The 144,179-nt window shown below is 46.3% G+C and overlaps 1 protein-coding gene across 3 annotated transcripts; it reads right to left on the bottom strand.

Moving 5' to 3' along the window:
* Positions 1-6,527: 6,527 nt before the first annotated feature.
* Positions 6,528-88,235, bottom strand: LOC143943381 (receptor-interacting serine/threonine-protein kinase 3-like). Of its 3 annotated transcripts, none has more exons than XM_077465114.1 (10): positions 88,088-88,235; positions 45,689-46,016; positions 45,378-45,517; positions 39,776-39,825; positions 33,548-33,706; positions 27,019-27,125; positions 19,455-19,509; positions 13,477-13,556; positions 7,779-7,833; positions 6,528-7,689 (listed from the first exon to the last, which is right to left on the bottom strand). In XM_077465114.1, exons 2-10 carry the CDS (start codon positions 45,995-45,997, stop codon positions 7,463-7,465), a joined length of 1,182 nt encoding a protein of 393 aa, XP_077321240.1. In that variant the 5' UTR covers positions 45,998-46,016; positions 88,088-88,235; the 3' UTR covers positions 6,528-7,462. The 3 variants fall into 3 exon arrangements, with proteins under 3 accessions (XP_077321240.1, XP_077321238.1, XP_077321239.1); XM_077465112.1 differs by lacking the exon at positions 88,088-88,235 and adding an exon at positions 53,812-53,995; XM_077465113.1 differs by lacking the exon at positions 88,088-88,235 and adding an exon at positions 50,178-50,206.
* Positions 88,236-144,179: the final 55,944 nt, after the last annotated feature.

The raw sequence follows: 144,179 nt of genomic DNA on the forward strand, positions 1-144,179 counted from the left end.
CCGCATACACACCATTGGAAATTCGACCAGCAAAAGACTGATGAGAGCTTTTGGTCGGAAAATGTGACTGGGTGTATGCTCCATCAGACTTTTGCTGGCTGAATTACAGCCAACAAAAGATAGAGAGCATGTTCTCAATTTTTCGGTCGGAAAAAGTTCTGTTTGGAAATTCCAATTGTCTGTAGCAATTCCGACTCGTAAAATTCCTATGCATGCTCGGAAACAATTCGACACATGCTCAGAAGCATTGAACTTAATTTTCTCAGCTCGTCGTAGTGTTGTACGTCACTGCGTTTTTGACGGTCGAAAGTTCAGCGAACTTTTGTGTGACCGTGTGTATGCAAGCCAAGCTTGAGCAGAATTCCGTCGGAAAAAAACATCCAAGATTTTTCTGCTTGAAAATCCGCTCGTGTGTATGCGGCATTAGACATCTTTCTCCAGGTATCATCCTTAGACGATGAAGGCCACCTTAGTTGGAACCTTGCCCATTTTTCAACAGACACTGGCTCCTTTTTTTTTGCAAAAGGTGACTTTAGCCTACTTGGTTCAAGTCAGCCAGGACAGTTTACAACCAAAATCTGAGTTTACCTTATGGTTAGATAACCCTCTTAATATTGAGCCAGTTGGCCTGTTACAAGTGTCACCGACTCCTAACCTTAAGAAAGCAACTGAAGCTCCATTAACTTTTTTTTTTTTTTTTTTCACCCTATTACCTTTTTCTTTGCAAGTGGGTACTATTGAAGCTCATTGGTTCTAGAGCCACGGTTCACTAGGCCTAGGGTCACAAGCTCCCTGCCTCCACTACCTCTTGCGAGGCAGCACATGTTACATTAACCAAGTTGTTTTCTTTCTGTTAACATTTTGCAATTAAATGTAATTTTGCCCTGCGGCCCCCCACCCCAAAGCACCTTGTCCCCATGTTGATGAGGACAAGGGCCTCTTCCCGACAACCCTGGCCATTGGTTGTCGGGGTCTGCGGGCGGGGGGCTTATCGGAATCTGGGAGGCCCCTTTAATAAGGGCGCCCCCAGATACCGGCCCCCCACCCTATGTGAATGAGTATGGGGTACCATGTACCCCTACCCATTCACCTGGTGAAAAAAGTGTAAATAAAAAACACAAGACAAGTTTTTAAAATAATTTATTGGACAGCTCCGGTGGTCTTCGCTTCTTCCGTCTTCGGGGTCTTCTCGCTGGACTCCTCCGCTATCTTCTGCTCTTTTACTAGCTCTTTTACAAGTGGAGGAGCCTGGCTTTCTTCTTCGTCGCCGCTGCCGTCTGGGGGTCTTCTTCCGACTTCAGGGGTATTGTCCCCCTCTTTGGGAATCTTATCCTCCTCTTCGGTTCTTCTTGCTGGGCCTCCGCTATCTTCTTATAGCTCTTTTACTCTGGGACTGTGACATCATAAGGGGGCGAGGTCAACATGTGGCATCACACGGTGACCATGCCCCATTGTCCCTATATAAGTCGCACAATGCGTCCTTGTCATTGAGGCCAGAGAGAGCATCAAATCAACATCTCAAGGAAGAAGAAGGGAAGAAGAGAAGGCGGCAGTGACAGAAGACCGGGCCAACGCTAGTAAAAGAGCTGGAAGAAGAAAGCGGAGGCCTGACAAGAAGAACCGAAGAGGGGGACAAGACCCCCGAAGTCAGAAGAAGGCGACAGAAGACATCTCAAGGAAGAAGAAGGGAAGAAGAGAACGCGGCAAGGCGGCGGTGACAGAAGACCGGGCCACCACTAGTAAAAGAGCTATAAGAAGATAGCAGAGGCCCGGCAAGAAGAACCGAAGAGGGGGACAAGACCCCGGAAGAGGGGGACAAGACCCCAAAAGTCAGAAGAAGGTGACAGAAGATCGAGCCACTGCTAGTAAAAGAGCTATAACAAGATAGAGGAGGCCCGGCCAGAAGAAACGAAAAGGGGGACAAGACCCCCGAAGAGGGGGACAAAACCCCTGAAGTCGGAAGAAGACCCCCGGACAGCGGCAGTGACAAAGAAATTAAAGGGAGCTCCCAGATTCCGATAAGCCCCCCGTCCCTCATCAACATGGGGACAAGGTGCTTTGGGGTGGGGGGGCCGCAGTTCCGAAACCCTCCTGGCCGATGTAATGGCCACTAGAAAGACCACTTTCTGGGAAAGAGTCAACAAGGGGATTTCTCTGATGTTCTCAAGCGGCGATTTCTGAAGCGCCGATAACACCAGGTTCAGATCCCACGGGGATAATGGTGGATGCCCCGGAAGAACTACATGTCGGACCCTCTGAACAAAAGTGCTCACTAGAGAGTGAGATGTCAGGGGTCGCTGAAAAAAGACAGCCAAGGCTGATATTTGTCATTTAATGGTGCTTAAATCCAATTTCTGGTCTACTCCTGACTTTAGAAACAGCAGGATCCTGGAAACGGAATAGGTGCATGGACGCCAACCTTTCTCCTCACACATAGAGATGTATGCCTTCCAGGTACGATGATATATCTTGGAGAAGAAGATTTCCGTGCTCTCAACATGAAATCACAGAGTCCGATAGGCCCCGGTTCCTTAGCACCTGCCGTTAAAACCAGCGATGGTAAAGCAGGAAGGAGAATCGGACCTTGAGACAGAAGGTCTTCTTGCATCGGTAGTCGCTAAGGGAGCGTCCGCAACCAGGCGTACTAGGTCGGCATTCCAGGGGCACCGAGGCCAATCTGGGGCAATCGGAATTACTGGAATGCCCTCGGTCTCCACTCTGCGAAACAGACGTGGTAGTAGCTTTAATGGAGGAAAGAGTAGATCTGTCGATACTGACCCCACGGAGCCACCAGCGCATCTGACGCATCTGCCCAAGGATCTCTTGTCCTGGATATGAATCTCGGCACCTTCCGATTGAGACGGGAAGCCAGGAGATCCACGTCTGGTGTGCCTCATAGCAGGCACAGCAGCCTGAACATGTCCGGATGCAGCGCCCATCCTCCTGAGTCCAGCATCTGGTGACTTAGGTAGTCCGCCTAAGTTTTCCACTTCCGGGATGTAAATGGCCGATAGGGCCGATGCATGTCGCTCTGCCCACTGAAGGATGGGAGCAGCCTCCCGTGCTGCAGCCAAGCTTCTTGTTCCTCCTTGATGGTTTACATATGCCATTGCCATGGCGTTGTCTGACTGGATCCCGTTTGGACGCCCTCGCAGTCTCATCGACCATGTGGAGAAGCATAGCCTGATCGCTCAAAGCTCAAGCACATTGATTGGCAACTTGGATTCCTCCCCCGACCAGAAGCCCTGGGTCGACTGTACTCCACCCCAGCCGGTCAGACTGGCGTCCATTGTGATCATTGTCCAATGTAGAGTTGGAATGATTGCCCGGACTGAAATGCCGGGGACCTCAGCCACCAGAGCAGGGAGTCCCTGACTGACTGGCTCACCCAAATCTGCTGATCCAGGGATAATGGAGATTTGTCCTATTTCGTCAAGATCTCCTTCTGCAAGACTCTGGTATGAAACTGGGCGTACGGCACTGCCTCGAAGGAGGCCACCATGAGCCCCAGGACTCACATGCAGAAGTGTAGCGAAGACCACCTGCGGTTCATCAATATTTTCACCACGGCTCTGAGAGTCTGCAGCTTGTCTGAAGGGAGAAACACTCTCGCATCCATGGAGTCAAGCAGTAAGCCTAGGTACTCCAAGCGCTGAGTCGGTACAAGCACCGACTTCTTTAGGTTCAACAGCCACCCAAAATCTTGCAGGGATTGCATAATGATCGCCACATCCTCCTTTAATTATGAGGCGGAAGATGCCCTCAGGAGGAGATTGTCTAAGTAACCAACGATCCCGATTCCGCGTTGTCGCAACAACGCCAAAATTGGAGCCAATACCTTGGTAAAGACCCTGAGTGCTGATGCCAAGCCAAAGGGGAGAGCCACAAACTGGTAGTGGGCTTCCCCAACTGCGAATCGCAGAAACCTCTGATGCCGGAGACATATGGGTATGTGCAGGTATGCATCCTGGATGTCCAAAGATGCCAGGGAGTCCCCTTGAGGAGTGCAGCAACCACTGAGCGAACTGATTCCATTCGTAACCTCTGTACTTTTACAAAGCAATTGAGGGCTTTCAGGTCCAAGATTGGACGCACCCCTTTCTTTTTGGGGACTACAAAAAGATTGGAGTAGAACACCTGGAACCTTTCTGAGTCCGGAACAGGCACTATCACCCAGCGACTTAACAGGTCCCTTAGCGCCCCCTTGAGGGCCTCCCGGTGGCCCAGGACTAAGGGTATGCTGGAGGGGAAGAATCTGTTTGGTGGCCAAGAGAGGAACTATATCTTGTAGCCAGAGGAAATCAGTTCGCAAACCCATTGGTCGGACAGTCGAGAGGCCCACCGGGCTGCAAACTCCCGAAGCTGACCCCCCACAGAGTCCACAGAGGAAACCCACACCCAAAAAAAAGCAAAGGTTTTTTTACTATTAAAATATGCACCAAGGCACCCCCCTGCTCAGCATTTCAATGTCAGCTTGGCAATATTTGTAGTTTTACAGCTTTTCCCATTCTAGCTAGTGGATTCTGCCCCTTTCTGCAAGCTGTACCACACTGGCAGGTCCCCAGCTGTCATTTTTTGGTTCACAAGGCCATTCCTGCCCTCCACCAGCATGTGGAAGGTAATGTCTCCCTGTGTCTTATGGTCCTTCTGTATCAGGGATTTTAACCTTGGGTCCATGGACCCCTATGTGGCCTATGGATGGCTTTCAGGGGGTCTGAGGGTCAGATAAAAAATTAAATTTATATTCACTATACAGCCCTCTTGTCCCAATCAATGGTTTAACCATTAAAAGAAAAGAAAAAAAAAACAGTCACTGCTTATAGCTCAGACTGCTAGGCGTCTCTTGACTCGTTGTTGGTCTATGTTTACCATTTACATTTGCATCATAATTCTCTGCACAATCACCATCTTGTGCCACTCCAAGGTAGCAAGTGCTAATTCTTATTTTCAGTAGTAGGTTTGAGCAGAATTTAAATTGTTTCGTTAAATTTGCACATGGTGATTGTGGCCATAACTTTATTCATGAAAAGGAGTGAGCTTTTTTTTCTTATGCCGCGTACCACACGGTCGGAAATTCGGCCAGTAAAAGATCGATGAGAGCCTTTCAACGGAAAATGCGATCGTGTGTACGCTCCATTGGAATTTTGCTGGCTGAATTTCCGCCAGCAAAAGATTGAGAGCATGTTCTCAATTTTTCAGATGGAAAAGGTTTTGATCGTAAATTCTGATCGTCTGTAGCAATTCCGACACGCATAATTCCTATGCATGCTTTTAAAAAATTTGACGCATGCTCAGAAGCATTGAACTTCATTTTCTCAGCTCGTCGTAGTGTTGTATGCTGTGTGACCGCGTGTATGCAAGCCAAGTTTGAGCGGAATTCCGTTGGAAAAAGCTATGATGGTTTTTCAGACGGAATTCAGGTCAAACTTGGCTTGCATACACACGGTCACGCAACGTACAACACTACGACGAGCTGAGAAAATGAAGTTCAATGCTTCTGAGCATACGTCAAATTGTTTCCGAGCATGCATAGGAATTTTGTGCGTTGGAATTGCTACAGACGATCGAGAATTCCGATTGTGTGTATGCGGCATTAAGATTGTTCACTTAAAACTTTGTGCATGTCATACAGTATATGAATGAGGAAATCAAATATATTCATTGCATGCAAAGTTGTGTTTATGTGAATATTTCTGGAAAGGGGGGTCCATTGCTTTCATAGGATTCTTAAGGTGGGTCCATGACTCCAAAAAGGCTAAGAACCACTACTATATGATCAAAGGGTTAAGTAGAAAACACAAGTGATAATGATACATTTCATTTCTCTGTATATGAAGTTGAAGAAGCTTTATGAATGAAAAGCATTGAGAAAGAAGAATCCTGCTGGTGTCAAGAAAAATAAACGTAATGTATATATTGTGCACAACAAGGGGTTGGACACTGGTGGGAAGTCCCATCAGGGAGGGAACTGTAATTTTAGCATATCACACATGCTATGTCCCAAGTTAGGGGACAGATAGAATGTGTCTTTTTGTACTTTAATAGACATTGTGAAAAAACAATAAATTAGCGTCGGTTCACACCAGAGCAATGTCAGTCATTGCATGTGGTTCACACCGCACTGCTGTACAAATCACATGCAATGTGAATTCAGCCATACAAAGTGTATGGCTGAATTTGCATGGCATTCGGACCAAAATCGTGCAGGACCCTTTTGTTGGTTGGCACCAAAATTGGATTGCATGAGTGTTCACACCCATGTGATCCAATTCCTGTCCGAATTGACAGTTCGATATGCGAACCGATCTGGGGGTGTCATTAACTTTCTATTGACACCAGCAGCGGTTCGCATAGGGCAGTGTGAACCGCCGGCGGGTGACATGTGATGCGGAAACCCGTACTGGATTGGCACGGGTCCTCGCATCGCAGCAGTGTGAACCGGCCCTTACTGCATATTTTAGCTATTTGAGTCTGGAAATATTTGTGTGTACCTATATGCACTAAAAAAATTACTTTTGTCAGGTTGATCACATTTATGTTTTTATTTATAAAAGACGTCACACTAACCTCAAACAGTAGGTTAGCTTAGGCCTAGAAGAAGGGGGTAGACCCCTAAAATCTTGCCCTGTTAGTGCAAATACAATAAAATAAAATAAAAGTACAGTTCTCAGTTCTCTTATTAAGGTTAAATACAAGGCCTGGTACATTTAAACATTACTAAACCTTGAGCTTAAAGAGAATTGGTCAAACTGACAGGTTCTTCCAATAGCTCACCTCCCATCACCACTATAGATCACCTTCCCCACTGCTCCATTTATCCATCAGAGCCAGTGTTCTTAATCCTGTAAGCTTTGTGTTAGACAGTCTTGCCGTTTACCCAGGGTTGATGAGCGGATCCCATCCCCCATGTTAACAGTTTTCCAGGCAAGTGATTGGCAGGCCAGGCTCAAATACTGCATCTTTGGAGGTACGGAGAAGGACACAGGCTCCTCCATAGCCGAAAACACCAGGTATTTGAAATGACTCCAATACAAGAACAGGGTGGGGGGCTGGGGGGTACGGCAAGGATGAGTTGGGTGAGGTGGGCGAGCTTTCATAAGAACCTGTCACTTTGCCTTGAATGAACTAAGTGACAAATTCTCTTTAACGTCCCTTCATATCAAAGCTATGCAAGCCATGCAGCATATTATAGTGAATACTTCTGTTAAGCCATGGTCATCGATAGATTTAAGAGTGGCCACGCCACTAAGATTGAAATTTCTGGACTCGCCACTTAGCAGCTAATAGAAATGCATAAAAAGTATTTCCCCATGGAGAAATCTGTAGGTTTTCTAACCTTAGAAATAGTTCTTTGCAGATTTTTTTTTTATTATTATCATTAGCAAAACTGTAGGTCGTTGTCATCTTCATTTAAACCACTTTGGCCATTTAGCAAATGTCCTTCAGTAATATTCAGTACAGTTTATAAATTAAAGAGTGCTTTGAACATCGGTACAATGTGTGCAGGCTCTTCTTTCAGTTTTTCCCCAAATACTTTTGCTGCGTTGCTGAAATCTTTCAGATTCTGAGAGGAATTTAGCTTTTGCTGATCTGCTTCTGAAAGGACACCTTCATTGTTCAACTTTCCCATGATCTTTTTGTAGTCACCGGAGTTCTTAAGAACCTTTACAAGCTTAACCATAGGGTCTCCTGAAGGGAAGAAAAGACATTATTAGAACAATCTGTACTTTCACTGTCTTTTACTACCTGTACCCTACTGTACACAAGAGTTTACAGACCTTTATTGGAAACATCTTCTTCATTCTTATTGATTTCTCCAACAGTCTCAAGAGCCTACAAGGCAAAACGAAACCAACATAAACATTTAATGTATGTACTCCATCCTTAGCACAATAAGTATCAGAATATAGTTGCCCCAGTTTAGCCCATTTATTTTTATATAAAGAGACATTACATTGCCAGTGTCCTAAAAGACCCAAGACAGTCTTGACCATCTTGATTGTCATGGAGCTTGAAGCATACCATGACAAAAAGTGACAGTATTATCCCCCATCCCATCTCTTCCTAGTCCCTTCTCATTTATTTTTGCTGTCTTTCTTGTCTTAAGGTTGAACTATAGGCAAAACGTGTTATTTTTTTATTTTGCATAGAGTAATGGAGGGTTATAACCCCTGTCAGTTTATTTTTAGATATCTGTGTCCCATTGGGGAGATTTACCTTAACTTCCTGTCCCATAGCCAAAACAGGAAATTAGAAAATACCTCCAAATTAAGGGAATTCTTTCGTTATTGAAAAATTAACCCTCTATTACTTTTCTGGGAACAATGCAAACTTTTCTTTTACTTTCACTTTCGATGATAATGGTAAACAGGGGGCGTAGATAGCAAAAAAAAACTGACAGGTATTATAATCTCACTCCATTCTATCCAAAACTACAAAAATATGTTTTTACTTAAGTTATACTTTAAGCATTGTTCCCTTTTCCTACTGCACTCCCTTAGAATTGAGCTGTTAGTACTATGGCTTTTCCTGACAAGGGTCTCAGATCTGAGTTAAAAAAAAGGTTACCTAGAGCTTAGAATTTCACGTAATCTGAAGTTTTGGAATGCTCATCATTGGTCTTTTGGGTCAAATCTGGGTCTAATATATAAGGTTTGACTATTTAATTCCCGGAATGCATGTTCTGACTTGCTTGGGCGGCAGACTAGAAGATTCAGTCTTAAGCTGGCCATACACCTATAGATTATCTGCAGATTTTCTATGGTTAGATGGAAAAAGTGAGAGATTCCTCCATCCACACAGTTTACAACATGGAGAAATCTGTTGCACTTTTTCCATCTAATCATAGAAAATCTTCAGATAATCTATAGGTGTATGGCCATCTTTAACGGAGTAGTAGAAGAAATAGTACTTGTGTGCATTGCACTGCTGGCAAAATATGAGGAACCAATCTGGAGCAGCAGATGAACATCAAATTTTGTGTGAAAATTGGCAAAAGTGTGAAACTTTAGGTCTGTTACATCAGGCTTATGGTGAACACTCCATGAAGAAATCAAGTGTTTTTGAATGGCATAGGTGTTTTAAGGAGGGGTGGGAAGATGTCCACGATGACACCAGAAGTGGGCAGCCTAAAACGCAAAGGATGGATGCAAATGTGGACAGTTCAAAACAATCTTGGCGTGTTGTTTTTTTTTTTAATCACAAGGGGTTAGCTCAATATGAGTTTACGGAACATGGTACAACAGCCAACCAACATTGTTACTCGGAAATCCTGAAAAGATTATGGGAATCCATTTGGAGTAAAAGACCGGATAAGTTGATTCTCCACAACGACAATGCTTCTGTACATTATGCGTTAAGTGTTCATGATTTCCTGGCCCAGAAATCTATTCCGAAACTTGACCAACCACCTTATTCCCCTGACTTGGCACCCTGCAACTTTTGTCTGTTTCCAACATTTAAAAAATGCCTTAAAAGAGCGCAGATTTGATGACATTCTGGACATGGCACAACAAAGATACTGCTCAGTGTTCCAGAAAATGAATTTCAGGAATTTTTCCAGCAGTGGCACAGTTGTCTAGAAAAGTGTGTCGTGACTACTTTGAAGGTGACAACAGCCGCTAATGTATAGGTAAGAAAAAAAAATTCTTTAGTCCATTCCAGAAATTAAATTGCCACACCTCCTAAACATTTTTTGGTGAAAAAGTGCTTTGATCTTAAACCGTCATAACTGTAATTTTTATACATTTAATGATGTGGCTGAAAAAAAACAAATTACTATCATTGTTCATAAAATAAACTACATTTCAAAGATTGATCTGTAAAGGTTTTTTATTCTTCTCCTTTGTTACTCTCTTTTAATCAATTTTATGATTTTTTTAAATTGCCAATTACTCTTTAGATGTTGATGCTGAGTTGCCTTTTATTATATTTTTAATAGCCACATGGAATCCATTTTACATTTCTATTATATGGAACCTTATCTCTGTGTTTTAATGAATAGGACTGCAATTTCTTAAAACATCCACTAGATGTCATGTCTGTGCTATTAGCAGCGTCCGTATAGTTGTTTTATTTTTGAAGAGCCATTATGGACTTTGTCCACTAGATGGTGCAGTATTCTATTAACCACTTAAGGACCAGGCCTGTTTTTCAGACTCTGTTTACATGTTTAAAACGTTTTTTTTTTTTTTGCTAGAAAATTACTTAGAACCCCCAAACATTATATATTGTTTTTTTTTTCTAACTCCCTAGAGAATAAAATGGCGGTCATTGCAATACTTTTTTTTACACCGTATTTGCGCAGCGGTCTTATAAGTGCATTTTTTTTTTTTTTTTTTGGAAAAATTTCATTTTTTAAATAAAAAAATAAGGCAACAGTAAAATTAGCCCGATTTTTTTTTATACTGTGAAAGATAATGTTATGCAGAGTAAATTGATACCCAACATGTCACGCTTCAAAATTGTGCCCGCTTGTGAAATGGCGTCAAACTTCTCTATAAGTGACATTTAAAAAATTCTACAGGTTGCTTTTTTTGCATTACAGAGGAGGTCTATGGCTAGAATTATTGCGCTCGCTCTACCGATCGCGGCGATATCTCACATGTGTGGTTTGACTACCGTTTTCATATGCAGGTGCTACTCACATTTGCGTTCGCTTCTGCGCGCGAGCTCGTCGGGACGGGGTGTTTTAAAAAAAATAAAAAAATTCTCATTTATTTTACTTGATTTTATTTATTTTTACATGGTTTAAAAAAAAATGGATCACTTTTATTCCTATTACAAGGAATGTAAACATCCCTTGTAATAGAAAAAAAGCATGACAGGACCTCTTAAATATGAGATGTGGGGTCAAAAAGTCCTCCGATCTCATATTTGGATTTAAATGCAATAAAAAAACAAAAAAAACAAAACAATCAATTGTCATTTGAAAAAATGACATTGAAAAAATGTGCCTTTAAGAGATATGGGTGGAAGCGATGCTATGGTATAGAGACGGGTGGGGGCCATCTTAGCCTCACTCATCTCCATACCACAGACAAAGCAGGTCCAGACCGCTTCCGACGCTACCGACGGCTCCGAGAAGCGGCGGAGGGCACGGGAGAGTGGCGGGAGGGAGGGTGGCACCTCTCCCATCACCGGTAATGGTGATTTTGCTGCGAACCCGCCGCAGAGACCACCATTGTCATACACATGATCGGCACCTGAAGAGATGGATATCTCGGTTGTGGCAGCAGCTGCTCCCGTTACCGAGATATCCTTCTTCAAAAAATGGACGTACGTCGGCGTGCGCCGGTCGTAAAGCGGTTAACTGCAGTTGGAATTTTATTATTGATTTTAAATAGTTTTTTCCCCACATTTCTTAGTTAACGCAATTATGAATACTATGTGGATGGTATTGTATGAATTTGTTAAGATATGGGTGTTCGTTGATGCAATGAGGCTATGACAACCGCCCTGCTATATCAGTCACCTCCATGCAAATGTCACGTGAACAGTGATGAAACGCGTCTGACAAAAGAGCCGGTGACATCACTTCTGGTCGCCGCCATGTTCGCGAAATGTTTTCTGGGACATTACGCTGCTGATTTTTTACTAAATTAGTTACTTTTATTTAATTAAATGATTATTGCTTATACTACACCTTGGAGCCCTCCTCTCTTCTCCACATGTATATGAACCTTTACATCCTGTGATAACGGTGAGGAAATTCGGGGAATCATCTGACACGTGAGGAACCAACGGACCAAGTCTGGCATTATCATTAAGGCTTACTTGCTGAGCCTATGAGGTGAGAGGCCGGGGAAAAGGATCTTACAGAGAGGGTTGTGGAGACCCGTCTTTGGATGGTGGCACTTTGCACTTTTATTTGTGGACGTCGTTGCTGCACAGTTGTTTGCTTGGACAGTTTTGCACTGTGTATATATTTTTATGCACATAAAATTTGGGACTTATTTATCTCTTCTTATTTGTGTCCCATCATTCTCTTACTGAGAGGTATTTTTTGGACTATTTTTTGCACTTTACTTCATTGCCATTTGCACTTTATATTACTATATATTTGCACAGATTATTGTCATTTGTTGCACAATTCTTTTTGCACATTAATTGTTGTTTGCACTTTATCTACTTTTGTTTGCACATTATTTTGCACATGCACTTATGGTATTAATACATGTTCTTATTCACTTATTGATGTTCCTACCTTCACGGTTTGGACTTACTGGATTCATTTGTTTATATATAAGTTGAGGCTCCTTTAAGAACACTATTGAACATCATTGAGAAGAGCTGATTGCCGTTTTGCACATTTCTTCATGTTATTGTTATAGCATTGATTTGCTTAATCATTTGCTATACAATTTATATGAGAGATTCATTTCAAGGATGCTCTTATTTATTTGGATCATTCCCTCTGGAATTTCCAAGTAAAGCCCCATACACACTATCAGTTTTTCTGCTAAGTTTTTCCTTCAGATTTACCAAAACCATATAATATGAGGTCAAACCTTAGGCGTTTCAATTTGTATGCAGTCAGGCAGACCCTTGTACTACATGGTTTTGGTAAACCTGAAGGAAAAACTCAGCAGAAAAACTGATAGTGTGTATGGGGCTTTATTGTTTATTTATCAGGTTCTTTTGTGATAAGATCATTTATTTGCACGTTTTGGTTTTTAAAAAAAAATCTTTTTAGTTTTTTGGCTTTAATTCATGAAGCGCCACATTTATTTGTTTTTTATTAGTAAGCGCCGCATTGCCTGCTATTAATATCTTTTTTGTGTGAGATCACGTTTATGTTGGCAGCTACTTTGTTAGGTTGTTTATTTTTCCCCTTGTGGTTTGCACATTAGTACCCCCCTCCTGTACATTTCAAAGAGTATATTGTGTATTGAATGGATATACAAGATAAAAACAATCTTAGAACCAAAGTTCAGAGATTGAAGTATGGTTTTCAACAGGATAATACCTGGCATGATGGCAACACTTAGTGTAAAGTACAGGTGGGTACCTTAGTGCAAAGGAGACCCAGGGCACTCATTTGAAGACCTGGGGTATGTGCTCTGGGCGTCAGAGTCCAACAACAACCCTGCGATTCGGCTAACATATTACATTAATGTATCACCTATGTGGTCATGTTTGTAAGTCAAAAAGGAACCAATAACAAAGGATGCCTTTACACTACAGAAAATGAGGCCAGTTGCTTCTGACTTAAAAGGACTATTGATATCTTATTTGTTACCATAACACTCTGTCATGTCTTCTATGGGGTACTAAGTTCTTTATTCCACCTTCTTCTGCCAAAGCTCTCTAGCAATTTTTAGGTAGAAGCTGTGTAACTCAGTGTAAAAATCCACTTTACTTTCAGAAGTCGGATTCCAGAGGTGTAAATTGAGCCCTAACAACCTTCCTTTAACCTACTATAGCCTTAAAAAAAGACTGGTGCTGTTGAGAATACTTGATGTGTTTTCATCTTACCGTAGGAGGCTTTGAATCTTCTCCAACTGCTTTTGGGTCTAACTGTTGAGAATCCTGACTCATTCCTTCATTTTCTAAGGCTAGAACATAAAGAAATATACATGATATAGCAAACTGTACAATCTGTTTCCACAAAGGTAAATAAACATAGCTCCCAAATATTTCACTTTTGTATCTGTAAAGGCATTTTTATTTTGGATAGGATTAGATCCTCTATTACGTTTTTACTTCTATATACAGGGCATTTATTCAGCAGGAACGCAGGAGAATGCAGTTCTGGCACCTCCACAACTGAAAGTATGTAATGGCATGGGGGGCTGAAGGGTCTATTGTTGCTGGAGTGGATCTATTGTTGAGTGGTGGTCTATTGTTGCTTGTGGGTCAATTATTGCTTGAAGAGATCTACTATTGATGGAGGGGGTCTATTGTTGCTGGCTGCTGGGAGATCTGTTCTTGCTGCTGGGTGGTATTTTGTTAAGGGGGGCCATTTCCTAGGGGGGGGGGGTCTATTGTTTGAGTGAATCTATTGTTGCTGGGGGGGGTATATTTCTGCTGGCTGTGGGGAGTCTATTTTACTACTTTTCTTGCTATCATTAACAAACTTCATACAAAGTTATACTTGGCTCTATACTCTCCAAAAGGGGCAGTACTGAGAGGTGGGTAGGGGATGAAACCGAGCAACGGTGCTCAGAGGTGGGTAGGGGAGGAGATAAGGAGGGACTCAGAAGGGTGCAGTTCCTGCACCTATTCTCTGAGAAAAAAAGCCCTGTCTATATATAACTGAAAAGGGTAAAAGGAGCAGTGAGCTTCACCTCAATAGTGGGTAAAGGAGGGAATATGTTAATCCCAATAAAACCTGAACCCTACATAGGTCTTAAAGCAGGAGTCCGCCGTTTTTTTTTTTTTTTTTTTTTTAAAGCCAGCAGCTACAAATACTGCAGCTGCTCACTTTTAAAATAATGACACTTACCCGCCCAGCGCGCCCGCGATGTCGGCACCCGAAGCCGATCTCTCGATCGTCTCTTGGGTGCTGCCGCCGCCATCTTAGGTATGGGAATCAGAAAGTGGAGCCTTTCGGCTTCATTTCCCGGTTCCCTACTGCGCATGCACGAGATGCGCTGCGCAATAAGGATGGTCCCCGCTGTCTCTGGGATCTGTGTGTTTCCCAGCAGGCAGCGGGGGACCTTCGGAAAGGGGCGTAGATTCTGCGGAAAGGGGCGTAGCTTCTGCAGAATCTACGCCAGAAGTGGGTGCAGATACCTGTACTGTACAGGTACCTGCACCCCCCTCCACCCAGAAAGGTGCCAATTGTGGCGCCGGAGGGGGGGAGAGTTCCAATGAGCGGAAGTTCCACTTTAGGGTGGACCTCCGCTTTAACTCCTTCAGAATTGAGAAAATAAAAGAGGAAAAAAAAAGGAGAAGGGTATTCCTCTAGACCAAATTAAAAAGTGTTTATTTCTGTGTCACAGGCTGAAGTCATGTACCCTTCTATTTGTCCTGGTGACCTCTGTTACTGAGACAGAAAGTAAAGGAAAATACAAAATTTTAGATAGCAGTGAGGATAAATCTTTCAACTGGAACACTGGTTCTGGTGACATATTTATTAGACGAAAATTTCCCGAAATTTTGTAGCGATTTCCTGCCACTTCCTGTTTCACCTCCAGTGCAGGCATTTAAGGGGAATCTCCTCAATGAGACACAAACAGAAAAAAAACAACCACATGTGGATATTTAACCATTTCATACTCTAAGCATAATTAAAAAGAAAGCTTTGGGAAAACAAATCCATAAGGCCATCTATTAGTCATGTGAGGATAATTCCCCACACAGAGCTGCTAGAGCTTGTAGAAGTTTTCATGCAAATACTGGATTTATAAAAAGTTGGAATTTGCATTGGTTTGGGTAAACCCTACACCTCAATTCTCCTTACAGGGACACGTGTCATGGCTGCTCAGGTCCTATGTGCTGTAGGAGAGCAGAAGAGGAAGTAGCGGTACTTTAGGGGGTTCCAGCAGGGCTGTCAAATGAATAAAACATTTGCATTCTGATAATATTTAGCAGTCTAGATTTGTTAGATCCTTAAACCTCTAGAAGCATAAACCCACCTTTCCTCCAAACTGACTCATCTAAGCTTACACAAGACTATGAACTCCTTCCCTATTCTTATTTGACAGCACTGGGCCAGTTATCATTTGAAGCTCACTGTATAAGTCCATTTCCCCAATTTCTTTAATTGCTGTGATCTACCACCCCCAACTTTCCTTGATGTCTTCTCTGCCTGGCTACCCTGCTTGCTCTCTTCTGAAATTCCCACAATCATTCTCGGCAACTTCAACATCCCAGTTAATACGAACACTACTACTACTTCTAAACTTCTCAGTCTAACCTCCATTTCCGACCTAAAGCAATGGATACCTGCTTCTACTCACTCTCATGGCAACGCCTTTGACCTTGTATCCTTCTACCTACGCACTTTGTGCAACCTCTCCAACAATCCTTGTCGTTTCTCTGATTACCACCCTATTAGTTTTGCTCTCTTCCTGTCTTCCACCTCCTCTACCTCCAACCACCAACAGTTACCCATAGAAACCTTCACCCCTTCAGCCCTTCTCTTCTCTCTTCTGCCACTGACTACCTTAATGACAAAATCTTACCCTTGTCCTGCCCCAATCTAGCCAATCTAGCCACTTCTGTCAACAATAGATCCATGTCTTCCACCATGGATGTGCTCACCCCACTCAATACATACAGAATTAGACCCCAACAACCATGGCAAACAGATGTAACCAAAAGTCTCAAAAAACGTAGCAACGCTCTTGAGCATGTATGGCATAAGACTAGCCATACACCAGTTGAAAAATCACTTGGTGGTGAGAGCAAACGATACTGACACCATTTAACGACACTGTCAGTTTCCAATGATAAATTGTTCAATGGACATAAATGAATCAGTTTCTTGTTTGTTTTTTTCTTCCAGGTCACATATGTGTAGTTACCAAGAGTTCAATTTTTAACGGGCAAGAAACACATTAACCTTTCAATTTATCGTCCGTTTGGCAGAAGTTTTTCAAACTTTTCCTTTGATTTTTTTGGACTTAAAACGTCACAGATGATTTTCGATCTGTACACCATTAACTGGACAAAAAACAAATGAACTGTATAAATTACAGATTTTCAAATGATTTTTCATCTAGTGCAGGGGTGGCCAACCCACGGCTCTTTGATCGGTTTCCTGCGGCTCTTGCGTTGGGGCTGGTTCATTCGGCTTTTGCGTTTGGACTGGGCCGATGGTTCAGTGGGCTGGTTTAGTGACAGGCAGCCCGAGTCTCTGCACTCCTCCGCTCCTCCCACACATCATCAGCCAATCAGCATGTAGTGTCCCCAGCCCGCCACATTTGAATACAAGGCGCTGGAGTGAGGCTGAAGGGGGGCAGAGGAAGGAGAAACACGCTGTATCTGAAGCCGATGAGATACAAAAAGGTATGACCACAAGTGTGCAGGTTACTGATCTGTCCTCCCTCTGTCTTGCTCTGTACTTTTTTTTTTTTTTTAATAACTGTTTCACCTGAACACTGATAAGATCTGCTCAGCACATTCTCTGTCTGTTGATAGTGTGACACACGGCTGGCTGTTAACCATTTCAGCTTCTTTTCACTTATTTATCCAGAGCTCTGTGTGTGCTGCATGCTTTCTGTGATGTTTTTTGGAAGAATTTACTGCTAGTTCAGGCTAGAAGACCCATTAACTGTTTATTGTTATCCTGACCAGTTCACTGTTTGTAAGACAATTTGTATTTTGGAAATTAGATGAGCTGCTGTCTTCTGTCACATGGATGTACTTTCAAAGGAAGATTACTGACTTGATGAAAATGACTGGCCTGTGATCTTTGTAGTGTTAAAACAGTGTGTGCAGTGTGTGTGTGAAAGTATGTGTGTATGAGGAAGGGATGGGGTGATGTTCATGTGTGCCCATGCGTATGATGTGGCTCTTTGCGGTAACTCGGTAAAAAATGTGGCTCTTGGTCTTCGTCTGGTTGGCCACCCCTGATCTAGTGTATGGGCACCAAAAGTCTCAGAAAGTCTTCAACCAAGACAAATCTTTCCTCCAAAAATGCAATTCCTGCCTCCAGACTGCCAAGCAGACCTATTTTATCACGCTCATTAACACCTTCTCATCCAGTCCTCTTCAACTCTTCTCTACCTTTAACTCTCTACTACGTCCTCCATTGCCTCAACCCACTAACTCACTGAATGCCCAGGAGATCGCCAATCACTTCAGAAATAAAATTGACACAATTTGTGAGAAAATGTCCACTCCACAGATATCCCTCCCCACTTAACCCCCCCATATCCACAGGTATACTCAACACTTCCCTGCTTCAACCCTGCTTCTAGATGAGGTAGACGAGGTGGCTAAACTTTTTTCCAACAGTCACCTACCCACCTGTCCCCTGGACCCTCTCACCGAAGTCATCTTCTGGCTTTATTTTACACTCTCTAACCCACGTCTTCAATCTCTCCGTCTCTTCTGGCATCTTCCCAAACTCTCTAAAACATGAACTAGTCTCCCACATACTTAAAAAGCCTTCCTTGGACCCCACCAATCTTAACAACCTATTCCCCATCTCCTTGCTCCCCTTTTCCTCCAAACTGGTCTACAACCAACTGAGTAACCACCTCATTAAGAAAAACCTTCTTGATCCCCTTCAGTCTGGATTTTGCCCTCAACACTCCACAGAAAATGCTCTCCTAAAACTCACAAATGATTTACCAACAGCTAAAACCAATGGACACTATTCTGTACTCCTACTTCTGGACCTTTTGGCTGCCTTTGATATGGTTGATGATCCCCTCTTCCTCAAAAAAACTTTTCTCCTCTGGTCTCTGTGACTGTACTCTTCATTGGATCTATTCCTAACTATTCCACCACACCTTCAGTGTCATTTACAATTCCACTTCCTCCTCTCCTCTTAATTTTTTCCTTGGGGGGCCCCGAGGTTCTGTTCTTGGACCTCTTCTATTCTCAATCTACACCTCTTCCCTGGGTCAACTGATAGCCTCCCATGGCTTTCAATATTTCTACGCCGATGACACCCAAATCTATCGCTTTACCCCTCAGCTCACAACATCTCTAATTTGCTGACTGACAAATCAGCCTGGATGTCACACCACTACCTCAAAGACAAACCTGTCTAAAACCAAGCTCATAATATTTCCTCCCCCACGTGCCCCTTCCCCTGACTTCTGTCAAGATCAATGGCACAATTATCAACTTGTCCCCGCATGCCAGGATGCTAGGTGTAATCTTGGATTCTGAGTATAAGTTAATAAGAAGGGGGTGAGTTAAAGCGGGGTTCCACCCTAAAGTGGAACTTCCGCTGATCGGAACCCTCCCCCCCTCCGGTGTCACAATTGGCACCTTTCAGGGGGGAGGGGGGTGGAGATACCTGTCAAAGACAGGTATTTACACCCACTTCCGGGCATAGACTCCCGTGGGAGTCTATGCCTCTTCCTGTCCTGCCGCGCTGTCTGCTGGAACACACACGGGTCCCAGAGACAGCGCGGACAATTCCTATTGCGCTGCGCGACTCGCGCATGCGCAGTAGGGAACCAGGAAGTGAAGCCGATTCGCTTCACTTCCTGATTCCCTCACCTAGAATGGTGACTGCAGCAGCCGAGAGCCGAGCGATCGATCGGCCTCGGCTGCCGGCATCGCTGGACCCGGGACAGGTGAGTGTCCATTTATTAAAAGTCAGCAGCTGTAGTATTTATAGCTGCTGGCTTTTAATATTTTTTTTCCCAGTACAGTCCCGCTTTAAGTGATCCTTTTACGTTGCCCTTCATGGACAAAGAAAGGATCATTTTAAGTAATTAAAATAGTTTTAATTTTTGTCTAAATAATTGCAAACGTATAGATTCACAAACAGTATTTTGCACATATACATAATAGTGTTTCTGTGTGTTAATCATTTTACTTACCTTTCAGAAATTCATCTGTACCTCCGCTAACATAATCAGATGATGATCCAGCTTCCTGGTAAAAAAGAAAAAAATTATATGGGGATGATCAGAAGAAAAACAATATCAAAACATCAAACCTTATATATCCACTTGACCTCCTGGAAGGTTTTACCCCCTTGATGACCAGGGTATTTTTTGCTATTCAGCACAATGCTACTTTAACAAGCAACACTGTACCCAAATTAAGTTTAGAGTATATTATTTTTTTCACACAAGAGCTTTCTTTTTTTTTCTGCTATATAAAGAAAAATGCAGAAAATTTTGAAAACATTTTTTTCTTAGTTTCTGTTTTCAAATTTTACAAATAAATAATTTTTCTTCATAGAGTCCACGAACTATGAAATTTTAATTTGAAAATTGGTCATTTCTGATGACGCCATTAGGAAAGTAGACAGTCCAAGGTATTTTGTAGGTGCCATAACTAGCTTTTTGAAGTAAATTTTTTTTTTTTTCATACTATCATCAGTGCAGCACGGTGTCATCATATGACTGGTGATCGGAGATACTGGCTCGTGACAGTATGTAAATAAAACAAGACATTTTTATATTATTTTTATTTAATTTAGTTGTTTTTTTTTTAAAACATTATTTACTTTTACCGTTTTTTTTAAACTATTTTTTTTTTACATACTGTCATCAGAGTAGTTTGCTGACACCATAGTAACACTGTACTACTCTGGGGGAGTGATCAGGGATTTTTTTATGTACACTGTTATTGCTTATAACAGTGATAATCACTGTCATGAATGGCTGTCATGTAAATAATTGCATTCCTTTTGTTTTTAACCACTTCATGCCCGCTCTATAGCCAAAAGACGGCTACAGAGCGGACGCTAACTGCCGGGAGGGCGTCCCTGGACGTCCTCCTGTTTACTTCCCCAATGCGCGCCGCCGCGGGCGCGCATTGGCGAAGTTCTGTGTTGGACACAGCCAATCACAGATCGTGCTAAATGGCCAATCACAGCGGCCATTTAGCACTCGATCGGCCTGTCCAATGAGAGGTGATCTCATATGTAAACATATGAGATCATCTCTCATCCCTGGCTCCCCTGCTCACACAGAGACAGCTTCCGTGCTGCAGCTGCAGCGTCAGTGAGAGTGAGTACACACACACACACAGTAACACACATACAGAGTAAAACACACACACAGTGAAACACACACACATGCCCACCTGTCCCCAGTGCCATCTGTCCCCAGTGCCACCTATCAGTGCCATCTGTCCCCTGTGCCACCTATCAGTGCCATCTGTCCCCAGTGCCATCTGTCCCCTGTGCCACCTATCAGTGCCATTTGTCCCCAGTGCCATCTGTCCCCAGTGGGACAGCCTAGAAGCGATTCAGTTCGCATTGTGCGCTATATAAGTATTTCATTCATTCATTCATTCAGTGCCACCTGTCAGTGCCATGTGTCCCCAGTGCCACCTATCAATGCCCCGTGTCCCCAGTGCCACCTAACAGTGTCATCTGTCCCCAGTGCCACGTGCCACCCATCCCCAGTGCCACCCGTCCCTAGTGCCATGTGTCCCCAGTGCCACCTGTCAGTGTCACGTGCCATCAGTGCCACCCGTCAGTGTCACGTGCCATCAGTGCCACGTATTGGTGCAATCTGTCATCAGAGTCAGGTGTCATCAGTGCCACGTATTAGTGCCATCTGTCATCAGTGCCACGTATTAGTGCCATCTGTCATCAGTGCCACATCAGTGTCACGTGTCATCAGTGCCACATATTAGTTCCATCTGTCATCGGTGTCAAGTGTCATCAGGGCCACGTATCAGTGCCATCTGCCATCAGTGCCACGTCGGTGTCACGTGTCATTGTCCTGGTGCTCCAGGGCCTTCAAAAGTGTAATAGGCAGTCAACAAGTTAGATGTGCAATTTATGCTCCTAGAACACGTGATGGCGCTCCCTGCATGTTGGGCCTCTCTATGTGGCCAGGCTGTGAAAAAGTCCCACACATGTGGTATCATAATACTCATAATACTCAGGAGGAGTAGCAGAACGTATTTTGGGGAATTATTTGTGGTATACACATGCCACGTGAGAGAAATAACCTATTACAATGACAATTTTGTGGGACATTATTTTGAAAAGAATTGTGGGAAAAAATGACAACACCAAAAACCTCACTATGCCTCTTACTAAATACCTTGGAATGTCTACTTTCCAAAAAGGGGTCATTTGGGGGGTATTTGTACTTTCCTGACTTGTTCGGGTTACAAGAAATGAGATAGGCCACCAGTACATCAGATGTGATCAATTTTGTATGAATCGCGCCACAGCTTGTAAACTCTCTAACTTTCACAAAGACCAAATAATATAAAGACATTTGGGTTATTTTTACCAAAGATATGTAGCAGTATAAATTGTGGCCAAAATTTATGAAGAAAAATTTATAATTTGCATAATTTTATCACAGAAACAAAGAAAAATGGGTTGTTTTTTTCAAAATTTTCGGTCTTTTTTCATTTATAGTGCAAAAAATAAAAAACACAGAGGTGATCAAATACCACCAAAAGAAATCTCTGAAAGAAATTTGTGGGGAAAAAAACACAAAATTTCATTTGGGTACAGTGTTGCATGACTGAGTAATAGTCATTCAAAGTGTGAGAGCACTGAAAGCTGAAAATTGGTCTGGGCAGGAGAGGTGTTTAAGTGCCCAGTAGGCAAGTGGTTAAAGCGGAATCAGCGATGCGGTGTCCACGGCTTCCCCGTTGTCAGCTGGCTTCTTCAGCTGGTCTTCTTCCAGATTTGGATCTTCAGTCACATGCATAGAAGTCCATTCCTCCTGCCAGGTCCGGATATTGTATACTGTCTGCCTCTTCACAAATGTTTGGTTTATGAGTAAAGCAGAACTAAAAGGGAGCACTACTCACCTTTCTTCCAATGGTCCCTGCCCCTTGCTGGCATCTTCTTCTGTGTGATGGTTTGTGGCCATCTTTATTGGCCGACACGGGATGTCACTCCTACACACATGCAAAAGCAAGTCATTCCGGCACACAGGGATTGGGCCGATGCTGTAAACTGAGCTGCAAGCAGGCAGGTAGGTATATTTTATGGCAGAATATTGGGCAGTCTATACAAAGCTGCAGTACAGTGCCTTTAAAAAGTATTCATACCCCTTAAAATTTTACGCATTTTGTCATGTTACAACCAAAAACGTAAATGTATTTTATTGGAATTTTATATGATAACACAACACAAAGTGGCACATCATTGTGAAGTGGAAGGAAAATGATAAAATGGTTTTCAAAATATTTTACAAATAAATATGTGAAAAGTGTGGTGTGCATTTGTATTCAGCCCCCTTTACTCTGATACCCCTAACTAAAATCTATTGGAACAAATTGCCTTCAGAAGTCACCTAATTGCTAAATAGAGCCCACCTGTGTGTAATTTTATCTCAGTATAAATACAGCTATAATGTGAAGCCCTCAGAGATTTGTTAGAGAACCTTAGTGAACAAACAGCATCACGAAGGCCAAGGAACACACCAGACAGGTCAGGAGTAAAGTTGTGGAAAAGTTTAAAGCAGGGTTAGGTTATAAAACAATATCTCAAGTTTTGAACATCTCATGAAGCACTGTTCAATCCATTATCCAAATGGAAAGAGCATGGCACAACTGCAAACCTACCAAACTATCGTGGCCGCGCAAGGAGAGCATTCATCACAGAAGCAGCCAAGAGGCCCATGGTAACTGGAGGAGCTGCAGAGATCCACAGCTCAGGTGTGAGAATCTGTCCACAGGACAACTATTAGTCGTACACTCCACAAATTTGACTTTTATGGAAGAGTGGCAAGAAGAAAGCCATCTTTGAAGGAAAGCCATAAGAAGTCCCTTTTGCAGTTTGTAAGAAGCCATATGGGGACACAGAAAACATGTGGAAGGAGGCGCTCTGGTCAAAATTGAACTTTTAGGCATAAAAGCAAAACGCTCTGTATGGTGGAAAACGAACACTGCACATCACCCTGAACACACCATCCCTACTGTGAAACATGGTGGTGGCAGCATTATATTGTGGGGATGCTTTTCTTCAGCAGGGACAGGGAAGCTGGTCAGAGTTGATGGGAAGATGGATGGAGCCAAATACAGGGCAATCTTAGAAGAAAACCTGATGAAGGAACCGACAAAAACTCTGGATAGCCGCATTCCGGATCAGGTAAAATAGGTTGTGCCTTTATTAATTCCACTAAAAAACCTTCACATCATACGAGTTACAACAGCAAAGGGAATGTAGAACAAGGAATGCTGACGCGTTTCACGCTGAAATTAGTGCTTACTCATAGCTATCTTAGAAGAAAACCTGTTAGAGTTTGCAAAAGACTTGAGACTGGGGCGGAGGTTCACTTTCCAGCAGGACAACAACCCAAAAACATACAGCCAGAGCTACAATGAAATGGTTTAGATCAAAGCATATTTATGTGTTAGAATGTCCCAGTCAAAGTCCAGACCTAAATCCAATTGAGAATCTGTGGCAAAACTTGAAAATTGCTGTTCACAGACGCTCTCCATCCAATCTGACAGAGCTTGAGCTTTTTTGCAAAGAAGAATGGGCAAAAATGTCCCTCTCTAGATGTGCAAATCTGGTAGAGACATCACCAAAAAGACTTGCAGCTGAAATTGCAGTGAAAGGCGATTCTACAAAGTATTGACTCAGGGGGGCACCCTACAAATGTACCCCACACTTTTCACATATTTATTTGTAAAAAAAAAATGAAAACCATTTATCATTTTCCTTCCACTTCACAATTAATTGCCACTTTGTGTTGGTCTATCACATAAAATCCCAATAAAATACATTTATGTTTTTGGTTGTAACATGACAAAATGTGGAAAATTTCAAGGGGTATGAATACTTTTTCAAGGCACTGTATTTAACGTTTCAGCTGTGGGTTGATGCTGGAGGGATCTCCACAGGGGAAATCTTGGCATGGAAGCTTTTATACCTCTACCTAATGCCCCTACACCTTTGTGTGTGACAGCAGACTGTGTGTGGGAGCAACATTGCCTGTGTTAACACAACTACCAATAAATAAATATAACAAATATATAAAGTGCATCACGTGTGTATACAACATTTAAGGTGATATTAAAGGCAATTTCTTTTTTTTCAATAACAAACATGTCATACTTACCTGTTCTGTACAACCGCGATCCTCCTCTTCTTGGCTCCCCTTCCCCTCCCTCCTGCTGAGTGCCACAAGAGCAAGCAACTTGCAATGGGGGCACCAAAGCAGGCTCGCTCTCAAGCTGCTGCTCTGTGTATCTATTCACACGCAGAGCTTTGGCTTGGCCCTGCCCCCTTTCTCTCCGCATTGGCTCACTGGCTGTGATTGACAGCAGCGGGAGCCAATGAGGAGGGAGAGTCCCTGGAGAGCCGAGGTTCTCGTGCACATCGCTGGATCATGATGGGGCTCAGGTAAGTATTAGGTGGGGCTAAGAGGCTGCTGCACAGATGTTTTTTATTTTCATGCATAGAATGCATGAAGGTAAAAAACCTCAAGCCTTTAGAAGTGCTTTTAAGGTAGACAGTCCATCCAAATTTAGTTATAAACTAAACTCAAGGGCCAAATGTGCCTCAAATAAAGTGTTCAGAGACGGAGTTCCTCCAAGGGCTGCCTGGAGTGCCCCTTTACACACTGCACTCCCCAGATTAAAGTGACCCCTTGTTTTACCAAGCCAATCAACATGCGCCCAAATTGATCCAAAGTGGTACAAGCTCAGCCCCCTTTTTAAGATTACCATCCAACCTTATTACAATCTTCTGTAATCCCCCTCATAAGCTCTGAACGGAGAGTGCCGCGGGTCGTGCCTCCTCTGATACTAGTTCCAGCAATGTCTCCTGGCATCAGAGGAGGCACGACTTGATATATTTGTTATATTTCTAATTTTATATTCCATTTTTATATATGTTTACAGGTAATGCTGCTCCCACACACAGTCTGCTGTCGGCTGACATCACAGACCCGCTCCAATCTCTGAGAAGATCCCAACATTAATGCCAGGATCAACCCAGATTCCTGACCAGCAGCTGGCCCAGTCTCTCTGCTTAGAGCCCGAGCTAGCTGCTCCCTCCCCAGCCTGGCACTTCAGTGAGCACTGGAGGGGCACAGCAGAGAGACATTGACTGACAGTAGGTAGGGAGAGAGAGCAGCGCCATCTGAGTGCAGTATAACAATTGATTTAATGGCAACAAAGAATATGTACACTCTCAGAGGTGGAGGACATGCTGTGGCGTGTGGGGTGTCCCTCTGGTCGCGGCTGTGCTGGTGGCTTCAAGCACTTCCTAGTCCATGGGTTTACACGAGAGGAAGCCCCTGATGTCACTACCGGATGTTTAAATGGAGTGGGGAGGTGCGTGCGTTTGGTGCATGCATGTTCCTTCCTCAGGCATTAGGTTTGGCATTAGAAATAGCATTAAATAAAAGAATAAATATTAAAATGTACCTATTTAATGTGAAACTTGTGCTTTCTTTTCCTGCAGAGCTGATCCATTCAGAGCACATTACAGGGGACATTACATGGGACAGGGGACATTACATGGGGCAGGGCACATTAAATGGGACAGGGCACATGACAGGGGCATTACATGGGGCAGAGCACATTACATGGGACAGGGCACATTACATGGGATGGGGCACATTACTTGGGGCAGAGCACATTACATGGGACAGGGCACATTACATGGTACATTACATGGGGCAGGGCACATTGCATGGGACATTACATGGGGCAGGGCACATTACATGGGACATTACATGGGGCAGGGCACATTACATGGGACATTACATGGGACAGAGCAAATTACATGGGACAGGCCACATTACATGTGATGGGGGACATGACAAGGGACATTACATGGGGCAGACTGTTGGGCACATTGTGGGTGGGGGAACACAACTGGGCACAGTACTGATGGCTTTCTCCTTCTGGCTTCAGAGTACAGTTGATATCTCCTCCAGTGGCACGCTGTTGCCCCTCTGCCCCTCCTCCTCCTATCCTGTCCACCCCAGATGATGTCACGTACTCGGAAAGGACAAGAGGGGCCTGCAGGGAACAGCGCACTACAGCCAATAGGATGCCAGCCGCTTCCCTGCCTATCTCTGCCTGTGTATGTGCGATCCTCCTGTCAGCTGCCTGACTGACAGTCAGATCACCGCGGAACCCAGCTGAGAACCACTGCCATAGACTGTTCATCAGAGACTCTCAGAGACACACAGTTGCTCTCTTATTGGACTTAATCCATATCTACTCCTCCTAAAGCTTCAGTGCACCATTATTGTGTTTTTTATATACCTGTGATTGACAGTCACTGCTCTCCACTCATAGTGGACTGAGAACGGAGCGCTCAGCGGTCACTTGATTGCTCAGGTCTTAGAGGCGGCAGGGGACAGCTTGCAGCATCGGACCAATACTGCAGCATGTGGGTAAGTATGTATGTTTGTTTCTTTTTTTATTCCGCACTCATCCTTTATCAGGTAAAAACACATGGAGTGCAGCCATTGTGACAATATGGAGTACCTGATCTGAAGAATACATATTTATGAAATGATCTTCAACATTTCGAACAGCGCTGGTCGCCTCCTTCTGATAAGCTTCATACATCACTGATGTACATCCACTGCAATCTTAAATAAAGAACCATTAAAATCAATTCCATGCCAATGTTAGAGGGTTTATAAAATTGAAATTTTTTTAATCAATTAAGTCCAACTCCAGCAAAACTTTTGTTTTTGTTTTTTTTGTAAGAAAAGATGACATTTTTATTGCTGTCCAACTTCTTTTTAAAGATCTCTCTCCTCTGTCCCCATCTTGTATGACGCTCATCACCAGGCGGTGGAGAGCTCCCCAATAGAACACAGACTGGTATAAAAGCCTTTGTTAAACAAATTCATATGAGAACATTTAGATGCACAACCTATGTATAGTGCTACATTACAACTCCATGTTAAAAATGGTTGGCACACCAGAAACCCCATGAAGTGGGCTTTACTTGAAGTTACAAGTCCAAACACAGAAAGCGCCTAGATTTGGGGGTAGGTGATAGAGATGACCAATGGGCCTGGTGGACTTTGCTGTGAATGGTTGCTTTTGGTATAAAATGTAGGCCACACATTTATGGTTATCCAACCATTGCAGATCAGATCCTCCAGGACTGTCCTGGGACTTCAACAAAATCCTAGGATCCCATGGGCCCAAGTAATGTGGGGCATGCCTCCCAATAGTACCAATGCTGGGTATTTTTTCTTACCAGTGGCTACCAAGAATGGTGCATTTTATCGCCTACTGATAGAAACACTGGGGCATTACTGACCACCAACACTGGGACATTCTACCTGCAATTGGCCAATCAAGAATCGGGCATTCTACCGCCAACTGACCACCAAGGATCTGTCATTCACTGATACCAATGCTAGGGCATTCTTCTGCCCACTGACCACCAATGATAGAGAATTCTTCCTCCCACTGATACAAATAATGAAGCATTCTTCCTCCCACTGGCACCAATGAAGGAGCATCCTTCCTCTCACTAAAAACAACAATGAAGCATTATTCCTCACTAGAGCTGCACGATTCTGGCCAAAATGAGAATCACAATTTTTTTGCTTAGATTAAAAAGATTGCGATTCTCTCACGATTCTCACAACATAAAATCATTCACATTATACAAAAAAATGGGCTAACTTTAACCACTTTCAGACCGGACCATTTTGCTGGTAAATGACCAGAGGTCTTTTTACACTTTGGCACTGCGCTGCTTTAACTGGTAATTGCGCGGTCATGCAATGTTGTACCCAAACAAAATTTGCGTCCTTTTCTTCCCACAAATAGAGCCTTCTTTTGATGGTATTTGATTGCCTCTGCGATTTTTATTTTTTGCGATATAAACGTAAAAAGACCGCAAATTTTGAAAAAAAATGATATTTTCTACTTTTTGTTATTAGAAAAATCCAATAAACTCAATTTTAGTCATACATTTAGGCCAAAATGTATTCAGCCACATGTCTTTGGTAAAAAAAAAGTCAATAATTGTATATTTATTGGTTTGCGCAAAAGTTGTCACATCTACAAACTAAGGTACGTTTTCTGGAATTTACACAGCTTTTAGTTTACGACTGCCTATCTCATTTCTTGAGGTGCTAAATTGGCAGGGCAGTACAAAACCCCCCCAAATGACCCCATTTTGGAAAGTAGACCCCCTAAGGAAATTGATAAGAGGCATGTTGAGCCCATTGAATATTTTATTTTTTTGCCTCAAGCGATTGAATAATGACAAAAAAAAATTTTTTTTTTTTTTTTTACACAAAGTTGTCACTAAATGATATATTGCTCACACATGCTATGGGCATATGTGAAATGACACCCCAAAATAAATTCTGCTGCTTCTCCTGAGTACGGGGATACCACATATGTGGGACTTTTTGGGAGCCTAGCCGCGTACGGGGCCCCCGAAAACCAAGCACCGCCTTCAGGCTTTCTAAGGGCGTAAATTTTTGAGTTCACTTCTCACTACCTATTACAGTTTTGAAGGCCATAAAATGCCAAGATGGCACAAAACCCCCACAAATTACCCCATTTTAGAAAGTAGACACCCCAAGCTATTTGCTGAGAGGCATGTTGAGTCCATGGAATATTTTATATTTTGCCACAAGTTGCGGGAAAATTACAAACTTTTTTTTTTTTTTTTTCACAAAGTTGTCACTAAATGATATATTGCTCACGCATGCCATGGGCATATGTGAAATGACACCCCAAAATAAATTCTGCTGCTTCTCCTGAGTACGGGGATACCACATATGTGGGACTTTTTGGGAGCCTAGCCGCGTACGGGGCCCCGAAAACCAAGCACCGCCTTCAGGCTTTCTAAGGGCGTTACAGTTTTGAAGGCCATAAAATGCCAAGATGGCACAAACCCCCCCCAAATGACCCCATTTTGGAAAGTAGACACCCCTAAATTTAGGGGTACACTAGTGAGACTAGGTAATAAATGGCGGGTGCCCTGAAACTATAAAAAAATAACTAACCAACCAGCGTCACCTGTAACAGTTATATGGTGATCACTGGTGAAAGGGTTAACTAGGGGGCAATCAGGGGGCTTTATGCGGTAGTATATGGGGGTCCCTGGCGCTATAAAAAGCTGCGGCGAACCTAAATACCTACCTGCCTAACTAGCGTCACCTGTGACACTAATACAGCGATCAGAAAAACGATCGCTTATTAGGCTGGGTTCACACTGGAGCGATGCGGGAACGCCACGAATGCGCGGCGGGTTCCCGCATCGCATGCCTCCCGGCAGCAGTTCACACTGCCCTATGCGAACTGCTGGGAGTGTCAGTGAAATGTTAATGACACCCCCAGATCAGTTCGCATATCGCAGTGCGATCTGCAAACTTGGATCGCATGGTGTGAACACCCATGCGATCCGATTCTGCTGCGGACCAAAAAAAGGGTCCCGTGCGAGTTTGCGGCGGGTGCGACACAAATTCAGCCATACTATCTGTATAGCTGAACTCGAATCGCACAGAGATCGGATGTGATTTGCACTGCAGTGCGGTGCGAATCACATCCGTTCTCATAAACCGCTGCAATGTGAACCCAGCCTTAGTGACACTGGCGACGGGGGGTGATCACGGGGTTAAACCTTTATTGGGGGGGTTAGGGGGGTACCTTAGAACTAAAGGGGGCTAACCCTAACTGCCCTAACAGTTATTAGTCACAAATGACACCCGCCGGGTGATCAGGGGGTTAAACCTTTATTAGGTAATAAATGGCGGGTGCCCTGAAACTATAAAAAAATAACTAACCAACCAGCGTCACCTGTAACAGTTATATGGTGATCACTGGTGAAAGGGTTAACTAGGGGGCAATCAGGGGGCTTTATGCGGTAGTATATGGGGGTCCCTGGCGCTATAAAAAGCTGCGGCGAACCTAAATACCTACCTGCCTAACTAGCGTCACCTGTGACACTAATACGGCGATCAGAAAAATGATCGCTTATTAGGCTGGGTTCACACTGGAGCGATGCGGAAACGCCGCGAATCCGCGGCGGGTTCCCGCATCGCATGCCTCCCGGCGGCAGTTCACACTGCCCTATGCGGACTGCTGGGAGTGTCAGTGAAATGTTACTGACACCCCCAGATCAGTTCGCATATCGCAGTGCGATCTGCAAACTCGGATCGCATGGTGTGAACACCCATGCGATCCGATTCTGCTGCGGGCCAAAAAAAGGGTCCCGTGCGAATTTGCGGCGGGTGCGGCGGGTGTGGCGGGTGCGGCGAATGGCTGAACTCGAATCGCACAGAGATCGGATGTGATTTGCACTGCAGTGCGGTGCGAATCACATTCGTTCTCATAAACCGCTGCAATGTGAACCCAGCCTTAGTGACACTGGCGACGGGGGGTGATCACGGGGTTAAACCTTTATTGGGGGGGTTAGGGGGGTACATTAGAACTAAAGGGGGCTAACCCTAACTGCCCTAACAGTTATTACAGTCACAAATGACACCAATGCAAAAAAAAAAAAAAAAAAAAAATGACATTGGTGTCACTGTGACTGGGGGGCAGGGGTAATTGGGGGGGGTGATCGGGGGGGTGTGAGTGTGCCTGGCATGTTCTACTGTGTGTGTAGAGTGTTGGTGCAACTCACCGATCCGCTCTCCTCCGTGTCGGAACGAAAAATACCGACACGGAGGAGAGAATACATCACTTCCTCTCCTGTGTTTACATTACAGGAGAGGAAGTGATGTCACGGGGGATTCCTATTCGTCGGGAGCAATCGCGTGGGGGTGGCCATGAATGAATGGCTGCCCCCTCGTCCCGGATCGCTCCCGGACGAAAACCGACCGCCGCAGGCACCGGGCGGGGGCCCGATCGGGCCCCCGACCCGCGGGAGGCAAGGGACGTACATGTACGCCAATATGCCTGCCCGTGCCATGCTGTCGACGTACATCGTCGTGCGGCGGTCGGCAACTGGTTAATGAATAAAAAAAAGAAACGCTAACCAGCAAAGTAATTTTTTCAAAAATAAATTGCATTTGAAAGGCCGCTGTGCAAATACAGTGTGACATAAAGTATTGCAACAACCACCATTTTATTCTCTAGGGTGTCTATTAAAAAAAAAAAATTATATATATATATTTGCGGGTTCTAATTAATCTTTAAGCAAAAAAAATAAAAAATGATTTTAACTTGAAACCAACAAATGTCAGGCGGCTAAGTCGCCTGGACAAGTCGCCCCTGTGTGAACCGAGCCTAAGTTCAACTGATAAAGAATGTTTTGATTCTTGGCAGACTGCCTGGTTTTTCTCTTCCTTTCTTTTGAAGGCTGTGGCTTCAGAAGAGCAGAGAGAATTCTTTGCATAGAAAGAATTGTGAAACACTTTATTCAAGATCGCCATAACGATTCTTAACTAACGACCTCACCCGCTGCTGCCCTACGGAACTAACGCAATTGTCGGTTTTATATGCGGTGTTTTTATCATCTTTATGTGAGTAGTTTGTGTTTGAACACAAAAATTAAATCTCATACTTAAGCGGTGAGCACTTAGATCTTTTCTTTCTACCCATGACCTGGCGTTCTTGCTGAGATCTAAGGAGACGTGAGAGAAGTTTATGGTCTGTGTTAACCCTTTTGATACCCGCTTGCATGACCACCTGTTTGCACAGGGGTCCATGCCATAAGGTGAGAGTGATTCGTTAGACCGGAGGTGGAGGGATTGTCACGCTACTGTGGAAAAAAAAAAGACTTATGTCAGTGCTACAGTTTGAATTTAAAACGTATTTGTGTGAACTGTGAAGTCAAGTCATGGATTGTGGAAACTAACTAGTGTCGGGTGATTTTATATAGTGTATACCACCTTTACCACTGACTAATGCAGAGTTGCAATGCAAGGAGATCAGCTAAAAGTAGTTGGATTTGTATGTGCGTTATAATTAATCGAAATTAGTCAATTAATCGATTAACAAAAAATTGATTAATCAAACACAAAAATTTTAATCAGTAACAGCCCTACTTTTAAACATTTGAGTAGGAGGTTCCTGCCTTCTGCTCATATTACTGTAATGCCCTGTATACACGGTCGGTCATTCCAACCACAAAATCCGTCTGATTTTTTCCGAAAACGGATTTTGTCCGAAACTTGTGTTGAATACACACGGTCGGACAAAGTTGTTGGAAAATCCGATCATTCAGAATGAGGTGACGTTCGTTGCGTACAACCGGACTACATAGAGGCCAGTAGCCAATAGCTTTGGTCTCGTAATTTACTCTGAGCATGCGTGGCACTTTGTCCGTCGGAATTCTCTACAAACGATCGGAAAAAGTTTGATCGGATTTTGTGGTCGGAAAATTTTAGATCCAGCTCTCAAACTTTTTCCGTCTAAATTTCCAACGGAAAAAGTCCAATAGAGCCCACACACGATTGGATTTTCCGACAACATAATCCGATCGGACCTTTTCTGTCGGAATGTCCGACCGTGTGTACAGGGCATTACAATTCACCTGTAACCAGAAACCTAAATTAGCATGAGCTTACTAATTACCTAATCATTTCCAGACTAGGTGACTTAGAGATATGACCTTTCAGGTCCTAGCCTTTTCGTCTCCTAGCTCCCTAACTATAATACACATTATAGCAGACAATCCAAGACAGGTGGCCGACTGATGACATCAGTATCTGCTATGAGTCCCAACAGTGTGAAGCAGTCACTATTTGCAATATGGCTTATAGGCCCTATACAGGGTTCCCTGAATCCAAACTAACATTACTTCAGGGGTCCCAAGGCATAAACCTCACAAAGTATTGCTCCCTGGAAACCCAGGGCCCATAATCAGTGTGTAAGAGGCTTGCTCCTAGTCCTCTCCAGAAGCCCCTATCTTGGATAGGTCTGTCACATTGATCATTTACACCAACAGTAATACCTTAAGATAACAATACCAATAATTAAACCTACAGGTCCGGTGTTATCTTTCCACTTTCCTCTACTTTATTTATGTCTGACATTTATGTAGTGCATGCACTTCTAGACAGTAGGTTGTCATTATACTTACCATGGAAGCTGGGTCTGTTCTCTGCATTGTGATCCCAGCATCTGATCATTAAATCTTTGGCTTCTGGCACCATTCTAACATCAGGGTACCGGTCTAGGACACTCACCGCAGGCCTCTGACCCTTAGTTACACAGCGCATGATTACTTCTGGAAGAATACCTAAGAAACAGAAGAAGAGATGTGATATTCACAACCCCTTGTATTTCTATAAGGGCAAGAAACTTTTCAGAAAAGTAATACTTATATTACAGGATTTAGCTCCTGCATTTAAAAACAACAATTATAACGCTCCATGCCAGAGGCCTCCTCCTGACATTCCCAGCCATTGACCATTATATCTCCAAACAAGAAACATCCACACATAAATAGAGTTGCTGCACTTTACTGGTGGGACTTGGAAAATGGCATAAACAGTGACATCACAGTGACATGCTATGCAGGGTTACTTGATAGTACATAGTCATGACATTTAGTGGACAGGCTGCAGTAGTCACAAGTGAGAGCATCAGGCAGCACTTAAGTCAGCCGTCATCCCTTAACCTCCGTAGCGGTCTGATTATGTCTGATTTTTGAATGTCAAAGTGATACATTGTTTTGTATAGAATTTTGTTGTTTTATATTGTAGGCCTGTCATTTTTAGGAATAACTTGCTTAAATCTGTCCAAAAGAGAGTCTATGAGACAACCTGGGTATGATAACGTTTGAAACACAAAATCATAAATTATATTATAATAGATAACTATAAATAATTATAAAAAATAATATAATAATACATTTTGTTCAACAATGTAATCAAATCAAAAACAAGGGTGCAATATTGCTAGTCACTGTAATACTAGACACTGCATATTGGTTTAGTAAACATCCCGGGTATGATACATTTTGAAACATGGGACCGCACAAAGTCCAACGTCACATTCAGGACAATGGAAAGCGTCCCTCTATGGCAAAAGTGGTTGTAGACCAGCTAGAAAACAGCGATAGTGAATTAGAATCACTTGCAGAATTGAGAGATAATGATTTGTGGGGAAATTCATCATCAGACACTGAAAGTGACAACAGCGACAATTCTGTGACTGAGCTCAGCGCTGTGCGATTCGTATCAGTCTATAGAGCACCAAGTTCATACATCACTGAACTCAGTCGCATAATCCTCGCTGTCGTCACTTTTAGTGTCTGATGATGAATTTCCCCACAAATCATTATCGCTCAATTCTGCAAGTGATTCTAATTCACTATCGCTGTTTTCTAGCTGGTCTACAACCGCTTTTGATGTAGAGGGACGTTTTTTGGATGCCATGGACTCAAGTTTCCAGGCAGGGCACTGCACAAAGCACTAGGGACAAAACTGATGTAAAATGATTTGATACAGTAATTTAATCTACAGATTACAATGTATTGTGTGTTTTTTGTACTTTCTGAATTTCCCGCCGAGGATCCGGCGGAGGACACAGCGGGAGGACATCGCAGGATCCTAGGTACAAGGTAAGTTTACCTGTACCTGGATACTGTGATGCAATCCCGAGTGTGGCTCTGGGTCATTAGTATGTACTGGAATGGGATCTCTGTAGTCGCCTCCTCCATAAGTACACCTTTACCGGGGAATAGCCTCACTCAGGGAACTCTTGGGCAGGCCAAAAAAGACCTTTTGCAACCCGACCTAACCCTTACCCCTAAAAAGATTAGGAAGTCCACAGCTGGCTCTCCTGGGTGCAGGATACCTTATGTAAAGGGGGACCCCGCTGGGGGATACCCAATGTAAGGGGGACCCCGCTGGGGGATACCCAATGTATGGGGGACACCGCTGGGGGATACCCGATGTAAGGGGGACACCGATGGGGGATACCTTATGTAAGGGGGACACCCGATGTAAGGGGGACACCGCTGGGGGATACCTTATGTAAGGGGGACACCGCTGGGGGATACCCGATGTAAGGGGGACACCGCTGGGGGATACCCAATGTAAGGGGGGCAACGCTGGGGGATACCTTATGTAAGGGGGGACACTGCTGGGGATACCTGATGTAAAGGGGACAACGTTACATCAGCATGAAGGGGTTAATAGCAGCAAGGCTGACTATAACAAAACTATGGAAATCAAATGACGCACCAAATGTTTTTGATGTTGTTGTACGGTTGAATATGCAAAAGTTCAATACGAGTTGATGTTGGCATATAAAAACTACAACATGGCCAAGTTTAGGGAACTATGGCAAATATGGATTAGTCATCCCAGAACTTTGACCTCCCTCAATTACATGATCTGCAGCTCATAAACCATAAATCAGTATTATCCCAATTGGTAACATCGAGGTTTCACAATCTTCTCTATTTCTATTTTATTAATCTGTTTTTGATAATGTTGTCTTTATACTGACTAGCGCCTGTTTACAGCTACAACCTATTGGGGTAAACAGGGATTTTACTATACTGTTTATGTATGATTCGTTTGATCATTTGTAATACTATGTTCCCTTATTTTGTTTGAGATTTGTATGCAAATGTTTATTGCTATACCTGATTATTATTTATCGGCTGCCTTTGATATTTCTGTTATTTGTGTGAAAATTCAATAAAAATTCTTTAACCACTTCAGCCCCGGAGAATTTGGCTGCTCAATGACCAGAGCATTTTTTTTACAATTTGTCACTGTGTGGTTTTAACTGGTAATTGCGCGGTCATGCAATGTTGTACCCAAACAAAATTTGCGTCCTTTTCTTCCCACACATAGAGCTTTCTTTTAAAGGTATTTGATTGCCTCTACGATTTAAATTTTTTGCAATATAAACGGAAAAAGACCGAAAATTTAGAAAAAAATTATATTTTCTACTTTTTGTTATAAGAAGAATCCAATGAACTGAATTTTAGTCATACATTTAGGCCAAATGTATTCAGCCACATGTCTTTGGTAAAAAATGTCAATAAGCGTATATTTATTGGTCTGCGCAAAAGTTATAGTGTCTACAAACTAGAGTACATTTTCTGGAATTTAGCTTTTAATTTATGACTGCCTATCTCCTTTCTTGAGGTTCTAAAATGGAAGGGCAGTACAACCCCCCCCCCCCATGACCCCATTTTGGAAAGTAGACACCCCAAGGAAATTGCTGAGAGGCATGTTGAGCCCATTGATTATTTTATTTTTTTGTCACAAGTGACTGAAAAATGACACATTGCTCAATGATATATTGCTCACACATGCCATGGTTATATGTGGAATTACACCCCAAAATACATTCTGCTGCTTCTCCTGAGTGCGGGGATACCACATGTGGGAGCCTAGCCGCGTATGGCACCCCGAAAACCAATCACCGTCTTCAGGATTTCTAAGGGTGTCAATTTTTGATACCACATGTGTGGGACTTTGTGGGAGCCTAGCCGTTTACAGGACCCTGAAAACCAATCACCACCTTCAGGATTTATAAGGCCATGAAATGTGAAGATAGCACAAAACCCCCTCAAATTACCCCATTTTGGAAAGAAGATAGTGGGGGGAGGGCGGTTCCCTCCCACTTCTTGTAAAAGCAGTCTGGAGGCTAATTAACTGCTAGGATTGCTTTTACATGAAAGCCAACCGCTGGTTGAAAAGAATGATACTAAGATGATAATCTAAACCTGCAGGCATCATTCTGGTATAACCACTCAAATCCAGCAACATACCAGTACGTTGCTGGTCCTTGATGGGCATATATTGTAATGGTTTTTTTTTCATGCAGCCTGTGGGTTGAACAAAAAAAGATTGATCGGTGGGTATGCCCACCATTAGAATACCACCCTTCATCCACCCACTTCTAATGATAGGCATACATGCACCATTTTTTTCTTTTAACTGTGGTGGTGAAATCACCTCCTACAGCACTGGACCAGTGGACCAATATGACTGCAACTCACTTTTTTTTTAACTCTGCCCATGAGGAAGGATAGGCCCAAAAAGGTCTTAAATTCGGAAACCATAATAGGTTTCCAATCTCTGGCAAGGGTCAACTGGGGATTAGCGTTGATGAATTGACCAGCACACAAATTGTTTTGGTCCACAACAGATCTATAGAGATCTTCCATGAAAAACAGCGAATAAAAATCAAGTGATGTAAATTTCCACCTGAATTCCCGGTTGCCCAGTGATTGAGGTGCTGCAGAAGTGGTGGGCTCCCAATTCGGATTGTCAAAGCAGGAAGGGCACTATGGGCTCGAAGGGCCTGTATTTGTCTTCTTCTTGGTGGCAGCGGGACACTACTTGTGCTTGCCACCTCACCAACTTGAACTGCACTTATGGGACTCATCACGTCACCAAGTGTTACTGCAGTGCTGGATGTACGACCAGGATGCTCTAGACCGCTGGTGAATGCCAGTTCACCAGAAGGATGAGCGGCACTAGTACTGGCTCTCTGCTCCATACGAGGGACCTGCGGTTCTTGTACCTCAACAACAGCAGAAGAACGGGATCGGGAATGCCTGACCTTGGCAGGTACCACTATCTGTCATGGTGCCGCTTCTGTTTACTGGTTCGTATTCTGAGCCAGAATTGGACAGATGGGTGACTTACTCTTCACTCTCATTTGTAAGGCTCAGAAACGTGTAGGCCTCTTCACTAGTGTACTTTCGATTGGACATTTTGGCCTCTAAATTTACTGGTACACTAGTGAGACTCACAGGAAAAAGAGCACCTGACTGTCAGCGACTGCTTCAAACACTACCAAAAAAACTGTTAGCGTGCGCAGGGATCAGGCCTGACTCTGCAAACGCTGCAGTTATGTGTTTTGTAAGTGACAGTGATCGATTGATACAGCACTTGGGTGAGCTGCAGTCAGCGACGCATACCGAGGGGAATATCTCCTAAACCGTACAGGTTTAGGAGATATTTTTTTTACCTACAGTCAGGTTGAAAAAAGACACAAGTCCATCCAGTTCAACCACAAAAAAAAACTAAAATAATAATAATATCATACAATCCCATATACACATAGTTACATAGTAAGGTTGAATAAAGACACCAGTCCATCCAGTTCAACCTGAGTGAGTGTCTACAATTGTCCCTATCCCTGTACATTGCACACTCATATCGGTTAAATACCGATTCTATACCCACAGTTGATCCAGAGGAAAGCGAAACCCCCCCAGCAGAGCATGATCCAATTTGCTAAAGCAAGGGAAAGAATTCCTTCCTGATCCCCCGAGAGGCAATCAGATTTTCCCCGGACGACTTTACCTATAAATGTCAGTACCCAGTTATATTATGTACATTTCGGAAATAATCCAGGCCTTTTTTAAAGCAATCTACTGAGTTGGCCAGAACTACCTCCGGAGGGAGTCTATTCCACATTTTCACAGCTCTTACTGTGAAGAAACCTTTCCGTATTTGGAGATGAAATCTATTTTCCTCTAGACGTAAAGAGTGCCCCCTTGTCCTCTTTGTTGATTGTAAAGTGAATAACTCAACACCAAGTTCACTATATGGACCCCTTATATATTTATACATGTTGATCATATCCCCCTAATCTCCTCTTCTCAAGAGAGAATACATTCAGTTCCTCTAATCGTTCCTCATAGCTGAGCTCCTCCATGCCTCTTATCAGTTTGGTTGCCCTTCTCAACCTGTGTAAATAATATCTGTTCGGGTTTGAAGGGATGTGGTGGCAACCCTAGAAAAGAGTTCCATGAGGGGAGATTACATTACTTCGGGGAAGGATTTCATTTGGTTCTGAAGTGAATCTGATCCTCTCAGCCGCCTAGGGGGCGCGCCTGCCCGACGTACAGCTACAATGCTTCCATCAACCGGGGCCAACCTGCTGCAGTATAGTTGCGGCAGCTGGTCCAGAACTGGTTAATGGTTAAAAAAAAAAAAAAAAAGTGAACTGACATGTAGGCAGGTGCAGTTTACTGTCTCCACTGCAGGTGGCGCTCAATCGCAGTGGCAGTGCAGAGAGAAAGGAAGTTAGGAGGATGGAATTTAGGACATTTTAATGGGTGAACATTCAGCAAAACTGAAGCCCGGAGGGGGTGTGGGTGCCTTTGCCTTGGCACATTCCAGAGTGATTGGATTAAGGTGGCTTAGTTACCTGCGTGATCATAAGTGTTGGGTATGTTGTTGACACTCATTAGAACTGAAAAAGCAGCTATAATGAATAGCAAAACATTTTTTATTTACAGTACAAATTCAGGTGATTCTGAAGAATTAGTTTTAGCTATATGAGAAACAGAACAAATAAAACAACCGGGTCTACAAGGACTTACCTGGGTAAGGCTCTTCCCCTGAAAATACTGTCCACGCTAAGATTCCGAAACTACAACACAGAAAAACATAGCAGAGAGTCAGTCTCTAAAATACAGCAAAAACAATATAACATAGCATACAACTCCCGGATATGTCAACATAAAACATTCTATTCCAGCTACAGCTATTATTCCTAATGTAGCGCTCTCACAAACCTCCAGAGGCCTGGTGGTGACCCCAAGAGTCAGTGCGAGCTGCCATTCCTCCTCAGGGTGCAGGTTATTGGGTATGGTGGGTGTAGTGCAAGGTGAAAAGATGGGCACCAGTCACTTTTAAAAATGAACAAAGAGAGTTTTATTTCTCTTAAAACGAACAGTGGGAGAGAGGGGAAGGGCACAGGACACCCTTAGGCAAATGCAATAGCAAACTGGCAGACTCCTAGGACAAAAATAGAACTAGGGAGACAGCAATACAGATAAAGGACCTTTAAGCTGAATGAAGCGATCTGTATCTTGTAGAAACTGCTGTCTCGTATAGCAACAACTGCACTCACAGTATCCCACTGTAGATCCTCAAGCTCAGCTCACAGCAACCCGCTGGATCCCTCGAGCTCAACTCACAGCTACCCACTGTATTCTTCAAGCTTCACCCACTGCTACCCGCTGGGTTCCTCGGACTCACAGCTACCCACTGTATTCTTCAAGCTTCACCCACTGCTACCCGCTGGGTTCCTCAGACTCACAGCTACCCGCTGTATTCTTCAAGCTTCACCCACTGCTACCCGCTGGGTTCCTCAGACTCACAGCTACCCGCTGTATTCTTCAAGCTTCACCCACTGCTACCCGCTGGGTTCCTCAGACTCACAGCTACACGCTGTATTCTTCAAGCTTCACCCACTGCTACCCGCTGGGTTCCTCAGACTCACAGCTACCCGCTGGATCCCTCAAGCTTTTCTCACAGCTACCTGTTGAACTTCTTTTCAAGCTTTACTTACAGGTACCCGCTGTACTCCTTCAAGCTTTACTCACAGCTACCTGCTGTATGTCTTGGATGAGTTCTCTCCTGAAGCTTTCCCAACACTTCACAGTCCCCGGCCGATGAAGAGTCGGCTCTGGTGCTCCTTCAGAACTCCATCCCTTTAACACCTGCCTCCGACAACAAGAGTGGTTGTCCCTCTGGCAACTTCTCCTATGCCTCCTGGCAAAGATCGGGCACCCCTCAGGCCGAACCTCTTTACATGAGGGCCCCAGGCTTCAGGCTTAAGCCTCTGCTGCTGCTTCACACCCCCACCCCCCCTCCCCCCCCCCCCCCAGGCCACAGCCTGGTTGGAAAGAACCCTGATCACCTGACTCTCTCCGAATAGTCTTTTCCAGTAGCCTCAGTGGCCAAAGAAACTCCTGCTGATTGACTGAGAAACAAATTCACTTATAACCTGAATTAACTGTAATCTATCATACTAATGCCAAAGGTAACAATGCCACCTATTCACAAAAGAGAGAAACCCAGTTCAACTCAAGCTTAGGAGAAAACCAATTGATCAAACTACAAATTAGCCAGGCTAGTTACCACCTAGCACAACTAAATGTACTAGCAGCCTTGTTTAGGACAAGGTTGCTACACTAATTATTCCTGGAACACTAGGTTTATAGTAAGTTCCTTTTTCTGCAAACAAGTACTGAGTTGAAGAAGAGGAAATGCATTGCAATGTGGAAGGGTCAGTTCAGCTTCCATCAACTAGAAATTAAAGAGGAACTTCACCACATGCCCCCTGTGTTAATTTAAGTTTCTTTATCCTGAATTCACCAGCTCACCCTTCCAGATTATACAGCATTATTCTGCTGGGGCCTGTGTCGCTGCCACACACCGGGTTCCACAGCACCATCCTCTGTCATCAGGAGCTGGTAGTCCCAGGCAGCTGGCACCTGGCAATGATAGTCGCAGGTCTAAATGAGCCCTTTTAGCCCCCATTCCTTCCTAAGGGCCCCACAGAGTCCTTTAGTCCTGTGTACCCCACAGAGCCCACCTTCCAGCTCCCCATCCCACTGACAGACGACAGTCAGTCCTCCTCAGACTGACCAGTGATGCAGGGACAGTTTTCCTTCCACTGACACCACTGGAGCAAGGGACATGTTTTCCTTCCTCTTCCTGCTGCGTTGTACCACATCTATTTTGGCATATACCACAAACACTACATACATATCACTGCACGTGCCACTATTAGCCTCATCCCCTCCTCCATCGGGGAGGGTGGGCAGTTTGCTATCTTTGCCCTGGGCACGAGATGAACTTGTCCCAACAGATATAACAAAACATTTTCAATAGTATATTTACCAGACCAAAAGGAAGCAAATAAAAGAAGTTCATATTTGGGGCTTACATGCACTTTAACAACTTGCCTACTGGGCACTTTTATCTCCTTCCTGCCCAGGTCAGCTTTCAGTGCTGTTACTGTCAGGTCATCTGAGACCAGGTGACAGATGCACTCTGTAGGAATCGGAAGTGCACCGCTAAGATAGTGGACCCTAGTACTAACTGCTGCGGATTGTACCTAGGGAGGTTCAGGAAGCAGATCTACTGGATCACTAACAGATCCCAGTGGGAGCTAGAGCATAGATTCCCCAGGGCGCGGAGTCTAAGAGCCAGCAGGTGTTCACCAGAGCCTCTAGTGGTGAGGATGGACTTTGCTGCAGTCTGGCTCCAGGTCGCGGCCCCTAGGGTCTCACAGCTCATGCTCACGGTAGACTACAGGAGAAGGAAGCAGCAGGCTGGAACAACAAGGATAGTAAAGAGATAAGGCAGAGGTCAGGGTGACTAGCAGACAGGAACAACAGAGTACATTCCAAAGGTTCAGGGTCACAGGCAAGCAGGGATAGTCAGGGACACGCCAAAGGGTCAGGGTCACGAGCAGACAGGAATAGTCGAGAACACACCAAGGTCGGTAACAGCAAAAAACGAAGAGCACACGGCAAGCAAGAACCAGGAAGCCAAACACAAAATGAATACACAATGGTTGATCAGCACCACTGGCTTGCTGTGCACAGGTTAATATAGGGTTCCCTGATAGGGCCTGGAGTGGAGCCATGCTTAGAGGAGGCAGGTGAGAGTGACTGGCCTCTTAGCCTTAGCCTCTTGAACACATAAGGAGAGGTAAGCTGACAGAGAAAGATTACTACATAACCATGACAGTCATACTTTGAATGAGAACTGCGCGGTCATGCAGCACTGTACCCACATTACATTTTTATAATTTTTTTTCACACAAATAGAGCTTTCTTTTTGCGGTATTTATCACCACTTGTTGTTTTTTTTTTTTCTAAACAAATAAAAAAAGAAGAACATTTAGAAAAAATCGTAGAAAAAATCTTCACTGATGTGTGCTGATGAGGCTGCACTGATGGGCGCTGATAGGCTACAATGATAGGTGCTGATTAGGCGAGACTGATAGGCTACAATGATAGGCACTGATGAGGCAGTACTGGTGGCGGCACTGATAATTCAAATAGCAAGGATAACTTGCCACAAATTTGTGGCAGTGTTGAATTGTAAGCCTGTTAACTTGCTGTACATTTTCATTGGCAAGTTATACACTTGCAGAGCACTTGAAGCACACTTCATTTTTTTTTAAGCAGAACTCCGCTTTAAGTACCTTAGGAGCCCCAGATCTCACGGTGCTTTAATATGAATAATTTTACACTTCAATGCAATATGGGAAGCTAGCCCACCAATTACTACTTTCTGCACCTTCCAATTGCCCTGCAATGGTTGGCCTTGCTGCCCAATAGAACGGTGGGGGAAGCAGTATGGTACTCACTAGTTCTCAGCACTGCCAGAAAGTGTTAACGTTTCCATATCAGATCCTCCTCGGGTTCAGGTAGGTACCTGCACCTTTGTCAGTTTAGTGATAATTTATTTGGCTGTCTTTTAACCACTTGCCGACAGCCCCATAGCAGGTTTCCTGCCACACGGCGGACATGCTGTGCAGGATCACATACAGTAAACAGGATCTCACAAAAGTGAGTACACCCCTCACATTTATGTAAATATTTTATTATATCTTTTCATGTGACAACACTGAAGAAATGACACTTTGCTACAATGTAAAGTAGTGAATGTACAGCTTGTATAACAGTGTAAATTTGCTGTCCCCTCAAAATAACTCAACACACAGCCATTAATGTCTAAACCGCTGGCAACAAAAGTGAGTACACCCCTAAGTGAAAAATATATATATCCCATAGTTTGTAGACGCTATAACTGTTGCGCAAACCTATCAATATACGCTTATTGGGATTTTTTACCAAAAATATGTAGCAAAATACATATTGGCCTAAATGAAGAAATTTGTTTACATTTTTTTTATTGGATGTTTCAGAGCGGAAAGTAAAAAATATTATTTTTTATTTTTATTTTTTCAAAATTGTCGTTCTTTGTTTATAGCGCAAAAGAAAAAAAAGGTAGTCAAATACCACCAAAAGGAAGCTCTATTTGTGAGAAAAAAATTATATAAATTTTATTTGGGTGCAGCGTCGCACAACCACGCAATATTCAGATAAAATAACACAGAGCACATTGAAAACACATGGCCTGGTCAGGAAGAGGGGGGGGGGGTAAACCTTCTGGTGAACTGGTTAAAGTGGAGTTCCACCCAAAAAAAAGTAATTAATGTGCATGAAATAAATAAAATAAAAAAATTGGATTTTTTTTTCTCACCTTTAAATGGCTGTTGTTAGGGGGTCCCCCGTAATCTGCCTCCTCCTTCAGTGCCTGGGCTCCTGACATCACTTCCCTCAGCGCCCTCAGCTCGCTACTGCTCCTGGGAGATGTGTGTCATCATTTCCCAGGAGTCAGTTGGACAGCGCAGAGGGCTAGGTTGCCATAACAATGGGGCGGGCACTTCCGACGCTGCTGCACGCTGTTATGGCAACCTGTATACTTTACAGCGACGCTACGGCGCATTACTGCGCATGCGCAAGCACGGGGAGAGAACGGGAGAGAATGTTCTGACCTTTAGAAGTGTTTAAAAAAATAATAATTTGAACATGTTGTTGGAACTCCACTTTAAAGTGGAACTTCACTCCTTATGCTGCTAGCATTAGCAAATAGGAAAGTATATCACATTTACAACTTTTTTGCTTCAGTTACTGCTTGGTTTCTTTCCTAGGCGAGTTATGTCATACATCCCAGGGGTCTTCAGAAGGGGAGACGGAGGGGTTTTCTCAGCTAAGCACACTCTCCTGCAAGCATGCTTGAGCTAAGGGCAGATGGATTCCAGGAAGTAAATGCTACATGAATCATTTGCCCTAACTCAAAATGGCCATGGCCAGACATGCTAAGGGATGGGATGTTGAAAGTAATTTCTCAGCAAAATAAAGCATGGAGACATGGATGGATGAGTTTGCATTGAATACTAAAAATGAATGTTATAGTGGGTTTGGTTTGTGGTAGTCTTGCTTTATTATCTGATAAGGATTCACTGTTCACAAAGCCCTCATCCAATTGAAGTTCTCTCCTAGGCAAATGATGTCATACATTTATATGTACACAGGGCTGTCAATATGGTTCATTATGTACGCAGATTCAAAATACAATAAAATTCTTAATCCACAGCCATCTTCTTCTTACCTGTAAACATCATGTGATTTTGAAACCTGATAGTTAATGTTACTTAGAGCTTCAGGCGGCATGTAGGGCAATGTGCCTGCAAACGATGGCACCGTAGAAGTCGTAACCCCTATAAACTTAGACAATCCAAAATCGGTGATCTGTTAAAGAAGAATTAGAATTGATTTGATATGAGTTGTCAGATACTGACATCAAAAAGAATCTCCAGATGGCTTCAGATTCAGAGATGGTGGTGGTGGGATTCATTTTCCTCACCTCTTTCTTTCTTAAATAGCTACTACTATATTATGCATTTGTCACGGGTCACTTACCTGAACATCGAAATGCTTGTTTAAAAGGACGTTGCAGGGTTTTAGATCCCGGTGGATTATTGGAGGATCCAGACTATGAAGGTAGTTCATTCCAAGGACCACTTGATGAAGAATCTGGAACCTCAAAGCCCATGGGACATCTGGGATATTGTCAAAGAGAGTGCGTAGAGAACCATGGGGCATATACTCCATGACCAGTCCATGTTCTACAAGACTGCCTTCCGCCTTCTCGTATACTCCAAGGAGACGGAGAACATGGGGGTTGCTCGCTTTCTGCATCATCTCTCGTTCCTTCATTAGATCCTTCATCAGCTTTTTCAGGTTGGAACTGAAATGAAGAATCCCAAAGCTATTGTGAGCCTGTTACTAGTGCAGTATTACTCTATACATAAAATAAGGTCTACCTGGATAGCTGGAAGCCAAGGCTTCTTTCTAGTGCTGGACGCAAAAGAAACAAGGCTAGCTTCAAAGCCAACTCACCTCTGCAACATTCCTAATATTAACGTGTCCTCCATTATGGCTTCTGGACATTAGGCAGTGGCAGTTTCTAACACAGGATAGGTGCCTTAGCTGGGGCATTTAACAGCCATCCAGACGCATGATCTATTTAAAGCTTATTATTTATTGTAGAATGACAGGGACTAAAGGAGGAGAGGTAGAAGGTAGGTTTGAGGATTTTGGTATAAAATAAAATAAAAATAGTATACGATTGTTAGTATAGTATATATTAAAGAGAAACTCCAGCTTTACTATCTGCTCAGTGTCCACCACCCCTCTATTCTAATCCCTTCACTGGCTTCCAATCACTCAAGCAATAAAATAAAGCCTTGTACTCAACTCCCAAGACCTCCTGCTCTCTAGCACCCTCATCACCTCCTTCCATGCTTATCTCTAGCACCCTCGTCACCTCCTTCCATGCTTATCTCTAGTGCCCTCGTCACCTCCTTCCATGCTTATCTCTAGTGCCCTCGTCACCTCCTTCCATGCTTATCTCTAGTGCCCTGGTCACCTCCTTCCATGCTTATCTCTAGCACCCTCGTCACCTTCTTCCATGCTTATCTCTAGCGCCCTCGTCACCTCCTTCCATGCTTATCTCTAGTGCCCTCGTCACCTCCTTCCATGCTTATCTCTAGCGCTCTCGTCACCTTCTTCCATGCTTATCTCTAGCACCCTCGTCACCTCCTTCCATGCTTATCTCTAGCGCCCTCGTCACCTCCTTCCATGCTTATCTCTAGTGCCCTCGTCACCTCCTTCCATGCTTATCTCTAGCGCTCTCGTCGCCTTCTTCCATGCTTATCTCTAGCACCCTCGTCACCTCCTTCCATGCTTATCTCTAGCGCCCTCGTCACCTTCTTCCATGCTTATCTCTAGCGTCCTCGTCACCTCCTTCCATGCTTATCTCTAGCGCCCTTGTCACCTCCTTCCATGCTTATCTCTAGTGCCTCCATCATCTCCTCCCATGTTAATCTCTAGCACCCTGTCACCTCCTCCTATGCTCATCTCTAGCACCCTCATTACTTCCTCCCATGCTCATATCCAGGACTTCTTCAGAGCTTCTTACATTCTCTGGAACGCCCAACCCAACCTGTCTTTCTCTTACTCTGCCACTTTCAGGCAATCCTTGAAAACGTATCTCTTCAGGCAAGCCTATCCTGTTTCTAGCTACCAATAACATTTTACACAGTTTCTGCCGTATCACTTGCCCCACTCTTTAGATTGAAAGCTCTCATGAGCAGAGGCTCTTCTAAGGCTAGACATGCACATACATATAGAGATTCCTCCATCTACACTATACAACATGGATGGAAGAATCTTCCACTGTGGCTACTGTATTTTGACAGCTGGCCCCACCATCTTATTGGATGAAGCTGCAGTTTGGTTCATAATTTTCCACCAGGCTATATTGATTTTTTGGTCAAAAGGATGTCAGGCAGGAGGGTGGCGATGGGTCACTCACTCATCGAATTTCAGACTGTTCAAGCGTATGGCCAGCTTAACCACTTAAGGACTAGCCTCGTTTTGGAATTTAGGTGTTTACATATTTAAAACAGAAAAAGCTAGAAAATTACTTAGAACCCCCAAACATTATATATTTTTTTTCTAACCCCCTAGAGAATAAAATTAAAATACTTTTTTTTTCACACTGTATTTGCACAGCGGTACAAGCAAACTTTTTGGGAAAAAATTCACTTTTTTTGAATAAAAAAAAAAAAACAGTAAAGATCATTTACTCCAAGTAAAATTGATAACCAACATGTCACGCTTCTCCCGCCGCCGAAAATGGTGAGCTCGCAGCGATTGCGCCGCAGAGATCACCATTATCGTCAACAAGACCGGCTCCTGAAAATATGGATATCTTGGTTATGGCAGCAGCTGCCGCTACCAAGACATCCCTCTTCAAAGTGCCGACGTATATGTACAGGAGCCAGTCGGCAAGTGGAGAAGTGTTGCCAAAGCTATTTTGGTTATACTTCTCCTATGGATCACAGGAGTATACCTAGTTCTGCACTCCTGTGACCCATTTTCCTGTGACGTCACTCAGCCAGTCCAGGCTCTGGAAAAATGTTGACTTCAAAGTCGGGATCCACCCAGATGCCTGGATCAGCAGCTGGCTCCGCCTCTCTGCATGCTGCTGAGAGGCTGAGCCAGCTGATCCCACCCCCTCCAGAGCTCAGCAGTCCAGTGAGCGCTGGAGGGGCAGAGCAGAGAGCTGGTGACCAACAGTCACCGGCTCTCTGGAGACTGAAGACTGAAAACTGAGTGATCAGCGATGTTCAAACAAACATTTATATTCATTTAGGTGGATCGGTCTTAGAGCCGGAGGAGGACAAATGCAGCATGGATCAATGCTGCAGCCACCTAGATGAGTATAAATGTTTGTTGTTTTAACTCCCAAACTTCATCTTTGAACCCTCTTGTATTGAATTGTTTTGTAACTGTACTCACTGCCTTAATATTGTAAAGCCCTGTCCAAACTGTTGGCACTATATAAATCTTGTATAATAATAATAAATGCATCATATACAGTCAGCTAAAATAGATATATTACACAAGCAGCTGTGAATTTAACAGCATAACTGGAGTTTGGCTTTTATATATGAACTGTATGCGGTCCTTATACATGGAGTATTTCCTTTTTTTGTCACTGTAATCAGTTCCCCATCTGTCACAGTTAACTTCCCATCCAGCTGCTCTTAGCACACCAAATACGGAAAGGTTTCTTCACAGTAAGAGCTGTGAAAATGTGGAATAGACTCCCTGCAGAGCTGGTTCTGGCCAGCTCAGTAGATTGCATTAAAAAAGGCTGGATTCTTTCCTAAATGTACATAATATAACTGGGTAGTGACATTTTATAGGTAAAGTTGATCCAGGAAAAATCTGAATGCCTCTCGGGGGGTAAGGAAGGAAATTTTTCCCCTGCTATAGCAAATTGGATCATGTTTTGCTGGGGGTTTTCGATTTCCTCTGGATCAACTGTGGGTATAGGATTGTGTATATGGGAGTGCATTTTTTATTTTTTTTGGTTGAACTGGATGGACTTGTGTCTTTTTTCAACATGACTAACTATGTAACACCAAGGTTGCAGCAGATGTTACTATATACTTCCACCTCCTCAATTTCCTACACTGGGGTTTTTCCAAATTCCTGTGGAAATTTCCACCCAACAAAAGCCACACTGCAATCTATTACACAACAGTGTCTTAGCTCTGTGACCCCTCTCCATTCATTGATATGTGATTCCATGCAGTCCATCTATAGCTGATAAATCTCCACATAATAGATCAAGCAACACATCTACTGTATACCCACGGATTGTTTAGTGTGCAGCTCAGGCTCGATCACTGCCAGCAAGGGATGGAGCTCATCCCAGCTCCTGTAGTCACTGGAAGGAAGAGAGGAAAGGTCCCTGGTGCTGCACATCCATGGAGTCCCCAACATGTTTCACTCCGTCCCCCGGGGCTTAGTCATGACTGAGTTCCTGGGGTGGAGTGAAATGCGTTGGGTGCATGGCCTGGCGGGAGTTCAGGTTGAGGTTGTCTCTCTCATACCACCATAGGACTTTATAAACGTGTGGCACCAGGAATATTTCCTCTCTTCCTTCCACATCTACTGTATTAGTAGTGTGTTGGTAATACCGGCCTAATATATCTTGAATGGTGGTTGGTGTTGTTAAAGCAGACTCGTTCTTAAAAGTGAACGTTCATTAGGCTCCATTTTTACCATATCACATTAATATTAAATTACAGCTTGTTCTTGGAATAAATAAAATACCACTATTTCCAAGGTCATCTGGTCTCTAGTTATTACATGTCTTGTGTATGTTTCATGCCACTAGAGACTGCAGAAAATCAAGTTTTTGCACATCAGGGAATCTTTTTGGTGAATATGCATTGTCACAAGGGAAACAGCAAGACACAACCATCAACCATCAGCTCTTTCAAAGTGCAATAGGCAGCTTAGTTGTGGTTTTACACCCCTGGTCACCCACCTGAATTGTGACATTACAGCCGGTTTGGGCTATACACATGCTGCAGCCATGTTGTTTTCCTTCACCTGGGTAGGGCTGAGGGGGCAGAGTGGTATTGAACATTAAAAGAAAACATATTAAACCTCATAAATAATATAACATGACACACATTATTTTCATTGGAATAATATGGCCACAGCTTTTACTAAATAACAAGATAATAGTAACAACATGATTCTTGGCGTTCAGCCACCTCGGCCCTTCTAGGCGGCTTTTGGCCATCTCGGCCCTTCTCGACGGCTTTCGGCCACCTCGGCCGTACTCGGCAGCTTTCGGCCGCTCTCGGACCTTCTCGGCGGCTTTCGGCCGCCGAGAAGGGCCGAAGGCGGCTGAAAGGCGTGAGAAGGGCCAAAGGTGGCCGAAAGCCGCGAGAAGGGCCGAAGGCAGTTGAAAACCGCCTAGAGCCCAAAAATTGTGCAGAAATCGCGGAGGATCGACGTATAACACGCACCCGCAATTTTCCCCTGATTTTAAGGGGAAAAAAGTGCGTGTTATACGAAGATAAATACGGTAACTTGTTCAGATCCGCGCTATAGCCGAATGACGGCTACAGCGCGGACCTGCTTTGCCAGGAGTACGTCTATTGACGTCCTCCCCTTTCAAAGCTGGCAACACCCCCCTGAATTGGGCGCATGCTGTGATCACCCGAGTCAATGAGACTTGGGTGATCACAGATCCGAGTAAGGGGCCGATCCTGGCCCCTTACCGCGTGATCAGCTGTCAGTCAACGACAGCTGATCACGTGATGTAAACAGAGGATCCGTAATCGTTTTTATTTTATTTTCACGCTGAAGCCGTTCACCAGCTTCAGTTTGAAGGGACATCAGTACTAAAGAGGAAGAGCCTCCATGCCCACCAGTACCACCTGCCAGTGCCAGTAATCAGTGACACCAATCAGTGAAAACAGTACATTAGTGCAACCTATCAGTGCCCACGTGTGCCACCTATCAATGCCCACCAGTGGTGCCAATCAGTGCCTCATCAGTGCCACCTAGCAGTGCTGTCTATCAGTGCCCATCACTACTACCTATCAATGCCATTCAGTGCCATTAATCAGTGCCCAATGCCACCTATCAGTGCCCACCAGTGCCGCCTATTAGTGTCCATCAGTGCAGCCTTATCAGTGACCATCAGTGCAGCACTATGTCGCTTTAACTGACAATTGCGCAGTCGTGTGACATGGCTCCCAAACGAAATTGATGTCCTTTTTTCCCCACAAATAGAGCTTTCTTTTGGTGGTATTTGATCACCTCTGTGGTTTTTATTTTTTGCACTATAAACAAAAAAAGAGCGACAATTTAAAAAAAAAAAACGCATTCTTTTTACATTTTGCTATAATAAATATCCCCCAAAAATATATATATAAAAAACATTTTTTCCTCCGTTTAGGCCGATACGTATTCTTCTACATATTTTTGGTAAAAAAAAAAATCCTAATAAACGTTTATTGATTGGTTTGCTCAAAAGTTATAGCGTTTAGAAAACAGGGGATAGTTTTATGGCATTTTTATTATTATTATTTTTTTTTTTTTACTAGTAATGTCGGCGATCAGTGATTTTTATCGTGACTGCAACATTATGGCGGACACATCGGACATTTTTGGGACCATTGTCGTTTATACAGCAATCAATGCTATACAAATGCACTGATTCCTGTGTAAATGGTACTGGCAGTGCAGGGGTTAACCACTAGGTGGCAGTGTAGGGGTTAAGTGTGTCCTGGAGAGTGTTTCTAACTGTGGGGGTGGGGCGTGCCTGTGTGTGACACATCACTGATCTCTGCTCCCGATCACAGAGTTCAAATCCTTCCCCAAACTAACGTTAACATAGAACTACAGACAACACTTATATTTTAATTTACAATATAGTAGAAAGAATTTAGAACATTTGTCAGGCTTTCATTGCTGGTAGTATGGAAATGCCGCACTCCAGGTAGCCCGATCTAAAGTGAAAAGCGACCAGGACATGCCTGGTGCGTTTCGCCCTGCCCCCTGGGCTTAGTCATGGAGGTCCTCTGTTGCCACCATTCACTTACACTTTAGATTGGGCTTATGGTTACCACCTCATCCCTTTAAAACCAAACACATGTTAATTACACAGGTTCTGCGGCTCTTTAACCAGTTGCCGACCAGCGCACGACGATATACGTCCATTTTTGAAGAGGGATATCTCGGTAATGGCAGCAGCTGCTGCCACAACCGAGATATCCATCTCTTCAGGCGCCAGTCGGCTGTACGATAACGGTGGTCTCCGCGGCGGATTCGCCATGAGATCACCGCTATCGGCGGCGCGAGAGGTGTCACCCCCCCTCCCGCCGCCCTCCCGCACCTTCCGCCGCTTACCGGAGCCGTCGGTAGCGGCAGAGGCGATCGGGTCCTTTCGTTAGCTGGGTATGGAGACGAGTGAGGCTAAGATGGCCCCCACTCGTCTCTATGCCATAGGAGGGCGGAAGCGACGTCAAAACGTCACTTCCGCCCATACCTCTTAAAGGTATATTTTTTTTAAATGTCATTTTTTCTTTTTCTTTTTTTTTTTGCATTTTAGCCCAAATATGAGATCTGAGGACTTTTTGACCCCAGATCTCATATTTAAGAGGACCTGCCATGCTTTTTTCTATTACAAGGGATGTTTAAATTTTTTTTTAAAACAGTGTAAAAATAAATAAAATCAATTAAAATAAATAAGAAAAAAAAAAAAAGTTTTTTAAAAACACCCCGTCACGACGAGCTTGCGCACAGAAGTGAGCGCATACGTGAGTAGCGCCCGCATATGAAAACGGTGGTCAAACCACACATGTGAGGTATCGCCGCGATCGGTAGAGCGAGAGCAATAATTCTAGCCCTAGACCTCCTCTGTAGCGCAAAAAATGCAACCTGTAGAATTTTTTGAATGTCGCTTATGGAGATTTTTGAGGCTAAAAGTTTGACGCCATTCCACGAGCGGGCGCAATTTTGAAGCGTGACATGTTGGTATCAGTTTACTTGGCGTACCATTATCTTTCACAATATAAAAAAAATTGGGCTAATTTTACTGTTGTCTTATTTCTTTATTCAAAAAAGTGAATTTTTTCCAAAAAAAGTGCGCTTGTAAGACCGCTGCGCAAATACGGTGTGAAAAAAAGTATTTCAATGACCGCCATTTTATTCTCTAGGGTGTTCGAAAAAAAAACAATATAAAATGTTTGGGGGTTCTAAGTAATATTCTAGCAAAAAAAACTGTTTTAAACATGTAAACACCAAGTCTGAAAAAGAGGCCTGGTCCTTAAGTGGTTAAGGAGGTAATTAAATGTAATTAGTGCCTTATCTGTATTAAGCTAGCCTCAGAACCTGTGTAATTAATATGTTTGGGTATAAAGGGATGAGGTGGCCACACTAATCTGGAATTGTGGCGTCTCATTACTACCTGCACATGTGACTCCCGGATGAGTGCCTGAGACGCCGACTCCCTTATTCACCGGAGCAGGGACCTTGGTGTGTTCCAACGCTGCTCAAATTCCAGTTTTCATGGCTCTCTGTGCCCCCATTAGGGCGATTCATCCTCTTTGTCCTGTTTACCGTTATCAACTAAAGTGAAAGTATCTGGTGTTAGTACATACCTCTGGGCTCCTTGCACCACTTTGAGTGCTACCTCCATTTTCAGAGTCTGGCTCCATCCTCTATAGACCTCCCCAAATCCTCCGCGTCCCACCATCTGCAGCCTCTCCAGATCTGCGGGTGGGAGACGCTGCATGTTGGAGCGCCGATGTCACAATAACTGAGCTGTGCCAGGCCTGGAGGGATTTACTGAGGGGGTGGAGACCAGAGACTATAGAGGACATCACACTGTGTGTACACAATTATGCCCTGTACACACGGTCAGACATTCCGACGACAAAATCCGTCTGATTTTTTCAGACGGATTTTGGCCCAAACGGTCTCACAAAGTTTTTGGAAAATCTGATTGTTCAGAACGAGGTGACGTAGAACACGGGACTGTAAAAAGGCCAGTAGCCAATGGCTTTCATCTCGTATTTTAATCTGTGCATGCATGGCACTTTGTGCGTCAGAATTGTCTACACGCGAACAGAATTTAAATGATTAGATTTTGTTTGTCGGAAAATTTTAGATCCAGATCTCAAACTTTGTGTGTCGGAAATTCCGATGGAAAAAGCCTGATGGAGCCCACACATGATCGGAATTTCCGTCGGAAAGTACGACTGTGTGTACAAAGCATTACACTGCACTCAGGGAATTTCTGCTCTTGTTTGACTGAGTTTATTGGCTCATTCAAAGTCTTTTTTATCTCTCTCTTATACAATGACTTTGATTCTGTATGGTTGTTTTATGTGTGCATTTGGGCAATACTGCACAAGGGATTATCGAGCAAATGATTGTCCGTTTTTTTTTTTCCTTTTCTTTTGCATATGCCAGTCTCTTATCGAAAATAAAAGAGGTTACTGAAGTTCTCCTACAACAGAATTAAAATTCAGAAGTGATGAAATGTATTGTATTGTACTTCACCCCACCCAAACAAGAAAGGCAGAGAAAATACCGACCTCCTTCCATGCTGCCATTCCCTCACTGGTCAGAAATCTTTCACAATCACTCCTAACAGCGCATTCCAGTGAGCAATGGATTGACACATACAAACAGCTTTTCTGCCCTCTTTATGGTCAGTTGTCACCAGCAACATGAACACAAGTGTGACACGGACATTGCTCCAGGCTGTCCATCCATACACTACAAGAATTTCTTCAAAAACTCTCATTCCAGGAACGTTCATTCACTTTTTGCACATTGCTGGATTGAGAGGGGGCTCAGGTGTGTATTAGGGGGGCTGTTGTTTTTTTTTACCTTCATGCATAGAATACGTTAAGGTAAAAAAACGATGCGTTTCACTCCACCCCCCGGGGCTTAGTCATGGAGGTCCTCTGCTACCACCATTCACTTTAGATCGGGCTTATCATTACCACCTCATGCCTTTAAAACCAAACACATGTTAATTACACAGGTTCTGTGGCTGTTTAAGGAGGTAATTAAACGTAATTAGTGCCTTATCTGTATTAAGCTAGCCTCAGAACCCGTGTAATTAATATGTTTGGGTATAAAGGGATGAGGTGGCCCCCCTAATCTTGAATTGTGGCGTCTCAATACTACCTCCACATGTGACTCCCGGATGTCTGAGACGCCGGTGTACCGACATTAGGGATGAGCTTCGTGTTCGAGTCGAACGCATGTTCGACTCGAACATCGGTCGTTCGTGCGTTCGCCGAATTCCGAACGTTTGGGCCGTTCGCGGCAAAATTTGTGTGGCCCACAATGCACTGCGATGGCGCAATGCATTGCTGTCTCACGATTGGCCAAGCATGCACTGTGACCCCGCATGCTTGGCCAATCGCAGCGCCAGCAGCGAGGAGAGCCATGGTTGGCCACAGGCATCCTGCCTGTGGCCAATCATAGCTCAGGCTGTGTAGTGCACGCCCCACACTATATAAGGCCGCCATTAAGGCAGCCTCGTGCAGTGTGTTGGCGTCTGAAGCAGTGGGTGTTCTGTGTACCTTCAACACAGTTACACACCAATCGTTTTTGGCTGATTTACTATCTTGCTCTTGTGTAGTGGTTACTGTCTGTGCCCTGACCGCAGTATACACCACTATATTCACCTCACCTATATAGCTAGTGATCTAGCTTTAATAATAGAGCTTGCAGTCAGTAGTGTTAGTGCGTGCTGTCTGCGTGCTTTGTACCCAGTACATACCACTATATACACCTACATAGCTGTTCTCTATTTGAGCCCGATTGTCATCTGCAGGAGTTATTGGAAGTTGTGTGTGCTTCCAGCACAGCACAGTATACATCTGTATATACCCCTTTAACTCTGCTGTTTTCTGGTTATTGTCTGCGTGCCCTGACCGCAGTATACACCGTGATATTCACCTCACCTATATAGCTAGTGGTCCATCTTTAACAATAGAGCTTGCAGTCAGTAGTGTCACTCAGGAGATAGTGCGTGCTGTGTGCGTGCTCTGTACCCAGTACATACCGCTATAATCCACCTACATAGCTGTTCTCTATTTGGGCCCGATTGTCATCTGCAGGAGTTATAGGAAGTTGTGTCTGCTTCCAGCACAGCACAGTATACATCTGTATATACCCCTTTAACTCTGCTGTTCTATAAAAAAGGCATCTGCAGGAGTTAGTGGGTGTTGTGTGCCTCCAGCACAATATAAACTACCCAACTACTGTTTTACCCAACTCCCTTCAGGCCATTACCATGTCTGGAAGGCCAGCAAGGAGAGGCAGACAGGCGCGAGCCGATAAAAGAGGGCAAGCAGGCTCTGTGTCTAGAGACAACAGTGCTGGTCGTGGACGCGGTGCATTGTCATCAGCACGTGGCCATGGGACATGCTTGTCCTTCTTTTCTGCAGCTGGACATGTTGAACCGCAACATGCCAACGACTTGGTAGAGTGGATGACCAAGCCCTCTTCATCCTCCTCATCCTCTCTCACCCAGTCTCAGGGTAGTAGAAAAGCAGCTGCCAACACATCGTCGTCCCTCCTCTCAATGTCATCATCAGTGACTCCTTCCCTAGACCCACCACGTCCTCCTGAGGAGTCTCCTGAACTCTTTGAGCACAGTGTTGGGTACATGCTCCAGGAGGATGCCCAGTGTTTGGTGGGCTCTGATGATGACACTCAGCTAGAGGAAGGCAGTAGCGTGAGCGCAGAGAGAGAGGATGCTCAAGAAGCACAGCAATCTGGCAGTCATGTTCCACAAGCTGCAGCATACTGCCAGGTTTGCTACAGCGATGAAGAGGGAGGGGATGACGAGGGCACTGACTCCACGTGGGTGCCTGGAAGGAGGGAGGAGGAGGAGGAGGAGGCACATGTCCAACGAGGCAGGATGCCCTCCGGGGGCCAGCTTAGGGGCAGCACACCGACTGAATCACACCGCAGAGCTCCGCCTGCGCAGAGCGCTTCCTCTGCGCGTTATTCTAAAAGTTCTTTGGTGTGGGCCTTATTTGAGACGAGTGCATCAGATCGCACCGCTGCTATTTGCAACATATGTCTCAAGCGTATCTCACGTGGCCAAAACATCAGCCGCTTGGGCACCACATGCTTGACCAGACATATGTTGACCTGCCATGCAGCTCGTTGGCAAGCATACCTCAAAGACCCACACCAAAGAACAAAGCGGACCTCTCCTTGCTCCTCATCAGCTGGCATCTCCAACCCCACTAGACCTTCAGTCCTCTCTGAAACCTGCTCTGAGAGGAATGAAGGTGTAGAATTAGGTGTGTCACAGCCAAGTGCTTCCGGGAACTCTGCTAGTGGTACATCCACGTCCGATTATAGCAGGCAAATGTCCCTGCCCCAGCTGCTGGACCGGCGGAAGAAATTTACTCCCAGCCATCCACATGCCCAGCGGTTGAATGCTAGCTTGGCTAAATTGCTAGCACTTCAACTGCTGCCTTTTCAGTTGGTAGACTCGGCCCCCTTCCGTGAGTTTGTACAATGTGCGGTTCCTCAGTGGCAGGTCCCCAAACGCCATTTTTTCTCACGGAAGGCGATTCCAGCTCTCTACCGGCATGTGGAAGGCAATGTCCTTGCCTCGCTGGACAGGGCGGTCAGCGGTAAGGTGCATATTACCGCTGACTCATGGTCCAGCAGGCATGGACAGGGACGTTACCTGTCTTTCACGGCCCATTGGGTCACTCTTCTGGCTGCTGGGAAGGATGCAGGACAAGGTGCAGTAGTGTTGGAGGTTGTTCCGCCACCACGCCTCCAAAATGCTACTATTGGTTGTGACACACCTCTCTCCTCCACCCCCTCCTCTTCGTCTTCCTCCATGGCCTCTTCCAGTGCACTGTCCTCAGAACCAGCGGTGCTCCGTAGGCGTTGCAGGGGCTACGCAAGTACGCAGGCAAAACGATGCCATGCCGTGCTTGCGCTGGTTTGTTTGGGGGACAGGAGCCACACTGGGGCGGATGTTTTGTCAGCTCTGCAGGGGCAGGCCGAGAGGTGGTTGACGCCACGCCAGCTTAAGCCAGGAATGGTGGTTTGCGACAATGGCACCAACCTCCTCTCCGCCCTCCGACAGGGACAACTGACCCATGTGCCCTGTGTAGCTCACGTCCTTAACCTGGTGGTGCAGCGGTTCTTGGGCAGGTACCCCGGCTTACAGGATGTCCTGAAACAGGCCAGGAGAGTCTGTGTGCATTTCCGCCGATCATTTAATGCCTGTGCTCGGCTGGCTGAGCTCCAAAAGGAGTTGAACCTGCCCAAGAACCACCTTATATGTGACATGCCCACCAGATGGAACTCAACATTGGCCATGCTGCAGCGGCTGCACACGCAGCAGAGGGCCATCAATGAGTACCTGTGCGACTACGGCACCAGGACAGGGTCAGGGGAGCTTGGTTTTTTCTCACCACGCCAGTGGGGCATGATCAGGGATGCATGCACTGTCCTGTCACCGTTTGAGGAGGCCACAAGGATGGTGAGCAGTGACAGTGCATGCATCAGTGACACTGTACCTCTTGTCCACCTCTTGGAGCATACGCTGCGCGGAATAATGGACAGGGCACTTGAGGCAGAACAGAGGCAGGAAGAGGAGGACTTCCTTGCCTCTCAAGGCCCCCTTTATCCAGACAGTGTTCCTGCTGTGCCACCCATCACACAGGAAGAGGGTGAGGAGGAGGAAGAGGAGGAGGAGGATGATTGTGTCAGCATGGAGGTGGAGGCTGGCACTCAGCATCAGCAGCAGCAGCAGCAGTCTTATAGGGATGATTTACAGTCCCAAGAAACACGTGGACTTGTACGTGGCTGGGAGGAGGTAGCTGGGGATCATGTTGTCCTTAGTTACCCAGAGGACTCCGGACCGAATGCCTCAGCTAACCTACGCTGCATGGCCTCCCTGATCCTGCAAAGCCTGCGGAAGGATCCTCGTATTCTTCGGATCAAGGAGAGGGACCATTACTGGCTGGCCACTCTCCTTGATCCACGGTACAAGGGTAAGGTTGCCAACCTTATCTTGCCATCGCAGAGGGAGCAGAGGATGAGACATCTCCGGGAGGCCTTGCAGAAAGCTCTGTGCAACGCGTTCCCAGAGACTGGGAGGTCACAAACTCCTGGTCCTGGACAACGTGTTGCTGAGGCATCAGTCAGAAGGAGCGGTGGAGAAGGTGGCCGTCTGACTGATGCTTTCAGACAATTTTTTAGTCCGCAGCCCCAAGGTATGATTGGTTCCAGCACCCATCGCCAGCGTCTAATTTACATGGTGCAGGAATACCTAGGGGCAAGGTCAGACTTGGACACCTTTCCCACTGAAAATCCTCTGGCTTACTGGGTCTTGAGGATGGATCACTGGCCAGAGCTTGCACAGTATGCAATTGAGCTACTGGCCTGTCCTGCATCCAGCGTTCTTTCGGAACGCACCTTCAGTGCTGCTGGTGGCTTCGTTACCGATCACAGGGTGCGCCTGTCCACCGAATCAGTTGATCGACTGACCTTCATCAAGATGAATCAGTCTTGGATCACCCACAGCTACCAAGCACCTGAAGCTGATGTAAACGAATAATTTTTTTTGAAATACCACATCCCTTCAAGACTGCCTATGCTGATGCTGAGTGACTGTCCTGTTATGTTGATTGTCTATCCTCTTCCTCCTCCGCTGATATGTTGGAAGAACATTTTTGGTTCTGGGTGATGCCAGCAGCCCAATTTTTCTGCCCCTGTTTAACAGGGGCGTTTAAGTACAATTTTTGATGCAATGCTTTGCAGCAGGGCTAATTCCTGCAATAAAACTAGAGTATATGGCAGAGGTTGCAGTGTGATGGCACCAGTGCCTAAGGCCCAATTTTTCTGCCCCTGTTTAACAGGGGCGTTTAAGTACAATTTTTGATGCAATGCTTTGCAGCAGGGCTAATTCCTGCAATAAAACTAGAGTCTATGGCAGAGGTTGCAGTGTGATGGCACCAGTGCCTAAGGCCCAATTTTTCTGCCCCTGTTTAACAGGGGCGTTTAAGTACAATTTTTGATGCAATGCTTTGCAGCAGGGCTAATTTCTGTAATAAAACTAGAGTATATGGCAGAGGTTGCAGTGTGATGGCACTAGTGCCTAAGGCCCAATTTTTCTGCCCCTGTTTAACAGGGGCGTTTAAGTACAATTTTTGATGCAATGCTTTGCAGCAGGGCTAATTCCTGCAATAAAACTGCAGTATATGGCAGAGGTTGCAGTGTGATGGCACCAGTGCCAAATGCCCAATTTTTCTGCCCCTGTTTAACAGGGGCGTTTAAGTACAATTTTTGATGCAATGCTTTGCAGCAGGGCTAATTCCTGCAATAAAACTACAGTATATGGCAGAGGTTGCAGTGTGATGGCACCAGTGCCTAAGGCCCAATTTTTCTGCCCCTGTTTAACAGGGGCGTTTAAGTACAATTTTTGATGCAATGCTTTGCAGCAGGGCTAATTTCTGCAATAAAACTAGAGTATATGGCAGAGGTTGCAGTGTGATGGCACCAGTGCCTAAGGCCCAATTTTTCTGCCCCTGTTTAACAGGGGCGTTTAAGTACAATTTTTGATGCAATGCTTTGCAGCAGGGCTAATTCCTGCAATAAAACTACAGTATATGGCAGAGGTTGCAGTGTGATGGCACCAGTGCCTAAGGCCCAATTTTTCTGCCCCTGTTTAACAGGGGCGTTTAAGTACAATTTTTGATGCAATGCTTTGCAGCAGGGCTAATTCCTGCAATAAAACTACAGTATATGGCAGAGGTTGCAGTGTGATGGCACCAGTGCCTAAGGCCCAATTTTTCTGCCCCTGTTTAACAGGGGCGTTTAAGTACAATTTTTGATGCAATGCTTTGCAGCAGGGCTAATTCCTGCAATAAAACTACAGTATATGGCAGAGGTTGCAGTGTGATGGCACCAGTGCCTAAGGCCCAATTTTTCTGCCCCTGTTTAACAGGGGCGTTTAAGTACAATTTTTGATGCAATGCTTTGCAGCAGGGCTAATTCCTGCAATAAAACTAGAGTATATGGCAGAGGTTGCAGTGTGATGGCACCAGTGCCTAAGGCCCAATTTTTCTGCCCCTGTTTAACAGGGGCGTTTAAGTACAATTTTTGATGCAATGCTTTGCAGCAGGGCTAATTTCTGCAATAAAACTAGAGTATATGGCAGAGGTTGCAGTGTGATGGCACCAGTGCCTAAGGCCCAATTTTTCTGCCCCTGTTTAACAGGGGCGTTTAAGTACAATTTTTGATGCAATGCTTTGCAGCAGGGCTAATTCCTGCAATAAAACTACAGTATATGGCAGAGGTTGCAGTGTGATGGCACCAGTGCCTAAGGCCCAATTTTTCTGCCCCTGTTTAACAGGGGCGTTTAAGTACAATTTTTGATGCAATGCTTTGCAGCAGGGCTAATTCCTGCAATAAAACTACAGTATATGGCAGAGGTTGCAGTGTGATGGCACCAGTGCCTAAGGCCCAATTTTTCTGCCCCTGTTTAACAGGGGCGTTTAAGTACAATTTTTGATGCAATGCTTTGCAGCAGGGCTAATTCCTGCAATAAAACTACAGTATATGGCAGAGGTTGCAGTGTGATGGCACCAGTGCCTAAGGCCCAATTTTTCTGCCCCTGTTTAACAGGGACATGTAATTACAATTCTTGATATAATATTTCACAGGAGGGCCCCTTCCTGTGCCCACCCAGAGTAACGGTGAGGACTTATAGTGTGGTGGCACCAGCACCACAACCACCAAAGGTCAATTTTTCTACCACTGTTCAACAATGGCATGTAATTACAATTCTTGATATAATCGTTCACAGCAGGGCGCTCCAGCGCCCACCAAGAGTCACTTTGAGGGCTTACAATGTTGTGGCAAAACCAACACCTTGTTCCGCCATTTCTGCAGAGCATATAGGGCAGGCCCCTACTTTCAAACATCCAATTTACAAACATCTCCTACTTGCAAACGGAAGGAGACAACAGCAAGTGAGATGAAAAAAGATGGACGACAAAACAAATTATACAGGGGTGATAACCCTTCCCTATGTTTTCCAAAAAGCTTAAAAATAGTTTTTTTGACTGGAGCTACACTTTAAAAATGTACCAGTTGAAAATTACAAACAGATTCAACTTAACACAACAAACCTACACAGTCCCTGTCTTGTTTGCACCACCTGTATACTGCTGTTCTGAGTATATAGGGCCTGGGGGCCACACACATTTCCTTTTTTTAATATGGGTACGGGGTTCCCCTTAATATGTGTACAAGACCCAAATAGGCTGGTAATGGGCAGGGAGGGCTACCCATGCCATTTTTCTCAATGATTTTCAACCATATTGCAGGAACCAGATATAACATTAAAACCGCAAGCAGTTTTAAATGGTGTTATTTCCGTTTAATGTCATTTTGTGCAGTGACTGTTCTAAACACGGGAAACACGTGGCACTTCACAGGCATACTACAGACACCCCCCAGGCACCATATTTAAAGGAATATTTCATTTTTTTTTGTTCACTTTAATCGTCATTAAAATCAGTGTTCCCGCCAAAACGGCCGCTTTTAAAACTTTTTATTGCATTGACCCATGTCCCCTGAGGCAGGAGCCAGGTCCCCAAACCCTTTTTAGGACAGTATCTTGCATATCAGCCGTTAAAATTAGTAGAGGTCGACCGATATATCGGCCGATATTTGCCGTTTTTTTAATAATCGGCATCGGCCGATTGTGTTGATAAAAAGCCGATTCTACAGCGGGACTTTGAAATGACTTCTGTAAGAAGTCAGTGTGAGTTGCCTGAGTCGTCATAGCAACACTTTCCTCCACTCTGGGCAGACTGCCAAGAAAAGAACTAAATGATACAATGTTTACACTTCTGAATGAATGAAGTCATCTGTGTGTAGAAGTTCTCAGTTTAACCATTTAAAGACTAAATCTTTTCTGACACTTGTTGCTTACAAGTAAAAATCCTGTATTTTCTGCCAGAAAATCACTTAGACCCCCCAAAAATTATATATATTTTTTTAGCAGAGATCCTAGGGAATAAAATAGCAGTTGTTGCAATATTTTATGTCACACGGCATTTGCACAGAGGTCTTTCAAATGCATTTTTTTGGGGAAAAAATACACCATTTAAAAAATAAAAATAAAATAAAAACAGTAAAGTTAGCCCTTTTTTTTTTTTGTCCAAAAGTTTTGACTACCCGTTTTTATTTAATATATAGTTTTTTTTTTTTTTTAATTTAAAATCATACTTACAAGTAAACTGATTGGAGGTTTGTTTTGTTTAATAAATGTTTAAAGCGGGAGTCCGCCGGGACTCCGCGTTTTTTTTTTTTTTTTAAAGCCAGCAGCTACAAATACTGCAGCTGCTGACTTTTAAAATAGTGACACTTACCTGTCCAGCGCGCCCGCGATGTCGGCACCCGAAGCCGATCGCTAGATCGACACTCAAGTGCTGCCGCCGCCATCTTGGGTATGGGAATCAGGAAATGGAGCCTTTCGGCTTAATTTCCCGGTTCCCTACTGCGCATGCGCGAGCCGCGCTGCGCAATGAGGACGGTCCCCGCTGCCTCTGGGATCTGTGTGTTTCCCAGCAGGCAGCGGGGCACTTGCGGAAGGGGGCGGGCACTTGCGGAAAGGGGCGTAATGTACTATATATTATATATATATATATATATATATTATATATTATATATTATCCAGGTAACTGCACCCCCCTCCCCCCTGAAAGGTGCCAATTGTGGCGCCGGAGGGGGGGAGGAATCCGTTGAGCGGAAGGTCCATTTTAGGGTGGACCTCCGCTTTAAGTGTAAGAAATTTTCTGTATCACTTATGAAGGCTGCTTTCACACTGGAGCGGGCAGACGTTGATGGTAAAACGCAAGTTTTAGCGGCTCTTTACCATCATTTTAGTGGTGCTATTTGGCTGCTAGTGGGGCACATATAACCCAGCTAGCAGCCAAGGAAGAGGTTAAATGCGCCCATGAAGCACCGCTGGCAAATTGCATTGCATGCGCTTCGGCAGTGGTGCCCATTCATATCAATGGGCAGGAGTGGTGGAGGAGCGGTATACACCACTCCAAACATGCTGCTTGCAGGACTTTTTTTTTTAAGATCCTGCCAGCGCATCGCCTCAGTGTGAAAGCACTCTGTCTTTCACACAGACTGCAGGGGCGCCATTTTGCAGGCACTTTACAGGCGCTATTTTTAGCCCAAAAGCACCTTAAAAAACGCCCCAGTGGGAAAGGTGTGTTAGATCAAGGGGGATTAAAAATAAATAAATAAAATAAAATCGGCCTAACATATCGGCCCAAAAAAATCGGCATCATATATCGGCTATCGGCCGCCATGATTTCTAAATATCGGCATCGGCCAGAGAAAAACCCATATCGGTCGACCTCTAAAAATTAGCACTTTCCATTTCGAACGTTCGAGTCCCATAGACTTCAATGGGGTTCTAACGTTCGTTACGAACGCGGGGTCCGTTCGAAAGTTCTGGTGCGAACCGAACCGGGGGGTGTTCGGCTCATCCCTAACCGACATATTCCGCGACCCATTGCAGTTTGCTACGGAAGTGACATTCCATCGCCGCCATCTTGCTACACCCCACACTCCTCCACAGTAAGGATACACTAAGCCCACGTACACACGGTCGGAGATTTTGCCAACCAAATCCGTCGGATTTAGTCCGACGGATTGTGTCCGAAACTGTTGCATACACACGGTCGGGCCAAGTTGGCGAAAAATCCGATCTTTCAGAACGTGATGACGTAATTTCGTTACGATGGGACTACATTCAGGCTAGTAGCCAATAGCTTTGATGTAGGAATTTGATCTGGGCATGCGTGGCACTTGGTCCGATGAAAATGCTCTACACATGATCGGAATTGGGTCGGACGGAGATTCGGACGGAATCAGTCCGATGCATACCACACACAGTCGGATTATCTGACGACACGGTCCGATAAGACTCATTCCGACAGATTCTCCGACCGTGTGTACAAGGGCTAAGAAGGGGGGAAGCGGACATGTTGTTACACCCACTGGAGTTTTGCATTTTACACGTATTTATAACAGTAAAGTCTGTTTCTATAGTGAAATACAGGACTTACAACTCCGTCTGACTGCTTAGATGTTGAATTTTAAAAGCAGCAAACTTCTGTCAGATTAGCAAATTTATGAGATGATCAGGGTTGCCGCTGCTTTTAAAATTCAACATCTAAGTAGTCAGACGGAGTTCTAAGTCCTGTATTTCACTATATAAAAGCAGTTTACTGTTAGAAATTTGTGTAAAATGCAAAACTGCGGTGGGTGTAACAACATGTCTGCTTCCCCCCTTAGTCCACACTTCCGTAGCAAACTGCGATGGGTCGCCGAATGTGCCCTTATTCAGTGGGTATCACAGGGACTTTGGTGCTTTCCAACGCTGCTCAAAGCTGTTTAATTCCAGTTTTCATTGCTCTCTGTGCCCCCATTAGAGAGATTCATCCTCTTTGTCCTGTTTACCGTTATCAACGAAAGTGAAAGTGAAAGTATCTGGTGTTAGTACATACCTCTGGGCTCCTTGCACCACTTTGAGTGCTACCTCCATTTTCAGAGTCTGGCTCCATCCTCTATAGACCTCCCCAAATCCTCCGCGTCCCACCATCTGCAGCCTCTCCAGATCTCCGGGTGGGAGACGCTGCATGTTGGAGCTCCGATGTCACAATAACTGAGCTGTGCCAGGCCTGGAGGGCTTTACTGAGGGGGTGGAGACCAGAGACTATAGAGGACATCACACTGTGTGTACACAATTACACTGCACTGGGGGATTTCTCATCTTGCTTCACAGAGTTTATTGGCTCATTCAAAGTCTTTTTATCTCTCTCTTATGCAAATGTGTGCACAAGAGATTCCTGTATGGCTGAAACTGACTCACAATGAATGTCCGCTACACACAACGAGATTATCGGGTTAATAATTGTCCATTTATTGTTTATTTATTTTTTTGCATGCCAGTTTCATATCGAAAATAAAAGAGGTCACTAAAGTTTACAAAAATTCTCCTAAGACAGAATAAAAATTCAGAAGTGAATTGTATAGTGTATTGTCCTTCACTCCAACCAAACAAGAATTAATTGTGTGCTATCCTTGTGCTAAGTGTAAATTCATAAATCACATAATTAATCAAATATTGTATTGTACAGTATTTCACAAAAGTGAGTACACCCCTCATATTTGGTGTCTAAACTGCTGGCAACAAAAGTGAGTACACCCCTGAGTGAAAATGTCCAAATTGTAATTTCTTTATCACATGAAAAGATAGAATAAAATATTTACAAAAATGTGAGGGGTGTACTCACTTTTGTTGCCATTGGGTTAGACATTAACCACTTAAGGACCAGGCCTCTTTTTCAGACTTGGTGTTTACATGTTTAAAACAGTTTTTTTTGCTAGAAAATTACTTAGAACCCCCAAACATTTTATATTGTTTTTTTTCTAACACCCTAGAGAATAAAATGGCGGTCATTGAAATACTTTTTTTCACACCGTATTTGCGCAGCGGTCTTACAAGCGCACTTTTTTTGGAAAAAATTCACTTTTTTGAATAAAAAAATAAGGCAACAGTAAAATTAGCCCAATTTTTTTTTATATTGTGAGAGATAATGGTACGCCGAGTAAATTGATACCCAACATGTCACGCTTCAAAATTGTGCCCGCTCGTGGAATGGCGTCAAACTTTTAGCCTCAAAAATCTCCATAAGCGACATTTTAAAAATTCTACAGGTTGCATTTTTTGCGTTACAGAGGAGATCTAGAGCTAGAATTATTGCTCTCGCTCTACCGATCGCGGCGATACCTCACATGTGTGGTTTGACCACCGTTTTCATATGCGGGTGCTACTCACGTATACGCTCGGTTCTGTGAGCAAGCTCGTCGTGACGGGGTGTTTTTAAAAAAACTTTTTTTTTTCTTATTTATTTTAATTGATTTTATTTATTTTTACACTGTTTAAAAAAAAAATAAAAAATGGATCACTTTTATTCCTATTACAAGGAATGTAAACATCCCTTGTAATAGAAAAAAGCATGACAGGTCCTCTTAAATATGAGATCTGGGGTCAAAAAGTCCTCAGATCTCATATTTGGGCTAAAATGCAACAAAAAGAAAAAAAAGAAAAAATGACATTTAAAAAAAATATACCTTTAAGAGGTATCGGCGGAAGTGACGTTTTGACGTCGCTTCCGCCCTCCTATGGTATAGAGACGAGTGGGGGCCATCTTAGCCTCACTTGTCTCTATGCCCAGCTAGGAAGAGGACCTGATCGCCTCCGCCGCTACCGACGGCTCCGGTAAGCGGCGGAAGGTGCGGGAGGGGGGGTTGCACCTCTCCCGCCGCCGATAGCGGTGATCTTGCTGCAAATCCGCCGCGAAGGCCACCGTTATCGTACAGCCGACCGCCGCCTGAAGAGATGGATATCTCGGTTGTGGTAGCAGCTGCTGCCGTTACCGAGATATCCCTCTTCAAAAATAGGACGTACATCGGCGTGCAGCGGTCGGCAAGTGGTTAATGACTGTGTGTTGAGTTATTTTGAGGGGACAGCAAATTTATACTGTTATACAAGCTGTACACTCACTACTTTACATTGTAGCAATGTGTCATTTCTTCAGTGTTGTCACATGAAAAGACAGAATAAAATATTTACAAAAATGTGAGGGGTGTACTCACTTTTGTGAGATACTGTATGTGTATTGTATTTTCAGACAACAACTGCACTGAATAAACTAAAATCATATGATCTGGTGCTGTTCAAGAAAAATGATATTATTTGTCCCTTCAGATTATATTGTATGATCGCGACTCCAATGCTGTGTACTAACGATCAGATTATCGTATGATTGCTTAAAAAGCGGTATTTTACCTACGATTTTCTGATTGTGTGTATGGGCCTTAAGCCTAGTACCAGTGGCAGCTGGTACTCAAAATTTTTGGGGGTGAATATCAAACTGAAAAAATCTTTAAAAAAAACCATCAAACGCAGCCAGTGTGCCCATCAAATGCTGCCAGTGTGCCCATCAAATGCTGCCAGTGTGCCCATTAAATGCTACCTGTGCCCCATCATTTGCAGCCACTGTGCCACCAACGGAAGCCACTGTGCCATCAAACGCAGCCACTGTGCCCTCAATTGCAGCCATTGTGCCCATCAAATGCTGCCAGTGTGCCCATTAAATGCTGCCAGTGTGCCCATTAAATGCTTCCAGTGTGCCCATTAAATGATGCCAGTGTGCCCATCAAATGCCACAAGTATGACCCCCTCCCCAGCCCACCCGCTGTCTGCCTGGCACTTATTCTGTCTTGCTGGGGTAGTGGGTGAATGCAACGAGTGGGGGTCCTTCAAGCCAGCATCACCTCCCATCCTCTCCTCGTGTTGGGTGTCCAATAGCACCACCTGCTGTTTCAGCCAATCAGGTGACAGGTAACAGACCCGAGCACCTGATTGGCGGAGAGGCAGTTTAGTGTTAGGAAAGCAAATAAATCTTCGCTTTCCTAACACAGCACTTTTATTGTTTTTCTTCTAGCACCTTTTATGTAAATCTGAAGGATAAAATCATCAGAATATCTGATAGTGTGTATGGGGCTTAATGCAACAGGCTGTGCACACCTATGGTGGTGAATCTTGCCCATTTTAACCACTTGCCTACTGGGCACTTAAACCCCCCTCCTGCCCAGACCAATTTTCAGCTTTCGGTGCTCTCACACTTTGAATGACAATTACTCAGTCATGCAACACTGTACCCAAATAAATTTTTTGTCCTTTTTTTCATACAAATAGAGCTTTCATTTGGTGGTATTTGATCACCTCATATTATTTGGTCTTTGTAAAAGTTAGAGAGTCCACAAGCTATGGTGCAAATCATAGAAAATTGATCACATCTGATGTACTGGTGGCTGATCTCATTTCCTGCGACCCGAACAAGTCAGGAAAGTACAAATACCCCCCAAATGACCCCTTTTTGGAAAGTAGACATTCCAAGGTATTTAGTAAGAGGCATAGTGGTGGTGTCATTTTTTCCCACAATTCTTTGCAAAATGACTTTTTTTTTTTTTTATCCCACAATAGGTTATTTCTCTCACATGGCATGTGTATACCACAAATGACACACCAAAATACATTCTGCTACTCCTCCTGAGTATTACGATACCACATGTGTGGGACTTTTTCATAGCCTGGCCACTTAGAGAGGCCCAACATGCGGGGAGCACCGTAACATGTTCTAGGAGCATAAATTACACATCTAACTTGTAACTACCTATTACACTTTTGAAGGCCCTGGAGCACCAGGACAATGACACGTGGCACTGATGGCAGATGGCACTGATACGTGGCACTGATGACAGATGGCACTAATACGTGGCACTGATGACAGATGGCACTAATACGTGGCACTGATGACATCTGACACTGATGACAGAGGGCACTGATATGTGGCACTGACAGGTGGCACTGATGACACGTGACACTGACAGGTGGCACTGGGGACAGGGAGCACTGATAGGTAGCACTGGGGACAGGTGGCATTGATAGGTGGCACTGGGGACAGATGGCACTGATAGGGGGCACTGGGGACAGGTGGGCATGTTTGTGTGTGTTTCACTGTGTGTGTGTGTGTGTGTGCTTTACTGTGTGTGTGTTCTTACTTCTCACTGACGCTGCAGCTGCAGCCATTCATCTCTCCCTCCTCACACGGTGTCTCTGTGTGAGGAGGGAGAGCCGGCGATGAGAGATGATCTCATATGTTTACATTAGGGATGCACCGAAATTTCGGCCGCCAAAACACATCGGCCAAAAATGCCCTTTTTGGCAATTTGCCGAAATGAAAAAACAGCCCATAATTGAGCTGAAAATGGAGCGGGGCCTGGGTTGGGGCGGAGCACCGCCCCCGCCCCTGGTGCCGCCCATCATGGGGGGTGTATAGCGCAGGAGAGCTGCCTCCGCCGCCTGGTTGAATAGAGCGCCGGGAACATCACAGCTTTAATTTCAATAGCTGTGTGTTCCCCATCGCGCGCCATCACATACAGTCCCTCCCCCTTGTCCGGGCACTTTGATAGACAGATCACCCGTTCAATCCTGGGACGGGTGATCTGTCTATCAAAGTTCCCCTGACCAGGGGGGGAGGGGCTGTATGTGACGGCGTGCAACGGGGAACACACAGCTATTGAAATTAAAGCTGTGATGTTCCCGGCACTCTATTCAACCAGGCGGTGGAGATGGCTCTCTTCTCTCTTTCCTGCACAGGGGGGCATCACTGGCTGCACAGGGGGCATCACTCGCTGCATCACTGGCTGCACAGGGGGCATCACTGGCTGCACTGGGGACAACACTGGCTGCACTTATCTCTTTTATCATGTCCGCAGTCCCTAACCACCTCCTGTACCATGTTGCCAGTCTCTGACCACCTCCTGTACCATGTCGCCAGTCTCTGACCACCTCCTGTACCATGTCCCCAGTCTCTGACCATCTCTTGTACCATGTTCCCAGTCTCTGACCATCTCCTGTACCATGTGCCCAGTCTCTGACCATCTCCTGTACCATGTCCCCAGTCCCTGACCATCTCCTGTACCATTTCCCCAGTCTCTGACCATCTCCTGTACCATGTCCCCAGTCTCTGACCATCTCCTGTACCATGTCCCCAGTCTCTGATCATCTCCTGTACCATGTCCCCAGTCTCTGATCATCTCCTGTACCATGTCCCAAGTCTCTGACCATCTCCTGTACCATGTGCCCAGTCTCTGACCATATCCTGTATAAAAATATTTTTTAACAACATTCATTTTCGTTATCGGTCAGTTTCGTTGTCGGTTTTCGGCCTAGTGTATTTTTCAATTTTGGTATCGGTTTCGGCAGCAAAAAACCCATTCGGTGCACCCCTAGTTTACATATGAGTTCACGTTCCATTGGACACTGCGATCGAGTGCTAAATGGCCGCTGTGATTGGCCATTTAGCACGATCTGTACCAGGGACGCCCTCCTGGCAGTTAGTGTCTGCTTTGTAGCTGTCTTTTGGCTATAGCGTGGGCATGAAGTGGTTACATAAATAGGCTTCATAATGTAAAGAAAACGCATGTGCATTAATGCAAGACACAGACAGGAGCTGAGCCAGCAATGACAAGCCAGTGAAAAGGCCACTATAGAAGGCTGAGAAACTACCGACCTCCTTCCATGCTGTCATTCCCTCACTGGCCAGAAATCTTTCACAATCACTCCTAACAGCGCGTTCCGGTGAACAACGGATTGACACATACAAACAGCTTTTACCAGCAACACGAACGCAAGTGTGACATGGACATTGCTCCAGGCTGTCCATCCATACTCTACAAGAATTTCTTCAAAAACTCTCATTCCAGGAACGTTCATTCAATTTTTTTATCTTTATTGGGGTCAGATCAAAGTTTTCGCTATGACTAAGCGCCGATGTTGGCGTGAAGCGCATTGGCCGGAGTGCTATTTTTTTTACCTTCCTTTGTGGAGTGTCTTTTTTGAAATGTCCACATAAAAGGTGATTTAATCGATTGTGTGGCTGACCAGATTCTTTTACTTATGTCTATTACAGGGGCAAATCAAAGTTTGCTTTTGGCCACAGTGACGAGGAAATTTAAGCGGGTTGGAAAGTTTCGATTGAACAGTGTATTTGGTTTCTGTTTAGAAAATTGAATGTAATGAGAACTTTGGTAAGAATGTTTGTTCTTAAACCTACTAGTGTATGATCAGCTTAAAGCTAATCACACGTTGTACAATCAGAATAGATTGTCTAGTTACACATTGAATGGTTAGTTTCGATCGGTCCTCATACGCCAATCAGCCATAACACCCGCCTAATATTGAGTAGGCCCCCCATTTGCCACCAAATCAGCCCTGACCCAACAAACCATGGATGCCACTAGACCTCTGAAGGTTCGCTGTTGTATCTGGAACCAAGTCATCAGTAGAAGACCATATAAGTTCTGTAGGTTGCAGGGTGGGGCCTCCATGGATCAGACTTCCCATACTGTACCCTGGTGCCTTCTCTTCCTCAGGTAAGTGATGGAAACACCCGACATCCACATGATGTAAAAGAAGACAGGATTCATCAGACCGGGTCACCTTTTCCCAATGCTCTGGGCTCCAGCTTTGATGCTCATGTTACCATTGAATGAGCTTCTGGCTCTGGACATGTTTCAGCACAGTGTTTGCCCTTAAAAAAATAATAATTGCTGTGCGCCGCTAAAGTGCTCGGGTTTGGCTTAAAGAAAAGGTGGCAACCCCAGTTCACAATTGAAAAAAAAAATGTCTGGGGTTGGGTAATATTGATAAGGTTATTTAACCACTTGGCCACCAGGCACTTAAACCCCCTTCCTAACTAGAACAATTTCCAGCTTTCGGTGCTCTCACACTTTGAATGACAATTACTCAGTCATGCAACACTGTATCCATATGAAATGTTTGCCCTTTTTTTCACACAAATAGAGCTTTGTTTTGGTGGTATTTAATCACCGCTGGGTTTTTAATTTTTTTTGCGCTATAAATCAAAAAAGACCATAAATTCAGTAAAATAAATAAATAAATTCTCTCTTTCTGTTAAAATGTATTGCAGAGTATTGGCAGAGCATTTCAGTGTTGCAGAGTACTGCACAGTGTTGCAGAGTATTGGAGTATTGGCAGAGTATTGCACAATATGGGCAAAGTACTGTCACTGAGCAGCGCTGTGGGCACTTCACATCCAGCCCACAGCGCTGCTGCCATCTCTCCCCCTCTCCCCTCACACTGTAGCGAGCGGTACAGACAGGGGAGGGAGGAACCGGCGTCATGTCACTTGACGGAGCGATCACGTGATAAACGGGCAGTGGCCATTTACCGCGATCCGTGATGTGCCAGGTCTTCCGGACCCGGTGGTCACGGATGTTTGTGGGAGCGCGCCCCAGGGGGCGTGCGAGAGCAAGATTCTGGGAAGAAGTCCACCCAGAAAAACACGACCGCGCTGTAGCCGTCTTTCAGGTATGGCCCCCGGTTGGCAAGTGGTTAAATAAAGCAAGTGGCACCAAAAAAAAAACAACAGGTTTTAAACACTAAGTTCCTTTAACCACTTGCTGACCGCCGCACGCTGATATATGTCGGCACAATGGCAACGGTGGGCAAATGGGCATACCTGTACATCCCCTTTAAGAGCCAAGGATAGCAGACGACCATGCCCGCGTGACCGGCGATCGTGTCACGGAGTCTCAGAATGGGGAAGTGCCTATGTAAACAAGGCATTTCCCCGATCTGCCTTGTGTCATGACAGAGATCACCACTCCCTGTCATCGGGAGCAGTGATCGCCGTCATGTGACTGGAAGCCCATCCCCCCACAGTTAGAATCACTCCCTAGGACCCACTTAACCCCTTCATCCCCCCCCCCCCCAGTGGTTAAGCCTTTCACTGCCAGTGTCATTTACACAGTAAGCAGTGCATTTTTATAGCACTGATCGCTGTATAAATGACAATGGTCCCAAAATAGTGTCAAAAGTGTCCGATGCGTCCACTACAATGTCGCAGTCCCGATAAAAATTGCAGATTGCCACCATTACCAATTTAAAAAAAATAAAAATAAATGCCATAAAACTATCCTCTATTTTGTAGATGCTATAACTTTTGAATCAATATACGCGTATTGCAATTTTTTTGTTTGCCAAAAGTTTCATATTTACTACTACTTAGTAAGGTTGAATAAAGACACCAGTCCATCCAGTTCAACCTGAGTGAGTGTCTACAATTGTCCCGATCCCTGTATGTTGCACACTCACATCGGTCCCTACCCTCAAGGGGCCCAAAAGTATGTAGAAGAAAACATATCGGCCTAAACTGAGGGAAAAAAATCTTTATATTATATATTTTTCGGGGATATTTATTATAGCAAAAAGTAAATGTGTTTTTTTCAAAATGTACGCTTTATGTTGTTTATAGCGCAAAAAAAACTGCAGAGGTGATCAAATACCACCAAAAGAAAGCTCTATTTATGGGGAAAAAAAAGGACGTCAATTTTGTTTTGGTGTAACGTCGCACCGACCGCGCAATTGTCAGTTAAAGGGATGCAATGCCGAATCGCAAAAAGTGCTCTGGTCAGGAAGGGGGTAAAATCTTCCGGGGTTGAAGTGGTTAATACGTACCTTAATGTGATGCCAAGATGAGTCAGTATTGCATTGGAATTCAGTGAATATGCAGTAAATAGATATTGCGAAATCTGGCATACCCTTGGGCATGACCTTGTGATGGTGACATGCTGGTAATGAGCCATCAAGGATATTTCTAATGATCCTGATGACTCTTTGTGCTTTCAGAGCTGAACTCAAAGCAGGGCTCCACCCTAAAGTGGAGCTTCCGCTCATTGGAACCCTCCCCCCCTCCGGCGCCACAATCGGCACCTTTCAGGGGGGAGGGAGGTGCAGATACCTGTACAGTACAGGTATTTGCACCCAGTTCCGGCATAGATATCCGCAGAATCTTCGGATATTTACGCCACTTTCTGCGGGTCCCCCGCTGACCGCTGGGAAACACACGGATCCCAGAGACAGCGGGGACCATCCTTATTGCGCAGCGCGACTCGCGCATGCGCAGTAAGGAACCGGGAAGTAAAGCCGCAAGGCTCCACTTCCTGATTCCCATACACAAGATGGCGGCGGTTGCCGACATTGCGGGCGCGCTGGGCGGGTAAGTGTCCTTATTTTAAAAGTCAGCAGCTGCAGTATTTGTAGCTGCTGACTTAAAAAATAAAAAAACGGCGGAACTCCCGATTCAAGCTGTATTCCTGAAACTACACAAGTCCCTCCAGGAACAACACATTCTACTTTCCCATTCACTTTACTGTTTCTTTTCATCCTTCGTTAGCACCAAATAGGTTTTCCATCCATTACACAGGGGTTTGGGATCCCAGTTGTGGGAATCGTCCTCAGAGTCGGCCAATAGAAGTCTATAGCCTGCTACACACCATGAGATTTTCCGACAAATGATCGTTTCTGTTTTTTATGCTAATCTCATATGGAAAATGAAGAGGGTCCTAAACTTCCACACAACAGAATACAACCTCGGGAGATGTAATGTGCTGAATTGTTCTGTAATGTATTCTTTCTCTTCCGAGCATGCGCAGTCTTGCTCTTACGTCTTTTCCTCCAACATTTTTCTTCCGATCTTCTAATGCCGCGTACACACGACCGGACTTTCCAGCAGACCAGGTCCCACGGAATCAGTTTGTCGGACAGTCCGATCGTGTGTGGACTAATCCGATCGTTTTTCATTTAAAAAATCAGACGGACCTCGAAATAGAACGTTTCAAATCTGTCCGACGGACTCAATTCCTATCGGAAAACCGTTCGCCTGTGTGCTGGCCGATGGACCAAATACGACGCAAGGGAAGCTATTGGCTACTGAACTTCCTTTTCTAGTCCCGTCTTACGTCATCACGTTCAAAATGAACGGACTTTTGAATGGACTTAGTCCATTTGTGTGTGGCCACGTCCGCTCGTTCGGAAGTCCGCCGGAACTCCTCTGAAAGTCCGTTGGGAAGACCGTCGGACCTGGTCTGCCGGAAAGTCCAGCCATGTGTACGCGCCATTATTATGTGTATGGGGCTTATAGATGGCAAATCCTATTATTACAATTCTGCCCACTTGTAGGAGCAGAAAGCCAATGTCATACAAAAGACATGGGGAGCTGGGAATGGCATGGAGGGCATGCCAAAACAAAACAAAAATGAAAATAAACAAACGTTTATTCATTGATAAACGATCTGGAGGATGGGATATACGGCCCAATCTCAGTATTCGCAGACAATAAAAAGTTCAGCAGAGGAATAACATCTACGTAGGATGTGGAAAGCTTGTAAGACGACCTAAACAAATGAATGGGGTGGGCGACTACATGGCAAATGAGGTTTAATGAGGAAGTAAACCCTCTCTAAAAATAAAAACACCCTGCAGGACAAAGGCATAATGAGCTAGTATGCATAGCATACTATCTCATTATGAATTACTTACCTGAGATCGAAGCCCCCAAAGCGACCCTCGTCCACGTCCTCCATCACCACCATGAAACCCAGCGTGACTTCCGGGTATCGCTGCTCTGGCACTGTGACTGGCCAGAGCAGCGATGACGTCACTCCGGCGCATGGGCGTGGGAGCCGCCACTAACGGCACGCTCAGTGCGCCTGCGCCATAGACATCAGTGCCCGTTTTTGGGGAAATATCTCCTTAACCGTGTAGGTTAAGGAGATATTTCTTACACCTACAGGTAAGCCGTTATCTAGGCTTACCTGTAGGTTAAAGTGGTCTGTAAGAGTTTACAACCACTTTAACTGCTTCCGTCCCGGAAGATTTAACCCCCTTCCTGACCAGAGCACTTTTTGCGATTCGGCACTGCGTCGCTTTAACGAACAATTGCGCAGTCGTGCGGCGTTGCTCCCAAACAAAATTGACGCCCTTTTTTTCCTCACAAATAGAGCTTTCTGTTGGTCGTATTTGATCACCTCTGCGGTTTTTATTTTGTGAGCTATAAACAAAAAAAGAGCGACAATTTTGAAAAAAAAATAATTTTTTTACATTTTGCTATAATAAATATTCCCCAAAAATATATAAAAAAACATTTTTTTTCCCTCAGTTTAGGCCGATACGTATTCTTCTACATATTTTTGGTAAAAAAAGAATCAATAAGCATTTATTGATTGGTTTGCGCAAAAGTTATAGCATTTACAAAATGGGGGCCATTTTTATTAATAATTTTTTTTTTACTAGTAATGACGGCGATCAGCGATTTTTATCGTGACTGCGACATTATGGCGGACACATCGGACATTTTTGGGACCATTGTCATTTATACAGCAATCAGAGCTATACAAATGCACTGATTCCTATGTAAATGACACAGGCAGTGAAGGGGTTAACCACTAGGGGGCAGGGTAAGGGTTAAATTTGTCCTGGGGCATGTTTCTAACTGTGGGGGGAGGGGCGTGGCTACGTGTGACACATCACTGATCTCTGCTCCTGATGACAGGAAGCTATGATTAGTGACACTGTCACTAGGCAGAACAGGGAGATGCTTGTTTACATTAGCATCTCCTCGTTCTTCCTCCCTGTGAGACGATCGCGGTTTTCCCCACGGTGATTGAGTCTGCGGGACCGACAACCCGACTCACGGAGGTCCCGGCCAGTGGCGCGCACGCGATGGCATGGCGACATATTTTAAGGGACGTACAGGTACACACATTTGCCCAGCCATGCCATTCTGCCGACGTACATCGCCGTGCGCTGGTCGAGAACCGGTTAAAGTTGAATTATGTAAAATGATGCATTTGGATGCCAAAAATATGAATGCAATTTTCTCGCTAGGGGAAGAAGCTCTGGGGGAATCTAGGATGGAAAAGGACCTGGGGGTCCTAGTAGATGATAGGCTGAGCAATGGCATGCAATGCCAAGCTGCTGCAAGCAAAGCCAACAGAATATTGGCATTAAAAAGGGGATCAACTCGAGAGATAAAATTATAATTCTCCCGCTCTACAAGACTCTGGTCCGGCCGCACCTGGAGTATACTGTCCAGTCCTGGGCACCAGTCCTCAGGAAGGATGTACTGGAAATGGAGCGAGTACAAAGAAGGGCAGCAAAGCTAATTAAGGGACTGGAGGCTCTCATCTATGGGGAAAGACTGCGAGCACTGAACTTATTCTCTCTGGAGAAGACGCTTGAGAGGGGATATGATATCAATGTACAAATACCGTACTGGTGACCCCACAATAGGGATAAAACTTCTCAGTGAAAAGAAATTTAAAAAGACTTTCACTAAAATTAGAAGAGAAGCAGTTTAACCTTAAACTGTGTAGAGGGTTCTTTACTGTCAGAGCGGTGAGGATGTGGAATTCTCCTCCACAAGCGGTGTTATCAGTAGGGACCATCAATAAGATATTCATCTTATAGTTTTTTTAAATTAAAGACCAAAACATACAGAGATATACAATGTAATACTGACATATAATCTCACACACAAGTTGCACTGGATAGACTTGTGTCTTTTTTCAACCTCAACCTTCTATGTAACTATATAATATTAGAAAAAAAAAAAAGTTTCTCTCTCTGCAGAATTTTTAGCTTTACCTAAAAGCTCAACACACTGACAATATGGCTACTGTGAGGCACTTTCTATAGAAATGAGTCGGGTTATCCTGTACCCTCAGAGGACCGGGGTGAAGGCTTTGCTCTTCATTATAGGTTGTTCCTTAATTCTGGTGGCAAAGCAGCCTAAGGGTCCTTTCACACGGCCAATCCATTTTCTCCATTCGTTCGTCACGTTTTTGTCTTTGGTAGAAAATCTGATGAAAAGCGGACGCAGACTTTCGTTTTTACATCCGTTGTATAAATCTGTTTTCTAACAAATTTCACATTTTTGGAACGATTAGAATTTGAATCGATCAAAAAAATTGATCGATTGATCTAAATACTATTTAGACCAGGGCTTGACAAATTTGCTTAGAATCTAGGAGCCAGCTGAAAAAGTTAGGAGACAGTTATTTAAATCCTCTGCCCAGCGCTGCATGTCTGGGGCATCGGACAATAAGAATTTCTCATGCCTGATGCCAAGAGAAAAAGACAATATTTAAAAATGAAAAAAAATCAACTTTTGTTTTGTTATAAGATTTTGCAAATAAGTTTTTTTTCTCCTTCAATGATGTGCTTTGATAGGCTGCACTAATGGGCACAGATGGGGCAGCATTGAGGTTGGAACTGATGGGCACTGACAAGTGGCACTGATGGGCACCAATAGGCAGCACTGAGGTGCCACTAATGGGAACTGGCAGGTGGCACTGATGGGCAGCATTGGCAGGCAGCACTAACTGGCATTGGCAGGTGGCACTGGCACTAACTGGCATTGGCAGGTGGCACTGGCAGATGGCACTAACTGGCTTTGGCAGGTGGCACTGGATTGCACTGGCAGGTGGCACTGGTGGGTGACACAGATTGGCAAGTGGCACTGGATTGCACTGGCAGGTGGCACTGGCAGGTTTCACAGCCGATCATGTAACTGTGAAACTGAATGCTCCCTGCAGTACTGCACTGTGTGAAACTGTATGGAGAGAGAGGAGCTCACAAACTCAGCGTGATGTCAGAGGTGGGCGGGATCCGGCAGCTATCCAGCCAATGATTGGGCTGCTTAAAGAGGAGGGCCGGTTAAAAAAAAATTAAAGTCAGCAGCTGCAAACACTGCAGCTGCTGACTTAACCACTTTCAGACCGGACCATTTTGCTGGTCAATGACCAGAGGTCTTTTTACAATTTGGCACTGCGCTGCTTTAACTGGTAATTGCGCGGTCATGCAATGTTGTACCCAAACAAAATTTGCGTCCTTTTTTTCCCACAAATAGAGCTTTCTTTTAAAGGTATTTGACTGACTCTGCGATTTTTATTTTTTGCGATATAAACGTAAAAAGACCGCAAATTTTGAAAAAAAATGATATTTTCTACTTTTTATTAGAAAAATCCAATAAACTCAATTTTAGTCATACATTTAGGCCAAAATGTATTCAGCCAATTGTCTTTGGTAAAAAAAAAGTCAATAACTATATATTTATTGGTTTGCGCAAAAGTTGTCACATCTACAAACTAAGGTGCGTTTTCTGGAATTTACGCAGTTTTTAGTTTATGACTGCCTATCTCATTTCTTGAGGTGCTAAAATGGCAGGGCAGTACAAAACCCCCCCAAATGACCCCATTTTGGAAAGTAGACACCCTAAGGAAATTGATAAGAGGCATGTTGAGCCCATTGAATATTTTATTTTTTTGCCTCAAGCGATTTTTTTTTTTTTTTTACACAAAGTTGTCACTAAACGATATATTGCTCACACATGCCATGGTTATATGTGGAATTGTACCTCAAAATACACTCTGCTGCTTCTCCTGAGTACGGGGATACCACATGTGGTCGACTTTTTGGGAGCCTAGCCGCGTACGGGGCCCCGAAAACCAAGCACCGCCTTCAGGCTTTCTAAGGGCGTAAATTTTTGATTTCACTCCTCACTACCTATTACAGTTTTGAAGGCCATAAAATGCCAAGATGGCACAAAAACCCCCAAATGACCCCATTTTAGAAAGTAGACACCCCAAGCTATTTGCTGAGAGGCATGTTGAGTCCATGGAATATTTTATATTTTGCCACAAGTTGCGGGAATATTACAAACTTTTTTTTTTTTTTTTTTTACAAAGTTGTCACTAAATGATATATTGCTCACACATGCTATGGGCATATGTGAAATGACACCCCAAAATAAATTCTGCTGCTTCTCCTGAGTACGGGGATACCACATGTGTGGGACTTTTTGGGAACCTAGCCGCGTACGGGGCCCCGAAAACCAAGCACCGCCTTCAGAATTTCTAAGGGTGTACGTTTTTTAATTCACTCCTCACTACCTATCGCAGTTTTGAAGGCCATAAAATGCCAAGATGGCACAAACCCCCCCCCCCCCCCCAAAATGACCCCATTTTGGAAAGTAGACACCCCTAAATTTAGGGGTACACTAGTGAGACTCACAGGTAAAAAAGCACCTAGGCTGTCAGCGACTGTATCAAAACGCTACAAAAAAAACTGTTAGCGATCGCAGGGATCAGGCCTGACTCTGCGAACGCTGCAGTTATGTGTGTTGTGTTTTGTAAGTGACAGTGATCGATCGATACTGCACTTGGGTGGGCTGGGCTGCGCTTGGCGGAGGGGCTAAACGCAGGCGCTAGCAGGTATCTGGGCTGATCCCGCTAACAATGCGTTTTGGGAAACCTAAACTGCTGGCGACACTAATATAGATCTGATCAGATACTATATTACTAAGGGAGGTGTATGCTTTGCGCGTGGGTGTTAGCGGTACTGGCACTAACCTGACGCTGCCTGGGGCGACGCAGACCCTATCTGACCCTCAAACTTATATCACCCGCCGGGTGATCAGGGGGTTAAACCTTTATTAGGTAATAAATGGCGGGTGCCCTGAAACTATAAAAAAATAACTAACCAACCAGCGTCACCTGTAACAGTTATATGGTGATCACTGGTGAAAGGGTTAACTAGAGGGCAATCAGGGGGCTTTATGCGGTAGTATATGGGGGTCCCTGGCGCTATAAAAAGCTGCGGCGAACCTAAATACCTACCTGCCTAACTAGCGTCACCTGTGACACTAATACAGCGATCAGAAAAACGATCGCTTATTAGGCTGGGTTCACACTGGAGCGATGCGAGAACGCCACGAATCCGCGGCGGGTTCCCGCATCACACTGCCCTATGCGAACTGCTGGGAGTGTCAGTGAAATGTTAATGACACCCCCAGATCAGTTCGCATATTGCAGTGCGATCTGCAAACTCGGACAGGAATCGGATCACATGGTGTGAACACCCATGCGATCCGATTCTGCTGCGGACCAAAAAAAGGGTCCCGTGCGAGTTTGCGGCGGGTGCGATGCGAATTCAGCCATACTATCTGTATGGCTGAACTCGCATCGCACAGAGATCGGATGTGATTTGCACTGCAGTGCGGTGCGAATCACATCCGTTCTCATAAACCGCTGCAATGTGAACCCAGCCTTAGTGACACTGGCGATGGGGGGTGATCACGGGGTTAAACCTTTATTGGGGGGGTTAGGGGGGTACCCTAGAACTAAAGGGGGCTAACCCTAACTGCCCTAACAGTTATTACAGTCACAAATGACACCAATGCAATAAAAAAAAAAAATGCAATTGGTGTCACTGTGACTGGGGGTGCAGGGGTGATTGGGGGGGTGATGGGGGGGGTGAGAGTGTGCCTGGCATGTTCTACTGTGTAGTGTAGTGTTGGTGCAACTCACCGATCCGCTCTCCTCGGTGCCGGAACGAAAAATACCGACACAGAGGAGAGATTACATCACTTCCTCTGCCTGTGTTTACATTACAGGAGAGGAAGTGATGTCATGCTGCACTTCCATTCGTCAGGAGCGATCGCGAGGGGGTGGCCATGAATGAATGGCCGCCCCCTCATCCCGGATCGCTCCTGAACGGATTCCGACCGTCGCTGGCACCGGGGGGGGAAGGTACGTCGACAGAATGGCCTGCCCGTGCCATTCTGTCGATGTACATCGTCGTGCGGCGGTCGGCAACTGGTTAATAAGCCGACTTACCTTCCTTTGTTTTTCAGGGTGGCCCTCCACTTTAAGAAAGGGGAGGGGCCACATACACATATTGGTCCGCCCAGATCCCATCCCATTGGCTGGTGTTGGAAAGCTGGGTCCCGCCCACCCTGACATTCAGCCTCCATTGTGACAGCTCCTCTCTACACACAGTTCCACACACTGCGGCGCTGCTCTGCCAACAGTGTGTGGAGAAGGGAGGAGGATGTCAGAGGCTGCTGAGCCGCTCTCTTCCTGCTCCATCCCAACTACCAGACACAGAGCAACAGAGGCTCCTGTCAGTGACAAAAACCCAGGCGCCAGGGCACAATTTCTAGTCGCAACGGCGACCTGGCGCCTGGGATTTGTTGAGCCCTGATTTAAAGAATAGCTGGCTACTAAGGAGCGGGCTGACAAGCCGGCTGCCACGTCCTTATCAACTGATGAGTCATCGGCTGTCATCAGCAGGGTCTGGTATGGAGTTTAAGTAGAACCCCACGCCAGAATGAAAAAAAAATTCATACCAGACCCTTATCAGAGCATGTAGCCTGGCAGGCAAAGAAAGGGGGGGAGACAAGCGAGCATCGCCCCCTCCTGAACCATACCAGGCCACATGCCCTCAACATGGCTCTACCCCCCCCCAAAGCACCTTGTTCCCATGGGGACAAGGGCCTTTTGCCCCCAACCAGGACAGTGGTTGGATCGGTCTGCGGGCAGGTGGTTATCGGTCTATGGAAGCCTCCTTTAACAAGGGGTCCCCCCCGAGTCATGGGCCCTCCATATGAATGAATAAGGCCTAACTATTAACCCAAAAAGTGAATAAAGACACAACATGAGTTTTTGACAATTACTTTATTAAAAAAATCAAAAACAATGTCCCCCAGATGTGGATCCATCATTAATCAGGATGCCCGTCCAATCCAAAAAAAAATAAAAAATCTTCAGTGTCATTGAAGGCTCCCCGCCAACTGCCTGCTCCACCGCCAAATAACTACACGGTGGAGTAATGCGATGATGTCAGCGGGTGACCCAGCCCAGACTCAGATAAGCCCCCTGCCCGAAGACCCCCACAACCACTGCCCAGGGTTTTGGGGGAAGAGGTCCTTGTCCCAATCAACATGTGGACAAGGTGCTTTAGGGGGGGTGCTCCATAGAATCGCCCCCACATTGAAGGCATGTGGCCTCGTATTCTTCAGGGGCCCCTAGTCATTTCCCCCACTTTCCTGACCTGCTGGGCTGTATGCCCGGATAAGGGTCTGATGTAGTTTGGGGGGGGGGGGTTATGTCTTTTTACCTTTTGTCATGAAGTTCCCCTTAAAATTAACCCTTTCATGACTAAGCCTATTTTTGACATTTGGTGTTTACAAGTTCATCCATATTTTTTGCTAGAAAATTACTTGGAACCCCCAAACATTATATATATATATTTTTTTTTAGCAGAGACTCTAGAGAATAAAACGGCGATTGTTGCAATATTTATGTCACATGTTATTTGCGCAGCGGTGTTTTAAATGCAACTTTTTGGGAAAAATTGACACTTTTTCATGAGTTTTAAAAAAACGAAACAGTAAAATTAGCCCAATTTTTTTTCATAATGTGAAAGATGATGTTATGCCGAGTAAATAAATACCAAACATGTCACACTTTATAATCACACGCACTCGTGGAATGACGACAAACTACGGTACCTAAAAATCTCAATAGGCGATGCTTTAAAAAAATAAATCCAGTTACCAGGTTAGAGTTACAGAGGAGGTCTAGTGCTAGAATTATTGCTCTCACTCTCACGATCACGGCGATACCTCACATGTGTGATTTGAACACCGTTTACATATGCGGGCACGACGGTTTCTTTGCTGCGCGAGCTCGCGGAGATGAGGGGCCCCTTTAAAAAAAAATGTTTTTCTTATTTTAAAATTAATAAATTGTTTTTTTTTTTTTAATATATTTTTTATCACTTTTATTGCTGTCACAAGTAATGTAAACATCCCTTGTGACAGTAATAGGTGGTGACAGGTACTCATTATGGAGGGATCAGGGGTCTAAAAGACCCCCCACCCCTCCTTTACACTTCAAAGTATTCACATCGCCTTTTTCGGCGACTATGAATACTGTATATAATTTTAAATCCGGCACCATTGGCAGCAGAGTAAACGGGAAGTGATGTTATGACGTCACTTCCATGTTTACAATGAGACTGGAATAAAGCCGCATCGGTGCTCCTGATTGAGCGGGAGCACCAGTAAGAGCGGCTCCCAAAATCGGTAGCGGGATGATGCCTGCAGGTGCGGGCATCATCCCGGTATAACCCCCGGAAGCCGAGTACACACATCTGCGTACGCTCGGCGGCAAGGGGTTAATATCAGACCCCAATATTAGGGGGACCCCCACGCTGTTTAAAAAAAAAAAAACACACACAATTTGTGACCAGAGATCACCTTATATCAGATTGCACAACATTCCCTTTACATCAGGGTCTGAATACTTCCAACTTGCATTTAAAACGAGAACTCTAATGTGTGTGTGTGGGGGGGACGACTCTTGTCAGAGATGGTCAGAGGCTGTGCGGACATGATACAAGGGATGGTCAGAGGCTGTGCGGACATGATACAAGGGATGGTCAGAGGCTGTGCGGACATGATACAAGGGATGGTCAGAGGCTGTGCGGACATGATACAAGGGATGGTCAGAGGCTGTGCGGACATGATACAAGGGATGGTCAGAGGCTGTGCGGACATGATACAAGGGATGGTCAGAGGCTGTGCGGACATGATACAAGGGATGGTCAGAGGCTGTGCGGACATGATACAAGGGATGGTTAGAGGCTGTGCGGACATGATACAAGGGATGGTCAGAGGCTGTGTGGACATGATACAAGGGATGGTCAGTGGCTGTGCGGACATGATACAAGGGATGGTCAGTGGCTGTGCGGACATGATACAAGGGATGGTCAGAGGCTGTGCGGACATGATACAAGGGATGGTCAGTGGCTGTGCGGACATGATACAAGGGATGGTCAGAGGCTGTGCGGACATGATACAAGGGATGGTCAGAGGCTGTGCGGACATGATACAAGGGATGGTCAGAGGCTGTGCGGACATGATACAAGGGATGGTCAGAGGCTGTGCGGACATGATACAAGGGATGGTCAGAGGCTGTGCGGACATGATACAAGGGATGGTCAGAGGCTGTGCGGACATGATACAAGGGATGGTCAGAGGCTGTGCGGACATGACAACTCCTGCCATGCACAACAATGCCGGCTTTGGGAGAAGGGTAGGACGGCATTAGAGCCTGATATTGACTACAGTTGATGAGATGTTCTCAGTGTGGGGGAGGGGGGTTCAGCTGGAGCCTCCATGGCTTTACCCCAGTGTGTGCCAACCTCCTCACCCTGCACACCTGGGGATACCCAGAGCCGTCTTTAATACTGACTGGACAAACATTTTCCTGGCTCCCCCACTCCTAGCAATGTCGCTCTCCACCCCAACATCCCAAAAATCAAACACACACATAGACTTATACCAAAAAACTTTAATAATGTAAACAAAGATCTGGTTCACACTCACTGATTGGTTGCTATAGGTTACTGTACAATATTACCACTCAACGATTGGTTGCTAGAGATTACTGCAAATCATTACCTCTCACTGGGTGGCAGGGCAGTATTGTGGTGTGTGATGCAACTGTTGGGGTGCACTTGGCTGGATGACAGCATGGGGGGTGAGAGGAGATGATATCTCCCCTATAATGGTAGGATGCCAGAGGTGGGGTAGAGAGGGATGACGTGATTGCTGATGACAATGGGCGGGGTGGCAGTGGGGTATAGGGGGAATGGAGAGAAGGATGATGATGGGGTAGGGTGGTTGGATGCTAGTGGTGGGGAACAGGGGGGAGGATGGGGATGTTGATGACAGGGGTCAGGGTGGTAGGATATCAGAGGTGGGGTATGGGGATGATGATAGCAGGTGGGGTGGTAGGAACCTGGCAGAGAAGTACAGGGGGATGAAGATGCCTGGGGTGGGGTATGAAGATGACACAGGGCACACAGTAGGTCAGATCAGGTGGTATACAGCAGGGCATGGGGCACATTACATGCCACGGGGTAAGCAGTAGGGAAAATAGCAGGGCACAAACCAACACACAGGGCACACAGCAGAGCACTGGGATCCTCTAGACACAGCGTCTCTCAGGGCAGCCGTGGGGGAGAAGGCACAAGGGGACACCGTGGGTGGAGGACACCGGGATACGGGGGCACACTGTGGGTGGAGAGGATACAGCAGGACACGGGGGGTCACTGTGGGGGGGACAGGAGGACAATTTGGTTGGAGGGGGGTGGACGACGCAGGGGGACACCGTGGGCGGGCGAGTGGAGAGGACGACAAAGGGGGAGGGGCACCGTGGGCGGGCGGGTGGAGAGGACAACAAAAAGGGGGGGCACCGTGGAGAGGACAACAAAGAGGTGGGGCACCGTGGGCGGGCGACAAAGGGGGGGGGGGCACCGTGGACGGGCGAGTGGAGAGGACGACAAAGGGGGGGGGGCACCGTGGACGGGCGAGTGGAAAGGATGACACTATGGGCGAGCGAGCGGGGGACGACACAGGGGGACACCGAGGGCGAGCGAAGGACGACACAGGGGGACACCGTGGGCGAGCAAGTGGAGGATACAGCAGGACACAGGGGGTGACTGTGGGGGGTGGAGGATACTGTGGGTGGGTGGAGGACACTGTGGGACAATTTGGGTGGGTGGAGGATACAGGGGCACACCATTGGGGGGGGGTGGACACTGTGTGTAAGGACACAGGAAGACACAGGGGGACACAGGGGGACGTGGAGGACGACACTGTGGGACAATTTAGGTGGGTGGAGGATACAGGGGGGCAATTGGGTGGGTGAGTGAAGGATACAGGAGGACACCGTGGGGGTTGGAGGACGCAGGGGGACACCATGGGTGAGTGGAGAGCAGGATGTGGGGGGACACCGTAGGGGGGTGGAGGATACTGTAGGACAATTTGGGTGGGTGGAGGGTGTGGAGGACACAGGGGGACACTGTGGGGTGGGTGGAGGATAGAGGGGGACACAGTTGGCGAGTGGGTGGAGAGGACGACAAAATGGGACACCGTGGGGGGGATAGAGAATACAGCAGGACACAGGGGGGTCGCTGTGGGGGGTGGAAGATACTGTGGGACAATTTGGGTGGGTGGAGGATACAGGGGGACAACATGGGGGGGGGGGGGGTGGTGGACACTGTGTGTGAGGACACAGGAGGACTCGGTGGGTGGAAGATAGAGGGGGACACCGTGGGGGGGATAGAGAATACAGCAGGACACAGGGGGCCACTGAGGGGGAGGGGGGGGTGGAGGACACTGTGGGACAATTTGGGTGGTTGGAGGATACAGGGGGGCAATTGGGTGGGTTAGCGGAGAGCAGGACGTGGGGGGACACCATGGGGGGGGGGGGGAGAGTGGAGAATACTGTAGGACAATTTAAGTGGAGGACACTGGGGGGGGGGGGGGGGAAGGACACAGGGGGACACTGTGGAGGGGGGGGGGGCAACCTGTAGACTATCACGTACATCTGGACTGTCTGCCATGGGCTCCTGGAGAGCGGATTGAACAGATCTCCGCACACATTATCCGACCTCCCAGCTCTGCACATGACAGGAAATGAGAGCAGAGGCCGGCAGAGGGGGAGGAGCTGAGGGAGGGGAGTGCTCGGAGTCAGACAGTCTCATACCTTCATGTAAATAAGTTGTGGCCATAAACACATCTATGCGAAAGGTCCCCCCTATGTCCCGCGCGCGCTCTCTCTCTCTCTCTCAACCAATGGCTCGCGCTGCCTCTGATTGGCGGAGGGCTGTGACGCAGCTGCATTATCAGGCAACCGAAGGCTGAGCGGGCGCCATTATCTTCCTTGGCAACCAGAAAGGAGGTGTGTCTTCAGAGAGCTCCGGTGACAGATCAGGACAGCGCCCTATAGCGGCATCCTCTGACACTACGCCCTCCGCTCCTCCATCAGAGATATAGTAAGTAATTTCTGTCCATGTAATCTTTGCCGGTGCTCAGGGGGGACATCCAATACAGATGTGGGGGGCCAAGAACATTGTCCTGTCCGGGTGATCACCTGCAGAGCATCGCACAGGACTGCCGTCACTGATCAGGGAACTCTGTAGGGGTTTCTATCCGTGAAATCTGCAGAGTATTGCACTGAAAACGTCCCATATGGGCCGCTATGAGTGATCAGAGAACTCTGCAGAGCATCGCACATGATTGATCCTAGGGAGCTGGTATGAGGGATCCCTGCAGAGTATTGCATAGTGATCAGAGAAACCTGGAGATTTTACAGGACTGGGTTATAGGTGTTGGTACCACTGATTGGAGAACCTGCAGAGTATTGCACAGGACTGATTGGGGGAGGGGGGGGGCTGGTAATGGGGAACTCTGCAGAGTATTACACAGATAACTTTCTTAAGAGGCTGGTATCCTTGATCAATAAACTTTGCAGAGTATTGCACACGACAGGCTATGTGGGGCTGATATCAGAGATCCCTGCAGAGTATTGCACATGACAGGCTATGTGGTGCTGATATCGGTGATCAGAAGTCCCTGCAGAGTATTTCACATGACAGTCTTTGTGGGGATGATATCAGAAATCTCTGCAGAGTATTGCACAAGTCAGGCTATGTGGGGCTGATCTCAGATCTGTGCAGAGTATTGCACAAGACAGGCTATGTGGGGCTGACATCAGAGATCCCTGCAGAGTATTGCACACGACAGGCTTTGTGGGGCTGATATCAGAGATCCCTGCAGAGTATTGCACATGACAGGCTATGTGGGGCAGATATCAGAGATCTCTGCAGAGTATTGCACAGGACAGGCTATGTGGGGCTGATATCAGAGATCTCTGCAGAGTATTGCACATGTCAGGCTATGTGGGGCTGATATCAGAGATCCCTGCAGAGTTTTGCACAAGTCAGGGTATGTGAGTCTGATATCAACGATCAGAGATCCCTGCAGAGTATTGCACATGACAGGCTATGTGGGGCTGATATCAGAGATCCCTGCAGAGTATTGCACAGGACAGGCTATGTGGGGCTGATATCAGAGATCTCTGCAGAGTATTGCACATGTCAGGCTATGTGGGGCTGATATCAGAGATCCCTGCAGAGTTTTGCACAAGTCAGGGTATGTGAGTCTGATATCAACGATCAGAGATCCCTGCAGAGTATTGCACATGACAGGCTATGTGGGGCTGATATCGGAGATCCCTGCAGAGTATTGCACAAGTCAGGCTATGCAGGGCTGATATCAGAGATCCCTGCAGAGTTTTGCACAAGTCAGGGTATGTGAGTCTGATATCAACGATCAGAGATCCCTGCAGAGTATTGCACATGACAGGCTATGTGGGGCTGATATCGGAGATCCCTGCAGAGTATTGCACAAGTCAGGCTATGCAGGGCTGATATCAGAGATCCCTGCAGAGTATTGCACAAGACAGGCTATGTGGGGCTGATATCAGTGATCTTTGCAGAGTATTGCACAAGACAGGCTATGTGGGGCTGATATCAGTGATCAGAGATCTCTGCAGAGTATTTCACAAGACAGGTTATGTGGGGCTGATATCGGTGACCAGAGATCTCTGCAGAGTATTGCACAAGACAGGCTATGTGGGGCTGATATCAGAGATCTCTGCAGAGTATTGCACATGACAGGCTATGCGGGGCTGATATCAGAGATCCCTGTAGAGTATTGCACAAGACAGGCTATGATTAGAGATCCCTGCAGAGTATTGCACAAGACAGGCTATGTGGGGCTGATATCAGTGATCAAAGATCCCTGCAGAGCATTGCATAAGAAAGGCTATGTGGGGCTGATATCAGAGATTTCTGCAGAGTATTGCACAAGACAGGCCATGTGGGGCTGATATTGGTGATTAGAGATCTCTGCAGAGTATTGCACAAGACAGACTATGTGGGGCTGATATTGGTGATTAGAGATCTCTGCAGAGTATTGCACATGACAGGCTATGTGGGGCTGATATTGGTGATTAGAGATCTCTGCAGAGTATTGCACAAGCCAGGCTATGTGGGGCTATCAGTGATTAGAGATCCCTGCAGAGTATTGCACAAGACAGGTTATGTGGGGCTGATATCAGAGATCTCTGCAGAGTATTGCACAAGACAGGCTATGTGAGTCTGATATCAACGATCAGAGATCTCTGCAGATTATTGCACAAGACAGGCTATGTGGGGCTGATATCAGTGATCAGAGATCTCTGCAGAGTATTGCACAGGACAGGCTACGTGGGGCTGATATCAGAGATCCCTGCAGAGTATTGCACAAGACAGGCTATGTGGGGCTGATATCAGTGATCAGATATCTCTGCAGAGTATTGCACAAGACAGGCTATGTGGGTATGATAGCAGTGATTAGAGATCCCTGCAGAGTATTGCACATGACAGGCTATGTGTGGCTGATATCAGTAATCCCTGCAGATTATTGCACAAGTCAGGCTATGTAGGGCTGATATCAGAGATCTGTGCAGAGTATTGCACAAGACAGGCTATGTGGAGCTGATATCAGTGATCAGAAATCTGTGCAGAGTATTGCACAAGTCAAGCTATGTTGGGGTGATATCAGTGATCAGAGATTCCTGCAGAGTATTGCACAAGTCAGGCTATGTGGGGCTGATATCAGTGATCAGAAATCTGTGCAGAGTATTGCACAAGTCAGGCTATGTGGGGCTGATATCAACGATCAGAGATCTCTGCAGATTATTGCACAAGACAGGCTATGTGGGGCTGATATCAGTGATCAGAGATCTCTGCAGAGTATTGCACAGGACAGGCTACGTGGGGCTGATATCAGAGATCCCTGCAGAGTATTGCACAAGTCAGGCTATGCGGGGCTGATATCAGAGATCCCTGCAGAGTATTGCACAAGACAGGCTATGTGGGGCTGATATCAGTGATCAGAAATCTGTGCAGAGCATTGAACATGACAGTCTGTGTGGGTATGATAGCAGTGATTAGAGATCCCTGCAGAGTATTGCACAGGACAGGCTATGTGGGGCTGATATCAGAGATCCCTGCAGAGTATTGCACAAGACAGGCTATGTGGGTATGATAGCAGTGATTAGAGATCCCTGCAGAGTATTGCACATGACAGGCTATGTGGGGCTGATATCAGAGTTCTCTGCAGAGTATTGCACAAGTCAGGCTATGCGGGGCTGATATTGGTGATCCTTGCAGAGTATTGCACAAGTCACGCTATGTGGGGCTGATAGCAGAGATCCCTACAGAGTATTGCACGGGACAGGCTATGTGTGGCTGATATCAGTGATCAGAGATTCCTGCAGAGTATTGCACAAGTCAGGCTATGTGGGGCTGATATCAGTGATCAGAGATTCCTGCAGAGTATTGCACAAGTCAGGCTATGTGGGGCTGATATCAGTGATCAGAGATTCCTGCAGAGTATTGCACAAGTCAGGCTATGTGGGGCTGATATCAGTGACCAGAGATCTCTGCAGAGTATTGCACATGACAGGCTATGTGGGGCTGAAATCAGAGATCTCTGCAGAGTATTGCACAATTCAGGCTATGTGGGGCTGATAGCAGAGATCCCTGCAGAGTATTGCACAAGACAGGCTTTGTGGGGCTGATTTTAGTGATTAGAGATCTCTGCAGAGTATTGCACAAGACAGGCTATGTGGGGCTGATATCGGATATCAGAGTTCTCTGCAGAGTATTGCACAAGTCAGGCTATGCGGGGCTGATATCGGTGATCCTTGCAGAGTATTGCACAAGTCACGCTATGTGGGGCTGATAGCAGAGATCCCTACAGAGTATTGCACGGGACAGGCTATGTGTGGCTGATATCAGTGATCAGAGATTCCTGCAGAGTATTGCACAAGTCAGGCTATGTGGGGCTGATATCAGTGATCAGAGATTCCTGCAGAGTATTGCACAAGTCAGGCTATGTGGGGCTGATATCAGTGACCAGAGATCTCTGCAGAGTATTGCACATGACAGGCTATGTGGTGCTGAAATCAGAGATCTCTGCAGAGTATTGCACAATTCAGGCTATGTGGGGCTGATAGCAGAGATCCCTGCAGAGTATTGCACAAGACAGGCTTTGTGGGGCTGATTTTAGTGATTAGAGATCTCTGCAGAGTATTGCACAAGACAGGCTATGTGGGGCTGATATCGGTGATCAGAGATCTCTGTAGAGTATTGCACAAGTCAGGCTATGTGGGGCTGATATCAGTGATCAGAAATCTGTGCAGAGCATTGCACATGACAGTCTATGAGGGTATGATAGCAGTGATTAGAGATCCCTGCAGAGTATTGCACAGGACAGGCTATATGTGGCTGATATCAGAGAACCCTGCAGAGTATTGCACATGCAGGGCTATGTGGGGCTGATATCAGAGATCCCTGCAGAGTATTGCACAAGACGGGCTGTGTGGGGCTGATATCAGTGATCAGAAATCTCTGCAGAGTATAGCACAAGTCAGGCTATGTGGGGCTGATAGCAGAGATCCCTGCAGAGTATTGCACATGCCAGGCTATGTGGGGCTGTTATCAGTGATTAGAGATCCCTGCAGAGTATTGCACATGAAAGGCTACGTGGGGCTGATAGAGTTCTCTGCAGAGTATTGCACAAGTCAGGCTATGCGGGGCTGATATCGGTGATCCTTGCAGAGTATTGCACAAGTCACGCTATGTGGGGCTGATAGCAGAGATCCCTGCAGAGTTTTGCACATGCCAGGCTATGTGGGGCTGATATCAGTAATCAGAGATCTCTGCAGAGTATTGCACAAGTCAGGCTATGTGGGGCTGATATCAGAGATCCCTGCAGAGTATTGCACAAGTCAGGCTATGTGGGGCTGTTATCAGAGATCCCAGCAGAGTATTGCACAAGACGGGCTATGTGGGGCTGATATCAGTGATCAGAGATCCCTGCAGAGTAGGGCTGCAACTAACGATTATTTTCATAATCGATTAATCGACCGATTATTTTTTCGATTAATCGGATACAATCACAAAAAAAAACGTAATGTTCAATTTTTTCGTTTATTTAAAAGTAATAATGAAAAATCTGGGCCACTAATGATGGGGCATTATTCCCCCCACTGACACCAATGATGGGCCACTATTCCCCCCCACTGATGATGGGGCACTATTCCCCTCACTGACACCAATGATGGGGCATTATTCCTCTCACTGACACCAATGACGAGGCACTATTCCTCTCACTGACACCAATGACGAGGCGCTATTCCTCCCACTGATGCCAATGATGGGGCACTATTCCCCCCCACTGACACTAATGATGGGGCACTATTCCCCCCCCACTGACACCAATGGTGGGGCACTATTCCCCCCCACTGACACTAATGATTGGGCACTATTCCCCCCACTGACACCAATGATGGGGTGTTATTCCTCCCGCATTGGTGTTTCGGGGGGGGGGGGAATAATAGAGCCACATTGGTGTTTCAGCCGGGGGGGGGGATAGTGCCCCATCATTGGTGTCCCCGAGAGGCGCTGCTCCTCCCAGGGACACCAATGATGGGGCACTATCCCCCCCCCAGAAACACCAATGGGGCACTATTATCCCCCCCTTGTAGAAACACCAATGTGGCTCTATTTCCCCCCCTCTCCCTCCCAGGAAAGCAAATGATGATGGGGCACTGAATGTTGTGTGTGCTTTTACTGGGTACAACTTGCCGATAGCTGCTACCCTTTTTTTCACTCTGTGTGCAGCTCGGCTCAGTGTCCTCCTCACAGATTCTCGCCCTCGCCTCTCTGTTCCCTCGAGGCAGCAGCGGGCGGGGCTGAGATCTGTGTGAATGATCATCATGTGACATCAGCGAGGAGAGGCGCGGCGCGGACGTGCAGCGGCGAGTGCGTGCCTGGTCACAGAGAGCGCCGCCGAGGACACAGGAGGGATGACATAGGAGGGGAGGATTTTTTTTTCAATGAACAGACAGGCGGAAGGTGCGGACCAACTAATCAATAATGAAAATCGTTGACAACGATTTTCATTATCGATTATTATCGATTAATCGTTGCAGCCCTACTGCAGAGTATTGCACAAGACAGGCTATGTGGGGTTGATAGCAGAGATCCCTGCAGAGTATTGCACAAGACAGGTTATGTGGGTATGATATCAGTGATCAGAAATATGTGCAGAGCATTGCACAAAACAGGCTATGTGGGGATAATATCAGAGATTCCTGCAGAGTATTGCACAAGACAGGCTATGTGAAGCTGATATCAGAGATCTTTGCAGAGTATTGCACAAGCCAGGCTATGTGGGGCTGATATCAGTGATCCCTGCAGAGTATTGCACAAGACAGGCTATGTGGGTATGATATCAGTGATTAGAGATCCCTGCAGAGCATTGCACAAGTCAGGCTATGTGGGGCTGATATCAGTGATTAGAGATTCCTGCAGAGTATTGCAAAAAAGAAAAGGAGTACGCACCAATCTAGTGCATTACCACTAATAGAGCTTTATTCAGTACAACACAGTAAAATATACACTCACAAACGAGTATTGATAGACGGCATAATCAATAAAGCAGAATCCACTATTCCGAACATCGACAAGCCTGGACTACAACTAGCTATATCTATGTAGACATATAATAAAAAAATGATCATGCATATAAATAGCTCGAGGGGACTTATTTAGAATAACTCCCTACAGAGAAACCAAATACCCGTTACCAATTGCATAGACCAATAGCACAGTAAGCATAGTGTTACAGAAATACAGAAAGGTAAAAGAAGGAGAAATAAGACGAAACAAAAACAGAACCAAAAACAAAACTGGTGTAACTCCCTAACCTGTCTGCACCTAAACCTAACGCAACAACTGCCTACCTATTCAAAGGAATCCCAATAGATCCCAACTAAGAGAGCCTATACTCGACAAAAGTGATACCCTAGTTCTACACAACAATACACTATCAGATATAATGGCTACACAATAAGTTATTTTAAGTGCTGAACCTCGTTGAAAGGATGGGGCCCTCATGTAGCAAATGGATCCAGTAAACAAGCCCAGTGAACATAGCCATACCCCAAGACATCCCACAGACTCACAGAGACAGCAGATCTCATACGAGATTATGCAATTTAATTTCTTTGTTCAAGCCCTTTGGGGCCATAGTCCCTAAGGAGAAAATCCAGTAGGCCTCTCTACTACACAATAGCTGGTGTTTTTTGCCATTGTCCAAATCATTTGGCATGGCCTCAATACTAAACACCCTAAGACCGTCTACATTACTGGCGTGGATCTCCTTAAAATGTCTTGGTATCGAATATTTATCCTTCGTCAGAATGTTGCTTCATTAATTCTGGTTCTCGTTGGCCTTGAAGGACGGCCCACATACAAGAGGCCACATGGGCACAGGAGGCCATAGACTACATATGGGGTACCGCAATTTATGAATTGGTTGATCTTGTGGGTTCTGCCGTCAACACCTACTACATCCTTCTTCCTATGGCACATGTATGTACAATTCCCGCAGTTGGTACTCCCACATTTGTAGCTGCCCTTTTGATTGAATACCGCTGTCCAAAGGCTATTTAGGCCACTATTTCTAATCTTTTTCACCCTACTTGGGGCAATGATACTCCTCAGGTCCTTAGGTCTCCTAAAGAGCACATTTGGGCGTGGAGCAAGACTGGTCCTCAGGATGGGATCTGATTCTAATATCCTCCAGTTCATTTTGAGGATTTTTTGTATTGCAGGGGCCTTATTGCTGAACCTAGTACAAAAACGTACCTGTAGTTGTTGATCACTATGGGGTTCTATCTTTTTTCCCCCCTTCCGCCCCAGCATTGTGGTACAAAAACAGATATTTCCAACAGGCTTCCTCTATATGCTCATCCTTGTATCCCTTTTCCTTGAATTTACTCTTAAGGACAAGACTTTGTTCTTCATAGTCTCGTTTGAGGGTACAGGTCTGCTCAGTCTACAAAATTGTCCGAAAGGGACTTTTCGAATCCATCTGGGGTGGTGATGACTATGTGCATGAAGATATGAATTGCCAGCACTTGGCTTAAAATGAGTTTTTTAATAAATTCTTCCCTCATCATCAACACGCAGCTCCAAATCCAGGAAAACCAGAGAAACGTCATCCACCACATGCGTAAATGTAATTCCAAAGGATTTTCTGCATTACGTGTTAGGAATCTGTCAGGGCTGGCTTAGCCCTTCCTTCTCCGGGCTGGCTGCTCAGCTGATGGCTAATTACCAGTTCTCATCTCTCTCCAGTTATCCAGCTGTTCCTGTTCCTGCTGGTCTGACCCGCCTACTTAAAGCTGTGCAGCTCACTTCATCTCTGCCTTCGCCTTGGTCACATCACAAGAAACCATCTCCCGGTCCCCTTCCCCAGCAATTTGGGGGCGATCCAGTTCAATGCAGAGGGTTTCTCAATCAGGTTGAGATATACTTTGAGATGCTGCCCCAGGCGTTTCCCACGGACTGAAGCAAAGTAGGTTTTGTGATATCTTTGCTTTCTGAGAGAGCTTGGGCCTGGGCTAACCCTCTATGGGAGACGCAAAAACCTGTTGTCTTGAGTTACCCCGAGTTTGTGGCCTCCTTTAAAAGGGTATTTGACGTTCCCATATGCTCCGCTTCTGCTGCCAAGTGTCTCATGTCCATCAAACAGAGTACAAGAACTGTTGCCGACTACGCCATTGAATTCCGTACTCTGGCAGCAGAGGTTGCTTGGAACAATGAGGCCCTCGTGTCCGCTTTTTCTCATGGTCTCTCGGATTCCATTAAAGTGGTGTTGCCACCAAAAAATTAAAAGTGCTTAAAATTCCTAAAAAAAAAAAAAAAAAAATAATTGGCAAAAAAAAAATTTTTTACTCACCTCTAAATACCGGTTGCTAGGGGGTCCCTCGTAATCTGCCTTCCTCATTGCCCAGGCTGGTGACATCACTTCCCCTCGCGCCGCACATTCACCTGGGACCTGTCATGTGTCCCAGGTGACTGTACGGCGTATCACGGCGCCCTGCGGAGCGGGGAGCGAGGGGGGGCTTCGTTCCCCCGCATCGCTGGACCCTGGGGCAGGTAAGTGTCCGATTATTAAAAGCCAGCAGCTGCAGTATTTGTAGCTGCTGACTTTAAATTTTTTTTTTTTAGGGGGTACCCCACTTTAAGGATTAGATAGCAGCCCGAGATATACCTACTGAGCTGGAGAGCTTGATCTTGTTTGTCATCCTCATTGACTCCAGACTCAGAGAAAGACTTTCTTTTAAGGAGTGCTTGCCGAAGTCTCCTGTACATTTGCCTCTGAGCTTTGCAGTCCCACCCGTGCTTCCCTCACCTTCCATGCCTCTTGGTACCGAGTCGGTCAGTGAAGAGGAACCCATGCACATGGGCTTCACACGTCTCTCTGTGGATGAGAGAGCCTTTAGGAGGAGGGAGAGATTGTGCCTTTATTGTGGCCAGGCAGGTCACTTTTTGAAGTCTTGTCTTACCCGTCCAGGCAACGCCCGAACCTTGAGGTCCTGTCACGGACAGAACTTAGGTGACGTTGTTTCATCCCCAGTTATCCAGAAGGATAAGCCCCTGGTTTTGGTCACCCTTTCTTGGACTGAGTCGTCCATCGAGATACAGGCTCTAATCGACTCTGGGGCTGCAGGCCTGTTCATTGATGCTGCATTTGTTTTGCAGCATTCGATTCCGCTGCAGTTGCGTGACACTCCACTTGCCATTGAGGCTCTTGACGGGAGACCTTTACAGCCTGCCCATGTGGCTCTTCACCATGAGGTAATCCAGTTCCAAGTTATTTCCTCACCCAGGTTTCTGCTGGTTATTGGTTATCCTTGGTTACAGAGGCATAACCCCTCTTTTGATTGGCTCCGTGCTAAGGTTCTCTCCTGGTCACCACAATGAGATTGGTGACAGAGAGCCATTGGCGATCATTTTGGCCCTGAAAGAATGGAGACATCTCCTTGAAGGTACCACTGTACCGGTTCTTATTCTTACTGATCATAAGAATCTTACATTCTTGTCTGAGGCTAAGCGCCTCTCTCCCAGAAGGGTGCGATGGGCTCTTTTCTTCTCAAATTTTAATTACATTGTCTCATTCTTACCCGGTACTAAGAATGTAAGGGCTGATGCCTTGTTACATCAATTTTCCTCCCCTTCCAACTCGGAGTCTGTACCGGTTCCTGTGTTTCCTCCTGATCGTATCTTGGCTACGGTTCGCACCAGTCTTACTTCTCCTTTGGGTAACAAAAGTTTTGCTGCTCAGGTCCATGCTCCTCCTGATAAACCTTGTGACCGCTGCTTTGTCACAGAGAGTCTCCGTACTGCCATGCTCCAGACTTGCCATTCTCCCAAGGCCGCTGGTCATCCTGGGAGGAATCAACTCATTTGGGCCATTTCCCCAATGATTCTGGTGGCCTAGTCTACAGGCTGATGCCAGTGCCTTCGTAGATGCCTGTTCTGTGTATGCTCAGAGTGAGACTCCACGACACCTTCCAGTGGGCCTCCTACAACCCATACCCAATGGAGAGAGGCCCTGGACCCACCTGTCAATGGATTTCATTGTGGAGTTGCCCAACTCCCAAGGAAACACGGTTATCCTTATGGTGGTTGACCGGTTCTCAAAGATGTGTCATTTTATTCCACTTAAGAAGTTACCTACTTCTAAGGAACTGGCTTCCATTTTTGCTTGGGAGATGTTTCACTTACATGGGCTGCCCAAGGTGATTGTCTCGGACAGGGGCAGTCAGTTTGTCTCCCAGTTCTGGCAAGCCTTCTGTGCACAGTTGGGAATCCAGCTTGCTTTCTCTTCTGCGTATCACCCGCAGTCTAATGGGGCTGCAGAGCGAGCCAATAAGTCCTTGGAGCAATTCCTAAGTTGCTATATTTCTGACCAACGTTACAACTGGTCAGACCTATTACCATGGGCAGAGTTTTCTCACAACAGTGCCTTGAATTCTGCCTCCCGATTGTCTCCATGTATGGTGAATTTTGGTTTCCAACCTTCCATGTTGCCTGACTCATTTGTTTTGCAGAGTATTCCTGCATTAGAGGAGCATCTTCGTGGTCTTCGTTCCACTTGGGTACAAGTCCAGGAGGCTTTGCGTCATGCTAATGATAGGTACAGACTCCATGCTGACCGCAGACGCCTGCCTGCACCTTCCTACCAGATTGGGGATAGGGTCTGGCTGTCATCTCGCAACCTCTGAATTTGTGTTTCCTCACTGAAGTTTGCACCTCGGTTTATTGGGCCTTTCCGTATCCTTCGCAGGATTAACCCAGTGCCTTATTTGTTGGACCTTCCTCCTAGTATGCACATCTCCTAATGTGTTTCATATCTCCTTATTGAAACCGTTGGGCTGCAACCGATTTACCACCTCAGTGCCACGTCCTCTCCCTATTCAGGTTGAGAACCATGAGGAGTATGAGGTACAATCCATTGTTGACTCCCGTAGGTTCCGTGGGCGCATATAGTACCTGGTGCATTGGAAGGGGTTTCATCCTCGGACGGTCAATGCCCTGTCCTCCTCCTCAAGTTCCATAGGCTTTTTCCCCTCAAGCTCAGTGGCCCTCCGAGGGAGAGGGGTCATTGAGGAGGGGTACTGTCAGGGCTGGCTTAGCCCTTCCTTCTCTGGGCTGGCTGCTCAGACTAATTGCCAGTTCTCATCTCTCTCCACAGTTACCAGCTGTTCCTGTTCCTGCTCGTCTGACCTGCCTACTTAAAGCTGTGCAGCTCACTTCATCTCTGCCTTCGCCTTGGTCACATCACAAGAAACCATCTCCTGCGTACCTGGTTAAAGACTGGCTTGCTGATATCCCTTCTGGCTCCTTATTCTGCTTGCTATTCCTCCACTTGGATCCCTGACTTCTGGCCTGGCTGATTACCCGATCTGGTTATTGAACTCTGAACTCTGGCTTGGCTAACTACTCGATCCAGTTACTGGACTCTGGCTATGCTTTGACTACGCTTACTCTATTTACCTTTTTTATTTTTATTTAATAAACAAGTGTGATTTAATTGTACTTCTGTCTCTGTCTGATTCATGGTTTCTGACAGAATCCTTCTACAGTATTAAGTTCCTTCCAAAAGGATTGTTGGCCCAAATATAGTTCTGCTCCAGGGGTCAAGTCCTGGGGAAAAAAGTGTGGGAACTCCCACCCAAGATCCACTCCCCCACCAATAAATTTTTTTTTTTTTTTTTTTTTTAAATGATACGCTCATATGCATATATATTTCACAGAAAATACAGTGCAACATTTATTGTAAAGTGCCAGTTTACGAAAACAAAATAAGTTACCTTGTCAAGCTAACAGAATAATCACCACAAGAACGGAGGGGGACAGCAGAATGGAGGGTGTAATGGAGGGGGAGTGGGACAGTAGCAGAATGGAGGGGGAGTGGGGGAGACAGCAGCAGAACGGAGGGGGAGTGGGAGACAGGAGCAGAATGGAGGGGGAGTGGGGGACAGGAGCAGAATGGAGGGGGAGTGGGGGACAGGAGCAGAATGGAGAGGGAGTGGGGGACAGGAGCAGAATGGAGGGGGAGTGGGGGACAAGAGCAGAACGGAGGGGGAGTGGGGGAGACAGCAGCAGAACGGAGGAGGGGGAGTGGGGGAGACAGCAGCAGAACGGAGGAGGGGGAGTGGGGGAGACAGCAGCAGAACGGAGGGGGAGTGGGGGAGACAGCAGCAGAACGGAGGGGGAGTGGGGGAGACAGCAGCAGAACGGAGGGGGAGTGGGGGAGACAGCAGCAGAATGGTGGGGGAGACAGCAGCAGAATGGTGGGGGAGACAGCAGCAGAATGGTGGGGGAGTGGGGGGGACAGGAGCAGAACGGAGGGGTAGTGGGGGACACAGCAGCAGAACGGAGGGGGACCATGCTCACTGTAACTAACAAAGTGTGTGCAACACACTAACCTGGAAGTTTGTCAATGACTCTGTCGGGTGGCAAACTCACGGCAGACCTTGGGGGCGGGAGGACTCTGAGGCTCAGCTCAGGAGAGGAGACGTTGAACTGGAGAAGTCTGGCAGCTCAGAGTTGGGCTGGCAATGTGCTACAGCGGCTGCAGGAGTAGTTGGCGGTGGCCCCGGGACTGTCTGGCACTGACTGGGCAGTGGGCACAGGCTGGATCCTTACCAGCAGTAAGTGTGGCTCTGTCTGGTGTGGTGTCTGTGGCTGGCTGCTCTGTCAGAGGCGCTGCTCAGCCTAGCAACCAGTTACTCAGGCATATGCAAGACGCGGCTGCTAATGGGAACTGAGTTCCTGTTGAGGAAAAAGTACAGGAACTCCGTTCCCATGCGTTCGCGCAGGACTTGACCCCTGTTCTGCTCCCAGTAGCCCATGAATTGATTAGCGTAACTAGGGGCAAACCTAGCCCCCATAGCTGTGCCTTTTACTTGCCTATAGAAGCCTTCCATAAACGTAAAATAGTTGTGAGTCAAAGTGAACTTGATACATTCATGTATAAATTTAGCCTGCACAGGTTTAAACAGGTATGCTTCTGCCAGATAATTCTCAATTGCTCTCAGGCCAAATTCATGCTGGATAGAAGTGTACAATGACGCTACATCTAGCGACAACCATCTGTAGCCTTTTTCCCATGTGTACGCGCTAAGGATATCCAGGGCATGGCCAGAATCCTTTATAAATGATGGCAAATTAATTACCAGCCTTTGGAGGAAGTGATCAATATAACTGCCAAGATTGCTGGTCAAGCTATCCATTCCGGCAATAACTGGTCTGCCTGGGGGCTTCTCCAGATCCTTATTTACTTTTGGAATATGATAGGATAGGGGACTACTGGGTGCTTGGAGTACAAGAATTGGTATTCATTCAGAGTAATAACCTGGTTGGATAGTGCTCTATCCAAGAGCTCTTTAAGTTCAATACTGTAAATGGCCGTAGGATCCCAAGTGAGCCTCTCATACGTATTCTTATCCCCAATTAGTCTTAATGCTTCCTCCAAGTAATGTTCCCTATCTTGTATCACCAAGCCTCCCTCTTGTCTGCCTTCCTTATTACGATTTCTGAGTTTTTTCTCAGGCTATTTAGAGGGCCATCCAAAAACACTTCATGGCCCTTATTGTATTTACGAGTGTGGCTTCCACACAACCTTCTGAATCCTTCCATCACCTCCTGATAGAAAGTCGGTATAAAGTTACCCTTATTCCAATGGGGGTAAAAGCAGGATCTTGGTCTAAACCCGGTGTTAATCATCTTATCTTCAAAGATCAGGGAGGAGATCTCATCCATAGACACTTGACCTTCTTCCACATATAGCTCCTCTAGGGTCTCCAATATTCCTTTGTCACAGGACTCACTGGGAGAAGTAGGAGTAGTCATTGCAGCACTCATATCGGCTACTCCATTAAGTTCTTTCAGCCTGAAGTGGCGTTTCCCAGTGAGATTTCGTACAAACTTATTAAGATCTATGAAGAGTTCAAACAAATTGGAAGGACTCTCTGGAGCATAGTTAGGACCTCTTCTAAGCAACTTGAGCTCTGATTCTATGAATTCACATTTCGACAGATTCAATATTTTAATTGTAGAATATCTACTGCTTTAGATTTCTTTGTATTTTTCTGCCCTCCCCTGCAACCTCTTCTCGTTTGCTTTTGTTGCCTCCTGGTGTTTGGGGGTGGTAGTGATCGGGGTGCACTGTTTTGCTGTGCTGCAGGTTTTGTCCTTCCCGCAGCTCCTTCCACAAAAAAGAAATCTCATCATTTAATTCTAGTCCTTTGGTATTGGTAGTTTTTCCTGTACCCAATATATCATGGGGTCTTGGTCCTTGAACAGGCTCCTGTTTCTTTGATACATCCATATTTAGATGTGTCATCAAAGATAGATCTAGTCCCCCCTCTTGTGGTGTGATCTCTTTCTATGGTGGTAGAATAACTTCACTCGCATTATCCTGTCTAATACAATCTCCAACCACCTGGTCCCCTTGATCCCTTTGGTCCCTAATAACATTGGGACCAGAGGGTACGGGTAAGCCTCCTGGTGCTGGGAGGGGCGGGAAATCATCACTCCCTCTACAGAGTATTGCACAAGACAGGCTATGTGGGGCTGATATTGGTGATCAGAGATCTCCGCAGAGTATTGCACAAGACAGGCTATGTCTTTTTTTTTCTTTAACCCTTTTATGACTAAGCCTATTTCTGACATTTGGTGTTTACAAGTTAAAATCCATATTTGTTTGCCAGAAAACCCCCAAATATATATATATATATATATATATATATATATATATATATATATATATATATATATATATATATATATATATATATATATATAATTTTTTTTTTTACAGAGAATCTAGAGAATAAAATGGCGATTGTTGCATATTTTATGTCACATGGTATTTGTGCAGTGGTGTTTTAAACGCAACTTTTTGGGAAAAGGGACACTTTCATGAATTAAAAAAAAAAAAGAAACAGTAAAGTTATCCCCGATCCCTCCTTTGCACTTCATAGTATTCAGATCACTGAAAACAGTGCATCTTAATACTGTATATTTAAAATCTGGCGCCATTGGCAGCCGAGTAAACAGGAAGTGACATTGTGACATCGATTCTGTGTTTACATCCAGGAGACTGGCACAAAGCCGTTTCCAGCTTCGTGCCAGTCTGTCAAAATCGTCAGATTGTCAATCGAGCCTCCCGGTGGGTCTGGAGTTAAAAAGGAGTGGTGGGTCTGGCACCCCCCTATCCTAAAACTTCACCAGCCGCCTCTGTGTCCTCATCCCAGGGCAATAGAGAGCTGGACCCGGCTTGTGCTGTCATGACCTGTCCGTGTTTTCTCTTCTCTCCTCCTTTCTGGTTTGAGGGAAGAGAAATCACTTTTCACACTCAGGATCAGAGCTGCCATTAGAGATCACAGGGCCCTCCGAACACCCTACCTGACAGCCCCCCCTCCTCCCAGTTCAAGTGTTTGCTCCCCAATCCCAAATCACATCATCCCCGCCCCCCCAGCAGAAATCTACTCCCCAAAATTCCCCATAACAGCACAAATCCTTCCCAATTACTACTTCTAGCTCAGATCCCATTAATTCGTCCAACCAGCACAAATCCCCCCAATCCCTCCCTCCTTACACAACCCCCAATCCCTCCACCTTACACCACCCCAATCCCTTCTCCTTACACAGCCCCCCCAATCCCTCCTACTTACACAACCGCCCAAATCCCCCCTCCTTACACAACCCCCCAAATCCCTCCTCCTTACACCCCCCAATCCCCCCTCCTTACCCAATCCCTCCCTCCTTACACAATCCCCCAATCCCTCCTCCTTACACAATCCTCCCAATCCCCCCTCCTTACACAATCCCTCCTCCTTACACAACCCCCCAATCCCTCCTCCTTACATAACCCCCACAATTCCTCCATTCTAGCACAAATCCCCCTCCCCATCCCTCCTCTTAGCACATCCCCTCCATCCCTCCTCTCAGCACAAATCCCCTCCATCCCTCCTTTCAGCACAAATCCCCCCCATCCCTCCTCTTAGCACAAATCTGGGTGGAAATTAGCATCCACCTGGATCCGCCTTGTCTGTGTCTCTCCATCCAGCAGCTGAAAGATGGCTAGAGGGAGAGAGGAAGAAACCGGATTTAAGATGCTGCAGAGAGCAGTACAGGGCATCATTCTGCAATTGCTCTTACCCACCTCACTGTCTGATCCGCCTGCTGTCCAGGCCCCCTACAGGAGAACCGTGGAACAACCCTGATGGTGGCCCTGCTCAGGATCATTCAGTGACGCAGTATGAAGTCACATACAATAATAAGTTACTAAGAATTACAGCCAGCAAAGGGGACAAGAGAAGTGGTACTGTGCAGGGCCCATACATACAGAATAAGAACTGATACAGAGAATTATACTTGGCATACAGGACAAGAGAAGTGGTACTGTGCAGGGCCTATACATACAGAATAAGAACAGATACTGAGAATTATACCCAGCATAGGGGACAAGAGAAGTGGTACTGTGCAGGGCCCATACATACAGAATAAGAACAGATACTGAGAATTATGCTCAGCCATTAAAATGACCATAGTACAGTTTAACCACTTGCTTACCCACCTGTCAAATGATGGCAGGATGCTGTGGCTCTTGTTCTGGGTAGACCCCATATGATAGCGCACCAGGACGGCCGTTCCTGCGATGTCAAGCTGATGCGGCTCTTTAATCATGTGATCGGCTGTGTCCAATCACAGCCGGTCATATGTAAACAAGGAAGTGCCGGTAATCCGCTCTTCTCGCCTCCCACTGACAGAGAATGTGGTTAGGAGAGCCAATCAGCAGCATTTTATCACAGGGGACAGTGAGAAATGTAATCGGGGCACTGATGATCGGTGTCCTGATTACATTAGAGCACCACCAGTGCCAGCAACCCATGCTAACCAGTGCCAACAAACAGTGCCCACCACAGCCAGAAATAAGTGCCCATTAATGATGCCAGTCAGTGCTGGCTTTCAATGCCGCCTATCAGTGATGTCTATCAGTAAAGCCCATCAGTGCCACCCAATAATGCTCATTAGTGGCCATAAGTGCCGCTTATCCATGATGCCTATAAGTGCCCACCAGTGCCAGCTATCAGTGTCTACCAGTGCCACCTATCAGTGCCCACCGGTGCCACCTATCAATGCCCACCAGTGCCACCTATCAATGCCGCCTATCAGTGCTCATCAGGGCCAGCTATCAGTGCCCATAAGTGCAGAATATTAGTGCCACCTCATCAGTGAAGCCTATTAGTGCCCATCAGTGCCACCTCATCAATGCCCATTTACTAACAGAAAGAAAAACTTTTTTTTTTTTCAACATTTTCGTTTTTATTTATTTAGGAAAAACATAAAAATCCCAGCAGTGATTAAATACCACCAAAAGAAAGCTCTATTTATGTGAAGAAAATTCTAAAAACGTCACATGGTTACAGTGTAGCATGACCGGGCAATTGTCATTCAAAGTGTGACTGCGCTGAAAGCTAAAAAGTGGCCTGGGCAGGAAGGGGGTAAAAGTGGCCAGTAGATAAGTGGTTAATTATATGTAAAATCTAAAAATGGATATAATATTTATTTGGCTACAGTGTTACTTGAGGAGAGAGAGAGAGGGGGCAGGGCTGAACCACGGCTCTGTGTCTGAATGGACACACAAAGCAGCGGCTCGGGGGGACCTCCAGAGCAAGCTGTTTGCTGTGGGGGTCACTCGATAGGAGGGAAGGGCCAGATATCCCAACCATGACACTACCTGCCTGGAGTTTGCATGTTCTCCCTGTGCCTGCGTGGGTTTCCTCCGGGTACTCTGGTTTCCTCCCACCCTCCAAAGACATGCAGGTAGGCTAATTGGCTTCTGTCCAAAATTGGCCCTAGTATATGAATGGGGACCTTGGATTGTGGGCTCCTTGAGGGTAGGGACCAATGTGAGTGTGCAATGTACAGGGATAGGGGCAATTGTAGACACTCACTCAGGTTGAACTGGATGGACTGGTGTCTTTATTCAACCTTACTAACTATGAAACTATGAAACTATATGTTGGCTAGGGAACCAATAAGAGAAGGATCTGGGCTGCCTTGTGCAAAATCACTGCACAGAGCAGGTACGTTTAACATGTTTGTTATTTAAAAAACAAAACAAAAAAACAAGACTTTAGTATCACTTTTATATGTTGATTTCCTATAATCATCAGCGCCATCTAATGCTCATAATGTGGTACTTTTCCTGGAATACTTCAATCAGGAAAATACTGCATTATGGCTGCTAGATGGAGCCAATGAGGTCACTGAATTAAGCAAAATACAGTCAGAATCTGTGAAGGATGGGCAAATGCTTGTTATATATATATATATATATAAATCGGACCCCTTTATGTTTTCCCACTTACTGGGATGGCAGCACAATAATACGTTGCGTTTCATGCATAAAAGATCGCTGGGACTTTTTGCCATGTGTGTGTTTATTTTTATGGTTTATTTTTGAGCACGCATTTGCAGATTTTTTTATATTAAGATCTCTGACATTTCATCCAGAAAATGAGTAGGATATTGATATTTTAAGGCTCTTTTCACACTAGAGGACGGATCTGGTTCACCTGTCAATTTATCAGGAGGACCCAATTGGACCTCCAGTCTGCTCTATGGACATCTGATCGACTAAAAACAAGGGGATCCGTTCCCCATCCATCTGGCGGATCAGATAACAGTCGGGTTAGACAATTGGTCCGTTTACATTCGGCTGCCCATAGAGCGGGCTGTGTCTGCATAAGCGGAGCGGGCATGGACCAGCCATCTGCCTGCTCAGCGGGGATTAGCTGAAGGATTCTCTGCTGTGCAGACAATTTAACCGCTCAGCCACTTGCCTACCAGACTAAATTCTGACATTTCTCTCCTACATCATCATTTCTTCTCATACATTACAGGACACAGAGCCATAGTAGTTTCTATGTGGGTTATAGGCCACCTTCAGGTGATGGACACTGGCACTCCCTAAGACAAGAATTTGCCCCCCTATATAACCCCTCCCACTACGGGGAGTACCTCAGTTTTTTCGCCAGTGTCTAAGGTGTTGGATGGGAGCAAAGATGTGCTGTGCTGAGCTCCACTGGATCAATCTTTGCTGGGGCTAGCCATGCTGACCGGATCCATTCAAAGTGTCCTGTTTTGGGCCAAATTGAATGGTACCCAGTCCTCATATCCGAAGAAATCAGGCTTTTGCTGTGACTGCTTCTCTTTTTAGAGAGCTGGACCCTGGGATCCAGTACTTTTTGGTAGTCCATAACGTTTTTTTTTGGCAGTGTGCTGTTGCAGGTCCAGGATTGTGGGTTTCCTCTAGGATCCCCTGGTCCTGAAGGTTTAACAGAGCCCACCATGAAGGGTGAAGATTGGTTCTGTGCTAAATGCTGGAATGGAATCGTGGGGTAAAAACGCTCAGATTCATTAAAAAAAAAAAAGAAAGAGGGAAAGCGCAGCGGCGGCTTTGTAACCCCCCCACCATGCTCTCTCTGGGTCTGAGAGGACCTGTAGTCTGCCGCTCATGCAGGAAAACCCTTCCTTTTGAAATGGGGGTGGAGCCGTAGGCAACGCGGTGGGGGCGGGGCTAACATCGTTGGTGTTCTCTGATGCCAGGTGCACACAGAGGCAAGTGTTTAAAAGCACACTGTGTGCTGCTGCAGGCTGTGGAGGGACACGAGCAAAGAGGTGGCATTATCAGGTTTGGTGACACAGGCATTTCCTTTTGACACATTGTTACTGCTTCAGGCTGGGCATTAATAGCAGCCATTTTTGCTGGACTATAGCCCTAGCAGTGTATGCATTCCTTCTGGTAGTGCCTCTGCTTTGTGCATCAAGCTATGAGCGGAAGGGGGGAAAGGAACACCTCAAAAGATCAATTGTTATACGACAACCTAAATCTATGTCTGAGAATCATCCTCCTCTGAGAGTGATGCGGCCGGTCAGAGTGAGCTGTCAGGGGGGGACTGGTGTTACAGCAACACTGGACACTTCATGCTTAATGCTATGGTTGCTTCCCAATGGTTCCAAGCATAGCAGATCCCCCATCCAGTGCTCAGGACCCTCATACTGAGGTGCAAGGGGCAGGGGATCAGGAAGTTCTTCCAAAAGATCAGGAAGACACTGATATCTCCTCTTCCGAGGATCCTAATATGGAGGGAGCAGTCTCACAAGAAAGACTGTTGGTACACTCCCTTACTAAGTTGGTTCGCTCAACTTTTTTGCTGCCTGTAGCGCAATCTGTTGATGAGCCCACCTCTGGTTTTGGATCACTAAAGCCTCCCCCTTCTGGGGATGCCTTTCCTATCCATTGGTGGCTAAATAAAAGTTGATGTATTCTGAATGGGAACACCCAGATAAGCATTTATTTCCTCCAAAAAAAGTCTTCTATACTTTATGCTATGGAAGAGGAATTCTATAAGAAATGGGGGGGTTCCAGCAATCGATGCTGCAATCTTCTTGGTAAATAAAAACCTCACTTGTCCTGTAGACAATGCGCAAATGTTGAAGGATCCAACAGATAAAAAGTTGCAATTTATTTTTTAAGAACAACTTTTCTCTGGCAAGTTCAGTGGTGTAGCCGGCTCTTGCGGCAATTGGAGTATCTCAGTCCATAAAGGACCAGTTTGTAGAGATACTTAAAATTATTCCTAATCAGCAAGCCCAGCAATGGGCTGGCATATCAGAAGCATGTTTTACAGTGGATGCTATGAAAGATTCTACTATTCAAGCCTCACAGCTTATGCTAGGACTGGTACATACACGCAGAGTCCTATGGTTGAAAAATTGGTCAGCTGATGCGCCGTGTAAAAAGCTCTTGGCCAGTTTCCTATTTCATGGTGAACAGTTATTTGGAGACGATTTCGATAAATATATCCAAAGGATTTCTAATGGGAAAAAGTTCTCTTTTATCAGTGAAAAAGAAGTTTAGGCATTTCTCCTTTAAACGTGCATCTTGTCCAGTGCCAGGAGCATCTGCCTCTAGACAGTCTTGACGGCCTCCACCATCGAGCTCAAGAGGAAGACCTCAGGGGCAGTCCCAGGGACAAAAGAGGACTTGGGGCAGGAATCCCGCAAAACAAAATACTAAAGCTTCCTTATGAAGGGAGACAGCTGGGTGGCTTCCTCAATTTCTCTAGGTTACAAACTAGAGTTAAGAAAATTCCTGTCTCCTCGTTTTTTAAGATCAAACGTTCCCAGAGATCCAGGGAAAAGGAAGTCTCTCTAGCGCTGGATAATCTCTTGACCCAGAAGGTGATTATCAGAAGTTCCCACGGAAGAGCAGGGTTCAGGGTTTTATTCAAACCTCTTCACGGTTCCAAAACCAAACGGGGAGGTAAGACCCATTCTAGATCTCAAGGGTCTGAACCGGAACTTGAATATTCGGTCCTTTTGCATGGAGTCAATCTGATCCGGTTGTTTCATTCTGCAAGGAGGGGAATTTTTAGCATCAATCGATATCAGATCTCCACATGCCGATATCACAAATTTCTACGCCAGGAATAGAGTTCCCTACAGTTCCAGAGGATGAGTTAGAGAGGTTAGACGCCCCGGTAACGGTAGACGAGGTGGTGCGGGCAATAAGGGGGATGGCAATCGGGAAGAGTCCAGGCCCGGATGGGTTTCCAATCCTTTATTATAAAAAGTTTGAAAAAATATTGGCGCCCAAACTATGCGAGTATATGAACGCAGTCGCAGAAGGGGAAGAACTTAGGGAAGAAGCATTGATGGCTTACATAACTTTGATATTAAAGGAGGGGAAGGACCCAACAACCCCGGGGAGTTATAGACCGATCTCTCTTCTGAATACGGATGTGAAGATATTTTCAAAAGTAATAGCAGAAAGGCTAAAACCATTACTACCCCAATGGGTCCATAGCGATCAAACGGGGTTTGTCATGGGAAGGGAGGGTAGAGATAACTGCCTTAAAACCCTCATGTTGATCCACGGAGTGGAAAGCAGCGGATCCCCAGTCGCCCTGTTATCAGTGGACGCTGAAAAAGCATTTGACAGGGTCGACTGGGGCTTCATGTTCGAGACCTTAGGGCATCTGGGATTAAAAGAAAAAACATTGCGATGGATAAAAGCATTTTACTCCCACCCGACGGCAAAAATAAAAATTAACGGTAACCTTTCCCCAGTAGTAAAGCTATATAATGGAACCAGACAGGGGTGTCCTTTGTCCCCAATGCTGTTTGTTCTGGCCTTGGAACCCTTGTTGGTCTCGATTAGGAAAAATGAAGATATAAGGGGAGTGAGAATTGGTAGAGAAGAGTATAAGGTGTCTGCGTATGCAGATGACATATTATTTTATGCCTCAGAACTCAGGGTGACTCTCCCAAATATAATTAAGGAGATCCATAGATATGGGAGGTTGACAAATTTTAAGATCAACATATCAAAAACCGAAATTCTGAACATAACAGTACCTAAAAAAGAACAAGAGGAACTCCAGAGCTCTTTCCCCTTCATTTGGTGTAGGGAGGAGCTGAGTTATCTGGGGGTAAGAATTACGCCCACATTGTCATCTGTATACGCGGCCAATTATACATATATATTAAATAAGGTTAAAGAATGTTTTAAAAGTATGAGATATAAACCCTTGTCATTAATAGGGAGAGTAAATGCGTTAAAAATGTTCATTTTGCCAAAATTGACATATATGTTCCAAATGATCCCAATAAAAGTTCCGCAGGAGTTCTTCACGAAACTTAAAACTCTAACTTTAAAATACATATGGGGACGTAGGAATCCCAGGATCTCTTATGCGACTCTGGAAAGGGGGAAAGTAGGAGGAGGATTAGCAGCCCCAAACTTTAGAAGATACTATCAGGCAGCAGTAATCTCACGAGTGGTGGATTGGGTGTATGATAAAGGGGATAAAGGGTGGGTAAATATAGAGAAAATACAAAGTGGAGTTAATCTAGGAAAGAGGATCTGGATACCAAGGGATTTTCGCGATTTGGGGAGGAGCACTAATCCACTAACTACTAATTTGTTTAAAACATGGGATAAAGTGGGCGAATCAAATCACTGGCAGTACAACTCACCTTTAATTTCTTTATTAGACACAAGTTTTTTTAAACCAGGGAAGGAGGAATTTGTTTACTTCACTAGATGGGCAAAAAAAGATGATATTTTACTGAAAGATGTGATGAACGGGGACAGATTTTGCACTTTAGGAGAAATAAGACAAAGATGGGGAAGTAGGAATTTAGATAGCTGGAGATATGCACAAATTAAACACTTTGTTCAGACTTTGCCTAAGCCACTCCGAGGGACAGGGGATCTCAGACCAATGGAGAGAATGCTCTCGGACTCGAGCTGCAAGAAAAAAAAGTATGTCCAAAATCTATAAAATCTTACAGGAGGAAGAGGACCCAGGGGAACCACTATACCTGAAAAAATGGGAAGAAGAGTTGGGCACCGTGGGGGATAAGGAACGTAGAAAGAAGATCTTAAGAATAGCAGGTACAATATCTAGGGACAATATGTCATTAGAAATGTCATTTAAATTAATGGCAAGATGGTATGTTGTCCCACAAAGAGCCCATAAGAGGAGAGCAGGTATATCAGCACTATGTTGGCGGGGCTGCGATAAGGTGGGAACCTTTGCACACATATGGTGGGAGTGTGGAAAGATTGGCCCATACTGGGAGAAAATTATAGAAAATATTTTCCGAATAACAGGGGAAGAGGTAAAGAAGGAACCATGGACATGCCTGTTTCACGACACTGACAAAACACTGGGGGAATATAAAAACTCATTGACCCCCCACTTACTGATTGCAGCAAAAAGCCTGATCCCAAAGAGATGGGGCACTCCCGAACCCCCATCTATGAGGGAATGGTTAGGCAAAATAGAGTGGGTAAGATCAATGGAGGAATCAATATCTAGAAGAGGGGACCAAGTGGAATCCTACCTCAGTAAGTGGGAAAAATGGCTGGAGTATAAGAAAACAAGGGAATATCTCAGAATGAGTGGATCCGAGGGGAAATGAGGGGGGGGAGCGCGGGGGAGAGTTGGAGAGAGAGAGAGGGGAGGGAGGGAGCGGGTCTGGGAGGGGGGCCGGGGATAGATACGAAAATGGAATGGGTAGTATATTTTTTTTTTTGTAATATACTTCTTCTTTGAAACCTTAATAAAATAAACAAAGAATTAAACAGAGGAAGTGTTAAAAAAAAAAAAAAAAAAGGGGGTCTGCATGTGATGTGAAAATAGCACTGCCAATAGGCAAAATGGTGGCGATAAGAAGAAGGAACTAAGGTAACAAGGGCGCAAAGTTGGCCACAATTTGATGAAGAGAGACCATGGCGTGCTGTATACTGATGCAAAAAAAAAAAAAACAAATTTCTACGCTTCGAGGTAGAAAATCATAATTTTCAGTTTGTGGCTCTGCCGTTTGGTCTAATCACCACACCGTGTGTGTTCACAAAGATCCTGGCACCTCTGTTAGCCAGGTTAAGGGTTCAGGGTATAACTATCCTAGCCTATCTAGACGATCTGCTTTTATTAGAGCAATTAGTCACCGGTCTAAACCAAAGTTTAATCTCAGCTATAAACTACCTGGAATTCCTAGGCTGGATTTTCAACCTAGAAAAATCTTCCTTAAAACTGTCAAGGAGATTACGTTACTTAAGGCTGATCATAGATACTGTTCAAAAGAAGGCATTCTTACCCCAGGCAGGAGTCCGCTCCATAAAGGAACTGATTTGACTATTCAAAACATTCCATTCGGCTGTGCATGAAATTGTTAGGAAAGATGGTGGTCTCTTTCGAGGCTGTTCCTTATGCACAGTTTCATTCAAGACTGCTATAAAAAGCCATTCTGTCGGCCTGGAACAAGAAAGTCCAGGCTTTGGACTTTCCAATGCGTTTATCTCCCGAAGTGCATCAGAGCCTCAATTGGTGGTTGATATCCAGCAACCTCCAACAGGGGAAATCCTTTCTACCAGTATTCTGGAAAGTGGTAACTATGGATGCCAGCCTTCTAGGCTGCGGAGCAGTCCTGGAAGAGGCTTCTGTCCAGGGGAAGTGGTCCAAGTCAGAAAGGACCTTACCCATCACTGTTCTAGAAATTTGAGCGGTATGTCTGGCCCTAGAGGCCTGGACGCTCAGATTATGAAATGTTCCTGTCAGGATTCAATCCTACAATGCCACGGCTGTGGCTTACATCAATCACCAAGGGGACGTGAGAAGTCGTGCAGCCCAAAATGAGGTCAATCATGGGATAGAAAATTGGCAGGCAGACTACTTGAGTCCCTTCACCCCAACATCTTTCTGTCGATATGTCAAAAATGGGGTGTTCCGGACATGGATCTGTTTGCTTCCAGATTCAACAACAAAGTCCACAACTTTTTATCAAGGACAAGGGATTCACTGGGATGCGGAACAGACACTTTGGTCTTTTCATGGGATCAGTTTTCACTGATATATGCCTTCCCTCCAGTTCTGCTGCTTCCGCGCCTTCTTTGCAGGATCAATCAGGAAGGAAAAGAGGTGATTCTGGTGGCCCCAGCCTGGCCCAGATCTTGTTTTGCTGAGATCAGAAAGATGGCAGTAGGGGATCCTTGGACCCTGCCTCTGTGGCCAGACCTTCTCGCACAAGGTCCGGTATTCCATCTGATCTTACAAACACTAAATTTAATGGTTTGGCTATTGAAACCCACATTCTAAAGGACCGTGGGTTATCTCCTTCAGTAGTGTCTACTTTGTTTAATGCTAGGAAGCTGGCCTCCAGAGTCATACTATAGATTCTGGAAGGCATATATCTCCTGGTGTGGATCCAGGGGTTGGCACCCCAGAAAGTACGTCATAGGTAGGATCCTTGAATTCCTGCAAATTGGACTGGAAATGAAGCTGGCCCTGAGTACTATCAAGGGCCAGATCTTGGCCTTATCAGTATTCTTTCAATGGCCTCTTGCTTCTCACTCTCTAGTACGTAGTTTTATTCAGGGGGTAACGAAAATGAATCCTCCCATCAGGGCATCCCTGAATCCTTGGGATTTGAATTTAGTCTTTTCGGCTTTACAAAAACAGCCCTTTGACCCTTTTCGGGAAATTCCCTTGGTTCTTTTGACGAGGAGAATAATCTTTTTGGTTGCTTTATCTTCTGCCAGAAGGGTATCAGAATTGTCGGCTCTGTTTTGTAAAGAGCCATATTTGATTATGCGTAAGGATAAGGTGGTATTGCGACCTCATTCTGAATTCCTACCAAAAGTAGAGACAGATTTTCATTTAAGCCAGGATATTGTTCTGCCTTCTTTTTTTGCAGAGCCTCGATATAGAGAAGTCACTACATTCTCTTGATGTAGTGAGAGCGGTCAAGGTCTATTTAAAGGAGACAGCCCAGATTTGCAAAACAGATGTTTTGTTTGTACTGTCAGGAGGTCCTAAAAGAGGACAGGCAGCATAAAAATCTACTATTTCCAAATGGATTTGTCAAGTGATTGTTCAAGCTTATGGTCTAAAGAAAATTCCTCCTTTTCATGTTAAAGTGCACTCCACCAGGGCTGTTAGTGCCTCTTGGGCGGTACATCACCAGGCCTCCATGGCTCAGATCTGCAAGACCACAACTTGGTCTTCAGGCCATCCATTTACCAGATTCCATCAAATCGATGTAAAAGGTCAGGAGGATATTGCCTTTGGGCGTAGTGTACTGCAGGCTGCAGTATAAGTCCTCTAGCCTCTTAATGCCCTACCCTTTTTGTTGTGTCTCCCTCCCTTCAGTTGCCATTGCTATGGCATGTATGGGAGTAACTACTATGGCTCTGTGTCCCCTGATGTATAAAAACGGCTTACCTGTAAAATCCTTTTCTTTGAAGCCAGCGGTTCCCTTCTCCAACTCACTAATGGCAGTGGCGAGTCGGTAGAAGCAGTGGGAGTGGGGGGAGTTTCCTCTCGCCACCTGTAAGAATGATCAAGCGGCCGCTATGATCATCCTTATGTGTAGAGAATCGCTGGCGCTCAAAGAAGATATGTGAATGATGTCTGTAGCTGCAGGCATCATTCAGATATAAATTAATACACAAAAAATAAATATGTATATAATGTCCAGTGTGTATATAAAAATAACTGTGGAAATAACTGGAACTTGATTATTTAATCAAATTATATTTGACCACGTGGACCCGTCACCTCTAAACACCGCTATTAGATGGAGGCTTACCAGATCCCCAGTGACCCCCTGTTAGGGGAGGTCAAACTGTGCGAATTCAATCACAGGTCACATAGATGTCCAGATATCCAGATCCCGGAGATTATGTGACCTGTGATCGAATTTGCGCAGTTTGACCTCCCCTAACAGGGGGGTCACTGGGAATCTGGTAAGCCTCCATCTAATAGCGGTGTTTAGAGGTGTCGGGTCCACGTGGTCAAATATAATTTGATTGAATAATCAAGTTCCAGTTATTTCCACAGTTATTTTTATATACACACTGGACATTATATACATTTTCTTTTTTGTGTATTAATTTATGTATGGACATTTGATTATTTTTTTTATGGACACTTGAGTTTATTTTTTATTTTTCAATAGCATTTGAGTATTTGGCTTCACAGTTTCTTTTACATATATATTTTTTGCAACTTTTCTTTGGTCACTTTCATAATTATTGGCCAAGCGCTGCACTTTTTTCTTATATATTTTTTATGCCTAGTATCTTGGTTATGGTGTTCAGCTGCTGATTTCTTTATTGTTTTTTACTAAGCGCAGACTTTTTCTATCATTCAGATATCACCGCTCAAACCCGATGACGTCATGTGATGTGTGGTGGGCGGGAAGCGGTTAAAGAGGAGTTCCAGCCACCTATGGAAAAAACTAAAAGTCGACCGCTACAAAAACTGCAGCTGCTGACTTTTAAAAAAACAAAACACTCACCCGTCCCAAGATCCAGCGGGGTGCTCACCTCAGCCAGTGTCCCCCGCGGTCCCCATCGCTGGCATCTTCACTAGGGGCACCCGGCTGTGACAGCTTGTGGCTTCAAAGCAGATGAGACACACAGGAGGAGGGGGGCAGAGATGAGACACACACCCAGTGCAATCATCTGAGGCCTGTCACTGTGTATAGTTTATAGATGGATACATGGAAGGGAGAGCAGGTAACAGGGATGCACATCACACATGGTGTGCACAACCCCCCCATCCCTCCTCTTAACTGACGTCCCGCCCCCCCACAAAAAAAACCTTCTCCCAGCACAGATCCCCCAAATCCCTCCTCCCATTACAAATTGCCCCAATCCCTCCTCCCAGAACAAATCCCCCCCCCCATCCCTCCCCTTAGCACAAATCCCCCCATCCCTCCCCCTAGAACAAATCTCCCCCAATCCCTCCCCCTAGCATAAATTCCCCCCCAATCACTTCCACTAGCACAGCCCCCCCCCCATCACTCCTCCCAGCACAAATTGCCTCAATCCTTCCTCCCAGCACATATCTTCCCATCACTCCTTACAGCACAAATCCTCCTAGTCCCTGCTCACAGCACAAATCCCCCCCAATCCCCCTTCTAGCACAAATTCCCCTCCAATCCCTCCTCACAGCAAAAATACCCCCCAATCCCTCCTCCTAACAAAAATACCCCCAATCTTTTGTCCTAGCCCAAATCCCTCCCCCCAATCCCTCCTCAAGCACAAATCCCTCCTCCTAGCAACAACTCCACCCCAATACCTCCCCGTAGCACAAACCCCCCACCAAAAAAAATCTCCTTGCAGCACAACTCCCCCCAATCCTTTCTCCTAGCACACATCCCCTCCAATTGCTCCTCCTAGCAGAAATCCCCCAATGACTTCTTCTAGCATAGATCCCCCAATCCCCCTAGTACAAATCCCCCCCCCCCCAATCCATCCTCCTAGCCCAAATCCCCTCAATCACTTCCTCTAGCACAAATCCCCCCAATCACTTCCTCTATTCCTCTAGCACATGGAAGGAAGGGCTGGGGAGGGGCACGACTGAAATCTGGGTGGAAATTAGCACCCCCATGGATCCGCCTTGTCTGTGTCTCTCCATCTAGCAGCTAAAAGCTGGCGAGAGGAAGAAACCAGCTTTAAGATGCTGCAGAGAGCAGCACAGGGCATCGTTCTGCAATTGCTCTTACCCACCCCACCGTCTGATCCACCTGCTGTCCGAGCCCCCTACAGGAGAACCGTGGAACAACCCTGATGATGGCCCCGCTCAGGATCATTCAGTGACACAGTATGAAGTCACATACAATAATAAGTTACTTATTACACCAAAAGAAAGCTCTATTTGTGGAGAAAAAAAGGGCGGTAATTTTGTTTGGGTACAAAGTCGAACGACAGCGCAATTATCAGTTAAAGCGACATAGTGCTGAATCGCAAAAAGTGCTCTGGTCATTAAGGGAGTAAAATCTTCCGGGACTGAAGTGGTAAAATTTCCATATATATATATAAAATCTATAAAATGATATAACATTTATTTGGCTACAGTGTTACATGACCGAGGTATTCCCAGTCAAAGTTTCCAGGCCTGAAAAGTATTAGTTGGTGTGATCAGTTATTAGCACTTTATTAATCGCCCCCCCCCATCAATGTTACATATTACTCAAGTTTGTCTGAGGGGAGCAGCTCTTATTGATCACTGATTCTTCATTTATCATAGAGCAAGGGTGACACTTCATTTTCACATTGTCAGATTGTTTCCTGCGATTATTAGCATTTTTATTTACATTTTTTCTATTATTATTGTATATATTAATATTATTATTCATATTAATATTTTTAGTTTGTTATTTTCTTCAGTTACACCGTCATTAAGATGCCACGACTCTCGCGTCAACGGCCCCGTGGAAGGCGATCCCGCCAGGAGGGAGGAGAGGCACCCATCGCCCACCGCACACGAGCACAGCTTCGGAGGAGACGAGAGGACGAAGCCAACAACGTGCGCCATCCTCCTGGAGACCACATCAGGGATCAGCAACCAGCACCCCAGAGACCGCCGGCACTGGAGCAGCCTCCTCAGAGACCGCCGGCACTGGAGCAGCCTCCTCAGAGACCGCCGGCACTGGAGCAGCCTCCTCAGAGACCGCCGGCACTGGAGCAGCCTCCTCAGAGACCACCGGCACTGGAGCAGCCTCCTCAGAGACCACCGGCACTGGAGCAGCCTCCTCAGAGACCACCGTGCACCATCTGCCTCAGTGAGTATAGTGCAGAGGAGTCTATTACCTTATTTTGTGATCACGTATTCCATGCCGATTGTATCAACAGATGGCTCCAACTGAACGTGACTTGTCCTCTGTGCCGAGCGTTTACTCCATATTTTTTGGTTGTTCCACATGAAGACGGCGAGTTCCTGTATCCTGTCATGGGGCATGATGAAAATGGAGACCCCATCCTGGAAATCTAGACGGTATTGTATTCTATTTCTGATCCCCTGGAAACAACATGGGGTAATGTATAACAATATGTATATTTTTTTGCTGTTTCTGCTTATAGTAGATGATGCCTAAAAAAAAAATATACTTCGGACATTCACCACTGAAAAGGAGTCGCTTCACCCTAATTGAGCTACCACCGCTCGGGTGATCACTCCAGACATTCACTGCCGAAAAGGAGTCGCTTCACCCTAATTGAGCTACCACCGCTCGGGTGATCACTCCAGACATTCACTGCCGAAAAGGAGTCGCTTCACCCTAATTGAGCTACCACCGCTCGGGTGATCACTCCAGACATTCACTGCCGAAAAGGAGTCGCTTCACCCTAATTGAGCTACCACCGCTCGGGTGATCACTCCAGACATTCACTGCCGAAAAGGAGTCGCTTCACCCTAATTGAGCTACCACCGCTCGGGTGATCACTCCAGACATTCACTGCCGAAAAGGAGTCGCTTCACCCTAATTGAGCTACCACCGCTCGGGTGATCACTCCAGACATTCACTGCCGAAAAGGAGTCGCTTTACCCTGATTGAGCTACCACCTATTAGGTGAACGCTCCAGACATTCACTTTATTAACATCTCAGAAAAAAGGAGAGGCTAATGCCCCGTACACACGAGAGGACTTATGTCCGACAGACTTCCGCCGGAGTTCCGCCGGAGTTCCGCCGGAGTTCCGCCGGAGTTCCGACGGAGTTCTGACAGACTTTTCGGCCGAACGGACTTGGCCACACACGATCACACTAAACTCCGACAGATTCGAACGTGATGACGTACGACCCGACTCGAATAAGGAAGTTCATAGCCAGTAGCCAATAGCTGCCCTAGCGTCGGTTTTAGTCCGTCGGAGTAGCATACACACGAGCGGAGTTTTCGAAGGGGACCGGGTCCGGCGGAGTTCCTTCGGGAAAATTTGAAGCAGGCTTCATTTCTAAAGTCCGTCAGACTTTGGCGAATCAAAAGTCCGTTGCAGCCCACTCACGATCGGATAGTCTGACGGACTCGGTCCTTCGGACTTTGGATGTTGAAAAGTCCGCTCGTGTGTACCGGGGCATAAGAGGTGGAGGAGACCGGATTTATTTATTTTGTTTTGTAAAATCTTTATTTAGAAACATTTCCGCCACTCCAGCAGGGCATGCCCCATCGGTCTCATGTTTGTGGTAGGGGGAGATACAGATGCCAGTCACAATAAGGGGATTCATTCCCCCTCACAGCTAGCCACTATGACCATAACTCCAGTTATTTTAAAAGGTAAAACATAGAACCACATCCTGGTACCAGGGAGGCATTGGATAGTTAATGAACAGAAGATAAAGAGAGAGAGAAAGGAAGAGATTAGAGGAGGGGAAGGGAAAGCTGAGGGGGGAGGGTGTAGGGAAAAAGGGAGATGGAGCATACCTGTGGTCTGTAGAAGTCTTTCGATCCCGCACCGGGATGTAGAGAAGAAGGGTGTCTTTCACTGGGCAGTATTACCCCTATCTATGCGAGATCTAAGGGATGGTTCAGCCACAGTGGTAGCCCGTCCATAGGGGCCGCCCCCGCCCTCCCCCACCTGTGTAGTAAAAAAAATAAAAAATAAAATAAAAATATATATATATATATTTTAAAATGGCCCCTCTGAAAAAAAAGTCCTTTAAGTAAGTGCAGTGTGTTCAGACACCAGACACAGTGCACTATGGTAAGCGCCACATCTATGCAATCACGAGACGAGATTGCAGATGTTGCGTTTCACTTGCGGGTGTCTAGCCCGCCTTGCGTCGCTTTCTGAAGCACGGAGTAGCTCCCGCCCAGCGCCCATAGTATATATTACTATGGCTGGGCGGTTTGATTGACACCTGTGTTAGATGTCACTTCCTGTTTTCTCTAATTGCGCCCGAGAGAGGAAACGGGAAGTATTAGGAGTGGACTCCTCCATCACCGCTGGAAGGAGACACCGCAGGAGAGGAGAGGACAACACAGTCAGCAAGGTAAGTGCCACTGCCGCTGTGCTCCCGCAGAGAGGGTGGGAAGGTGAAGACTGGCAGCCTAGTCTCAGCAGGGGTGACCCTATGGTGGGAGGTGGACTGATCCCCTGGATTGCTGGTCCCCGAGGAGGATAAACCTTCTAATGGATTGAAGTTGAGCAGACACAGCAGGTGGTAACAGAGTCCGGTCCTTGCTGACAACAGATCCATCATTCTGTAGATGTGTCCTCTATGGATAAGGATCATGCATGCTCCCAGTGCATGACATCTGTATTGCCTGACACCTCCCGTGCTCCAACCTTAACACCCCCGACCCCCCATAAACAATGACCAGACTGCGTTTGGAGTAAATGGCCATCCAGCCTTGATTTATTAATCAAAATATATATATATATATATATATATATATATATATATATATATATATATAACAAAAAATAAACTTTTCATAAATAACTTTATTAAACATGTAAACAACTATTAATTTGTCTTGTATCATGGGTCATAAGTATACCCATCCACCTACTGGTCACTGCACACTACATCAGTCAGTACTTTAACCTCTTGACCTCCAGACGGAATCCCATGTCTCGCAGGCTATACCCAAACCAGTGCAGTGACCTACCCCTTTTACCCTTCACGGTTAACCCCATGTAACCGGGAAGTACAGATCAAACCACCCCCATCACCATGGATGGGTACAAACATATTCTCTACCTGCACTACTTAACCTCCTCAACTGACCCCCAACAACTGCCACAGCTCGAAAGGTGGTAAAACCTTACCCTTTTGAGCAACGCCACACTAACAGCCAACGCTGAATCCCCTCCTGAAGGCCCAAGGCCCACATGTCTGTACCTACATCATTTAAATGTACCCCATCACTCCTCAAATACTTCCAGGTCTTGCATTCTAACTCCCGATGGCGAATGGCCAGCCCCCCCATTCTTGATAAATAATCTACTAACTTCCTTATTGACCTTAATCCTGGCCCTGTCCACCTTTTTGTCCGACAGCCCCCACCTCCACGACGTCCTGCTAACCATATCGGACCACACCAGTACCATTCCCGGGTAGGAATCCCTCAACCTAAGAAAATCGCACTTTATGTCCCGGGTGAGGTCCCTCATAGACCTCACCCCCATTTCGTTGTCCCCCACATGCAGAAGCAAGACATCTGGCAGCCGGCCCAGGCGAGCGAATCTATGCACCTCGCCCAAAACCCTGTTCCACCGCATACCAGGGACCCCGTTCCACACAATCTGCGTTTCATCCTTGGGTATCCGAAGTTGTCTGCCGTTCGGCCGAATGTCAGCTCTCTTTGAACCCCAAAAATCTTAGGAATGGCCCAAAATCCATACCAGGCCAGCTTCATAACCTGCAAACAAAAAGAATTAGATACACGGAAGAAAAACACATTCTTCTGCATAACAACAACAACACCACAACCCCTCCCATCCAAACAAAAACCTCAAGCCATCAGTTGTGGGCGAACATACAGCTTAAACCGCTCTGAATCCCACCTCCCAATCCTCCTAACCGCCTCCGAACTCAGTCCGGCCCTGGACGACTCGGTAGCTGCACCAATGCGGAAGGAATGGGATGAAAAATTCCGCGGGTCGAACCCCACCCCCACCACGCACTTCTTAAAGACCACACTGAACTGAAATTTAGACAGGAAAGAACCATCCGCTTGCACGAAAAATGGGCCCAGGATCCTTGGCCGCAGGAGCAAAAAAGCCTCCACCGCCCTCACCGGGCAGATGCTGCTCTCTAATTTTCCCACCTCTACAAGTACTCCTTTTCCCTCCTGGTCCATCTTGGGCCTTCTCAACCAAATCCTAACCACGGTTCGGCCCAGTTCTACCTCACCCACCTCCAAACCCCCATGTTTTCCGCCTGGCTGGGCAAAACAGTTCACCAATCCAAAAAGCCCCCAAGAAGATCAGGGAAAAAGCCACCCGAAAAAGGACTTGCTCATATTCGGAACTACAGACCGTCCCCACCACGCGACACAGGCCGCAGAGCACCGCAAAGGAAACTGGGCGCCTCCCATCCCTTTGCCTATGTGGCTTCCGGTAACCCTTCGCCGCCTGCCACAGCCAGAACTCCTTAGTGTAATCCCGTTGTCCTCCCCATTTAAAGAGAAAGGCCAACCCCGCAAGCTTTTTGTCAATAGAGGCTGCCGAAGCCCCCCCCTGGTCCATAGCAGTGCTAAGGAAGTAGAATACCGCCTGAGCCATGCCCGCCTCACCCGGGGCCATGCCGATCGCTGCCAAGCACTCCGACCATTCCTGCCATACCCTCGAATAGGCCTTCCAGGTAGCCTTGCTCACAGAAAATTCGATCAACCTTGCGACGGCTCCAACGCTGTGGCCCAAATCCATGCCGGGCAGCTGATCCCGTGACGCTCTGCCTCCGGTGCCAGACCCCGGAACCTGTCCCACTGAAAACGAGACAGAGCGTCAGCCAACGTGTTGTCAACCCCCAGCAGATGCACAGCATAGATGAAAGCTTTCACCTGCAAGCAACGAAGAACCAAATGGCGTAGAAGCCTGACCACCGGCCCAGAGGCCACCGTCAGCCGATTGACCACTTGAACCACCCCCAAATTGTCACAATTGAAGCGCACTTTCAAGTTCCTAAAAGACTCCCCCCAGATTTCCATGGCCACCACAATGGGGAATAACTCAAAGAGAACCAGGTTCTTCAAGAACCCGGCCTCCGCCCACTCCGGGGGCCAATGCTCCGCACACCATTGCCCTTTAAAGTAAGCCCCGAAGCCCGTGGACCCCGCGGCATCTGTAAACAATTCCAGGTCCCAATTACTAATGGGGCCCGACATCCATATGGCCCGGCCATTAAACAATCTCAGGAATTCCTGCCACACCTTAAGGTCGTCCCTGTGGTCCTGCTTTAGGGTCAAATAATGGGTAGGTGCCCATATCCCCACAGTAGCCGCCGCCAGCCGGTGGCAGAAAATTCGCCCCATTGGAATAATCCAACACCCGAAATTAAGCTTGCCCAACAAAGATTGCAACTTACGCAGTTGCAACTTCCGAACTCCGACAGTCCCTCGAATTTCCTCCTGCAGCAGTTCCAATTTGTCCAAGGGCAGCCTGCATTCCATCCGCTCCGAATCAATGACGATCCCCAAGAAAGTGATGCAGGCTGCAGGACCTTCCGTCTTGCCCGGCGCCAAAGGGACACCAAATCGTTCCGCCAGGTGTTGCAGTGTCCCCAAGAAGACCGCGCAAACATTCATTCCCGCCGGGCCAACACACAGAAAGTCATCCAAGTAGTGAATGACCGAGTTGATGCCCGACACATCCTTAACCGCCCACTCCAAAAAGGAACTGAACTGTTCGAAAAGTGCACAGGAAACCGAACAACCCATGGGCAGGTAACATAAAATTCTCCTTCCCAGGTACACCCCAGTAGCCGAAAGCTCTCCGGGTGCACCGGCAAGAGTCGAAAAGCCGACCCGATGTCCGACTTAGCCATCAGCGCCCCCTGGCCATAACGCCGGACCCACGACACCGCTGCGTCAAAGGAAGTGTACGTAACCGCACATACCTCTGGCGAAATGGCGTCGTTAACCGAACCCCCTTTTGGGAAAAACAGGTGATGGATCAGCCTGAACTTGTTGGGCTCCTTTTTCGGGACCATGCCCAATGGAGAGACCAGCAAGTTGGGGAGAGGCGCCTCCCGAAACGGTGCGCGGTGCTTGACGCCAATCGGCCTATTTAGGCCTGCTGCTGTGATCATTCAGGTGCTGCCTGATCAACAGCTTCTCGGTTCCTGTCCCGTTGTCCGTATCCTGTGTTCCTGTTTGCAGATCTCCTGATGACCCGGCTCTCCTTAGACACCTCTGACCTCTGCCTGCACCTGACCTCGGCCTGTTTGACCTCTTTTGCCTGCTCCTTCTGTGCCTCTGCTGCCCGCCTGTTGCCATACCCTGCCTGCACCCGGACCTGCCTGCTCTGCTCCTGCTCCGTACCCAGTTTGCCTGTGTCCTACCTACGCACCTGCTGCTGGAAGTTTCCTGCAAGTTCCTGCTCCTGGAGCCATACCACAGGCTCTCTTACCACTCCGCACTCTCAGCCACCTGTCTGCTCTATCAGGGGTTGTAAGTCGGACACGTACGGGAGACCACCCTCTGCCCAAGCGGACTCACCGGTTCGGTAAGTGCCAGTCTGACAGTATCAGGCAGCCATGACTGAGTCCGGGCAGGGGGCCTCCCCCATGGATGAGTTATGCAGACATTTGGCTGACCCAAGCCGTGAAGAGTCTCCAGGATGGCTACTCAAGGTTGGAGGAGCAAGTCCAAGCCTTGTCCTCCTCATCTAACCCTCAAGGAACCTCTCCCACCGGTCTTTCATCTGCACCCTCCGTAGTGATGCTTCCTCCAGAGCCAAGGGTACCTACGCCCGAGAGGTTTTCTGGCGATCGCACCAAGTATCGTGCGTTTCGCAACTCTTGCGAACTGTACTTCGCACTGCAGCCCCGGACATTCTCTCTAGAGGCAACCAAGGTGGGCTTTGTAATATCCCTGTTGTCCGGCGAGCCTCAGACCTGAGCCCACCGTTTGCTGGAGCAGAAATCTGGAACCCTGGATAGCCTTGATAACTTCTTCTTGGCCATGTCTCAGCTATATGAGGACCCCCAGTTGACTGCGACTGCAGAAGCCGCACTGCACTCTCTCCAACAAGGTCGCAGAGCGGCCGAGGACTATGCAGTGGAATTTCGCCGTTGCAGCTCCGACACGGATTGGAATGACGCCGCCTTGCGCCACCAATTTCGGATGGGACTTTCTGACCCCCTTAAGGATGAGTTGGCATGGGTAGGAATACCACAAACCCTGGATGAGTTAGTCAACCTCTCCATTCAGATTGATCGCCGTTTAAGGGAACGCCGGTCGGAGAGGTCCTCCAGCCACTTCCGTCCCACCTGGGTGCTCCCCAAGGTTCCCACTTCTGCTGGTCAGTTCTCTTCTACCTCTTCTGCTCCCGCTCTGGAAGCTCCTGAACCAATGCAGCTCGGGTTACTTCGGCCCTCGTTGACCCCTGAAGAAAAGCAGCGCAGAGGTGCCCATAACTTATGTCTCTACTGTGGGGAACCTGGGCACTATGTCAGGGCTTGCCCCAACAAGACACGTAAGTGTGTTTCCTCTTCCTTCATGTGTGCCTCTGTTCTACGAAAAAAAACCAGTTCTCACCTTGCCCTTCTCCTCACTTTGCAGCTTCCAGGAGGGAGTTTCCCAGTGTCAGCCATCATTGATTCCGGAGCATGCAGCTGCTTTATCGATCTGACTTTCGCTGCCAACCATCACATCTCGCTCATACCTAAGGCTCAGGGGCTTGCTGTACATCTAGCCGATGGCTCCGCTCTTAGTTCCGGTCCTGTCACGCAAGAGACTGTCCCTTTGCTGGCTACTATGGGCACCTGTCACCAGGAGCACCTACGTCTGGATGCCATCTCCTCCCCCTTGTTTCCCATTATCCTGGGGATACCCTGGTTGCAGGCCCACAATCCAAGCATTAACTGGGCCACAGGAGAAGTCAAGTTTCTTTCCGAGTACTGTCAACAACACTGCTTGGCCCAACCAACATACAATTCCTCTCAACTTCTCTGTTTGGATGTTGATCCGAAATTGCATCAGTCCGTTCCTGAACCCTATAAGGACTTTCTGGATGTATTCAGTAAGAAAGGGGCAGACACTCTTCCCCCCCACAGGCCTTATGACTGCCCTATTGAACTGTTACCAGGTACTGTAGTCCCTTTTGGGAGAATTTTTCCAGCAGGAGCAGGAGTTAGGCACGCTGAAGGAGTATATTGATGAAAACCTGAAAAAAGGGTTTATCCGTCCTTCTACTTCCCCTGCCGGTGCTGGCATTTTTTTTGTCGAAAAAAAGGACCATTCCCTACGCCCCTGCATTGACTATCGGGAATTGAACAAGAAAACTGTCAAAAACCGCTACCCTTTACCCCTAGTACCCGAGTTATTCCAAAGGCTGGGGTCTGCAGTCATTTTTTCGAAATTGGATCTTCGCAGAGCTTACAATTTAATCCGTATCCGAGAAGGAGACGAATGGAAGACAGCGTTCCGTACTCGTTTTGGGAACTTCGAGTACCTTGTCATGTCCTTCGGGTTGTGTAATGCACCCGCGACCTTTCAACATTTTGTCAACGACATCTTTCGCGACTACCTGGATCTATATGTAATTGCATACCTGGACGATATCCTAATCTTTTCCTCATCATTGGAAGACCATCGTAGACCTGTCCGTAGCGTTTTAGCTCGTCTCAGGGTACACGGGCTCTACGCAAAACTCAAAAAGTGTGAGTTTGAACGCCAGTCCATCCAATTCCTGGGCCTGGTTATATCTGTGGAGGGCATCAAGATGGATCCCCAGAAAGTATCTGCCATCCTGGACTGGCCTGCGCCTGTGGACAAGAAGGGTGTACAGCGCTTCATCGGCTTTTCCAACTTCTACCGGAAATTTATCAGGGGTTTCTCTGCAATTATTGCACCCATCACTGAACTGACCAGGCAGGGTACCCGATTCTCTTGGACCCCTGAGGCTCAGCTGGCCTTTGAAAAACTCAAGATGCTATTTACTTCTGCCTCTATTCTGAAACATCCTGACCCAGCCTTACCCTTCGTTCTTGAAGTGGATGCTTCGGAAATCGCTGTGGGGGTGGTGTTATCCCAACGGCAGGGTGCCAAGGCCCTTCTTTTTCCGGTGGCGTTCTTTTCTCACAAACTGTCGTCATCCGAAAGGAACTATGATGTTGGGGACCGAGAACTTCTGCCCATTAAGGCGGCTCTGGAGGAATGGCGTTATCTATTGGAAGGTGCTGCACATCCCATCCTGGTCTACACCGACCATAAAAACCTGGAATATTTGAGAACTGCCAAAAGACTTAGACCACGGCAAGCCAGATGGTCTCTTTTTTTTTCCCCGGTTTCAATTCCACATCACCTATAGACCTGGTTCTAAGAACGTCAAGCCGGATGCCCTGTCACGTATGTTTTCTAACCCTGAAAAGACTCGGCCTCCTGATACAATTCTCCCTTCTGGGAACTTCCTGCTCCTCCAAGGGGACCTTATCTCCCGGATCAGACAGGCTTCTGTTGGAATGCCCCCGAGCCCTGAGGTCAGCTGTAGTGAGGGGTTGTTCTGGCATAAAGGCAAGATTGTGGTCCCTGAAGCCTTGAAGGTGAACGTGTTGGAACTCTGCCACAACCATAAGATGGCCGGACACTTTGGTACCCTGAAGACTGCCGAACTGGTTCAGCGCACCTTCTGGTGGCCTCAACTTCTCAAGGATTGCAAGGACTATGTGGACTCGTGTAGCACTTGTGCCCGAAGTAAAAACAGCCGGACACGGGCTTGGGGTCTACTGAAACCTTTGCCTGTCCCTGAGAGACCGTGGAAAATGATTTCGATGGACTTTATCGTGGAACTTCCCCTATCCGAGGGGTTCTCTACTATCTTTGTTGTTGTAGATAGGCTGTCCAAAATGGCCCACTTCCTCCCGATGAGGGGCACCCCCTCGGCAATGGAGACGGCCAAGATCTTGATCAAAGAAATTGTAAGGCTGCATGGGATCCCGGCAAGTATTGTTTCCAATCGAGGTGCCCAATTCACTTCAAGGTTTTGGAAAGCGCTCTGCGGGTCTCTTGAAATTGAATTGGCCTTTTCCTCTGCTTATCACCCCCAGACAAATGGACAAACGGAAAGAACCAATCAGTCCCTGGAGCAGTACATCCGCTTTTTTTCTTCTTTCTCGCAAGATGACTGGGTCTCGCTACTACCTATGGCAGAGTTTGCATATAACAACTCCTTGCATTCCGCCATCAACCAAACACCGTTCTTTGCCAATTACAGCTTCCACCCAGCTTTTTTACCCAGCTCAGTCCCAGAATGCCTTGTTCCCGGCAGTTTCCAAAACATTGGACTTCTTTTCTAAAAACAACAAACTCCTAAAGGAGACTATGGCCCGGTTCCAGGAATGCTATAAACGGGCGTTTGACAAGAAGAGACATGGAGAACTCGTTCTGGCGCCCGGCAGCCAAGTATGGTTATCTACAGCCAACCTTAAGATGGCCTGTCCCTCCAGGAAGTTAGGCCCTAAATTCATGGGCCCTTTCTCAGTAAAGAGGAGGATAAATGAAGTTGCCTATGAACTTAACCTGCCTGACTCTTTTTAGAGTGCACCCGGTCTTTCATGTGACCTTACTGAAACCCGTTACCCCAAATCCATTTGCTGACCGCACTACTGGCCCACCCAAACCTGTTATAGTGGACAATGAAGAGGAGTTTGAGGTCAAAGCAATCCTTGATTGTAGGAAGAGGGGTAATGTAACCCAGTACCTTATCAAGTGGAAGGGTTATGGCCCTGAAGACAACTCCTGGGAGCCCGAGGGCAATCTGCATGCTCAAGAACTTTTGCGGGCCTTCAAGAACCGCCAGGTTTCCAGATCGGCTCACCTGGGCAGCCGGAGTCTGCCCTTAAGGAGGGGGCACTGTCAGGGTCCTTACCTGGATGGTCGCGGTGCTGCTCGTGTTGGTGTGCGCTGATGTCCTGCGGTGCGTGGTGGGGTGCGTGTTCCTGTGCGCGCGGTGTTGCGCGCTCCTGTGGGCGCTGGTGCACGTCGGTGTGTGCCCCCCCGGTGCGCGCTGTTGTGGGCACTTCGGGTGCCGCTGGTGTGTCTGCCGGCGTCCGGGTGCGCGGGTGCGTTAACCGAACCCCCTTTTGGGAAAAACAGGTGATGGATCAGCCTGAACTTGTTGGGCTCCTTTTTCGGGACCATGCCCAATGGAGATGTTATACCTGAAGGGTTCCACATGTACTGCCACTTTAAGGCTGGCTCCACCCAGGAGTGATGCCAAGGGTCAAGGGGTATAGTAGCCATCTTGGACACATGTAAGCAGCCTAATAAGATGTACTGTCCTGAGATGCATGTTGCAGTGTACACTGAGTACTGGAAATAAACTTCCATTGTTCCAGACCAGAGTCTTGTGTCCCTCACAACACAGAGGATATAACAATTGGAGTCAGTGGGGGGAACAGTGCTCCATTATTGGAGTCAGTGGGGGAAGAGTGCCCCATTATTGGAGTCAGTGGGAAGAATAGTGCCCCATCATTGGAGTCAATGGGAGGAATAGTGCCCCATCATTGGAGTCGGTGGGGGAATAGTGCCCCATTATTGAAATCAGTGAGGGAATAGTGCCCCATCATTGGAGTCAGTGGGGGAATAATGCCCCATTATTGGAGTCAGTGGGGGAATAGTGCCCCATTATTGGAGTCAGTGGGGGGAATAGTGCCCCATCATTGGAGTCAGTGGGGGGAATAGTGGCCCATCATTGGAGTCAGTGGGAGGAATAGTGCCCCATCATTGGAGTCAGTGGGGGAATAGGACCCCATTATTGGAGTCAGTGGGAGAAAAGTGTCCCATTATTGGAGTCAGTGGGGGGAATTTTGCCCCATTATTGGAGTCAGTGGGGGGAATAGGGCCCCATTATTGGAGTCAGTGGGAGGAATAGTGCCCCGTCATTGGAGTCAGTGGGGGAATAGTGGCCCATTATTGGATTCAGTCGGGGAATAGTGCCCCATCATTGGAGTCAGTGGGGGAATAGTGCCCCATTATTGGAGTCAGTGGGGGGGGGGATAGTGCTCCATCATTGGATTCAGTGGGAGGAATAATGCCCCATCATTGGTGTCAGTGGGAGGAATAATGCTTCAAGGGCAGGATAAAAGCAAGCAAAGGGCCACATCTGGCCCCAGGGCTGCAGTTTGGTGACAACTGTATGGCCCCTTTTACACGACTGACCCTCTCGGATCCATTTTCAGTCAGATCTGAGCCGGCCACTCATTGACTCATATGGGCAGGCGGATGTCAGTGAAGATGTGTCCGCTGACACCCGCCTGCCATCCGATCCGACAAGATCTGCTCAAAACAGACAGATGGCAATACGTTTGCCATCCGTCCAGCGGATCAGATGGGATCGGATGAGAACGGTCATGCAGTCCATTTTCATCTGATCTACCCATAGAGAACAGCGGGGCTCTGATAGGTCCATCCCTGCACAGGGAGCGGAGACAGACCTGTCATCTGCCGGCTCAGCGAGGATCAACGGAGCGATCCCCCACTGAGCTAGCGGAGCCCATCCATCCGATTCGTCCCGTGTGAAGGGGGCCTAATAGTTAAGGGTTTGAAAAAAATGTATAGAAAATGTATACATGTAAATGTATAAATATTTAACATCTTTCCTCTATACAGCATACTTCTAGCAGTTTTATAGTAATTGATGTTTTGAGAAAAAAAACAAAAAAAAAAAACAAAAAAAAGAATTGTATGAATGTATAAGTATAGTAATAACAGATATTTTCTTTTTAGACTGGGTATTTTTATTAAAAAAAAAAAAAAAAAAAAAAATACAAAACATGCCTATACTTACCTGCTGTATGAAATGGTTTTGCACAGAGCAGTCCCTCTGGGTACCCCCCACTGGCACTCCCGGACCCTCCTCTTCATCGGGTGCCCCCACGGAAAGCCGCTTTCCCTGGGGGCACCTGTGCATGCTCACTCCCGAGACTCGCTGCTGCATCTATTGACACAGAATGCGGGACTCGGGCCACCGCGCACCCCCATGTCATCGGATTTAATTGAGAGCAGCTGTAGCCAATCGCTCCCACTACTATCAGTCTGTCCAATGAGGAGAGAGACAGCGGTGGAAGCTGGATCGGATGGGCTCAGGTAAGGAAAGGGGGGGTTGGGTGGGCAGCTTCAGCAGAGAAGGTCCTTCTCCTTAGTACATAGAATGCATTAAGGTGATAAAACTTAGGGCTTTAGAAGCACATTCAGATAGCCATACACTGTAAGATTTGGAGGGGTTGAAGGAAAGAAAACGACTGATTAGGAGAGAGCAGATCACACACACAGATTATAGGATGAGGCCTACTACAAACATACATCCAACATTAGAAAAACGATGACTAGCATCCAGTAGGGTAGCTTAGTGTAGTTTAGTGTAGGTCCTGCCCTAGAAGAGTCTACCTTGTCGTGGTGGGCAGGCTTGGAATCTATTGGTCAAAAGTATGTTAGCGATTGGGAGAGAGGATCACTAGATCGTCACTTCTGACCAATCGATTTCACCAAAGGACTCTTGGTTTAATCAGAGCACATGAAAAAAGTTCATGAATCAGGTTTACATCCACTTTACGATGAAAGGAGGCTCCAGGCCTCAAGACAACCTTGTCCATACAAGTTTTATACAAGACAATATTGCTAGCACTCACCTCGCAGACATGATGGCAATAAGGAAGGCCACCTTGTGAAAGTTGGCTGGGGATACACTTTAAAGTGGAGCCTACAATCCTAAAATGACCCCCCCTACATGCACTCACAGCCCCCACCCCCCTCTGTATAGTAAAATGCTATTCTTCAGTTAACTTTTTTCATACCACTCTCCTGGGATACCACATCATGTATCCTAGGAGGCTACAGGAGAAGGGATCCGCAGCATCTGATAGGCAGACGTGGCGTGCTGGTGTGGATCATCTGGAGGGGTGGGGGCGGGGCTTGTGCCTGAACCCAGAAGAGGCAGCCAACTCTCAATGACCAGGATGGCAGCATGGGACCCAGGATGTGACAACTGAGTAGCGGATCACAGCAAGACAACACTGGATTGTCTGGGCAGAGACAAGGCAGCATAAGAGGGACTTAAAACAATGTTATATATATAACCATATTATCTATACCAGCTTTTATCAGCCAGGATGTCCAGGCACTCTGGGGCACCGTGAGGTTTCTGCAGAGGTGCCTTGGCAAAATGCCTGAAAATTGCCCCAAAATTGCATACAAGCCAGCATGTGGATAAAGCTGCCTTTTAGCCACAGGTTTCCATTGTGCACCATTACAACCTTCTTGAGGGCACTTTAGCTGAGTGATGGAGAAAATTTGAGGGAAAAGAGAAACATTGGAATCCTAGTCAATACCAGTTTATAAAAGATGATTTGCTTTGGAAGAATAAATCCCCCCTAATGTTGGGGGTCCTACATGTGTGGATGCTGCTGTGTTATGCAAAACTATTAGAATAGTTTTTACCTTTTGAAATGGGGAGCCCCCAGACTGTCCATATTTTTTAAAGGGTGCCTTGACTGATAAAACTTTGAAAAATAATGATCTATACAATTAAAAGACTGAAAAAATTGTTCAATGTGCCATATATTTAATTGCCATTAACAATCAGGTCGCCTTCACACCTGGCCGACACATTGCTTTTTTTTTGGTGCATTTGTTGTGTGACAGCACAGGGCAGCCAGCGCCAAAGTAGCTCCTGTACTTTTTTTTTCAGCAGAGAGCCAAGCATATTTTGTCACAAGACTGCTACCCGGGTTTGGGGTGACATTGAGGGTCTGTTCACACAGGAAAGGGGCGTTCTGTGTACATTTAGGGGAAGGGGAACACGTTTCACCTGCGGTCTGTTTTTATTTGTTAGATTTTTAGTTGATGATATTGATTAGCCACTTGTTTACTGGGCACTTAAACACCCCTCCTGCCCAGACCAATTTTTGGCTTTCTGTGCTCTCACACTTTCAATGACAATTACTCAGTCATGCAACACTGTACCCAAATGAATTTTTTGTCCTTTTTTCCCCACAAATAGACCTTTCTTTTGGTGGTATTTGATCACCTCTGGGATTTTAATTTTTTGCGCTATAAATGAAAAATTTTGAAAAAAACACACATTTTTCTTTGTTTCTGTGATAAAATTATGCAAATTATTAATTTTTCTTCATAAATTTTGGCCACAATTTATACTGCTACATATCTTTGGTAAAAATAACCCAAAATAGTGGATATTATTTGGTCTTTCTGAAAGTTAGAGAGTCTACAAGCTGTGGTGCGAATCATAAAAAATTGATCACACCTGATGTACTGGTGGCCTATCTCATTTCTTGTGACCCGAACAAGCCAGGAAAGTATAAATACCCCCCAAATGACCCCTTTTTGGAAAGTAGACATTCCAAGGTATTAGGTAAGAGGAATGGTGAGGTTTTTGGTGTTGTAATTTTTTCCCACAATTCTTTGCAAATGAAGATTTTTTTCTTCCCCCCCCCCCCCCCCCCCCCACAAAATTGTCATTGTAATAGGTTATTTCTCTCCCATGACATGTGTATACCACAAATAATGCCCCAAAATACATTCTGCTACTCCTCCTGAGTATTACGATACCACATGTGTGGGACTTTTTCACAGCCTGGCCACTTAGAGAGGCCCAACATGCAGGGAGCGCCATCACGTGTTCTAGGAGCATAAATTACACATCTAACTTGTTGACTACCTATTACACTTTTGAAGGCCCTGTAGCACCAGGACAATGACACGTGACACTGACGTGGCACTGATGGCAGATGGCACTGATACATGACACAGATGGCACGTGACACTGATGACAGATGGCACTAATACGTGGCACTGATGACACTTGACTCCGATGACAGATGGAACTAATGTGTGGCACTGATGACACGTGACACTGATGTGGCACAGATGGCACTAATACGTGGCACTGATGACACCTGACACTGATGGCACCAATATGTGGCACTGATGACAGATGGCACCAATACGTGGCACTGATGACACGTGACACTGACAGGTGGCACTGATGACACGTGACACTGGCAAGTGGCACTGGGGACACATGGCACTAGGGACAGGTGGCACTGGGGACACATAGCACTGGGGACAGATGACACTGTTAGATGGTACTGGGGACAGGTGGCATTGATAGGTGGCACTGGGGACACATGGCATGGACAGGTGGCACTGGGGACACATGGCACTGATAGGAGGCACTGGGGACAGATCGCACTGGGGACAGATGGCACAGGGAACAGATGGCACTGATAGGTGGCACTGGGGACAGGTGGGCATGTGTGTGTGTTTCACTGTGTGTCTGTTTTACTGTGTGTGTTTTACTGTGTGTGTACACTCACTGTCACTGATGCTGCAGCACGGAAGCTCTCCCTCCTCACACTCTGTCTCTGTGTGAGGAGGGGAGCCGGCGATGAGAGATGATCTCATATGTTTACATATGAGATCACCACTCATTGGACAGGCCGATCAAGTACTAAATGGCCGCTGTGATTGGCCATTTAGCACGATCTGTGATTGGCTGTGTCTGAGGGACATGGCCAACACAGAACTTCCCAGATGCGCGTCTGCGGCGGCGCGCATTGGGGAAGTAAACAGGAGGACATCCAGGGATGCCCTCCCGGCACTTAGCGTCCGCTCTGTAGCCATCTTTTGGCTATAGAGTGGGCACGAAGTGGTTAGGAGGTGATCATGGATTTTGTAAAGGGTGCTGCCTTTCAAGACGAATACGAATTGTATAGATTGACGTGTCATTATAAAATTTGACCACTAGATGGAGATGGATTATCCACTCTGAATTAACCAGTTGCCGACCGCCGCACGACGATGTACGTCGATAGCATGGCACGGGCAGGCATATTGGCGTACATGTACGTCCCTTGCCTCCCGCGGGTCGGGGGCCCGATCGGGCCCCCGCCCGGTGCCTGCGGCGGTCGGTATTCGTGCGGGAGCGATCCCGGACGAGGGGACGGCCATTCGTTCATGGCCACCCCCTCGCGATCGCTCCCGACGAATAGGAATCCCCCGTGACATCACTTCCTCTCCTGTAATGTAAACACAGGAGAGGAAGTGATGTATTCTCTCCTCCGTGTCGGTATTTTTCGTTCCGACACGGAGGAGAGCGGATCAGTGAGTTGCACCAACACATCCCACACACAGTAGAACATGCCAGGCACACTCACACCCCCCCTTTACCCCCCGATCACCCCCCCAATTACCCCTGCCCCCCAGTCACAGTGACCAATGACACCAATGTCATTTTTTTTTTTTTTTTTTTTTTTTTGCATTGGTGTCATTTGTGACTGTAATAACTGTTAGGGCAGTTAGAGTTAGCCCCCTTTAGTTCTAATGTACCCCCCTAACCCCCCCAATAAAGGTTTAACCCCGTGATCACCCCCCGTCGCCAGTGTCACTAAGGCTGGGTTCACATTGCAGCGGTTTATGAGAACGAATGTGATTCGCACCGCACTGCAGTGCAAATCACATCCGATCTCTGTGCGATTCGAGTTCAGCCATTCGCCGCACCCGCCGCACCCGCCACACCCGCCGCACCCACCGCAAATTCGCACGGGACCCTTTTTTTGGCCCGCAGCAGAATCGGATCGCATGGGTGTTCACACCATGCGATCCGAGTTTGCAGATCGCACTGCGATATGCGAACTGATCTGGGGGTGTCAGTAACATTTCACTGACACTCCCAGCAGTTCGCATAGGGCAGTGTGAACTGCCGCCGGGAGGCATGCGATGCGGGAACCCGCCGCGGATTTGCGGCGTTTCCGCATCGCTCCAGTGTGAACCCAGCCTAATAAGCGATCATTTTTCTGATCGCCGTATTAGTGTCACAGGTGACGCTAGTTAGGCAGGTAGGTATTTAGGTTCGCCGCAGCTTTTTATAGCGCCAGGGACCCCCATATACTACCGCATAAAGCCCCCTGATTGCCCCCTAGTTAACCCTTTCACCAGTGATCACCATATAACTGTTACAGGTGACGCTGGTTGGTTAGTTATTTTTTATAGTTTCAGGGCACCCGCCATTTATTACCTAATAAAGGTTTAACCCCCTGATCACCCGGCGGGTGTCATTTGTGACTAATAACTGTTAGGGCAGTTAGGGTTAGCCCCCTTTAGTTCTAAGGTACCCCCCTAACCCCCCCAATAAAGGTTTAACCCCGTGATCACCCCCCGTCGCCAGTGTCACTAAGGCTGGGTTCACATTGCAGCGGTTTATGAGAACGGATGTGATTCGCACCGCACTGCAGTGCAAATCACATCCGATCTCTGTGCGATTCGAGTTCAGCCATTCGCCGCACCCGCCGCACCCGCCACACCCGCCGCACCCGCCGCAAATTCGCACGGGACCCTTTTTTTGGCCCGCAGCAGAATCGGATCGCATGGGTGTTCACACCATGCGATCCGAGTTTGCAGATCGCACTGCGATATGCGAACTGATCTGGGGGTGTCATTAACATTTCACTGACACTCCCAGCAGTTCGCATAGGGCAGTGTGAACTGCCGCCGGGAGGCATGCGATGCGGGAACCCGCCGCGCATTCGTGGCGTTCCCGCATCGCTCCAGTGTGAACCCAGCCTAATAAGCGATCGTTTTTCTGATCGCTGTATTAGTGTCACAGGTGACGCTAGTTAGGCAGGTAGGTATTTAGGTTCGCCGCAGCTTTTTATAGCGCCAGGGACCCCCATATACTACCGCATAAAGCCCCCTGATTGCCCCCTAGTTAACCCTTTCACCAGTGATCACCATATAACTGTTACAGGTGACGCTGGTTGGTTAGTTATTTTTTTATAGTTTCAGGGCACCCGCCATTTATTACCTAGTCTCACTAGTGTACCCCTAAATTTAGGGGTGTCTACTTTCCAAAATGGGGTCATTTGGGGGGGGTTTGTGCCATCTTGGCATTTTATGGCCTTCAAAACTGTAACGCCCTTAGAAAGCCTGAAGGCGGTGCTTGGTTTTCGGGGCCCCGTACGCGGCTAGGCTCCCAAAAAGTCACACATATGTGGTATCCCCGTACTCAGGAGAAGCAGCAGAATTTATTTTGGGGTGTCATTTCACATATGCCCATGGCATGCGTGAGCAATATATCATTTAGTGACAACTTTGTGAAAAAAAAAAAAAAAAAAAAAAAGTTTGTAATTTTCCCGCAACTTGTGGCAAAATATAAAATATTCCATGGACTCAACATGCCTCTCAGCAAATAGCTTGGGGTGTCTACTTTCTAAAATGGGGTCATTTGTGGGGGTTTTGTGCCATCTTGGCATTTTATGGCCTTCAAAACTGTAATAGGTAGTGAGAAGTGAACTCAAAAATTTACGCCCTTAGAAAGCCTGAAGGCGGTGCTTGGTTTTCGGGGCCCCGTACGCGGCTAGGCTCCCAAAAAGTCCCACATATGTGGTATCCCCGTACTCAGGAGAAGCAGCAGAATTTATTTTGGGGTGTCATTTCACATATGCCCATGGCATGTGTGAGCAATATATCATTTAGTGACAACTTTGTGAAAAAAAAAAAAAAAAAAAAAAAGTTTGTAATTTTCCCGCAACTTGTGGCAAAATATAAAATATTCCATGAACTCAACATGCCTCTCAGCAAATAGCTTGGGGTGTCTACTTTCTAAAATGGGGTCATTTGTGGGGGTTTTGTGCCATCTTGGCATTTTATGGCCTTCAAAACTGTAATAGGTAGTGAGAAGTGAACTCAAAAATGTACGCCCTTAGAAAGCCTGAAGGCGGTGCTTGGTTTTCGGGGCCCCGTACGCGGCTAGGCTCCCAAAAAGTCCCACATATGTGGTATCCCCGTACTCAGGAGAAGCAGCAGAATTTATTTTGGGGTGTTATTTCACATACGCCCATAGCATGTGTGAGCAATATATCATTTAGTGACAACTTTGTGTAAAAAAAAAAAAAAATTTTTTTTTTTGTCATTATTCAATCGCTTGAGGCAAAAAAATTAAATATTCAATGGGCTCAACATGCCTCTTATCAATTTCCTTAGGGGGTCTACTTTCCAAAATGGGGTCATTTGGGGGGGTTTTGTACTGCCCTGCCATTTTAGCACCTCAAGAAATGAGATAGGCAGTCGTAAACTAAAAGCTGCGTAAATTGCAGAAAACGTACCTTAGTTTGTAGATGTGACAACTTTTGCGCAAACCAATAAATATACAATTATTGACTTTTTTTTTACCAAAGACATGTGGCTGAATACATTTTGGCCTAAATGTATGACTAAAATTGAGTTTATTGGATTTTTCTAATAACAAAAAGTAGAAAATATCATTTTTTTTCAAAATTTGCGGTCTTTTTACGTTTATATCGCAAAAAATAAAAATCGCAGAGGCAATCAAATACCATCAAAAGAAAGCTCTATTTGTGGGAAGAAAAGGACGCAAATTTTGTTTGGGTACAACATTGCATGACCGCGCAATTACCAGTTAAAGCAGCGCAGTGCCAAAGTGTAAAAAGACCTCTGGTCATTTACCAGCAAAATGGTCCGGTCTGAAAGTGGTTAAAGCGATAGTAAAGTCTTTTATGACATTTTTACCTATAGGTAAGTTTATAATAAAGCTTACCTGTAGGTAATAGGAATATTTAATAAACATGCACTGTTTAGGAGATATTCCAGTGAGCAGCAGCCAGTGACGTCACCAGCGCATGTACTTTGAAGAAACTGAACATTGGTGCCATTCCTTCAGAGCTCTGTGCTGAGGCTCCCGCACGAATGTGCTGGACTGACATTTTTGCAGCTACTGCATCCAAATTGCAATAGTGTGAACCCAGCCGTAGCCTCCCTGGCGGTATGATTATGTCAGATCTTTGCGTCTGAAAGCAGTACAATTATTTTGCATAGAAATTTGGCGATTTCTGTTAGGAATAACACACTTAAATCTGTCCAAACAAGAGTCTAGTAGACATCCCATCCTACCCCACCCCCGCCATCTTCATCCCCCATCCTACTTCACCCCCGCCATCTTCATCCCCCATGCTACCCCACCCCCGCCATCTTTATCCCCCGCTACACCCCACCCCCGCCATCTTTATCCCCCGCTACACCCCACCCCCGCCATCTTCATCCCCCATCCTACCCCACCCCTGTCATCTTCATCCCCCATCCTACCCCACCCCTGTCATCTTCATCCCCCATCCTACCCCATCCCGTCATCTTCATCCCCCATCCTACCCCACCCTGTCATCTTCATCCCCCATCCTACCCCACCCCCGTCATCTTCATCCCCCATCCTACCCCACCCTCGCCATCTTCATCCCCCATCCTACCCCACCCCCATCATCTTCATCCCCCATGCTACCCCACCCCCGCCATCTTCATCCCCCATCCTACCCCACCCTGTCATCTTCATCCCCCATCCTACCCCACCCCCGTCATCTTCATCCCCCATCCTACCCCACCCCCGTCATCTTCATCCCCCATCCTACCCCACCCTCGCCATCTTCATCCCCCATCCTACCCCACCCTCGCCATCTTCATCCCCCATCCTACCCCACCCTCGCCATCTTCATCCCCCATCCTACCCCACCCCCATCATCTTCATCCCCCATGCTACCCCACCCCCGGTATCTTCATTCCCCGCTACACCCCACCCCGCCATCTACATCCCCCCATCTTACCCCACCCCCGTCATCTTCATCTCCCATCCTACCCCACCCCCGTCATCTTCATCCCCCATGCTACCCCACCCCCGGCATCTTCATTCCCCGCTACACCCCACCCTCGCCATCTTCATCCCCCCATCTTACCCCACCCCCGTCATCTTCATCTCCCATCCTACCCCACCCCCGTCATCTTCATCCCCCATGCTACCCCAGCCCCAGCATCGTTATCCCCCGCTACACCCCACCCCCGGCATCGTTATCGCCCGCTACACCCCACCCGTGGCATCGTTATCCCCCGCTACACCCCACCCGTGGCATCTTTATCCCCCGCTACACCCCACCCGTGGCATCTTTATCCCCCGCTACACCCCACCCTGGCATCTTTATCCCCCGCTACACCCCACCCTGGCATCTTTATCCCCCACTACACCCCACCCATGGCATCTTTATCCCCCGCTACACCCCACCTCCGGCATCTTCACCCCCCTGTACTCCACTGTCATCTTCATCCCCCATCCTACCCCAACCCCATCATCTTCATCCCCCATGCTACCCCACCCCGGCATCTTTATCCCCTGCTACACCCCACCCCTGGCATCTTTATCGCCCGCTACACCTCACTCGCTGCGTCTTTATCCCCCGCTACACACCACGGATGGCATCTTTATCTCCCGCTACACCCCACCCCCGGCATCTTTGTACCCCGCTACACCCCACCCATGGCATCTTTGTACCCCGTTACACCCCACCCCCAGCATCTTTATCCCCCGCTACACCCCACCCCCGGCATCTTTATCCCCTGCTACACCCCACCTCCGGCATCTTCATCCCCCTGTATTCCACTGCCAGGTTTCTACCACCCCACCCACTATCATCATCCCCATCCTCCCCCTGTTCCCCACCACTAGCATCCAACCACCCTACCCCATCATCATCCTTCTCTCCATTCCCCCTATACCCCACTGCCAGCTTCCTACCACCCCGCCCATTGTCATCAGCAATCACATCATCCCTCTCTACCCCACCTCTGGCATCCTACCATTATAGGGGAGATATCATCTCCTCTCACCCCCCATGCTGTTATCCAGCCAAGTGCACCCCAACAGTTGCATCACACACCACAATACTGCCCTGCCACCCAGTGAGAGGTAATGATTTGCAGTAATCTCTAGCAACCAATCGTTGAGTGGTAATATTGTACAGTAACCTATAGCAACCAATCGGTGAGTGTGAACCAAATCTTTATGTTTACATTATTAAAGTTTTTTTTGTATAAGTCTATGTGTGTGTTTGATTTTTGGGATGTTGGGGTGGAGAGCGAAATTGCTAGGAGTGGGGGAGCCAGGAAGATGTTTGTCCAGCCAGTATTAAAGGCGGCTCGGGGTGTCCCCAGGTGTGCAGGGTGAGGAGGTTGGCACACACTGGGGTAAAGTCATGAAGGTTCCAGCCAGCTGAACCCCCCTCCCCCACACAGAACATCTCATCAACTGTAGCCAATGTCGAGCTCTAATGCCATCCTAGCCTTCTCCCAAAGCATTGTTGTGCATGGCAGGAGTTGTCATGTCCGCACAGCCTCAGACCATCCCTTGTATCATGTCCGCACAGCCTCTACGAGGGCACAGGCCCTCAATGTGGGGGCGATTCTATGGAGCGCCCCCCAAAACACCTTGTCCACATGTTGATTGGTACAAGGACCCTAAAACCCTGGGCAGTGGTTGTGGGGTCTTCGGGCAGGGGGCTTATCCGAGTCTGGGCTGGGTCACCCGCTGACATCATCGGATGACTCCACCGCTCAGTTATTTGTCTGGCGGTGGAGCAGGCAGTTGGCGGGGAGCCTTCAATGACACTGAAGGGTTTTTTTTTGGATCGGACGGGCATCCTGATTAATGATGGATCTACATCTGGGGGACATTGTTTTTTATTTTCTTTTATAAAGGAATTGTCAAAAACTCGTGTTGTGTCTTTATTCACTTTTTGGGTTAATAGGTAGGCCTTATTCATTCATATGGAGGGCCCATGACTTAGGGGGACCACTTGTTAAAGGAGGCTTCCATAGACCGATAACCACCTGCCCGCAGACCGCCCCAACCACTGCCCTGGTTGTGGGCAAAAGGCATGTGGCCTGGTATGGTTCAGGAGGGGGCGATGCTCGCTTGTCTCGTCCCCCCCCCCTTTCTTTGCTTGCTAGGCTACATGCTCTGATAAGGGTCTGGTATGGATTTTTTTTTCATTCTGGCGTGGGGTTCCACTTAAAATCCATACCAGACCTTAAGGGCCTATATATATATATATATATATATATATGTATGTGTATATTTTTTTCACAATTTTTTTTTTAATATATATTTATATTATTTTTTTATTTTATTTTTATTTACATTCAGCTGTCAGCGGGTGACTCATCGCATCAGTTAAGTAATGGCGGCAGACTTCAGGGCCCGATCCTTAGCAACCAGCTTGTCTTACATTCAGTTGTGAAAGAAAGGGCCTGGTATAAATTAGGGGGGGAGGGAACACGCTGTTTTTTTTCACAATGATTTTATTGCCGGCAATGCGTTTTTTTTTTTTTTTTTTACATTAAGCTGTCAGCGGGGATCAGTTGATAAGGATGTGGCGGCCGGATTGTCAGCCTGCTTCTTAGCAGCCAGCTATTCTTTAACCACTTGCCGCCTGCCCTATAACAAAAGCACGGCGGCATAGTGGTTTCAAAATCCTGACCAGACGTCATATGACGTGATCAGGATTTTGAGCCGCTGGGCGCACATCGCGGCGATCGTTGTTGCGGGGTGTCAGTCTGATGGAGACTCTTTACCACGTGATCAGCCGTGTCCAATCACGGCTGATCACAGTGTAAATAGGAAGAGCCGGTGATCAGCTTTTCCTCACTCGCGTCTGTCAGACGCGAGTAGAGGAGAGCCGATCGGCTGCTCCTCCTGACAGGGGGGATCGACTATCAGCGCAGTCCCCCCGAGGATGCCCACACTGGACCACCAGGGACGCCACCAGACAACCAGGGATGCCCAGCACAAGGTAAGCCACCCTAGACCACCAGGGATGCCAATCAGTGCCCACAATGGATGCCAATCAGTGCCCACAATGGGCATCACTGATTGGCATGCATTATTGTTTGGCACCCATTAGTACAGTATAAAACAATACAATGCCACCTATCGGTGCCCATCTGTGCCGCCTATTAGTGCCCATCCGTTCCCATCTGTGCCGCCTATCCATGCCCATCTGTACCGCCTATCCATGCCAATCCGTGCCAGCTATCAGTGCCAATTTGTGCTACCTATCAGTGCCCATCCGTGTCCCCCATCAGTGCCGCCTATAAGTGCCACATATCAGTGTCCATCAATGCCATCTCATCAGTGCCACTTCATTGGTGCCACCTCATCGGTGCCCATCAGTGAAGGAGAAAACTTACTTATTTACAAAGTTTTGAAACTGAAACAAAAAAAAAATTTATTTTTTTCAAAATTTTCGTTTTTTTTTATTTGTTTAGCAAAAAATAAAAACCATAGAAGTTATCAAATACCACCAAAAGAAAGCTCTATTTGTGGGAAAAGATACAAATTTCATTTGGGTACAGTGTAGCATGACCGCGCAATTGTTATTCAAAGTGCGACAGCGCTGAAAGCTCAGAATTGGTCTGGGCAGGAGGGTGTTTA

Source organism: Lithobates pipiens, unplaced genomic scaffold (genome assembly GCF_037356315.1).
Source record: "Lithobates pipiens isolate NorthernLeopardFrog02 unplaced genomic scaffold, aLitPip1_a1.2 Scaffold_30, whole genome shotgun sequence".
NCBI classification, from domain to species: Eukaryota; Metazoa; Chordata; class Amphibia; order Anura; family Ranidae; genus Lithobates; species Lithobates pipiens.

Coding starts and splice junctions, on each gene's coding strand:
- LOC143943381 (XM_077465112.1), bottom strand. CDS start 53,945: ATGCAGCGTCTCCCACCCGCAGATCTGGAGAGGCTGCAGATGGTGGGA. Junction 27,126..33,547: donor GAACAGACCCAGCTTCCATG/GTAAGTATAATG, acceptor TCTTTATTTAAG/ATTGCAGTGGATGTACATCA. Junction 7,834..13,476: donor AAGATTCAAAGCCTCCTACG/GTAAGATGAAAA, acceptor TTTGCCTTGTAG/GCTCTTGAGACTGTTGGAGA.